The 143,600-nt window shown below is 46.7% G+C and overlaps 2 protein-coding genes across 4 annotated transcripts; one reads left to right on the top strand and one right to left on the bottom strand.

Moving 5' to 3' along the window:
- The first annotated feature begins 15,100 nt into the window (after nucleotides 1-15,100).
- GDF7 (growth differentiation factor 7) lies at nucleotides 15,101-19,958 on the top strand. Its single transcript, XM_036753033.1, has 2 exons — nucleotides 15,101-15,539; nucleotides 18,970-19,958. The coding sequence occupies exons 1-2, from the start codon at nucleotides 15,101-15,103 to the stop codon at nucleotides 19,956-19,958; spliced, it is 1,428 nt and encodes a 475-aa protein (XP_036608928.1).
- Nucleotides 19,959-36,151: 16,193 nt separating this feature from the next.
- LDAH (lipid droplet associated hydrolase) lies at nucleotides 36,152-117,283 on the bottom strand. 3 transcript variants are annotated; one of them, XM_036752662.1, is made up of 7 exons: nucleotides 117,174-117,283; nucleotides 98,533-98,679; nucleotides 96,800-96,946; nucleotides 74,616-74,785; nucleotides 53,055-53,298; nucleotides 42,476-42,558; nucleotides 36,152-37,226 (listed from the first exon to the last, which is right to left on the bottom strand). In XM_036752662.1, exons 2-7 carry the CDS (start codon nucleotides 98,675-98,677, stop codon nucleotides 37,035-37,037), a joined length of 981 nt encoding a protein of 326 aa, XP_036608557.1. In that variant the 5' UTR covers nucleotides 98,678-98,679; nucleotides 117,174-117,283; the 3' UTR covers nucleotides 36,152-37,034. The 3 variants fall into 3 exon arrangements, with proteins under 3 accessions (XP_036608557.1, XP_036608558.1, XP_036608559.1); XM_036752663.1 differs by lacking the exon at nucleotides 117,174-117,283 and adding an exon at nucleotides 116,202-116,279; XM_036752664.1 differs by lacking the exon at nucleotides 117,174-117,283 and adding an exon at nucleotides 115,504-115,544.
- Nucleotides 117,284-143,600: the final 26,317 nt, after the last annotated feature.

Raw genomic sequence — 143,600 nt, 5'->3', positions numbered from 1 at the left:
GGTGGCAAGTGAGCAGAGAATTTGGAATGGCAAGTAAAATAAAATGGAGTTAAAGATAACCTTGAGGTGGCAGCATCTCACCCCCATCAAGCTGGCAAACATCCTGAGACAAAGAAGTCCCCTCATTCACTGCTCCTGGGATGGCAAACGGTGGAATCACCTTGGAGAGCGGATCTGCAGGCACCCAGACACCCACGTGAGCACCCCTTTGTTTCAGCTTCTGCAGGAGGCCTTTCCTGGTCGAGCTAGAGAGCTGCCAGTGCACCCCCATGACCTTCCAGCCATTCTGCAAATCCCTGGGGTGGGATTTCCATGCTGGCTCCCCTATTCAAACAGGTGCTATTTGAGGACAGCGCCTTTCTTTGTCAGTCCAGCATGGCACAAAAAAAGCACTTGAGAAATGCTCAGTCACATGTCTTTCTCATCTATCCAGTCTCTCTTTTTCTCTGTTGTTTGCCCCATCAGACTGTGAACTTCTCAAAGTCAAGGACTGTGGCTTTTGCTCTTCATTGTATTCCCAGTAATCAGCACAGTACCTGGCACACAGTAAATGCTTAATAAATGCTTACTGAGTGATCAGAGTTATCTTTACAAAAACATTTCTGGCATCATTGTATCTAACTACCCCAAAGTGGAAACCACCTGAAAGTCTGAGTCCAGTCAGGGAAGCATTGAGCATGTGTACTCCCCTCACAAGCAGAAGACAAAAACGCAATGAAGATAGGGAGAACCAAAGAGATCTTATATAATGAACAAAAAGCTGACCAGAGTCAGAACAGCCTCTGGGCATGACGATCATGGGAGGAAGAGGACATGAGGAGGAGGGGGCAGAGAATGCTGAGAACTTAGGAGGGAGGGTCTGACCTTGGAACAGGATACCTGGTACACTGGAATGAAGTCACTGGAATGAAAATAGTCACCAAGTGGGTTTCATTGTTTGTCTATGGCAGCACCCACTTGCCATGCTCTGCTATTCTGACCCTCCCTCATTTCGTGAGCTCACCCCCATGTGCCCAGCTCTGTGCTTGACATCAGGAGGCAATGGAAAATGTACAAGGGCTTGGTCTGGCCCCCAGGCCCAGACAGTGGGGCAGCAGTAGCCTAGGGGAGGGAGGGTCTCTGAGGGAAGAAGGGGTCAGGAAAGCTTCCTGCCAGATGTGGTGCCAAGCTGGGACAAATGGAGGAGTTGGATCAGGGGGGCAGGGACTCTAAGTGGGGGGGGGGGGAGGGAAGAAGCAAAGCAGTGGAGGGGAGAAGCAGCTTGGTGAGGAGGCAGGGCTGGCTAGAAGAGAAGGGATGCTGGGGAGGCAGAGATCCTGGGTTCAAATCTGAGCTCTGCTGCCTCGTTCCTGGGTGACCCAGGCTAAGTCTCTTCCCTTTCTGGGCTTCCTCAGTTTTCCCACCTGTAGAATGTGGGGGCTGGAGCAGATGGCCTCTAAGGTCCTTTCTCCTTCTAAACCTGGGGTCCTATGAATTTGGGAAATCCAGTTGGTCGCCCAATTGGGAAGGGCCCCTGGCCTCGGTGTTCATTCCTTTACCCAATGGCAAGCTCTCTGGAGGCAGGGACCTGGCCTTTCAGACTCATAGAAATCAAGCCAGAAAGAACCTCAAAGATCCCCTAGTCTGACTCCATCACTTTCAGGAGCCCTGGACTAGGAAGCAGGAGAATGGGGTTCAAGACCTGCCTCTGCTTCTATGACTTCAGGCAATGCCTGTCCCCTCTCTGGGCTGCCATTCCTAGTTCTCTGCTCCAAGGCCCCTCCCAGCTCTGACATTCCCTGTTCTAAGCGCCCTCCCAGATCCGATACTTCATGTTCTGACCTTCTCTGTTCTCTGTTCTAAAGTCCCGTGTTTTTTTTTTCTATAAATGCAGGGCAGAATTTCCCCACTCTGCACAATGGGGGCTGGGACTGAAATTCCAGCCCAGGCTCCAGGCTTTGTACTAGGGCTACTCAAGGAACAAAAGAGCCGGACTTGAGTTTCATCTCAGTTTACCCCTCAGCCAAGGCCAGAAGGAATGATCTCTGGTCATTTGATCCCTGCAACGCAGGTACTATTATTATCGCGCCCACTTTACAGATGAGGAAACCAAGGCAAACAGGTTAAGTGACTTGTCCAGGGTCACACAGAGAGTAACGTCTCAAGTTCATTTGGAACTCGCCTTCCTGAGTCCAGGCCCTGGGCTCTACCGCTGCGCCACCAGCTTTCTAGGGAGGAACATTAGTCTGTCACTTTCTAGAACCCATCTATATCATCTTAGGACACAGCCATTTTTCCTATTTCCTTAACACATCTGGATACTAGTCTCTGCTTTCACCTTTTTTGTTGTTCTTCGGTTGGTTTTCCTGAGTCCAACTCTCCAGGACCCCACCTGGGGTTTTCTTGGCAGAGATACTGGAGTGCTCTGCCATTTCCTTCTCCAGCCCATTTTAGATAGGAAAACTGAGGCCGACAGGGTGAAGTGACTTGCCCAGGGTCACACTGCTAGTGTAACTTTTTAATGTCACACTAATTATGTTTATCGTGTGTTCACGTACTTAAAAAGGATTTGATGTTAAATGTTGGAACAGAGTAAGAGGCTGATTATCTCTGTAAATTATCTCACGTGACTCCAGTTAATCAATGCTCTACTGGTCCCACCAAGATACCCTTTGCTTGCTGACCTCCTTTTCTCTGACCACGCCATTTCACGTACAAGACGACTCCTCAACAATGGCTCCTTTTTCATACTAGGAGGATGAGCTCAGCGTCTCCTTTCCCTGACGGGCAGCTAGGTGTAGCGATGGAGAGGGTGCTGGGCCTGGTGTCAGGGAGGCAGGGTTCAAAGCCAGCCTCGGAGACTTACTGGCTGCGCGACACTGGGCTGGACAGAGGAAAGGCCAAGCCACGGAGGAACGTCCCAGTCTCTAAGAGCCGGGAGCGTCTGGGACCAGCAACAAGAACCGCTCCCAGTCACGCTCTCCCTCCTTCAAAACGATCCTAAAATTCAGTTGGATAAATGTTCCATATTCTAAGGCCTTCCCGAACCTGAACTTCACTGTTCTGAGCTTCCTCCCAGCCCCGCCGTCCCCCGTTCTAAGCTCCCCTGACAGCCTAGAACCCAGCCCCCCAGACCTCGGCTCCGCAGGTAAAGACGGACCCCAAACCCGAGGCAGCCTCCGTGGGGGGAGGGGCCCACCCCGGCCCTGACCGAGCCTGAGTTCAGGGGGCAAAGGGGAGGGGGAAACAGAGACAGGAAAGCAGGGTCAAGGGAAGCCTCAAGTTCAAATTCGGGCTCCGACACTGACTAGCGGGGTGACCCTGGGCAAGTCACTTCTTGTTTGCCTCAGTTTCCTCACGTGTAAAATGAGCTGGGAGGGACGAGGCAAACCCTCCCGTGTCCAGATGCTGGGAAGCGCCTTTCAAACGCCGGCGTCGTTCATTATTATTAGGGCAACGAAAATCCCAGTTACCAGCCCAGGAGACCTGCTCCGAAGCCACGTGACTTCAGCAGCAGTCAGGCCGCAGTGCCACCCTCAGCGGTCACGTGAGCCTCTTTCCATTCCCCTCACCCCCACGTTTTCTGAAGAAGGGTCTCCCTGTGGGGGTCGCCCAGGGCTAGCTGCTGCCCCTAAGGCACGGCACCCATCACCGGGCCCTGACACGAGAACAAGGAGCCCGTTTTGGCTTAGCCCCCGCCGCCTTCACTCACCTGCAGCCGCCGGAAACCCAGCGGGCAGAAAGCGGTGCGTCGTGCGTAGACGCGAGCAAACGCAAGTCTCGCGAGAGGCGGAGACGGAGGTCTGGGCAGTGGGCGGAGGAACGCAGAAAGGAGGAGTCACGTGGAAGCGGGCCCCGCCCCTTCTTGGAAAGGGGGGCGGGGCCTGGGGATCCTTATCTGCCCTTTCTCTCTGGGCATCCGAGACTCGTTTGGACCCGTCCACACCTTTTCTTTTACTGAGAAGGAAACTGAGGCCCTGGCTAGGGAGACGACCCCATGAGCAGTCATAAACCACTGACAGGGAAGGGATTCGAGGTCATCTGAGGACAGGTTCACCCAGGTTCAACCAGCCTTACTCCCGCCATAAACCTGACGCCTGGAAGAGACGCACGCGCCATAAGTGAGGGCGGCTCCGCCCCCGACCAATCACGATGAAGATGGTTCTGTGACCCCGCCCCTGGAACCTCCTGGGATGCTCAGGACCAGCCCGGGAGGCGGGGCCAGCGGAAGAGTTAGGATGTTAGTGCGAGATGGGACATCTACGAAGAAGCAGGGTCTCTCGTGTACAGATGAAGGGACAGGCTGAGGTGATGCACATTAGAGGTGACGCCTCCAGCCAGCAGCAGACCTCCTAGATGAGGTCATCACTCGACTCCAAATCCTCCCTCCCCGATCAATCAATTATGAACTGGGAAGTGCTCACAAGATGATAATTAGTGGAGGAAAAGACATCCACTGTCCGGAGCGGCTCGCGGTCTAATGGGGACACAACAAATACGCACCAAGAAGCCTGGATAAAGAGGAAATAACTCTCAGAGAGAAGACCCTGGAACCGAGAGCAGCTGGGAGAGGATTCAGAGAGAAAATGGGGTTTTAACTGGAAGGAAGCCAGGGAAGCCGGGAGGCAGAGATGAGGGGGGAGGGTGAGCTTTCCAAGTTTGGGGCCCGGCCAGAGGAGATGCCCCCAGGCAAGAAACCCTGGTATAGTGTTCATGGACCAGCAAGGAGGGCCGCTTCCACTGGGAGAAGGAGAATATGCAGGGGGAGCAAAGTACAAGAAGACTGGGGCGGGGGCTGTAAGGAACCTGGATTATGAAAGGCCTTGAGTGGCCAAACAGGATTTTGTATAGGATCCACAGCCCCGAGACTCATTCTGCGGGCTTAACGTACATGTTGATACTCCCTCAAACACCCAAGCCTCCCAGTTCTTCAACATATTCATTTCCTATGACCCAGACCTTGACCTCACCTTAGTTCCACACAAGGACGGTGATACCCTTGATCACCCACAAATGTCTCATCTCCATGTCTACACACTCTATTAGTCCGTGTCAAAAACCAAGGATGCAAATGGCAACAGTGCCTTCTGGGCTCCTCACTGCACCCAACTTCTCCCTCCAAAGTTACCCAAGATTGCTTAGTTGACAAATCCAATGGCTCTTCCTTGCTCCTCATCCTTGACTTCTCTACAGCCTTGGGCACTGTGGGTTACTCTCTCCTCCTTGACTCTCTTCCTCCTAGGTTTTCAGCTCTCTGTCTCTGTTCTCGCTCTCTGTCTCTCTCCTCTGTCTTTCTCCCTCTCCTCTGTCTCTCTGTCTCTGTCTCTGTCTCTCTGTCTCTGTTTCTCTGTCTCTGTCTCTCTCTCTCTCTTTCTCCTGGTTCTCCTCCTACCTGTGTGACTGCTCCTTCTCAGTCCCTTTTGCTGCATCTTCAGCCAGGTCGTAGACAGGTGGCCCTCAGGGTTCTGTCCTAGACTTCCTTCTTGTCTCCCTCTATGTTTACAACATCTCTTCTATCCACCTTCTCACCCCAGACAATGCAACTAGTCTGGTGTAGGCCTCTTCTATGGATCATCACAACAGCCTGCAGCTGGGGCTGCTCCCTCAAGTCCCCCCACCCAACTCCACTCATCCTCCACTCAGCTGTTAATCTTCCTGAAGTACACTCTGACCTTGTCTTCCTCGCCTTCAGTAAAGGCTGGCTATTATTTCCAGGACCAAATCTAAAATCCTGTTTGGCTTTTAAAGCCCTACTGGCTCCTTCTTACCTTTCCAGTCTTCTTCCACCTTCCTCTCCTCCATGGACTCTGTGTCCCAGTGACACTGGTCTCCTGGCTGTTCCTCATACAAAACACTTCATCTCCTGACTCTGGGCATTTGCTACCTACTCTGACCCCTTGCCAAAGGACATCAATGACCAGTAGCTTTTGGTGTGTCCCTGTGATTAGGGGATGTATCAAAAGTGATTGCAGCTGAGCCAGGAATAACTGCCTAGGATTGGACCTCAAGTTTATGTCTGTCTTTTCTACTTCTGTCTGTGTCTTTCCCTAAGCCCACATGACCGAGCAGAGATCCTGAGATGGCAGTTTCTATCCTTGGAAGTGACCTCATGAGTCCAAGAGGCTGGAGTGCCTAGAGGTGAGTGCTGGCTCTCCAGAGGTGATTCCTTCTGTAGCTTCTCAGAGGAGGAGATGATCTTCAGAAGGATGCTGCAGCTGAGGGGACGTCTAAAGCACACACCATGTCCTGGCTGCCCGGAAGAAGCAGACTGGGAGCTGCTCAGGTTGCACCATGAGATGTCTGTTGAGCAGTCCTGCAAAGGTATCTTTCCCTTCAAGACTTGTCCTGCCTCCCTGAGAGGGCTGCAGTGAGGAAGCCCTTTGGTGCAGTAGACCGAGCAGTCAGGAAGTCCAGGGTACGATCCCCCAGCTTCTGACACTTATTAACTGTGTGAGTCTTCATTAGCCCCTTCAATTCTAAGCCTCAGCTTCCTCATCTGTAAAATAGTGTGGTAGATAGAGGGCTGTCATCAAAGCCACGGAGATCTGAGTTCAATTGTTGCCTTTGATCCACTTTGGCCCAGGGAGCACTTGGGGGGCTTTTCCCCAGGGCAGCTGTATTGGGCTGGGGCAGGAGGCAGCTCCGTGGAAGATCCTGTTCTTTCTCCCCACTGCACCCCATTTTCCAGGTGGCCCTTTAAGGGCACTCACCAGGCCAGTGGAGCAGAGCAGGCCCAGACTCAGCCCAGCCACATGGGCCACTTGCTAGTTCTGAGGCTTTTAGCAAGCTCCTTCTCTTGTCTGGCACTCAGTTTCCCCTTCAGTCAAATGGATGGGTTTCATGGGATGTTTTTTTCTACTCTGTTCCAAACTGGGACTCTGTCTGGCTAGGACACTTGGCCTGTCCAGTGAGTGAGACAAGTGGACTTCTCAGGAGCTGCTATAACTCCAGTGAACAGCAGATGGAAGTGTTCTCCTGCCCATGGATACAGTTTCTCCAGCTTGTCCTTCCTCCTCAGCCATAGAAAAAGAAAGACTTTCTCCTCTTCCTCTCCATTGCCTCCTCACTCATCTGCTTCTCCCCTTCCTCCTCCTCATCTCCTTTCTCCTTGCTCCCCATCATCTCCTCCTCATGCCCCCCTCTTCCTTCTCCCCACTCCCCTCCTACATCAGCCATGTGGAAAGGCTTGGTCCTGAGACCAGGAGGATGCCAGCACTGTTGCCCTTAGTAACCCAAGGCAGGCAGGGCTTTTCACAGGGAGAGGATGAGGGACACTTCAAAGGCCTTTTGAAATTCCACCAGGGGCAACTGGTAGGAACCAAGGATCCTGGCCTGGAATTTGTAGAGAGCCCTCCCTGTGTGACTGAGGAGGAGGAGAAGGAGGAGGAGGAGGAAAAGGAGAAAGAGGAAGAACAGGAGGAAGAAGAAAAGGAAGAGGAAGAGGAGGAGGAAGATGAGAAGGAAGAGGAAGAGGAGGAGAATGAGGATGAGAAGGAGGAGGAATAGGAAGGGGATGAGAAGGAGGAGGAGGAAAAGGAGAAAGAGAAAGAAGAGAAGGAGGAGGAAGAGGAGGAGGAGGAAAAGGAGGAGACTCTGTCCACTATCCCCTAAGGGCCACCCCCAGGTCACCCCCTGGCTTCTGGCCACCCCAGGTTGGGAAGGGTTTTCCAGGGTGGGGAAAAGCAGAATCTCTAAGAGTTTGGGGGTCCACAGCCTCTAGCCCTCAGCTGCAGTGGCAGCCCAGGCCAGATGCTTTGGGCAAGCTGCCTGACCTTCCATTCTCCCTCTTTCTTTGGCTTTCCTCCTTCCCTCTCAGACAACCACCCAGTACTTATCTAGTTCCCCTTGGGTGCCAGGGTCTAGGCTCTGCTGTGGCGGAGGCTCAATTTCTGCCTTCAGACAGCTCATAGTCAAATTCCAGGGACAAAGAGAGCTTGAAAAGCTTCAGGGCCTGTCCCAGAGCTGTAGGGGTGGGATGGACAAATGCCTTAGGAGAGGGAGTGAGTAGGTGCAGGTGAGGCCATCAAGGCAGACTTTCTGGAGGAGATGATCTTTCAGGTCCACCTGAACCCATCTGTGACATTTGGCCAGGTGGAGACGGGAGGCCAGCACACTCCAACCAACTCTTCTCCCTCTCATTTTCCTTCTTTCTCCTGCCTGGGTCTCTAATTTAATGTGTGGCTAGCATGTAGAAAGTGCCTCCCCGAATGCTGGATGTCATGCCATGTGTGCCCATCACAATTAGACAGATAGAAGGTCTGGGCCAGCCAGAGGCCTTCAGGGTATGTTGATGAGCCCTTCAGCCTCTTGGCCTTTAGGGAAATAGAACCTCTAGGAGGATGAGAGAGTCTAGTGCTCCTGGTCTGGTGATCAGGGGCTGGTTCTTGTTCTTTCAGTCACAGAACTTTGTCTGACTCTAAGCAGGGTCACCAGCCAGATGCCAGGACACTTTAAAAATGCCAAGTCTCTTAGGGCAATTTGGGAGAGGTATGCCCTCTTCTCTTGGGCCAGGGACACTTCCAAGGCCTGCTGTCAACAAGGCTGTCCGGGGGCTACACACTGGGGGTACAAAGAAAGGCAAAGACAGGGTCCCTACCCTGCAAGTCTTCACAGACCCAGGAGAGAGAGAACATCTTAACGGCCATGTCCTTAGCTCTCACCAGCAGGAAGGGAGGGAGGGCACTAATATCCAGGGGGTCCATCCTGGGAGATCTCCTGGCTGCTCTAAAGGAGGACAAACCAGGAACAGTATTGGGGTCCCTAGGATGGATCCTTTTAGATCTCTGCTTCCACTCCGTGTAGCTGGGCAGATGATAAGCCTGTTCCCTCTTGTCTCCAGAGCTTATCACAATGCCTGACTCCTAGGAAGCCCTTGAGAAATGCCAGTTGACCGACTGACTGACTGTCCTTCCAACTCTGGACAATTACTAGGTGTAGTAGCATACTGACAGCATAGACAGCTCAGGCCTTACTGGAAATGCTTCTTTTCTCTCCTGAAGGACATTTCTTACGCTGTCTCCAGGCAGCTCTTTTTCCTCTTCCCCACTACATTCTTAAAGTCACAGACTCTGCCCCTCCCCCACCTTCCTAGACGCAGGATGAGACTGCTCAGACTGTGCCAGTAGGGAACAGGCCCTCCACGAAGCAGAAGTAGCTGGCAGTCAGCCCTCCAAACCAAGGGGTCTCAAAGTTTTGATCTCAGGTCCCTTTTACAATCTTAAAATGATCGAAGGTCCCTCTACTCCCACTGAGAGCTTTCATTTGCATTGTTTCCAGGTGCTATTGAATGTTTAACAACCAGCTCTCCAAAAAAAAGTAGGCAAAACATACTTTTTAGTTTAATGTACCCTATGAATCTTTTCTCCTTTACTTTCTTCAATTTGTTCTTATTCAGTCATGTCTGACTCTTCATGACCCCATTTGGGGTTTTCTGGGCAGAGATACTGGAGCAGTTTGCCATTTGCTTCTCCACCTCATTTGACAGATAAGGAAATGGAGACCAACGAGATGAAGTAACCTGGCCAGGGTCACACAGCCAGTAAGAGTCTGAAGCCAGATTTGGAGTCAGGCCTTCCTAACTCCAGGCCTGACACTCTATCCCCTGCAGCACCACCTAGCTGTCCATTCTTCTTCTTCTTCTTCTTCTCATTTTAATTAAAAGTTTTGAGTTCCAAATCCTGTTCCTCCCTTCTTTCCTCCCCTTCCCCCTCTCTGCGATGGTAAGCAATCAGATATAGGTTATACATATGCAATTATGCAAGACATTTCCATATTAGTCATTTTGTACAAGAAGACTCAAAAGAAAAAAAAAGAAAGAAAATGAAAAATAGCCTGCTTCAGTCTGTATCCAATCAATTATCAATTCTTTCTCTGGAGGCGGATAGTCGGCTTCATCCTGAGTCCCTTGAGCTTGTCTTGGATCATTGTATTGCTGAGAATAGCTAAGTTATTCACAACTCTTCATCCAACAATGGTGCTGTTACATAATATTCTCCTGCTTCTGTTTAAGTAGCTTTGCATCAATTCATGTAAGTCTTTCCAAGTTTTTCTGAAATTTGCCTGCTTCTCATTTCGTATAGCGCAATAGTATCCCATTACATTTATATACCACAACTTGTTCAGCCATTCCCCAACTGATCCCTTCAATTTCTAATTCTTTGCCACCACAAAAAGAGCTGTTATGAATATTTTTGTACATGTGGGTCCTTTCCCCATTTTTATGATCTCTTTGGGATACAAACTTAGCATTGGTATTGTTGGATCAAAGGGTATACCTAGTTTTATGGCCCTTTGGGCATCGTTCCAAATTGCTCTCCAGAATAGTTGGATCAGTTCACAACTCCACCAACAGTCTAGCTGTCCCATCTTATGTCTAGACAAGTTGCCACACAATCAGTGATGCCCTGTCTGGGAAGCGTTGGTTGATTTCCTAAGTGTTAAAGCTCACACTGAAAATTTAACAATGGGCTCTCTCTACCTATTGTGAGCTGCCTCCAGCACACCCCTGATTATATCAACCTTGTTAGAAATGGAATATCTTTAGTAGTATTATGAAGATACTTTTGGCCACGGAGACCCTCCTGAGATGGTCCACAGCACCTTTTGAGCACTGATGCTCTAGAATGAAAGCAGGAGCCAATTGGCATCAACAGCAGTTAGCTTTATCCAAGAGAAAAACAAAAACCTAAACATTTACCATAAAGAAGCTTCACCAAAGGCACAATGGCATGAGTCCCTTGAACCCGGAAAGAAGAATGAATCTCTTGCTCTTCAGAAGGTCTCCAAACTCTCTCCTAAGAGACAGTCTTGATACTTTTGCCCACCAGCACCTGTGGAACCCATCCAAAGTGAGAAATTTCCTCTCTGGAAACCTGTTTTCCCTTCTGTAAGATGGGGATCAGAGCTATAACTAGGGCTGGGCCAAGGAGTTGAGGCCCAGGATATGCTGCCAGCACAGAAAGAGCAGTGTTGATCATGTAAAGAAAGCTCCCGGGTGGCTGAAGCAGGAGCCTTCCTGTCCCTTTCAACGCCCTCCCCTAGCCCCACCCCTTCGCCTAGCCAATGTCAGGCTGGCTTGTGGTGCTTGCCCAGGGCATGGGCACTCTGAGCTTTGGTTCCACCGGATGGTTATCCTGCTAAAGGTGCTTGGGGGAAATGCTCTCTGAACTTCAGAACTCCCCAGGTCATGATTGGGCCCTATTGTTCTTCAGTTAGGAGAGCCTCAGACTGCTAGGACCTGATTCCAGATCCTGGGGATCATTTGATTTTGATAAGATGAACTGTCAGGTCAAGGGGGCCACCCTGGCAGCTTCCTCCAGGTGTGTCCCTAATCTCCCCGACTCCTTCCTGGGGGGCAGGGAGCCTCTGTTCTGGTCTTGGCTCAGCCAGTGACCCTATGAGCAGCTCACCTCCTTGGGGGCTAAGCTGACTTTCCTAAGTTCCCTCCTCCAGGCCCTTCTTCCTGAGGCTGGCTTGGAGAGCAGGTGCCAGCTAATCCCCTCCTCCCTCCTCCCAAGGTGTTCCCTTATGCCCCCTTCTCTCCTCTGATGCTGGTGTAGGCTTCAGCTCCTCAAGTCTGGACAATAACCTGCTGGGAGGGAGGTGGGGCTCTACCTGCCTCAGGTCTCTTCCAGCTCTAGGCCACCCTCTGTTCAGGGGTCGAGCTGATCTTTCTCAAGTGCAGGTCTGACTTTGTCACCACTGGTCCCTCCCCCAATTCAATCCACTCCTGTGTCTTTCTGTCACCTCCAGGCTGTTTGTCATTCAAAGCCCTTAATCCTCTGGCCCCTTCCTGCCTTTTCAGTCACCTCCCATACCCTGTGATTAGCTATTTCTGGAAGGAGACCCTCCATATCCTCATTCCTGGCATTTTCCCTGCCTGTCCCCATGCCTGGAATCTTCTTACTCGAAGACTCGAAGGCTTTCTTCAAGTCCCAGTAAAATCCTGCCTCAATTTCCCTTCATGTTGGTTGTTAGTACATACTTACTTTCATGTTGTCTCCCCCACACTGACTGACCCAGCTCAGGGCATCTATGATTTCAAGAGGGCCCTCAGAGAGACAGGGCAAACACTCTCCAGGGCCCAGAGAAAAAAATGGGTATTAATGGCATTGGGGATGGAGACTAGGGTGGGAGCAGGGGAATCTTTGGGGCCTCTTCTGGTGCCAGGAAAGGCATTCCTATTGGATGGGCTGACTTGGTTTCAGGACCTGCCTGGGTTGGACTCGGCCTGGGCCAGGCGGAAGGCTGCACTGGGCTCTGTCACCGAGGCAGGCGCACACAAGTACTTGGAAGAGCTGGAGGTCAGGCTTACCGCTAACTGGAGCCCTAACCCTAATCCCGCTCCCCCTCCCCCAGCTGCGGGGGCAGACCGACCCAGACCCTCAGAGCTGTGTTCCACTCTTGTTGCGGCTCCTTTAAAATTATTGCTGTTCTAATTACAGGAGTTGCGGTTTGTGAGTACTGGGGAGAAAAGCTTGTTGGTCCACAGAGCCTGGTCACAGCGTGGCAGGGCTCTTAGAAACAAACCAGTCCAACCCTGTCTGTCACTCTCCACTCTCATTTTTACATATGGAGAAACTGAGGCACAGAGCAAGGTCGCCTGGGTATTGCCTAACAGATCTCACTTGGAACCCAGACACTCTGACTCCACATCCAAAGTGGCTGCTGCCTTGAAGATCTAGCCATGTGAAAGGAAAGGCGGATGCCTTCGAGGGGCCGTGCTCCAGGCAGGTAGCCTAGGGTTCTAGAGAGTCGCGAGGGATGAGGGGTTAGCATGCATGCAACGAGCAGCCGCAGCAAAAGGAAGCCTGGGCCCTCGGGACCGAGGCCAGGAGGCCCCGCCCTCACAGCCTCTGGCAGCCACTGGGCCACCAGCTTGAAGGTGGCAGCCATACCTGGGGGCAATGAGGGAACAGTCCCGTGGAAGTCACCTCCCCTGAACTAGCAATCTGAGGGTCTGGGCGGGTCGGGGAGGCCCCAGATCAACTTTGGGTTCTGAGGATGTGTGCGTTTGTGTGTGGGGTGTGTGTGTGTGTGTGTGTGTGTGTGTGTGTGTGTCCCTGCGGCACCTGGCCTGGGACCAATTCGCCCAGGGAATTACTTTCCGCCTAAGGTGTCCCCACTCTGGCCGAAGCAGAAGGGGAATTGGACCGTTAGAGATGGAGATCAGTGAGGAGGGAGGAAGTCTAACCCCTGGAACGTGAGGGCTGAACCCAGCAAGACCAGTTCTGCTCCGGGCAGCGTCTGAGGGGAAGGCGGCGCCCCACTAGCTTTGAGCGTTTCTTTTGCATTCGATGTTTGCGTGGACGTGGCTCCTTTCAGTAGAGCAGCCCCCACCCTGCGGGAAGGAGGGGGGAGCGCGGGACCCGGGCGGGAAGTTCATCTTTGCCACGCCTGTTCCCGGCCCAAGACTGCTCAGAGAGCTGAGGCAGTGGGGCGCTCAACGGCGAAGAGGGCCCCGACGGCTTCCAGGCCCTTCCCTCCGCAGAGCCTCCCTGAGGGTCAGCGGGAGGTCTCTCTGGCAGGTCCGTGGCACCGAGGCTAACCCGGAGGCAGGACATGCCCGCCGGAGCAGCGCCCCTCCCCCTACATGCACCCACACACTCGTGCACTCACATGTACATGCAGGCATAGAGGGCCTCGATTTCTCAGCCTGCCTGTGGGTAGGGACTGGAGTGGTTTGCTGGATCCGTTATCAGTTCCAGGAGAATCGGACTGCGTGAAGGCCCGCCCGCTGCCCTCGGGCCATGGACCCCACCGGCCTTCCTGCTGCGCCCTGCGGCAGAATCCGGGTGTCCGCATTTCTTCGCCGCCGCGCACCCCTATCTGCCCTTCTCGGAGAGAGGGTGGTCGGTAGTCCGGGCAGCAGACCCGGCGCTGGCTTCGGACCCCAAATCTGGAGGCGCATCGATCCGCAAACTCAGCTTGCAGGGCTCCTGGGGGAAGAGAGAGCGTCTAGTCCATCTCTCCTACGCTTACAGGTGAGTAACGAGGTCCGAACCGGAGAGGTGGCGGTACCTGCCCGTAAAGTGGGCGGCCCAGGGAAGGCAGCACCCCTTTTCTCCCTGCTCCGAATCCAGGCGGCCAGCCTCAGTCCCTTCAGGATTTCGCCTGTCTGGCTCCTATTTCCATCCTCAACGCCTTTCTAATGGCCTTGCTTCCTCTCTCTTTCCATTGGCCCTTCCTCGCGCCGTCTCTCCTCAGCGTCTCGGTGCGCCCTTTCTGTTTCTATCTCTGATCCTGTCTGTCTCTCCCTGGTTCTCTCCCCCAGCTCCACCTCCTCACTCATTCCTTTCTCCTTTGCCGGAGGCCGTCGGTCCCCGACAGGATTTCCTCCCCTTAGCCGAACCTTCGGGCCAGCACGGCTAGCGCCCCACAGACTCATGCGTAAAAATGCTCCGAGTTCCCGACCTAGTGGAGGAGGCGAGAGGTGCGGGGGCAGGCGGGGCGCTCCCGGATCCTTAGCGCGGGGAGGGGAGGGGCCGAGCTGGACAGGTCCAAGAGGTGGGGGTGGGAGTGTGGGGGCGAGGGTTGGCCCTCCTTTCCCTGGACAAGCCAGGAGCTAGGCAGAGAGTGGGAGAGGAGATGAAGAGGCCGGGACTGAGACCGTGGCTCTGATTGGCGGCTGCTGCGGTGGTTGGGGTTTCTGTGACTGAGGAGTGAGTAGCCGGAACAGAGTTTGGGCAAAGAGGGGCTGCGGGGCTGGGATTGCTGGTGGGGTGGGGGCTTCTGCATCATTCGGCTGTCAGGCAGGGGGCGCTGTTCCGGGTGGAGAGGAGGGGATATGGGGGTGGGGGGAGGCGGGGGGCAGCGGTCGCTCCGCAAACTTCCCCGATTATTAAACACTATGTTCAAAAGGCGACAGGAGAGTTCCCGGAGCCACCAAATCCCCTCCGCCATCGCGCGCACCGACTGCTTGCTGGGGCCAGGTCCGGCTGAGCGCAGCGCAGCCGAGGAAGAGAGGGGCGCGAGGAGGAGAGGGGAGTGAAAAAGGGAGGGCAGCGCGGAGGCCACCAGAGCGCAGCTCACTCCGAGGAGGCGGAGAGGGGAGCTGAGCGCCGAGGGCAGCCGAGCGCAGGGGCGTCGGGGCAGCGCGCAGCCAGCAGAGGAGAAGCCGCCGATGGACCTGGGCGCTGCCGCGGCGCTCTGTCTGTGGTTGCTGAGCGCCTGCCGCCCCCGGGACGGGCTGGAGGCGGCCGCGGTGCTGCGGACCCAGGGGGCCGGCCAGGGTGGGGACCCGGGAGGCGGCGTCGGCGGCAGCGGCGGAGGAGCTAGACGGGGCCCAAACGAGGCAGCCAGCGTGGCTGACAGCCCCCTCTCGCCGTCGGCAGTGGAGGCGGTGTCCAGAGTGCCGAGGCTCAGCGCGGGCTCGACGGGCGGGAATGGCTCCTCTCAGTCCGTGGTCCCGCACCAGTTCATGCTGTCCCTCTATCGGAGTCTGTCCACGAGGGCGCTCGCTCCTGGAGGGGTTCCGGCCCCTGCCTTCGCCACCACCTCCGCGGGCAACCGACGGGCTCTCGCTGACACTGTAACCGGCTTCGCTGACCAGGCGCCTTCAGGTACCTTCCTTCGCAAGGCCGGCGGCCGCCCCCTCTCCCTATGCTGCTCAGTCTGGGTCAGCTCTGTCCTGCCAGTCTGGGAGGCTCTAGGTGTGTGCGCGCGCTGGTGTGTCCGCGCTGCTTCTCCCGGCCTGGGTCACTGTTAACTTAGCATTCAACATCGGCCAAGAGCCCCAAGGTCTTCCTCTGCCCTAGCTTCGTGCTGCTCAAATACGGTCGGAAGAGGGTGTAGATGAGTGTCTGTGTGAGAGTGTGTCTGTGTGCGGGTGGGCCCTAAGACTGGTTTCCCTGGGCCCAGGTATAGGAGGCGATATCTTCCGAAGCGAGGAGGGTCCGAGCTACTCAGGGTGGATGGGCAGTGAGGGATCTCAGGCTGCCATTCCATTTGGTGTGTGTGTGTGTGTGTGTGTGTGTGTGTGTGTGTGTGTGTGTGTGTGTGGTTTGGAGCTGAGTGATATCTGGGGCAGAGAGGACATCTCCCCCATCCCAGCCCTAGCCTCCGTAGTGGTATGCCCACCTGTCTGGTACCGGGAGGCGGGAGATGGGATATTCCCAGTGCACTCTGGGGTGTCTGTGTACAGTGTCACCTTTGCCCGGGAGTCTTTTTTGGGGGAAAGGGGGAGGTCTGAAGGCTTTTGGATCGGGGACACTTCGCAGGGAACTTCTGGACCCTGGGTCCGAGAGCCGGTGGCGGGAGAGCAGCTTGGGCTGGACAGCGTTGTGCGGGGTGCCTGAGCAAGGAGGGGACCCCTGAGTGGATAGGCCCCGAGTCCGTGGCCCAAGGCTCTCGTGGTCAGGACGCCAAGAGGGGTGTGTGGAGGCTAGGGTCAGGCCAAGGGTCACCGCTCGACTCTAGCGGGTCGGGTGGCCTTTGCTACTGGAGTGCTGAGCTGAAAGCTTCAGCTCTCTTCTCTGTCCGCCTCGTTCTTTTCATATCATCCCTTCCATCGCCGCCCAGGCCCGGCTACTGTTCTATAGGACCTGGCCCAATGCTGGCCTCATTGCTCTCTCCCGAGTCTCCTCTGTCCCATCCCTGCGCTGCTCTCCCGGGTCCCAGAGCTGGAGTCGATTTTGGGCAAGGCCGGCAGCGGGGGGGAGGTGGTGGTGGGGGTGCTGTGTCGGGCTATGGTGAGGAGGGGGAGAGAGACAGGGTACGTCTCATCTGGACTTTATTAATCTCTATTGAAGTCATTAAGACAGACAGATAGGAGAAATGTAACTAATTTCAGGCGGAAACTCCGGTAAATTTCAGTTTTAATTCCCTCCAGCCCCAAACCTTGCAGGAGAGCGGCCTGGGACGGACTTGGCCCAGCCGGGGCAGGACAAGCCTACTAGGGGCCTGCTCTAGAACCACAAACTGGGGCTCGGGACCGCTCCACTGATAGCCGGGAGGGCCCAGCCCGAGGTTCTCGCTTCCAGCGAAGGCCAGTGCTCCTGAGGCTTTTTTGAGCCCCTTCGGGGTCCCCTCCCAGCACTACTGTGCGGGGCACGGCCAGGCAAGGCTGGTTCTCGGAACTTGACCTCCCTCTCTTGGCATAGCCAGCCGGAGACGCCCTGCCCTCCTTAGAGCAGGCTGCTAAGTTAAACAGGGCGCCGTGGAGTCAGGGGCAGGGAAGACCAACCAGGAGAGTCCTCAAGCTCTTTTGGGGAGGGAGGCGTATTTATCCGCTAGTGGCTGCACTGCCCAGGACGCCAAGAAAAATCTCTGGTATTAGGGCAAAGGTGTCCTCGGGCAAAGGTGTCCTCAGGCAAAGGTACATGTAGAGAAACTCACGTTCAGTTTCCTTCGTGGGCACTGCTTTCTGTCTCGATGTCTTCTCTCCTCGGGCCTTGGACCTCTTCGTTCTTTCCTAGGCCCACGTCTTGAGAATCGCAGCTTCGAGGGCTCTTTCAAAGCAGCTCATCCAAGCCCTTGGTTTTACAGTGGAAGGAGTGAGTCCCAGAGAGGGCAAGGAACTTACCCAGGGTCACCCAGTGAGTCAGGACAGGCTGAGTCCAGGTCTTTGCTCTGCACTGCCTTCTGCCAGAAGCTAGCTGTTCTCTTCTGGCCAGTGTCTCATCTCTCTTTCATCTTCTCACTTCCTTCTTTGCTCCCCATTCTCCCCTCTGTCTCCCTTTCCTTTTTCAGGGTCTTGCTTTGGGAGAGGAGGTGTGGGAAGGAAGGAGAGGAAGGGCTGCTGCTTGGGAAGTTTCACTTGTGACCTTTGCACCCCCAACATAAGGCCTCAACCGTGGCCTTTGCTCCTTCCTTCCCGCTGGGCGACTGAAGGAGCTTTATCCCCAGCGCTAGGACACCCGAACTCGGGTGCCGGGGATGGGGTACCGAGGCCTCAAATGCCACAATTCCAGGCAAACTTTCTGCACGGTCTCTGCCTTTCGGGGCAAAATGAAACCATATGACCTCTTCAAAGTGTTCTCCTTAGCCGCTGCTTGGAGGAATTTCCCCTAGCTCCCCCCTCCCCTTTTTTCCTCCTTAGGACTCAAGGAGGGAGAAAAAAAAAGAACTCTACACAACTCTGAATAGCCTCAGTCTCCCCTTTCCATGGGAGAGAAACAGTTGACTGAGACTGTTAGAGGGGATCTCAGGCTCCCCACGGGCGGGCTGACCGCATGGGGGTGGTCACAGGGCTCCGACTGGGGCCAGAGATTAGGGAAGGGCGCCGGCACCCTCTCTCTTTCCTTTCCCTTCCACTCGTCGGCTTCATGCCTGGCTGGGCAGTGCTTGGTCCCGTGCCCTGCGGGCTCAGTGTAGGACGCCCCCGACGTCGGGCATTTGGCTGCCCCGAGTGGGGAGAGCTCTCGCCAAAGCTTTCCTTGGGGATCCTGGCCTACCCAGGCACATAGCCTGGGCCTGAGGATGGAGTGGAAGGCTGAGTCGCAGTTTAGGAAAGGGGAGTGTGCGGCAACAAGCTTGAAGCCTCGGGCTTTTTCTCCTGTGTCTCCGGGCCTAAGCTGCGCCCCAGCGATGCCTCATTTTAGCCCAAGAGGTGGTCTGCCTAATGAGTAGTGGCGGCCCAAGCAGGATGTGGGGGATGGCTACCAGGTACAGGGGATGACTAGCGGGATTGCTCCAGCTGCCCGGAACTTCCTGGACTCCTGAGGGTTTCACCGATTGGGTTAGCCCTGACTGCAGCTGGGGAGAAGAAGTTTACAATTTCACTTTTTTTTTTTTCTGATGCAGCGAAGATGCATCCAGAGGGATCTCTCTCAGTTCCCTCAGTTTCCCTAGCTGGCAAATTAGGGGGTAGGACTTTTCCACCATGAGGGAGGAATTTGATGGGGGGAGAGCCGCGAGCCCTTTTCAGCCTCCAACACACACACTCTCTCTCTGTCTCTGTCTCTCTCTGTCTCTCTGTCTCTCTCTCTCTCTCTCTCTCTCTCTCTCTCTCTCTCTCTCTCTCTCTCTCTCTCTCTCTCTCTCCTCTTGCAGACGATGCCTCGGCCGAGACAGGCCAGCGTTTCCTCTTCGACGTCTCCAGATTGGCAGACACTGACGAAATAGTGGCTGCGGAGCTTCGGGTCCTGCGTCGAGCGCGAGCAGCCCAGGAAGATCAGCTGGCCAAGCAGGAGGAGGCGGCCCTGGGGAAGTTCGGGGAGGCCCTGGGAGCGCAGCCCTTCGCTCTGCTCCTGCTTTCCACTTGCTCTGGCGCAGCCCGTGGGCCTCGGCTTCTGGCCTCTAGGCCCGCCAGTCCCCTGGACTCGGCGCGTTGGGAAGTTTTTGACGTGGCGGACGCTGTGAGGCAGCACCGGCCGGAGCGGCCCCTTTGCCTTGTGCTGCGCGCCGTGGGAGGCTCCTCTAGGAGCTCATTGGCTCCCAGGCTGCTGGACTTGGGGCTATCCGGTAGCCCGCGTCCGCCGCCCAACGAAAGGGCCCTGCTTGTGGTTTTCTCGCGCGCCCACAGGAAAGAGAACCTTTTCCAGGAGCTGCGGGCCAAGGGCAGAGCCCGGGGGCAGCCAGGGGCGGCGCCCTCCGCGGGGCGCAGGAAGCGACGGACTCCGGGAGCTGGGACCGCGGTCGGGGCCAGGGTGGCGGGAGGGGTTGGGAGCCCTGGAGGGGGCAGCGGGAACCCGGGCCCGGGGCGGGCCTCCGGGCGCAAGGGCCGAAGCCGTTGCAGCCGCAAACCTCTGCATGTGGATTTCAAGGAGCTGGGTTGGGACGACTGGATCATCGCTCCGCTGGACTACGAGGCTTACCATTGCGAGGGAGTGTGTGACTTCCCGCTGCGCTCGCACCTGGAGCCCACCAACCACGCTATCATCCAGACCCTCATGAACTCCATGGCGCCCGAGGCCACGCCACCCAGTTGCTGTGTGCCCGCCAAGCTCAGCCCCATCAGCATACTGTACATCGACGCGGGTAACAACGTCGTCTACAAACAGTACGAGGACATGGTGGTGGAGACGTGCGGCTGCAGGTAGCGCGGGACGTGCGGGAGCCCCGGAGCCCGGAGCCCAGCCGGCTCTCTCTGGGTCTCCTGCGGGCAAGGCAGATGGGCAGGCCGGCGGTCTGGGGCCCTGGACCTTGGGACAGTGCAAAAGAGGTGAGCGGGCGAGCTGGTCCCGCGGGCTTTGTCTCCTTGGAGCCCAGCAGCCCGAAGCCCCCAGCCCCCGATGGGGCGCGAGCAAGCGAGAGTGCGCGAGTGCGCACGCACACACACACACACACACACACACACACACACACTCACGCTCACACACATTCCCTAGCTCACTTCCTGCCTGCCTGCCCGCCCTCAGACCCCCACCACGGGGGCAGTGTCTGCATGCTACTGAATCTCACCTGCTTTTTTGAAGGGGAAGGACTGCTGGGAGTAAGGAAGGGGGAGGATGTTACTCGACAAAATTCGTCCCATCTACCGAGTCTGCGAGAGATTCTCGCTGACCCTGGTGGCCTCGGGCCGCCGCGGGCTTCAGAAATGCAGCTCTGTACCGTGGCGCACCGCAAATGCCAAGAATAATTGAATGTGGGCAGAACCGTGCGGAGGGGCCGGGGGCCTAGATCCCGAGGCTCTAGAGAGGGAGCAGAGGTTCTCCTCAGTGATCACTGATCTCTGCCACCACGGATTTTACAGCAGAGCAGGCTGAAGGCCTGGAGAGTGGGAGGGTCTTGCTCAAAGCCATACAGTTAGGTAGGCCCTGAAACCCACGCAGCCCGGCCTTCTGATGGGTTTTTACGTTTGGAAGTAAATCCCCAGACCTTCCTTTTCTATTTTGGGGGCACTTCCCCCAAACCAGAATCCCTTTTGGAGGGGCATGGAGTGCCGGTTATTTCCCGCTTTCTCCAGAACTTGGGGAACCCAGGACAGTTTAAACCTAGTCTTGTCCTTTCTTTCCATTTTCCATTTCTTTCCATTTGGAGATGGAGTGGCTGGATGACCAAGAGGGGTCGAGACGGGAAGGAGATATGGGGTCCAGTTTGGAAGAAATGAGAGTAACAGGGAAGGCACGGAGGAAAGGGGGCCACGGAGCTCAGCAGTGACTTTTCACCACGTACTTCTGCTGGCCCTGGGGAGGAGGCGGGCGGGCGGCCGGGCGTCCCTGTCGGGGCATCAGCCCAGATCCTGGGCTGCCGGCCCCGACCGACGGACAGAGACCGGGGAAGGGGTGACCAAGTCTGCAACGTCACCGAGATACGATGCAGCAGGGGAAGGCCGGGCGGGGGAGGCTCGGCAGGGTTAGCTCGGCGACCCTTCCAGCCCCTCTCCGATTCCAGCTTCCTCCATCTGCGTCCCAGCCTGTGGTTGCCCTGAGATCCCGCGGTCCCCAGGGACTCGGGGTCGGTGTCGGTACAGCTCCGAGGATGAAGTGAAAGGGAAGCAGACCTCTGGACTCGGGAAGCAGGGTTTCTAGAGAGAGAGTCAGCTAGAGTTTCTCTTCTGTCCTGGCCTCCGAGCCGAGCGTCCAGGACGGACCTTCTTTGACGTGGACTCTGCTTTTTCCTCCGTGGCCAGCTCATTCATGCCACCAGCTCTCCCCCAGCTCCCCTCCTCTCCGCCCCCCCACCCCGCGTCAAGGGATCTGAGCTTTAGTTGGTCTAGTCTAGCTTGGAAGGAGAGATATAAAGGCACGAGAGGCTGAAAACCCAAATTAAAATTGGGAAGGAAGGAAGGAAGGCCCCAAACTCTAATGACGAAAGACCCATTCCTTTAAATAGATTTTAAACGTCAAGTCCCCTACTCCACTGGTGTGAGCTGAGAGACAGCAGAGTTGACTTCCAGCTAGACAGTTTTTGTAGCCCACAAAGACGATTGACCGTTTCTAAGGCCACAGAGGCCCGCAGCTAGAGCCCGAACTGCAGAAGCTGGGGACTCCCGGAGTGGTTAGGGCCAGGCACTGAGCTGCATGGTCCTCGGCCTTGGATTTTGGCTCCGCAAAGCGGCAAAGCGTCTTGCTTCCGTAGGATAATTTAGTCGGGAGCTGAGGATGAATTCCATTTGATCAGCTCCTCGGATCCTAAGGTATTAAAATGCCAATAGGTCTAAGCTGGGTTTAACAAGTTTCCAGGGTCAGAGAGTGGGGGAGGGGGTCGGGGGGACTCCTAAAAACTCGACCGAAATTTCCCTGGGAGTAGATTCCAAGAGAGTAAAACTTCTTAACTAGATAAGGACATGTTGGGAACTTCTTAGCACCAAGGAAGTGGGTTTGTTCGGGGGAAACCTCAAAATTTCACCTGAGGCTTCCCCTCCAACCCACCATAGAATAAACAATCCCTTGGAGCTCTATGGGTGTCTTGAAAAAAAAACAGTAACAGAAAATCTGGAGGTGCTCCATGATGTCTCCAAGGCTTCTTTGCCGTGGAGGGGTGTATGGGAATTGTGATAGAGCCAACCTAGTTGTACAGACAGTGCCAAAGACATCCAGGACATCCCCTTTGAAGGGTTAAGGTTCTAAGTAGACCTTAGTCCCAGCCTGGGTGTGGGGCTCAGAGGGGCAGGGTAGGCTCTTCCTCAGGTTCTAGCCACTAAGCTGGTGCTGGACTTGGCACCTCTGGCAGGGCCAGGCCTACACTTAAACAGGCTTACAGCTGGATCAGGGAGGGGGGAACGTTTCCCAGCATGCTTGGCTGTTAATCTTCCAGTCCAACATCAGTCTCCACTTCTGGTGTGGAAGCTCTAGCTTGTTTGTCTGGGCAGGCACAGGGTACAGAGAGGAGGTCAGACAGAAATGAAAGAGAAGCCTTGGGGAGGCTCCTGACACTCTCTGCCTTGGCAAAGGGGGAGCCCCCTGACTGCTGTGCTGGCCTGTACTGGCCTCACACTGCGTCTGGGCAAAGGTGCCTGTTGACAGGATGGATGTGAGAAGATGCAGGGTACTGAGTCCCGGAGCAGACAAGGGGAAGGAGGAGGGCCCTCCCAAAGGGCCTCTTTGCTTCTCCGTTCGAAGGAAGCATGTTCATCCTATCTGGGGCTCTTTGGGAGTCATCTGGGAGGCCTTGAGCACTTCTGAAAACCCTCTTGGGCTGCTGCCAAAGTTCTGTAGAGTGTCCCCAGCACAGTGGGAGCCAGGTACAAGGAGGCCTAGCTGAAGCAGGGGCCCTTGTCCAGTGCCTGCCATCCCTCTTCCCACCACCACCCCTTCCTGGCATCAGCAACAGCATCAGCATCAACTTATGGTGGCTGTCCAGCCTATGGTGGCTGTAGGCCATAGCACCAGGCAGCCAGTCCTACCTAGCCCGGACCCCCATGGGGCCTTGGGCCCTGGAGGCAGAACTGGGAATGGTGGTCATTGCAATACTGACTTCCTGCCTCCCTGGCCCAGGGACAATGGATTGCTCCAATTAAACTCACTAAATTGCTTTAAATATTTCTTTCTGTGTTGATCTGTGATTTCTTTGGTGTGGGCTTAGACATACACACAGTCTCACGGAATTGACTCTCCGAGGGTCACATAGCCAGGATGGGCCTTGAGGTAGGGCTGGAGCTGGCATCTGCCGAACATACACAATGTTCTAAATGGTGACAGAGTGGGGCAGAGCTGATAGAGGTGATGTTACTCTAATCCTTGGAATCCTGTCCTGTCCTTTGGGACCACACATTCTCACTGTCTCTCCAGGCTGGAGGCAGAGCTTAAATTCCGATCGCCCCATCAGAGTTAGAGATGGAGAGAACTCTATCGGATAGGTGATCCAGCCCCACCCCAAGGCCCAGGGAAATGGGTGGGACTAATGAAGGTTCCCTGGGGTGGCAGACAGGATTCTGCTCAGCCTCAGGATTCCATCACTTTTCTCCAAGTGCTTCTTCTCTCCAGAGCTGCCATTGGGTTCTGTTCTGATATTCCTTCTTCCATCTCTGCCTTTTTGAGTTCCGAACTGGTCAAGCTCTTTTGCAAGGTGTCCATTGCTTGGGAAGGGTTTATTCTAAACAGCTGATTCCGACCTTTTAAAATTCCTCTCTGAGAGCTCTAATGTCCAACCCATATTGTGTCTTTTCTATTTAATTTTTTGAATGAACAAAAATACATTTTCTTTCCCTCCCACCTCTGGGGAAAAAAAGAAAACCAAAAACCTTGAAAAACATGCCAAATCAAGCAAAACCCATTCCCACATTGGCTGCACCCAAAATACGGGTTCTTCTCATTCTGCTCACTTCACTCTGCATCGGCTCATACAAGACTTCCCAGGATTCTCTAAAACCAAGGTCTTCATCATTTCTAATGGATTGCATTGTTTTTCAGTTGTCTCTGACTCTTGGTGACTCCATTTGGGGTTTTCTTGGCAAAGATACTGGAGTGGTTTGTATTTTCCTTCTCCAGCTAATTTTACGGATGAGTAAAGGAGGCAGAGAGTAGTCAAGTGACTTGCCCAAGGTCACATGGCTAGCAAGTGTCTCAAGCCAGATTTGAACTCATGAAGATGAGTTTTCCTGACTTCAGGCCCATGGCTCTATCCACTGCACCACCATAATCTGTTCAGCCATTCCCCAAGAGGTGGCTACTGCCTTAGTTTCCATTTCTTTGCAAGCACAAAAAGAGCTGCTATAAATATTTTTGTACACATGGGTCCTTTTCCTCTTTAATCTCTTTGGGTTATAGACTTACTAGAGGAAAACACTGGCTCAAAGGCTATATACAGTGCAGTGACTTTCACAGTTCTACCAACAGTGTATGAGTGTGCCTGTTTTCCAGTGGTCCAAGATTTTTCGTTATCCCTTTTTGGTCAACTTTGCCAATCTGATTAGTGTGAAACAGAACTTTGGGCTTATTTTACTGGGCATTTATCTACTGAGTGATTCTGAATGAATGAACAAACAGCACTTAACTAAGCATCTGGTGCTTAGTTAATTCATAATTCATAATTTTCATTGTATTTACAGCTCCTGGTTTTTTATGAATTTTTTTCATTCTCTGTTGTTTTATTCTTTTCTTAAGTGATAAATTTCTTCCTCCCCTCTTTTGTGTTGTATTATTCTTTAACTTAACTGATTGATCTTATTTCTTATTTTGAAATGGAGGCGGCAACCTTGGCTTAGCTGGGACCTCTTGCTGAAAGCCCTCTTCCTCCTCCCTCAGAACTTCCCAGGAACTGATAACCACCTGCATGTAAGAATTAGACCTGAACCCCTGTGAGTGAGATTATTCACCCAGCTTAGACTCTTATTAACAGTTATTCGGAGAGTTAACAAGTATCTATTAAAAGTGCCTGGCACTGGGGCAGCTAGGTGGCGCAATGAGTAGAGCATCAGCCCTGGAGTGGAGTTCAAATCTGGCCTCAGACACTTGACACAATTACTAGATGTGTGACCTTGGGCAAGTCACTTCACCCCAATTGGTCTGCCTTCCCTCCTCAAAAAAAGTGCCTGGCACTGTGCAGAGTGCAGGGAGATGAAGAAAGGTAAAAACTGTCCCTGCCTTTGAGGAGCTCCTTTTCTAATGGTGGAGACAACAGACAAGGGAGAGAGAGAAGTTGGAGAACTTCAGAGGAAAGGAAGGGACTTTGGGTGGGGCAAGGAGATGGAGAAGGAGGAATGGAAGCCTAATCTTGAAGGAAGCCCAGGAGTCTAGGAGGGAGAGGTAAGAGAGAGAGCAGCCAGGGAAAATGCCCTCAACTAGGTCATGGAGTGGAGTGTCCCATGGATGACAAGGGGGACAGTCATTGGACGAGGTGTCAAAGACAAGCAAAGCTGTCCTGGGCTTCTCAGTCTAGAGTGGGCATTCGGTTCAGCCTCTCATTTGACAGAGGAGGGAACCATTTGGTGACCTGCCCAGGGTTACTCAGGCAGGAAGCATCAAAGGTGGAGTTTGAACCCCATCTGGCTCTCCAGTCAGTCCCCTGGTGCCTGCCCTCACAGCCAGAGCTGTTAGACTTCATTTTACTGCTATGGAAAAGAGGAGGAAATGCAGGCTGCCTTCCCTGCTCCATCGTGAGGATGAGAGAAAGGCTGAGAAGTGAAGTGAGTGCCTCCCATGAACCACAACACAAGATGATTGAGCAGGGAAACCTTCGAACAACTGTGGCTGACAACGCCGGAAGCCCTTGACACATGGAGCAGCCGCTCTGGGCTCACTCCGCAAATCTGCCCTCCGGCTGACAGCCTGGGTTCAGGGAAGACAGCTGGGAAGACTCCTCTTAGGTGTTGGAGGGTTCTGGTACTGCCACAAGCCCCCACCAGTGAACTTCCCATTGATCACCAGCCAGACTTAATTAACCTAGAAAAAGTATTTGCTCATCAAGAAGCCCCTTGATATAATGAATGTATAGAACTACCTCAGAGCCAGGAAGACCTGGGTTTAACTTCCACCTCACCCCTACTCCCACCCAGTGTTCTAGGAAACTATCAAGACAATTCATGGCAGAGGGAGTTTCCTGACCTGGAGTCCCCCATACTGATATCATCAGGGCCAGTCTGTATCCCTACTTATTAAGCAAGAACAGAAATCAGATTAATTTCCTCAGGGATGTTCAGGCCTGTTCTAAATGGGGAGAGGGGAATCATGTAGAGGAAAACTGTAATTCCTCAAAATTGGGGTGAGTCGGGGTTGGACACATTAAAAGGATCAGGCCAGCAGGCAGCTGACGGTGTAGATGTACTTTATTTATCTATTTATGTTTTGTGGGGAGGGAATGGGAAGAGAGAGCTTAATACATGTTTGTTGAGCGAATGAATGACCAATTGACAGTGGAGAGGAGGTCTCCAGCTTGGTCCCAGTTTGGCTTTTTCTTTCTTGGATTTGGGAGAGACTCCTTGAGTCACTTTGTCGGGGAAGATCTGTAGCCAGTACTTCATACAACAGAGGTCAGGGTTTGTGAAAAAAATCATTGCAGATGTATTCCAAGGCATCCTCAACAGTACCAGGTGCTGCACCCTCCTGTAGCTAGTTTTGGAAGTATCAGGGCATGCTTCCCAGAGTAGCACCCAGGGCAGGGGCAGGCTCGTTGGTAGCTCTATGTCTTCTGTGTTTGGGGAAGGCCGGAGCTGGGCACTTCCCATCCACATGGATGCTGGGGCAGGCTTCGTGGTGCCTGGAGATCTCTAGGACCCTCAAAACACCTGTTTAACAATGAGCAGTCTTCTCAGTGACTTGGGGTCAACGCCGGGGGATGTGGCTGGGGTGGCCAGGCTTTGGGCCCTTGTTCTTCCTGGGAGTTATGGAGTGAGGGAGGGGCTGGGGAGGGCAGTTCAGGGTGTAGGGGGATGGGAGCAAGGGAAGTTGGGGGTGAGGGAATCTTGGGGTGGGGGAGTAGGGGTTAGGGAACTAAGGGTAGACGAGCTGGAGTGGGAGGAGCTCTCCTGGCCTTCTTAGAAGGGGATCAGTGGCCAGTTGATGAGCTCCCCCACCCCAGGGGAGGTGGGCCTTCCTGGCAGTCAACCTTATCTGGTTTCAGCATCCACAGACAAACAGCTGCCCAGGAAGGAACCTGCCCTGGTTCCTCTTTTTCGGCCTAAGCCCAGCTTCTGGGAGCATTTGGAGTTTGTATTAACAACACAGGGAAGCCGGAAAAGGGCAAAGGAAATGCTTTGGCTGCCTTTGGGTCTCTGATCTTTCCAGAGGGCTTCGAGGGGGGCCACTCTCAATCTAGGGACCCCGGAGGCTTCTACACTCTTACTGCACCGAGGAGGGACTGAGGCCCTGAGAGCTGAAGTGTTGTGTGTCTGAGGCAGGATTTGAACCCAGGTCCTCAATGCCAAAGGCAGCACATTCTACTATACCCCACTGTGCCTCTACCATGCTGTTCTGTCTGGAGAAAGCTCAGCTCTCCTTTCTGCTGATTGGGGTTTTCTCTGCATGGGAAGTCTTAGACCTACATACACAACTCAGAAGAAGAGAGGAGGGAGAGAGAAGCAGAGACAGAGAGACAGAGAAAGAAAGATTCCTCTGGAGGGGGAGGGGGGCTTATTCCTAATGGCACAGAAACCATAAGCACTAGCACTTAGGAAGCACCAGCTGTATGCAAAACCCCAGGCTCCACTCTGGGAAAGGGACAAAGTCCAAAGAAGACTCTGCCCTTGAGAAACTTTGAATCTAGCTGGGGAATAAGATAGAAAGGAAAGATAAGGAGAGAAGTGGAACCCCAGTGACCTGAGATTCCCTTTTACTGACTGAGCAATCAGGGAAGGCTTCCTGGAAGAGGTGACATTTGGTCAGGGCCTCATACTAGCCTGGGGCACTGAGGATCTAGGGTCCTGTGAACTGGCAGGGGCATACTGAGGAGTTTGTGAGGCCAGCCCTGGTTTCTCTGGTCACACTGGTTGCTGACTCATGTGAGTCCATCTGACTCTGGGCTAGTTCTGGAGGAGCCCAAAGTCTCTCTAGGCTTCAAAAGGATGAGGTGGTCAGGACTCTGGGGCCTGAGCCTGGATCTATCTCAGGGCTTTTCCTTCACTTTCCCTCCCTGGAAACCCTTGGTGGCAGCCTGGTAGAGACTTCACATGGATGATAACCTAGCGAAGTGTCCAGAAATTAAAGGAACACTCTCCTAAAAGACTGATGTCCATCAAAGGGAAAACTCCATTCAGTAGCAATAGAAAGGATGGGCTAACAATTATACGGAGCTCTGAGGGAAGGACTGTCTCATCCCTGTTTGAGTCCTCCAATCCAGCCCAGCACCAGACCATTCACTTGCATGCTTTAATGGAGGCAGGAGCCAGGGAGCCCAGAGCCCACTGGGGCAGCCACCTTCTGAAGGTCTTTGGGCCAAGTGTCTAACCCACTTCCCTGGGACTGGTGAAGGTTGTTCCTGTTCTCAGATCCCCTTCCTGGCCCTTCAGAAGGAGGGCAGCCTGGCCAGAGGGCTGCATGCCCCTCAGTCAGGCACCTTCGGACTCTCTGGGGTAGCTTCTGAGGCCAGCCACAGGTAGACAAAGAGGAACCATGCCTCCATGGGATGGGCAGGGTGGGGAGGGATGTTCCTCCTTGGCTTGTTCTGGCCAAGGGAAGCTGGCTGCTCTTAGGCAATGGCAGAGGAGTGTCTGCAACCAGGCTGCTGTAGCTTGGGTCAATCCTCTCTGCCAGCCAGTCAGATGGCCTGTGTCCCTGAAAATTTCCCTCTGCAAGGCCCCCACTGATGACCCAGGCCAGGTGTTTAGTCCCCCATTAAGAGCTGGCTGTGCTCAGAGACAGAAAGACACGAGTTCAAATCTAGACTCAGATACTTCGTGGGTAGGTCACTCAAGTTAAGTCACTGAACTTGTTTGCCTCATTTTCCTCAATTGTAAAACGGGCACCTACCTCTTAGAGTCACTGTCAGGATCAAATGAGATATTTGCAAAATGCTTAGCACAGTGCCTGGTGCATAGAAGGCACTTAATCCATGTCTGTTTCCTTCCTTCTCTTTACATCCTGATTTTAATTGTGTTCTTCATCAACACCATGGCATATAGTAGGTGCTTAATAGATGTTTATTTTCTCCCTTCCTTTCCTCCCTCCCTCCATTCCTTCCTTCCTTCCTTTCTCACTCCTTCCTTTTCTCCTTTCCTTCTTTTCTCTCTTCCTTTCCTTTCTCCTCCCTCTCTGTCCCTTCCTTCCTTCCATAGAGCTTACTACTTAAGTAAACCGTAAGCTAAAGCTAAGCTTTAGCCTTTTGGGTCTTCAATATGATTATGGATGACAAAGAAGAGATTTCCTGTTTCAGAAAAAAAGGGAAAAAAAAAACACCAAAAAGCCTTATGTGGGTTCTGCTTTCATGAAATACCATTCTGTTGAGTTGGAAATAAACACAGCCAGTCAGAAGCATATAGACTCAAGTTTTCCTGTATTCAAGAGCCACATGCAGCTCCTGGAAAAAGGGAGGGAGGGAGGGAGAAGGGGGCCTGATCCTGGGATGTCGGCACAGATAAAAGGAGTTTCTGAGTGGCCTCAGTTCCTCTTTAAAATGGACTGGTTGGGCTTCAGCACTTTGAAAGTCCCCCAAGGACTCAGTTTGAGGAGGTTGCCTTGGCTGCATACCACTTCCCTGAACTTGACTCCATGGTCTAAACTGGCTGTGGATGGAGCACTGACTGGATATTTGTAAAACGTGTGTGTGTGTGTGTGTGTGTGTGTGTGTGTGTGTGTGAGAGAGAGAGAGAGAGAGAGAGAGAGAGAGAGAGAGAGAGAGAGAGAAACAAGGGGGTCTCAAGGCCACAGAGTGAAGCCACCATGGCAGAGTGTTTATAAAGCAATGATAGAGACGAAGGGAGAAGACAGTGAAGGGATGGGAACCAAGGACTTGCAAGGCAGGATTGCGGGAAACCTCTCCTGCCAGAGGGGTCCTCGTTAAACCCAAGAGGTTTCTATACTGTACAACCTGGAGCTCTTGGCACTTTGGTATGTCTTTGCTGATTCCTCAGGACTGAACTCCCAGTTCAGTTGCTTGGAGAATCTGGCACTATGTTGTTCCAAACTGAAGGGCAATAAATGGCTGAATAGTTACTTTAACGAGCATTAGCATTCTAATGATAACTTGCATTTTTAGCAAATGACAACAAAGAATTCTGAAGAGTCCGAAACTCTTTGTGGATGCCGCCATTGAACCTTGACCGCCCTCCCGGGCCCTGCTGCGTGCCCTCGGACACTGATTCCTTTGGGGGAGGGTCGTGGGCACCCACACCCCAAGCCAACCTCTGTTGGAGAGTGCTCAGCCTCTTGTCTGCTCAGAGATGGGGTGCTAGTGACAAACACGTCTGGGATTCTGAAACAAGAATGCATCCTCTCTGGGGTTTGGAATTCCGTTCCTTTAACACGTCAGAACAAGACATGATTTAATGTCGGCAAATCCACGTAGCAAATGAGAGGTCTGCTCCTCCTCCCTGCTCTCACCCTTCCCCTCAGCTCCCAGCTGACCTACTGCCCCTTTGTGCTCAGAAGCTTCCTCCAGCCGAGGGAAGAGTGATGGATACTAGGACTGCAGCGTGCGTGCCCTTTCTTCTGCCCCTCCCCTGGTACTAATGGACTTAGGGGTGACTCCCGGGCCCCCATTCCATGCTGAGGGCATGGAAAGGCTGTGCTCCGTGAATGGCGGAGGAGTTTCTACATGGTCCAAAATTTATCAACAACTCTGCTTTTGTATCATCTAGATTCCCCCCTGAATCCCACCCTCTTCTGTCTCCCAGACAACGAACCCCTAGAATAACGAATTTTTCAAAAAGGGGGGAGGAAATTCAATAAAACCCACTAATACAACGACCAATTTGACATGATATCCCCCACCCCCAGCAGTCTGTATGTAAAGAATAAACAGGCTTGTTGATTCACCGACCATTTCATATATATTAAATATATTAAACACTTTGTGGATAAAACTTGGCTTGTATCATTCCTGTAGGGCTCTGAGACACTAGGGATGGGGTGCCCTCCTTACCCCAAAGGAGGCACAGGCCATACTCAGAGAAACCAGGGTTTTGCCAAGTTCTTGACCTGCATGGTCTTATATGACCCTCTGGGCAAGTTAAATCAAGTCAGCAAACATTTATTAAGCACCCGCTGTATGCCAGGCATCGTGCTAAGTGCTGGGAATGCAAAGAAAGGCAAAAATAGTCGTTGCCCTCAAGGGGCTCCCAGTCTAAAGAGGCAGGCAGCAGACAAACAACACACAAGGTGTAGACGGGATCAATCGGAGATAATCTTGGAGGGAAGGCACGAACATTAACTTTGTTCTGTCTTTAAAAAGAATATATTTTTGTATCAGAAAAATCGTGGTGCAGATTTAAGGTTTAATAGCTGAGAACTGCACTAAGACTTTGAAATATGCCCAGTGTGGTAACAGCAAAAATCTCTAATAACAATTAGTCCTAGCTGGCACATTTCACCCAAACCCAGAGTTTAAAGAACACAAATGATCAAATACTGTCTGACCTGTTCTCCCCATCACTTGCTCTTGTACATTTCTATACTAGCTTGGGGCAGGGGCGGCATCATGGAGAACAAAATGCTGGACCTGGAGTCAAGGAAACCTGAGTTCTAATCTAATCCGAGAACGCTACTGGTTATGAGACCCTGGGCAAGTCACTTAACCTCTGTTTGCCTCAGTTTAATCATCTGTGAAATGGGGACAAGAAAAGCACTTACCATGAAGGGTTATTGGGGAATCAAATGAGAGAACTGTAAAGTGCTTAGTACAGTACCTAGCACACAGTAGGTGCTTAATAAATGCTTGTTTCGTTCCTTCTTTCTGTCTTTTCTTCCCTTCCTTTTCTCCTTTCCTTTCCTTCTTTCCCTCCCTTCCTTCTATCTTTCCTTCTCTCCCTTCCTCCCTCCATCTGTCCTTCCACTGATGTTGGGTCTCATTCTGTCATTTATATCAGGATTCCGAAGCTTACATCCTTTCTGTACTGTCCAATCAGGCCTGAACTAGAAGCCATCTAGCTAAATCTGGAGTTTTCGAGGCAACGGTCCCATGAGGTACGTGTCATCATCACCCCCATTTTGCAGATGGGACCAGCAGGAACATCTGCACCCAACAAGGCCTGACCCTAATCAATGCTCTCTGCCAACTTCAGGGGCCCGTGGTCCTCCCTCCCAGTAACCTATTCCCCCACAACCATTCAGGCCTGGCCCTGCTACTTCTACCACAACTCTGGGAGACAGCTTCCCTGTCTATCACTGCAATAACTTTTCACTAGTCATTGAGAAGAAAACTGCTCACAGTATGCTCTTCACGTTCTCTCCTTTCCAATCCCCAGCCTGTCCCCCATCCATGTCCCAATCCAAGCCTGCTCAGCCCTTCCCCAGTGCCCTGAATGCACGTCCACAGTGGACCAACTTCCTTCATCTTGGAGTCTGCCCACCTCTCTGCTTCCTTCCCAATGGCACTACAGGCCCTATGGCCTCTCTTCCCCAGCATGGCTGCACCCAGTCCACCATGAGCCACATCCTGTACCTAGGGGATTCCCCAAAGTTTTGCCCCACACCTTCCTCTTCCCCTACTCGCTCTCTAGGTGTAACCAGGATCTCCATGCAGACCCTCACATGTATATATCCAGCTCCAGGCTCTCTCCTGAGCTCACACCCTGCCATCACCCACTGCCTACTGGACATTTCAAACATCTCGGAGATGTCTTATACGCAACATGTCTAAAACTGAAGTCATTACCTTTCTTTTTTAATTTTTTTTTGTTTTCAAAGATCAGCCTTCTCTCCCTCCTATCCCTGCCTCCATTGAGAAAGTAAGAAAAACAAAATTCCTTGTCACAAACATGTCTAGTCAAGCAGAACAAATTCCGACATTGGCCCTGTCCAAAGAAAACATTTCTCAGTCTCCACTGAGTCTGTCAGCTCTGTCAGGAGGCGGGCAACTTGTTTACAAGCTCTCCTGCATCCAACCCCTTCTCTAAGCTCACACAAGCCCCTAGCCCCCTTGGCTCAGCCCCTGCCCCTTTTAGTGAGATTACAGCTTTCTTGTGGGTCTCCTGGCCTCAAGTCCCTCCCCTCTGGAGCCTGTCCTTCACTCCACTCTGAGATCTTCCTAACATGTGTCTGAGCTGACCACTCTCCTCTTCGATGTCTCCATTTAGCTCTGAAAGCCCTGACTTCCCTTTCTAGCCACATTCATTGGATACGATTTCCTTTCCCATACTGGGAAGCAGCCAAACCTGCCTTCCTTCTGTTCCTCCCCCATCTTCAGGCCTTTGCACTGGCCAACCAGTCTGCCTGGAATGCCCTCCCTCCTGAGGAATCCCCCTCCTCCTTTCAGACTCGGCTCCAGCTGGGTCTGTGGCATGAAGCCTTTACTGGACCCATGGCCAGCACCCGCCTGCCTTCCCGAGCATCCTCAGCTCCATCCACTTTGTATGCACTTGTGTTTATTAGTTTTATTTTATGCTGTATGTATTTTCATATGGATTTGTCATCTCCTCTATTAGAATGTAAGTTCACTGCAAACAGGGATAGATTTGCTCATTGTGCTTGCATCCCTAGAACCTGGTACAGTGCTTGGCACGTAGTGGGTGCTTGGTCAATACTTGTTGGGCCATTATTGACTTGCCCAGGGCCACTCAGCTTCTAAGTGCCAAGGGTAGACCATCCTGGCTCCATGACCAGGACTCTGGCCACTAGCCATTGACCCTCTAAGACCTGTGTGGTAGCTGTACCTCAAGAGGAGCTCTACCCCAGGCCATCGGAAAACTCCTGATGGTACCAGGCCAGTTTTGCGATCAGTCACTTCCTCCATCAACAAGCATTATCTGAGCACCTACTATGTGCCCAGCACTGTCATAAAGACCCTATTTGCTTGAAGCAAGCATGGCCTCAGGGGACTGAACAGTTTGCCTTAATCTGAACAGACATCCTGGGTATTGGTATTGGCCCAGGACACTGTGGGCAGTGGGCACATGCTGATGCCTGGAGTTATTCACTGGCTTGTGCCAGAAGGTAAAGTCCAGATGGGGCCAGAGAAAACAGAGGGGCCAGAATGCAAAGGAAACTTTTGTTCCCTTCAGAGACGCAGGCAGCCATTTGTCACTGTTTGTTTTATCTTCCCAGACACAAGGGAAATCCAGACAGTGCTGTCTGCCCCACAGATCTGGCTCCTTTAGGGCTACTAGACACCCTGGCACTGAGGAGGACCTGGCCCCCTGAGACCAGAAGTGCTGCTGCAGCCCCTGGGGGACTGATTTCAACCCTCAGACCTATCAGTGAGGAAACCCGGCCAACACCAAATCCTCTAACAAGCCAGCACTCACCCCGCCCCTTCCAACTCCTCCTCTTCTTTGTCCCCCCTCCCCACTCCCTACCCCCGCCCCCGGTCCTGGTCTGCACTGAGGAAGGTCCATCTCTTGCCCCCAGTAAGGTCCAGGCTATCCCTTCTCAGAGCCCATGAATTGTCTGCCCTGCTGGAGTCACCAGCCCCCTCTTCAGCCCGTCCCTAAGCTTTCTAGGAAACACTTGTTTCCTGGCAGATTAAGGGGAAATCTGGCTCCATGGTCTACTTAACCAGCTCGATTCAGTAAACATCTATGGACCTGTTCCCTTCGTCTCTCGGATGGAGTCAGTGGTTGTTGAGGGGCACGTGGTGTGGGAAGAATGAGTGGAATGTGGCCTATTTGTCAAGAGGTTCGCTTTCTCCAGAGTCCAGGAAGGCAGAGGGAGAGACCCTGCTTCTCCCTCCTCCCCTGGCTTGGATTTCTCTGCCGCTCATTGGAGGCTGCCTCCTTGAAGGCTGGGATAGCTAGAGCCTGCCCTGCTGCCACCATCTGCTCATGGTGAGCTCCCCTCCCATTGTCTTTTTCCTTTGAAGTTAGCTGGCCTCGTACTTGGTAGTGGCTTTTTAAAGCCAACTTGACCACACAGGATCTGGTGGTATCCCCAGCCCCAGAGCCACTGGCCTGCCTAGTTGTAAATGTCCAAGAGGCAGCTCATGAGAAAGAGACTGGGGCCAGAGAAATAGAGCAGGAGTCATCTACGTAGAGATGATAATGGAATCCATGGGAGCAAAATCCTTATACCTTTCTGAGAGAAAGGAAGGAAGGAAGGAAGGAAGGAAGGAAGGCAGGCAGGCAATAACAGAGGAAGGGAGGAAGAAAGGAAGGAAAGGGAAAAAGGAAATAAGAGGGAGGGAAGAAGGGATGGGAGGAAAAAAGGAAAGGGAGTGAGGAAGGAAAGAGAGGAAATAAAGAAGAAAATAAGAGAGGAAAGAAGGAAGGAAAAAAGGAAACAAATGGAGAAAATAAGTATTTCTTAAGTGCCCACTATATGCGGCACTATGATAAGGGCTTTACAACCACCATCTCATCTGATCCTCTTGGGATCCTGTGGGAAGCTGGTGCTATTCTCATCCTCCTTCTATAGTTGAGGAAGATGATCCAGCTAGGGGTGAGGTCCCTTGCCCAGGTCACACAGCCTATTAGGGCCTGACCTCAGGTCAGTGTGACTCCAGGCCCTGAGACACCAGCTGCCTTAGGCAGAGAGCGTGCAAGCTCATCTGACTTCCCCGAGCACCCTCCCACCCATGTGCTGGGCAGCCTCTTTGCCAGTCTTGCATTCTTCGAGTCTAGAAGTGCTGGAGATCCTCCAGTGCTGCCCTCTGGCCATTGTTGCCCAGGGAGCTTCTTGCTAACAGGGTTTAAGTGCCTAGGATTCCTGGCTGCCGGCCCCCCGCCCTCCCCCACGGTATCTTTTAGGACAAAGGAGCCAGGACTCTCATGGGACTGAGGCACTGTGGGCACCTCAGGGCACAGGCCCAGCTACATAAAAGCCACACATTTTAACATGTGATCGATGTATTACTGGGTGATCCAGGAGCATTTCTGGGTTTTTAATCAAGCATGCCAAAACTGCACCATGAAGTCAAAGCCAGAAGGAGACTGTATCCTACAACATCGTGAAATTCCATCTTGTGTCATTTGGTGAGGGCAATCATTCCTCCAGGACGGCCATGATCGCTGTGGTCCCTTGGTGGGTTTAGGGACCCAAACCACAGACTGAGTCTGAGACTGGGCCCACGCACCCCAGGCCCGATCCTGATGGTGGCCTCATTACATGGAGACCTAGGGGCCCTGCATTTACCAGACAGAAAATAGACATCAGGAAGGAAGGAGTTCTCATGCCCCAGGTGTGTGTGTGGGGGCCGGAGTCACAGCTTAGCTCAAGGCTTGGAGGGGCCCCGTGGCTCAGGCAGGAGGGGAGACAGGTCTTTCTGAGGCCAACCTGGGACGCTCTGCCCTTCATCAAGGCTCTATCACTCAGGGGAGGCAAAACGAGAGCCCGTCCCCCCGCCCCGACCTGCCCAACATCACAGAACTACACAATGAGCATGTATGTTTCTGTTTTCTAACTTTGAATTTTAAGAAGTCCTCCCATCCCACTCGGCTGGTGCTGTATCTACTCACAGGGCTTTGTCATCGAACATTTCTTTCCCATCACCAAGAGAAATCAAATCTTCCTGCTCATTTCATTTTCGTTTCAGATTCCGAAGTGGGGGATGATTCTACTTAGATTCATTAGCCCAACCTTGATTAGGCTCTTCCGCAGCCCATCCCTCCCATTAGAATCACCAAATGAAGATTTCCTCAGCTCCCTACTACCCGATCAAGCTTCCTGACAACACACACCGGCTCCCTGGCCTCCCGCCCTGAGCAGTCCCTGCTATATCTTGGCCAGGTCATCTTTTAGCCAGTCTGCAATCATGGTGGCCATTTCCTGGCTGGAAGATAGGATGAAGGCATGGCTGATGCCCTTCTCACAGAGCTTAATGTCGCCGCTGGGAAAATCCTTCTTAATATCTTCATAGAATTGGACTGGGCACCATAAGTCTGAGGCTCCATAGTAAAAGGTCAGCTAAAAGAGCAAGAGAAGAATGTGGGGTCAGAAGCTATTCCCCCTTGACTAAACGTAAGACCACGCTGTGCAGGCTCTGTGGCCTGAGGACAGGGGTTGGCCGGCTGGTTTGGGGGTTAATTTCAATGGTGCCCCCAAGTTGAGAGGGCTTGGTACCTGACAAGAAAGCCCCTCTACAGCACCCCCACCAACAAGGGGACAGTCAGCTTTTATTGGGGACCCCCAGGAGGGCAACTCACTCCTGCTCCCAAGGCAGTCCCATCTCTCCCATTTTTACAGTGCCCCTGGGCCAAGCACAGGGGAGACCAGGAAAAATACCAAAGGTAGTCTCTGCCCTCAAGAAGGTTCAGGGCAGATTGGCTGGTCTGGGGAAGGAGAGGGCATGAGGGAATGCGGGATCGGGAAGGGCTTCCTGTAGGAGGCAGCACCTGAGCTGAGCCACGTATGCAGTCCTTGGCTTTACAGATGATCTCATTTGATCCTGACAATGATGCTGGGAAGTTATTATTATCTCTATTTTAAAATTACTTATGACTTAATTTTAATTATTATATTATTTCTTATTATCATCCCTATTTTACAGATGAGGAAACAGGCCCAGAGGTTCAGTGGCTTTGTGACTGTCATGAAGTCCAGCCCTGTGTCACACTGTCTTATTCCCAGGGGTACAAGTGAGGCAGGAGGGCGCAATCATACTGGGCAGAGATTGAGATGCAGAGTGGAGCCATCTGTATCTGATCTCAGAGGAAACAGGAGCTTTTATAGGCTCTTGAGGGCATGGAATTGACAGCAGCAGGAGGGAGAAAGCAAGCATTTTTTAAGCACTTACTATGAGGCACTCTGGAAACATGCTGCCCTCAAAAAGCTGACCTTCTAATGGGGGAAGACAACCCACAAAAGGGGCTGAAAGGGGGAAGAGATGGGGGGGTTCCTAAGCCAGGAACGAGGCCAGGAGGAGAGCATTGGACAGATGCAGGCTGAGGATGGTGCTGAAGGGACAGAGGCTGCTCCAGGAGGAAAGCACCAAGAGCCTACTTGGCAGAGGGACACTGGGGGAGGGGGTCCGGGAGGGCAGCAAAGGTTGGTTCTGACCCTGGGGAGGGCTCACTGTGGCCTCTCACCCAGTATGGTGCTGTCTGGCCTGTCTAGGCTCTCCTGGATTTCTACGCCCCCCCCCAAAGCAGACCACCCATGGTGACATCCATGCTGTGCCCCACCCCCCAGCTCCTTCCCTGATGCGCTTGAGCATCCACAGTGATCCCAAGGCCAAAGTCCTCCTGTTTCCTCCCTGCCTCTTGGGGGGTACTAATCATCACTGGTGGTGCATTATTCTGATCAAAATGTGGAGAGAGTAAGACTCATGCTTTTGCGGAGGGACTGGGAAATAACTGTGGAAGGATAAATCTTTACCGAAAGGATACAGCGCAGGGCTATCTTTTCTATCCCTGGGAAGCTTCCGGCACAAAGTTCGGTCCCCTTTCCCTATCAGGCTGCCAGGACACTCGCTTGTGGCCAAGACCCCAGCAGGGTGGCTCGTGGCCATCAGCTCTGGCTTGGGCAGCATATCAGACTTTCTGGAGATGGGGGACTCTCAAGACCTCTTAGAGAAAGCTTCTCTGTCTGCCAGCCGAGGATGGACAACCTCTGGTGGTCAGTGTGAACGGACCAGCCTTTGGAAACAGCTTCAGAAGGACCCAGCCCTTGAGGTGGCCCTGGCTTGGGACCAGGATGTGGCAGCCATCATTTAAAATTTATATTCTGACACTTCCGGCAATATCATAAGAGTAAAACCACGAAGTCCACCCAGGCCCCTAGCTCTCAGCTCTTCTGGACAGGGGGTACGGGGAGAAGAAATGCAGCCACCGAGCTTGAGGTGTGCCAGGCAGGCCTAGGCTGAAAATGGAGCTGGGCTGTCAACCCAGAATGAAACCTGGACAGTTTCTTTTCTTTCTTTCTCTTCTATTTTTAGACATTTTTTATTTAAAGTTTTGAGTTCCAAATGCTGTCCCTCCCTCCCTCCCTGAGGTGGTAAGCAATCAGCTATATATAATATATATATAATATATAATATATCAGCTATATATAATATATAATCAGCTATATATAATATATATCAGCTATATATATATATATATATTCATGCTGGACACAGTTTCTTAAATGTGAAGCCAGGAGAGGTGTCAGATCCAGTCTCCATGGTGGGGAACATTCCAGTTCACGTTATCATTTAGAGACCAAAGAAGCTATTAGAGAAAGCTGGAGCCTCAGGATGGCGAAGGCGGCCATATTCTGAGCCAATGGAGGCTCAGCTGAAGGAACTGGGGACGTTGAAGCTGGAGAAGGCCAAAAACAGTATTTTGTCTTTGATTCTGGAGGCCATAGGGAGTCTCTGGAGGTTATTGAGGAGGGGCTGACACAGGCCAATCCTGTCTTTCAGGAAAATCACTTTGGTGGCTGAATGGAGGGCGGACTGGCATGAGGAGAGACTTGGGGCAGGCAGACCCTCCCACAGGTTATTCCAAGAGTCTGCAATCCAACAGAAAGTCCCCTCCTTGGAATTCAGAGCTCCTTCCTACCTTTCCTGTCTTCTTATGCCTTCTCTAACTCCACAGACTCTGCAGTCCAGAGACAATGGCCTCCTCGGGGTTCCTTGAACAAGACCCGTCATCTCCAGACTTGCCATTTTCTCTGGCTAGACTTCTCTCCCTCCTCATCTCTGTCCTGGGCCTCCCTGGCTTCCTTCAAATTCGGGCTAAGGTCCCATCTTCCACAGGAAGCTTTTCCAGATCCCTCCTCAATGCTAGCGGATTCCCTGTTCTGTCTATGGCTAATCTAAGCATAGTCATTTGTACGTCACCCCCTCCCTCTCATTACAGTAAGCTCCTTGAAAGCAGGCACCATTTTTTAAACTAATCTTTGCATGCCCAATGCTCAGCACTGTGCTTGGCACACAGTAGGAGCCAAATAAGTGCTTGCTGACTTACTGTGATGCAGAGATAATGAAAACCACAGAAGCAGACAGAGAGGAGGAAGAGGCCAGAGACAGGTCCTTGCTTCGTAAGTGGGAGGCGGACAACAACCCAGCTGAGTCTAAGAGCAAGTGACCAACAGGGAGAACAGCAGGACGCAAAGCAAGGAAGAGGAGACAGCAGGGGGTGAGCGACGGCACCAGAGTTGGGGAGGACCAGCTCCAGCAGGGTGAGGAGTGAGAACAGGCCTTGGGATCTGGCAGCTCCATCACTACCAGGGACGCTGGAGATGAGCTTCTTTTCACTGGTGGGGACAGAAGCTGGGCTGCAAGCGGCTGAGGAGCACCTGGGTGAAGAACCCATGTAGGTGACCCTTCCTGGGCATTTGTCCAAGATAAAGAATGAGGCAGGGAACTGAAGGCGAGAGATGTGTGGGACCCCGGGCATGGCAGCAGGTGACCGTCTGGGGACAAGAGGCAGGAAGAGCCTGATCTGGACAAGGACAGGGTCTGATGCTGGCTCAAGGCCAGGCCAAAAGAAGCAGAGAATGGAAGACAATGAAGAGGGAGCTGAGGACTTCTGACTTCTAGTTAACAAAGGAGAGGGATGGTAAAGGAGCAGGGCATACTGGGGCTGTGGCGGGAACAGAGCAGGTCTGAGGCAACTCCCTTGGGGAGTCCACTAAGAGAAGGTGGGGAGTGTATAGCTGGACTCGAGCCTCTCCGGAGCCTTGGCCTGAAGGAACAATGATGTGAGGAGCTGGTGTCATAGCTGGCACCTGGAGGGCGTGGTGAGCGAGCTGTAGCTGGCACCTGGAGGGCGCGGTGAGCCGTGCAATGGGCCTTCATTTGGCAAATCGACCTCTTGAAGGCAGAATGTCAGAGTGCGGGGGGGGGGGGGGGGGGGGAGGGGGGAGGGAAGGCTGACTGACTTGCCTGGATGTGTCAGAATCCAGGGCCCATGGGAGCTCCCTGCCCAAGGAGACCTTGCCCCATGGACACGCCGAATACACACAAGACCGCCATCAGACTATGAGCTGAATGTGGGACAAAGGGCTTCCACAGGTGGCCCCCAGCAGACAGACAGAAGGGGCAGCTGGCTGAGGGAGGAGCCCATGCTCTGATGTCTGGAGCAAGTGGAGACTCCTTTTGGCAGCCCCCCCCTCCACCTCCCCAAGGAGCAGCTTGGTGGTGCATTGGCTAGAGCGCTGGGAGACCTGAGTTCGAATTCAGCCTCATGCACCTGACTGGTTGGGTAACTCTGGGCCAGTCACTTCAGCTCCATGTGCCCGCTTCCTCATCTGTAAAACGAGGATAATCACAGCCCCTCCCCGCCTCCCAGGGCTGTGGTGAAGATCAAAGGAGATCATGTAGATCAAGTGTTTAGCACAGTGGCTAACACAGAGTAGGTGCTTCATAGCTGTTCGATGACACCAGAGGCAGGCTGGAGTCCTTAGGAAACTTCCTCCAACATTCCATCTCCGACATCCGGTCTCAACCAGCCTCTCTCCTCTTCAATCCCGGCCCCTCAAGCGGTCCCGGCCGAGCAGATCCAAGACACAGGGTGGGCAAGGTCAGCCTGCAGGGCTCGTCAGCACTGGTGCCCTGTGGTGGAGCCCTGGGCCCACTGAGCAGGCCTTGAGCTCCAGAGAAGAGCCGGGGGCATCCAACCTGTGCTGTTGGCCTGAGGAAGGACCCCAGACCCTCTCTGTTCTCAGGTTCCCTCCTGGTCCATTCCATGGTCTCTGTTCTAAGCTCCCTTCTAGCTCTGATGTTTCATGTTCTAAGTCTAAGGCTGTCCCTTCCATATTCTGACACTCCATGGTCTCTGTTCTAAGCTCCCTCCTAGTTCTGACATTCCATATTCTAAAGCTGCCCCCCCGCCACGTTCTGATATTCCATGGTCTCTGTTCTAAGCTCCCTCCTAGCTCTGACATTTCATGTTCTAAGGCTGTCCCTTCCATATTCTGACACTCTATGGTCTCTGTTCTAAGCTCCCTCCTAGCTCTGACATTCTGTGGGCCACCTGAACTGCTGAGGAAAATCTCTGACCTTGTAAAATGGAACAAAAGCTTAGGAGGCAGATGCTAGTGAGCCCCCTTTTAAGCAGCCCGCTAGAAACCTCAGGGAAGCAGAGGGTCCAGAACGCACGTTTCTCATTCAGCTATGATGGGGACGTAGAGGAGAAAGGTGCCTGGACGTTCCTTTGTAAGGGCAGCCACAAGAACAAGGCTCCAGCTCCTATTTCCCCACACCCACAGCAGCCCCCATCTGCAATTACCTTTTTTAAGTGTTTCTGGATGGTAGAGTTGTCTCTCTCCAAAATGGTCAGCATTTCTTGGCTTCCCATATACAGAGCATTGGCTGACAAAAAACACAAGCACAAAATAATCCAATTAGGCTTTCTAGAGGCGAAGGTTGCTTGGAAGGGTACAGCCTGGACCAGAAGCCACTGGGGTCTCTTCCAATTCTAAAATTCTGTTGAGATTCTTCAGCTGGAAAATGAAATACATGGCCAGATTCTTGCTTTAGCAAGATCACTCTGGCAGCTCTTGGAGGACGAATGGAATGAGGGGAGACCAAGGAAGAGGACCTTGCAATAGTCTGGGGGAAAGGGGGCGGGGAAGGCTGGTACTGGGGTGTGGCTGGGTGAGTGGAGAGAATGGAAGGGGGAGAATTCTTCCAAACCATTGGCCCCCTCCCCAGCTTTCTAGATGCTCAAAGTGCACAGATGGCCTCTTCCCCTCAAGTACAGCCTGTTTCATGCTGCATGCCATCTCCTTCAGGTTACTCCCTGTCTCAGGCGGGCTTAAGGTTGCCTCAGCATGAAGAATAATGTTCACAGTAAAGTAATCTACACTCTTTACACTTAGAGAAGAAAAATAAATAACCGCAGAAGTGGAGAAAATGCCCCTAAAGCTGGATGATACCAAGTACGTGGTTTGAGCTTCGGCCACCATTCTAGGGTAGATCTGAACAGAGCCCATATTTCAGTTAATAGTAATGCTGACACTCTGCACTGTCCATTGGCTGAAGCCCCAAACTTCCTAAGCTTCACAAACCAAGGCACTGGACTCCTATTGTTTCTTTGAGGCCTTATTCCAAGCATCTGAATGATGCCAAATTGGGAAAGCCTTCTCATCTTCCTTTGCCATTACCTTCCTTCTAGTATTTGAAAGTTTTCATGGTGTGTGAGTCTGAGCACCTGGCGCCTCTGTCACTGAGGATGGGAAAAGGAATGTGCAGGATAGACGGTCATTGGGCCACTTCCATTTGTCCCATGGGTGGCCAGTGTTCTGGTGACAATATCCAAAGAACCAGAAAGGTAGGTCCTCCACAATGGAGGGCAATGGAAAGACTGGTGATGAGTATCCCTCAGTTGCAACATATTCCCAATGGCGTGTCTACAAGGAATGGCCCATGACAGATCAATTGCCAAAGTGATGTCTTTGTCCCAAAGCAAGAGGACAGATGAAGGGTGCTGCTCATGCTGCCTGGGGAAGAGCTTCAAGAAGGCCTTTGGCAAGTTGGTTGGGTGCTTATGGAGAAGCTTCAGGGAGGGTGCAGAGTCCCACTGGTGAGGTGATCAGGACGGATTGTCTCCACATTGAGGTCTCTGACCTAGGTAGCTGACGACACAGTGTACGTAGTGCTGGGCCTGGGGTCAGGAAGACCCGAGTTCCAAACTGGCCCTAGATGTGGGACCCTGGGCAAGTCACTGAATCTGTGACTGCCTTAGTTTTGTCAACTGTAAATGGGGATAATAACAACCCTACTTCCCAGGGTGCTATTACTTGTAAAGATCAAATAAGATATTTCATAAAGTGCTTCATACAGCGACTGGGCTGCAAGCAGCAGACACTTCCTTTCTGTGCCACCCCCCCCCCCAAAGCTTGAAGAACAAGGACAACTCTTGGACACCATCACCAAGAACTGCTCTATCTTTAGGCTATGGTCAGAAATCAAGTGGACAGTCCCATTTTTTTCTAGAAAGGATGCTCACCAAGGGAGTCAGTATTTTAAAAACAATTCCCACATGACGGAATCTTGTAAATTCAACCAATCAACAAGCATTTATAAAGCACTTACTATGTACTAGGTGCTGGTGATGTACAAAAACAATGACACAGCCCCCAGTCTCACTGGGGGAGACAACACGTACAAGCATATACAGAATAAATATTTAGAAAATAAATAAAAAATAAATGAAAGCCTCCCAAGGAGGGACACCAGCAATCACAGGGATCAGGAAGGGCTTTCCTTAGAAGGCAGCTTGTGACCTCTCATTACAACAAAGATTTGAAAACTGAGGGGGAGGCATCCATTGAGGAGTTAATGGAATATTATTGAACCCTAAGGAATGATGAAAGGGACTGATTTTGAAAAACCCTAGGAGGATTCATATCAACTGATGCAGGGTCAAGTCAGCAGAACCAGAAGAGTTCATAAAATGGCCACGACACTACCAAGGGAACAGTCACCAACCCAATCGTGACTGATGTCAGAACTCCGATTAGTGCCGTGTCCAACCAGGCTCCCCAAGCCTGAGGAAGAATCGTATTACCCACTTCATGAAGACACAAAGGAGAAAGACCAGAGGGGTAGAATGAGACCTATATTTGAGACCTTGAGAACAAGAGGCCAGGCTTTATTTTTGTGCAAATGCAGAGAGCACTGGACAGAATATGTGTACATGTGGGAAGGGGAACACTCTATGAACAAGTGAGGACCTCTATACTGACTCTGACTGTCTGGAGCAGGGCTGAAGAAATAGGAAGAATTAGGGAGAAGAATTAAGCCTTACAAATACTGGGTGAGGGGATAGTGATATTCATCAGTACCTCTGGGAGCTGTAGGATTAGCTGTTGCAGGAGTCCACTTAGTGCCCACAGCAAGGGTGAGAGATTGTGCATGAGGGCAAGGACCAAATAGTACCTGCAGCAGGGCTGGGTTCAGGGTATCAAAAAGGGTGTCATCTTTCCAGAACAGGGTAAGATCAAGTCTCAAGAATCTAGCAGTGCTTTCAACAGGGCAGGATAGTTGGGAGTTCCTCAACCTGTGACTGGGCAAGCCTCATGGCAGCCCTGAGTCACATCAAATAGGCCATGGCCCTGCACTGAGCAGAGTCGAGGGTTGAGGAAACCAAGAGGGGGACAGCCATTCAGGAGTCGCTAATCATTCAGTAAGGACAAAGGCCTCCAAACACAGGGGCTGATGCCAAAGTGCCAGATACCTAGGGGATGGGCACATGGTTGCTAACCACCTAGTAGCCATCACAGTGCAGCCACATCAGGATAGGCCTGGCCACTTGCATTGTAGTAATGGGATGGAGGCAGAGACCTACATTTCTAATCACAGTTTATGTGTGTGGGTTTGGTTTTCATGCTGATGCTCATTTGTTACAAAGGAGGGATTTTATTTGGGGGTGGGGGGTGCAGAGATGATTCGGGGAGCGAGGGTAGTAGGAGTAATACTAGCAAAAGGAAGAGAAGAAACAAGGGGCATCAATGGATTGCATTTAAGCATACACTAAAGGGAGTATGAGGAAGTCTGAAAAAGGACTTCACAAACAAGCAGGAATGACTTGGGGATGCCATGCTAGATCCGCAATATACCTTAAAGAACCAAGCTCCCCAAGGGAAGGACTCATCATTTCACACCCAGTCCTCTTTTTCTGTTCTTTGAACTGGCAAAGGTTCATGTTTGCTGATATTTGTCAAGTTCATGATTATAAATAGAAAAGTTTTTTAAAAAAGTAGTTCTGTCTAGAAGGAAGAGAGGGGTTCTGTGAGGGGGAAGGGAGGAAGGCAGGTATTCTAGGCACAGAACTAGACATGTGAGTCATCATCTGCAGAAAAAGATTACTGAAGCTCATGCGAGCAGATGAGGAGAGAGTGAGAGCGAGAGGAGAGGGACAGACGGAGAGGAGAGGGGAGGGGAGGGCCCAGAATGAAGCCATGGAGACCACTTACAATTAGTGAATGTGACATGGACAATGAGTCAGCAAAGCAGACCTAGAAGAGGAGACCGTGGAGAACATAGCCATTCAGTCAGTCAACAAGCCCTCAGGGGCAGGGAAGACAAGCACCTCTGGTGTGACTGCTGCTTTCCACCTTTGGGGTCAATCACCCAGCTCTCATTTGTGGCTCCCAGAAGCTGTAACATGCACAGTGGCCACACCCCAGTAAACTGTTTTGGCAGACAGGCTAAACCAGCATGAGGGTAACCGAGTGGTCTCAAACCTATTGGTGAGTTGCTGGAGGTCTCCCCCAAGCACATGAAGACTTCCCCTGGTGGAATGGGCGGACGAGAACAATTTGTTCCAACAGCCAAGGCAGCTGATGCAGGTGCTGTGGAGCACTTAGGGCTTAGTTAGACATAGTAGATGCCAAGGTCATCCACTGCATCCTGGGCCATCTCTAGTCATCTTGATTGCCCTGCCACTGGCCTGTGATGACTCTGGAAGACAGAGTGAGGCCGATGACTTTGTGCAGCTCTGCCTCACTCAAATCCAATTTATGCATGCATCAAAAGATATCACCCATACTATTTTACCATTTTTAACTATCTTAAAGTCCTGTGGCAACAGGCAAGTGATGAAGCAGCAGGTGTGGATACCCTGGGAGCCACAGTCACAATCTTGCATACAGGCAGCCCAGGCCATAAGGTCATCTTCTCACTGAACTGAAGCAGCAGTGGGCTTTGGCAGCCCCTGGGTGTCCAGGCAGCCTTTTTGAAGGACTATACTGCTCACCTGGTGTGAGGAAGGGTCTAGAAAAGGTGCCCTAAAAATTGTCCGCTTACCCAACCCTGGCCTGATTATCATAGCAAGTAGGGATCCTACTTTGCGGTTGAAACACAAAAAAAGGTATGGAAATGTTTGCAAAGATGATTCCACTCATCATTGGCAAATGGAATGTACACACATTTATAGACAACACAAAATCCAGTAGAAATGAAAGAACAGCTCTTGCTGCAAGAGAACTTAGCAGGTGTCACATCTGGAACCAATGATTACAGCAAATGGAGAAACACTGAATGCTGTATGGAATGCAACATACTTTCCAGGGATGCCCATGTTGATAATGAGGTTGACACATGCATTGCCAAAGCTAGCTCCGAAGGAAAGACTGGGAGAGAAGAGGTATTAGACTGACTACCAAACTATAGAGCTGTGGTGCTGACCTCACCGTTGTATGCCTGTGAAACCTGGACAGTGTACCAGCGCCATGCCAGGAAACTGAATCACTTCCATTTGAATTGTCTTAGGAAGATTCTGAAGATCACCTGGCAGGATAAGGTACCAGACACTGAGGTTCTTTCTTGAGCTGAACTGCCAAACATTCAGACTCTGCTGCAGAGAGAGCAACTCCAATGGGCTGAACATGTTTGAATGCCAAATATCTGCTTGCCAAAAGACCATTTTACAGAAAACTCTCACAAGGCAAGTGCTCACATGGTGGTCAGAAGAAGCAATACAAGGACACTCTTAAGGTCTCTCTTAAGAACTTTGGAATTGATTGTGTGACATGAGAGACACTGGCAAAGGACTGCCCAGCATGGCATGCCCACATCAGAGAAGTTGCTGCGCTCTTATAAGCAAAGCAGAATTGAAGTAGCTCAAAAGAAACACGAGATGTGCAAATTTAGAGAATCCACCCTGAATGTTCACGTGGACCATTTGTGCCTGACCTGTAGTAGAGCCTTCCCAGCTCATGTTGGTCTGATCAGCCACAGTCAGACACTCTGTAACTTGACTCTGACATAGTGATGTCATTTTGGTCCTCTTGGAGAATGACAGACAACCAACCAACCAACCAACCAATCAATTAAGTTCTCATCAATGGGGCTGGGCAAAAATGGTTGCTCACAGTTTAATGGGGGAGCTGACATGCAAATCCCTAGGTGTAGCCAAGACCAGCCCAGGGCAGACTGGAGGTGACCTGAGAAGGAAGGCACTAGCCATAAGTACAGGATCCTGATAGCCCCATGAAGGTTGGCAGTGACTCCTGCAACAGAGGGCCTCAAACGTCTCTGGGGTTCTTACACAAAGGTGTTGCCGTGTCCTTCTTACTTCTGAAATGGACTTTCTAATTGGGTTTCAATATTTTTATCAAGTTTATTCCAACAAAGGAAAACTATCACCACAGAACAGTTGAGTATCTATAGCTCCGCTCTGGTCATACCGTGAGTTAAGATAATGCCTACTGCCCCACAGAAAGAGCACCAGTGGACCTGGGTTCGTACTCCAAAACTTACTGGCTGTGGGACCCTAAAGCAGGCATTTCGTGTCTTTGAGCCTCAGTCTCCACACCCGGGAAATGAGAAACTGATGGTTATTCCTTCCTGACAAGAGCAGCTGTGAGCTGAGTGCTTTGCCTTATTCGCCCTACACAGTCCATGGTCCAAGAAGCCCTTTGTTGAAGCATGGGGGTAAGGCTGTGAACCCTCTCCAGCTTCCAGTGGAGCACTCTGGTTCATGACAAGGCCACTGTTAGCAACAATCACCCATTTCTACAGAGCTTTACAATTTGCAATAGCAGCCAGTGATGTGGTGATCGACCTTGGCCACTCTCCCCAGATTTTGCAGTCCTAATTCTGCACACCATGCAATGACTCCTGCTCACCCTCCAGCTATGGAGGCTGAGGGCATCTAGGATGAAAAATCCAATGATTTTTATGCAGGGAACTGTTTCTGTGCCTGCTCTGTGCAAGCCCTTGTGGTCTTTGCTACAAGGGATGGTTTACAGGTAGGGGGCACAAATCAACATCTCACCAAGGACATTTTTTAGACTGGTCAGAAGTTGGCGGATTTCTTTACCCTTTTCTGGAAATCAGGACCTTTGTCCTTAAGTCCTGAAGGCTCTTTCTTGTCTTTTTTCAATGACAGTGATTTTCTCTCCCTTCTATCCACATGCATAGTCAAACCAAACAGTCTTGCCTTGGCCATGTCCAAAGAACAGACATCTCATACTGCATTCTGAATTCATCACTCTATCAGATGACAGTTAACTGGCACTTATGAAGTGCCTACCATGTGTGGGGAAGGAAAGAACGCTAAACTTGGGGACACAAAGAACGGCAGAACCAGCCCCTGCTCTCCAGAAGTTCAGTCTGGTGGGGAGCACCATGCCTGCAGCTCTCTTATAAACAAGATCTACTAGGGCTAAGAGGGAAAGGCTGAGGTTGATGATGACACCATTTTGTACCTGCTTCTTTGGCTCTTTTCCCCAAATACTCTCACCTGTGTTTTCCTCCCTGGGTTTATTGAGAGACGTCCTGAGGGCCAATGGGGAGAACTAAGGGCCGTCTACCAAAAAAGTCCAGCTTAGTAGCACCCAGCTTGCTCACAAGGAGATCTCTCCTGACAGTTCTGATGGCTAGTACCTTCCCACAAGAAACCCAACTTTGTCTTTACTTGGTATGTATCTTGTACACGCTAATCTGTGGATGTGTTGTTTCAAGTTGAGTTGGAAGGAAAGAGATGCATTCAGAGTTCCATCTTGTCAACAACACTCCCCTTCTCCCTGTCTCTCCTAGGCTCCTCCCAGATCCATGTCACTGGTGGCAGAGGCTGCTACACACTCCAGTAAGGACCAAGGTCCCACTAGGTGAGTGGTGATGAGTGGGTGGGAGTGGACAGACGGGGAGACACCAGTAGGGACCTTCCTCAGTCCAACATTTTTATGAAGCAGACACAGTGCAGGGAAATGAATCTCCACTGCTTTAAAAGTGCTATAGAGAGAGCCTCAGAACTGGCAGGGGCATCAGAGGCTGTTCTACCTGGACAAGGCCCCTGCTCCTTCCCCTTTCCTGCCACCTCCAGGGAGGGAGAGCCCCCTCGAGCAGAGCTCCAACTGTGAGGCTTTTCCTAATATCAAAACTCTGGCCAAATCCTAAGGACGACCTCCATAACCCAAAATGTCCCTCTCTGGAGGGACCAACTACCTACTCCTTGAGAAAAGCTCGAAGCTGTTTCTTGTCTAGGGGACTCTTTTTATCTTCCTTCCTTCCATCTGGAATTCTGTAGGAGAGATTTTTGAGTCCCACAAGATGGTGACAATTAAAAACCGTGGGGCTTCTAACACAAAATCGTTTTTTTCTCTCTTCAAGGAATCATACTCCAAGGCAATCACGATGTCTTCTTGGCCCTGTCAGGGGGGAGGCTGCTGTTGGAATCCAACTGAGATGCGCCCTCACCTCCAGCCAAGAGAAGTCAGCCGCCAGCTTCTGGAGGGGCATGTTTTCCTGGGAATTTGCCCATTTTGGGGTCAGGTTCTTCAGGACTAAAACAGAAGTTTCCTTTCCAATTGAGCCTTTGCCCCCAAGGAGGTCATCTCTGTCATTCTGCAGAAAAGCTCCTTACAGGGCGCTAAGACATAAGAATGCCACAACAGCAGCCTCATTTCCTAAGAGGAAAACATTTTCTCTTGGCTATCACTGCCAACAGCAATCTTGGAAATTCTGCTCGAGTGAGCGCTGGAGGCAGCTGGGGAGGGCAGGACCAGCAGGGACTGGGACAGCATTTCTGGGGCAGTTCTGGCTCCAGCTCAGTATACACACACACACACATACACACACACACACACACACACACACACACACACACACACACACTCTGGGCTCAAGCAAGTGGGTCTGATTTGGGGACACCAACAGCGACCACGAATCTGCTTCTTATACAAAATCACCCCAGATGGTCATTCTGCTGCCCACAGTACAAAGGCCAGCCCCAGCAGCTGGGGCTTCTGGGCAAGCAGAAAAAGTAAATTGAAGCAACAGCATTATGTTCAGGGTGAAAATCAGATGTTTTCTTAAGGTTAAGGCTTAGATTCCAGGAATGCCACTGGAGACAGAGAAAAAAAGTCCCTCTTTTTTTCTTGAAGATTGATCCAGAAGAACTCCTAGTAAGGCAGGACAAGGCACTGACTGGCTCCTTGGAAGGTTGGCCTCATAAGGGAGGAGAGGAGGAAATGCTGGCAAACAGATGCGTGAGGTTATAGTGTGGGCCTTGTTTGCACAGTGGCGCATGATGCCTTGTTCAATCTTCCTTTTGCTGTTGGGTTATCCTTCAGTTGTGGCGGACTCTTCATGACCCCTTTGGAGTCTTCTTGGCAAAGATACAGGACTGGTGATATAGGACAGGATAAAGTGACTTGCCCAGGGTCACATAGTGTCTGAGGCTGGATTTGAACTAGGAAGATGAGTCTTTCTGACTCCAGGCTCAGCGCTCTATTCACTATGGCGCCCTCTAGCTGCCCCTTCAGTCTTCCCAGGGGATCTTGGTTTTGGATGCGAAAATGTGTATAGGATGGGTCATCCAAGAGGAAGGGCTCCCCCGCCACCCTGGCCAGTTGGTTCAAGGCCTTCATGTCCCAAACTATCATTAGAGGCTTCAAGGCCCCACTACATACTGGGTGAATGATGCCAGTATTTTCCATCTGAAAGAATGCAGTGAGACACATTCACAACAAGTTTAGTGAAAAAGAGGCTGTGAGAAATCAACTGAATGAAAAATCTTATTTGCTAAGAAGCCCGAGAACAGAGCTTTCTAAAATACCATGACTCTTGTGGCCCCCAGAGGGCCAGGGCCTTGACCCACAGGCCAGACTCTGAAAAACCCCAGCCGTAGGAAGAGGTTGGGTGATGCCCAAGCTGGCCTCTGTTATCAAGAGGGGTGGAGTGGGGAAGCACTGGTGACAGCCTCCTGTTTGGTACAGAAGGAACAGAGGCCATTCCCTGCCCCTCCCCACCCTGCCCCACCAAATGTTTGTTCTTGCTGAGCTCATGGCAAGTAGGGCCTACATTAGCTGACAAGTGGAGATGCAAGATTGGAGGTCAGAAGAAAGGTCAAGGCTGGATAAACACACCCAAGAATCATCTTCATAGAGATGATGACAGAATCCATTGGGGCTGCTGAGACCCATAAGGGAAGAAGGGGTATAGAGGGAGAAGACAGAGGGCCCAAGACAAGACCCTGAGGGATACCTAGGGTTAGAGGGCATGGTCTGGACTAGACCCAGGAGAACCAAGAGTGACCAGCCATTTCCAAGGCTCCCTGACTGTTAGAGGTGCCTGTTGTCCCCTGGTGAAGTGTCAGTTACTGGAGGGCAGGACCCAGATCTTGGGCTCTATCACTGAGTGTGTCCTGGAGTAGAGGGCTCCATCCCTTCCTGGCCACTGCCAAGCCATGCGACCATGCACTGAGTGTTGCTATGCAGGGAGGATCGGACTGGAGATTTTCTTTTCTTTCTTTCTTTTTTTTTTTTTTGGAGGGGGGAAGGCTGGGCAATTGGGGTTTAGTGACTTGCCCAAGGTCACACAGTTAGTAAGTGTGTCAAGCATCTGAGGCCGGATTTGAACTCAGGTACTCCTGACTCCAGGGCCAGTGCTCTACTCACTGTGCCACCTAGCTGCCCCAGGACTGGACATTTTCACTGGCATCAGTGTGCTTGGTGAGGAAGTGCTGCTATCAAGGCAGGCTGATGTGACTGATCGTCCTGAAGAGCCACCTAGAAGCCGGGGAGGTGCATGCAGGACTTGCCAGGCTGGACTGCAACTCAGGCCCTCCTGACTCCACCCTTTACTCAGGCTTTCACTGCCCTGGGGAGTGGGGGTGGGGGAGAAGCGCGCTAGGTGGATTTCCAGGTACCCTATCTGGGCTACCGCTGGTCCGGGATGGGGTTTAACTGATGAAGGTGTGTGTGGTGGATGGATGCAGTGTTTTAGAGTTGACCTCTATTTGCTCCTATCTATCCCTCACCGGTGCCCTGACCACCCAGTGCCCTCCAATACACACACACACACACACACACACACACACACACACACACACACACAATCCTTTATAATCTGCTTACCAATGCAATTCATGTTAAGTGAATTCATTACACGTCGAGAAATGATTTCATTTTTCATTTTTAGCCTCTGAAGAATCCGACTGACCACGACGGTAAAGACTTTTGTTGGTAGTAGGTTAAGTATGATGTAGATGGGCACGTAAAGGGCATATCGCAGCCAGCAGAGGAGAGGAGTTGCCACCTGGCCGTTTGGTGTTTTAGCGATTTTCTCTATTGTTGGAAACAGCAAGAAGGCGCGGAGAACCTAGGACCAGAGAAAAGGGCACCATGAGCGACACATTTCGGCTCACCCTTCCACACTGAGAGTGGCAATGGTGAGCAGTTTCTAGGAAGCTGGCCAACTATCATTTCTATTTGCCTTTGAAGTACCATTCTCCCTTGCCCCCTTGGAGGCCACCTTTCCTTCACGGGCTTGGAGTATGGCTCAGCTGTTGGTTTGGGGGAGGGGATAGGACCCTCCAGGCCTTTCTGGTAAATACACACAGTAGATAACCAAATTCCCAAACCTCTGAGCTGAATGTGATATTAAAGCCACAAGCCCTCATCTCAGATGCAGCATTAACTTCCACTGGGCAGATCCTGGAATAGCTCTGTATGTCTGAAAGGGAGACTCATTTATTAATAAAGCCATCACAAAGGGGGAGTGATTGATGACAGTGCCACCAGAGGGCAGCACACCAAAAAAAGAGGCCATTTCCTGCTCAGCTGATCTCTCAGTAAGACCTTTTTCCCAAAGGCTTTGGTCCCCCTCTCTAAAAAGGGATTCTATTCACTAGTGTCTACTAGGAAATAATCCTAAATAAAATTTTTTTAAAATGGTGGAAAATGGTTCAAGTTTGGCATAATGGAGGCTGGGTGAAAATAATGTAGACATAGCCTGGGACTGGAGCTCTCCCAAGGTGGGAAAAGATGAAAACAAATAAAAAATGAAAACACCTTTCCATTTAAAGGGGCTTTGAATAATCTCAGTCACTATTTCACATGGGGATGGTGAGGAATTCTAGCTGCAGAAACGTTCACCCCTGGGGTGGACCAGGACTCCCTGGGAATTTGGAAGACAAATCCTAGGGAAGAAACAGAGACACACAAATGGACACATGCTTGTTGGTGCAGGGCTGTGTATGTGGGGTGGTATATGTGTTTCAGTTATGTTTGACTCTCTGTGACCCCATTTGGGGTTTTCTTGACAAAGATACCAGAAGTATTTGTCATTTCCTTCTCCAGCTCATTTTACAGATGAGGAAACTGAGGCAAATAGCGTGACCTGCCCAGGGTCACCCAGCTGGGAAGTGTCTGAGGCCAGGCTTGAAGTGGAGAAGCTGGTGAGTCCAGACCTGGTATTTTATCTATCCACTGTGCCCCCTTGCTGTCCATATGTACAAATAGTATGTAAGTGGCAGGACTTGCAGCTACTTGCTATGAAGACCAAAAATATACAGGACTGTGAAATTGATCTTTTCTCTAACATTTGTATGTTTCAAGAATTTAGAGGAAACGGCAGAACCTGAAGTGAGGGGCACAACCCAACGTGGCCCAATGTGGTGGCTGCAGTAGGCCTGCAGAAGCAGGAAGAAGGGAAGACACGAGGGAATGACAGAAAATGATCAGGGTGTCGTGGGCCACACCTGGGGCATGGGGGTCTGGACAGCTTCCTCTTCCTCCATCCGTCCCTTGTCTCCTCAACAACGGCAGCCTTGGTGTGACCGTGTCCTAGAAGGTGGGGTTCCCAGGCACCAAGGCTGGAGGGCCCACCCTGTGCAGTGCTATTTATGGGGCAGCTTGGACAAGCTGCCCTCCACGTTCTTTCCCAGTGGCAGCCACTTTTCAGTCCTGACCTTTTCAGGCTGACAAGGGGCTTCCCTCCCACCTCGCACACAGGGCCGCTATCAGGGGCGCTCTCGGGGGTGAAGGCCGCAGCTTCTGGACTCCCTCCCTTCCCTACAATAGGACACATCCTGAGTCACTGGATTACAAGCCGCTGAACCAGGTTCCGGATGGGTGGTGGCTGCATGCTCTAGGCACGAAGAACGGCCTCCTCACCCTCTCACTCAGTAGCTCGAGCCTCTCCTTCTCGGCACCTTTCCTGCGCCCCTTGCCTGCCAGGGACCGCCTGATACTGACTTTCAGCTGCCTCCAACTGCGGTATTTTTTCTGTGTACACCATTAACTTAGGTACACCGAGTCTTTCCAGGGAGGTGAACTCCCAAGGCAGTGGGGAACACTTGCACCTGACATTGAGCTCAGTGCCCGGCAGACAGTAGGCTCTTAATAAAGGCTCACAGACTGACAGATGGATTGATCCAGGGCTCCAAGGCAATCAAGGTCTATATAGTTACATTTTCTCCTAAGTTACTAAGATTACAAAATTTATTTTATTAGGTACTAATTTGCTCTGAGCCCCTCCTAGCTTATTAGATATTATACAATAAATAAATTGGAGAAATCTTTTTCCATAAACTTTTGCTCCTGTTTCTGTGTGCATGTGTACACTTGTGCCTATATGTATGTATATCTACATATGTATGTACGTACTAAAACTTACACAGTGTGCTGGGCACTTTACAATATTACTTCATTTGGTCCTCAAAGCAAATCTGGGAGGTAGATGCTATTTTTGTTCCCATTTTACAGACAAGGAAACTGAGGCAGGCAGTAGTGAAGTGACTTGGCCAGGGTCACCAAGCTCGTAAGTATCTAAGGCTGGATTTGAACTCAAGCCTTCCTGACTCTAGAACAGTCTTCTAACCAGGATGACATCAGGCTTAAATAAATATCAAGTCAAAAGTCAACGGCTAAACAATGTATGAGCAGTATATCAAACCATAAAACAAGGCCACACACAACCATTTAAAGGCGTTTATCAGGACACGGATCTAGGGGCCCGGATGCCTACTGGCAAAGACAAAAAGGGGCTGATCCTCAGAACAGCCCCTGCTCCCAGGAGGTTGGCCTTCTCTAGGGCAGACGACGGGGAGGCAGAACCAATACAAGACAATAAACTAGCACCTGGGCAAGTGGTCCTAGTGAGAGTAGTCCTTCGATGCCTCTGCTGACCCCTTCCATTCGGCATCTGGCTCTCTCTGAGAGCAGCCAGAACACCTTGAAGACTCTCTCATCATGTTTGTTCACAAGATAAGAGTAAAGGGCATCCAGGCTCTCCACAGAGAGCTCCTCTTGTTTCTTTCCCTCTGCCCCTCCTTTGGTCTCTCTACGGCTAGCACAGGTAACTTGGCCTCAAAGACAGAAAGCAGTTTGGTGGTCACTTCCCTAGAGGCCATTACTTCCTAGAGTTACAATACATGGTCTCTTGGGGATGAGCTGGGGAAGCCAGACTTCCATCAGGGGAGGCTGTTTTCTCATTATAAAAAGCGTTTGATTCAGGAGGCTCTCTTCCTACAAAGCAGTTGACACAGGCTAAGAAGAAGGCAATGAGAGATGGACAGCGGGTAGAGGAGGTGCCGTTTTTGTCTTTGAGAAGCTTGTTCGGTATGCCACTAGTCAGACTGTTTAATAAAGCAGGACTCCTAGGCAGCCATGGAAGAACGCCCCAGAGGAGGAGAAGGCCGGCCATCCAGCTTGGTGAACTCGGTAGCCTCCTCAAATACTTCTCCTCACTCATGCCACACGTCCATTCCACTGCTAACTCTGCAAACTGGTTTTCTACTCCAACCTCCAGTAGATTCCCTTGCGCACTCCCCATGAGCACAGCCGCGATCCGAAGTCAGACCCTCCCTGACTCCTGCCTCCTGCCTCCAGCCTCCCATGGTGCTCCAGGCCGTCTTTCTCTCCCTCAGCTGCAAAAGCGGATTTGCTAAAAGGAAGGTTTGTTCACCACTGCCCTGTGCTTAACGAAGAACCTGTGACCTTTGGGCCCCTCTGGTCGGCCTTTAAAGTTTCATGCAGAAGACGATGCTTGAGCCGCATGCTACAGTCCCATCTGGATTGTCCTTCTGCTTTCCTCAGTTGTGAGCTTTGGGAAACCTCATTCGTGTGCATTTTTTGGTATCAGAACACTACTCCCCCATACCTGTCTTCTCCACCTTCGAGAAATCTCTCCGCTGTGACGAATGAGTTACGAACAGCACAGTCCGCACATGGGCCAGATCTGGGACGTGGGTCTCATGCTCCACGGCCCCTCCAGGCCAGCACCTGTCCACCGGCTCTAGTGTCTCCCAGTTTTCCTTCTGCTGAAGTCACTAGATAAATTGCTTTCCTGGGTCTGCTAGGGATCAAACAAAAGAATCCCTTTCTTCATTGGGTATGCACGGTGCGGTCACATTCCACTACATCCAGGGACCACAATTTGTTTGGCCATTCCCCAAATGCCTGGCTTCCCCTCTGATTAGAGCATTTTGCTGCATTAAATACTGATGTTATGAATATGTGTGCACACATGGGTACTTGTAGTCAGTCCACTGGTGTTTATTAGGAAGCTACCAGGGCCGTGCTGAACGCGGGGGAGACACAGAAAGCCAAAGGACAGTCCCTGCTCTCCGGGAGCTTGCTGTCAAATGGGGGAGAGAGAACACAAAAACAGCTATGTACAAACAAGCTTGGTACAGGATCAACTGTGGGTGGCCTTGGGGGGGAAGACGCTAAGATAAAGATGACCTGAGAAAGGCTTTGTGATGGAGGTGTGACTTGGAGACTTGAAGGAGACAAGTGAGGAGAAATGGAGAGCTTGTCAGGAAGAGGGACAGTGTGTGTGAGGTGTAAAGAGACCGTGATGGGAGGGAGGGGCAAGGGGGAGAAGGGCTTTAAAAGCCATCGAGAGGATCTTATCCATGATCCTGGATGATCTGTGCCCCTTAATTTGATCACTCTGGAAGTCTATGCCTCGGTGACACCAATGGAGAAAGAAGGGGTTGGTCGCAATTTAATGATGTGTGTGCATGCACGCGTGCGTGTGTGAGACTGTGAGCCACTCTGAGGGCATTCATTTTTTTACTTTTTACATTTTTACTTTCCTTTCTATCTCCAAAGCCCAGGACAGTGTCTGAAACAGTAAGCACTTAATAGATGCTCACTCTTGCCTGGACTAATTCCAAATCCCTTACCAGAAACAGTAGATGAATTCACAGCTCCAACAACAGTGCCTTAGAACGCTTGTCCTCTCATTTCCCCCCTCATGATCTGCCTTTTTAAAAATATTTCCCAGTGTGATGGGTGTGAGGCAGAAGCTCAGAGCTGTCTGAATCTGTTGTTTTTCTTGTGAGTGATTTGGGGCATTTTCCACGTGGTTGCTGACACTTGGCCTTCTTCTTTGAGGAACCTTGGCTTGTTTGCATCCTGACCTTTATGGATTGGGAAATGGCTCTTTCTCACAGCAAACCTCTGCTGAAATTTGCTGAACAGATTATTTTTTTAGTTGACTGAGAAAAGTTAATTAAAGCAGCCGATGGTACAGTGGATTGAGCACTGGTCCTGGAGTCAGAAACACCTGATTTCAAATCTGGTTCCTCACATGTAGTAGCTGTATGATTGTGGGCAAGCCACTTAACCTTTGTCTCAGTTTCCTCAACTGTAAAATGGGGATAATAAAAGCACCCACCTTGTAGGGCTATTGTGAGGATCAAATGAGAGGATATTTGTTAAAGTGCTTAGCATAGTGCCTGGCACACAGAAGACTCTTAATAAATGCTTGCTCCTTCCCCTTCTAATTTTACCTGCATTGACCGGGCCAAAGTTTTTCACGTAATTAGAACTTTCCACATGACCTCCCAGGATCCCCTCTATCCACTCTCTCTGATCAAGGACTCTTCCTGTCTCCATCCCTGTGAAGGGATTCTTCTCCATGCTCTTCTAATCTCTGTGTTTATGTCCAGGTCATGGGTTGGTATGGAGCTAATGGTGGCATTTGGTGTGAAATGCAGGTATCATCTTAGTTTCTGCCACAGTGCATTCCAGTTCTTCCTGAGTTTTTGTCAAAGAGCATGTCTTTAACCTAGGAATTAATCTTGGGTTTATCAAACACAATGATACTATACTGAATTGCTTCTGTGTCTTATACAACGAAGATGTTCTACTGATCGGTTGTGGTGTTCACCAGCACTATGGAGTTTGGATTATTACAGCTTTGTATTATAGATTGAGATCTGTCTCATGCTTCCATACCACACTGCCCTCTCCCCACCAACCCCTTTCCTGGTTTTCATTATTTTCCTGGAGATTCTTGACCTTTTGTTCCTCCAGAGGAATTTTGTTATTATCCTTTCAAGTCCTATCTTTGGCAGTTTGGTATGGCACTTAATTCTTAAATCAATTTAGGAAATATTGTCTTTTTTATTCTACTGGCATATTAACCATGCACAATTAATAACTCTCTGATTGTTAAGCCTGTCTTTATTTCTGCAAAGGATGCTGAGTGGTTGTGTTCCTATAATTCCTGTGTATGTCTTGGTAAATGGTCCATCGGACATTTTATACACTCTGTAGTTATGTCAGAAGGAAAGTGCTTTTCTATCTCCTCCTGCTGGCTTTTGATTGTCATCTATGGAAAGGGTAATTTGTGTGGGTGGCATTTAAAATCTTCTACTTTGTTGAAGTTAACTGTTTGGATTACTTTTTTTAACTAAATCTTTCGGTTTCTTTCTCTAAGTTATTATATCATCTCCAAGAAGGAATAATCTCATTTCCTCTTTTCCCATGCCTGCTCCCTCAATTTCTTTTTATCTTATTGCTACAGCTACTGTTTGCAGATCTAAATCAAATTACAGTGATGACAACAGAATCCTTGCTTCACCCGTGATCTTACTGGAAAGGCCACTAGTGTTTCTTTATACAAATAACACCGATTTGGGGTTTTAGATAGATACTATTTCTCATATTATGGAAGTTTATTCCTATTTTTTTTTAAACAAAAAGGGGTGCTGCATTTTATCAAAGGCTTTAAAAAAAACTATTGCTATATTTTTAAGCAATGGATTTTTAAAAAAGAAATAAAAGCTTTATAGTATAGAATTTAATGGAGAATAAGGAAAAGGCAAGGGAATAAGTATTTATAGAGCATCTATTACATGCCAGACACTTTTCTAGACTTAAGAGAGTCAGTCAATAAATATTTATTAAGCACCTACTACGTGCCAGGCACTGGACTAAGTGTCGAAAGTGGTAAACCTTTACCGAGAAATGAACTCCACGAAAACAAGAACAGACCAAACAGAAATCAATGCCTCCATGGGATAGCAAGAAATATTAGAAAAATCAAGATTGGAAAAAATAGAACAAAATGGAAGATATTGGATATAAAAACAAATAACAAGAAAAAAGGTCAAGAGGTGATAACTGTGGATTCCTAGAAAGACACGATTAAAAAAAAAAAGTCTGAACACTCTATTTCAAGAAATTATAAATGATTTGTACTAGTGGGTAAAGACAGAAAGAATCTGCTGATCTCCTCCTACAAGGAAGCCCACAGGAGCATTTGCAGATGGGCCAGAGCCAAATGCTAGTGCATCCAGAGAGAAGCTGTTTAGGGAAAAAGTATCAAGGAACCAAAGACTTAGAAGTTTGTAACAAAAATGGGAGGTGATATTGGAACACAGTATTCTGAAAGGCAAAATATAGAGTTTTACAATAAAGAACAACTTACCCTGCAAAGATAAATATAATCCTGGGAGAGGGGCAGCTAGGGGGCATTGCAGTGGATAGAGCAGTGGGCTTGGAATCAGGACCCTTACTAGCTGTGTGACCCTATACAAGTCACTTAACCCTGTTTGCTTCAGTTTCCCCATCTGTAAAATGAGCTGGAGAAAGAAATGGTAAATTATTCTGGTACCCTTGTCAAGAAAACTCCAAATGGGGTCATGAAGACTTGGACATGAGTCAACAAAAACAACATCAAAAATCCTGGAAGGGGATGGGGAGGGAACAGATCTTGAATACCTTTTGGACATTTTTTTGAGGGAAAAAGAGGTATCGGGGGCCAAGTTCAAATCTAGATTCAGACACTGGCTCTGTAACCCAGTCACTTGACCTCTGCCTCAGTTTCAACTGCAAAACAGGGATCATACTAGCACCTGCTTCCCAGGATTGTTGTGAGGATCAGGTAAGACAGTGTTTGTAAAGTGCTCAGCACAATGCTTGGCACAAAGCAGGTACTACATGAATGCTACTTATTATCATCACAACAACAATACTAGCTATCATTATTATTCTAGACCAGAGCTCAGTGGGACTCTGAAACACACACAAAAGAATCCAGGGACACACAGAAAGGAAGGTTTGCTTGAGCAGTAGGAAGAAGCAGTTCCCATAGGGATACTGTGCTGATGTTCTATTGGGGGAGAAGAAACCAGCATCCCCACAGAACCCTTCCCCCATCTTCAAAGGGAATACTAAGGGACTTTTTTTTTTATGTACAGGATAAACTTTATTTTTTTATTTAACATATTTAGTTTTCAGCACTGATTTTCACAAGAGTTTGAATTACAAATTTTCTCCCCAATTCTACCTTCCCCCCCACTCCAAGATGGCGTATATTCTGATTGCCCTGTTCCCCGGTCAGCCCTCCCTTCTGTCACCCCACTCCCCTCCCATCCCCTTTTCCCTTCCTTTCTTGTAGGGCAAGATAAATTTCTACACCCCATTGCCTGTGTATCTTATTTTCTAGTTGCATGCAAAAACTTTTTTTTGTTTTTGAACATCTGTTTTTAAAACTTTGAGTTCCAAATTCTCTCCCCTCTTCCCTTCCCACCCACCCTCCCTAAGAAGTTAAGCAATTCAACATGGGCCACATGCATATCATTATGTATAACCCTTCCACAATACTCATGTTGTGAAAGACTCACTATATTTTGCTCCTTCCTAACCTATCCCCCTTTATTGAATTTTCTCCCTTGACCCTGTCCCTTTTTGAAAGTGTTTGTTTTTGATTACCTCCACCCCCACCTGCCCTCCCTTCTATTATCCCCCCCCCTTTTTTATCTTCTTCTTCCTCCTTTTTTCCTGTGGGGTAAGTTACCCAATTGAGTATGTATGGTACTCCCTCCTCAGGTCAAATCTGATGAGAGCAAGATTCACTCATTCCCCCTCACCTGAATTCTCTTCCCTTCCTACAGAACTGCTTTTTCTTGCCACTTTTATGCGAGATAATTTACCCCGTTCTATCTCTCCCTATCTCCCTCTCTCAATATATTCCTCTCTCATCCCTTAATTTGATTTTACTTCTTTTAGATATCTTCCTTTCATCTTCACCTCACCCTGTGCCCTCTCTCTCTCTCTCTCTCTGTGTATGTATATATATATATATACACACACACACTCACATATACATATATATACATAAATGTATGTATATATATGAATATTCCCTTCAACTACCCCAATACTGAGGTCTCATGAATCATACACACATCATCTTTCCATGTAGGAATGTAAACAAAACAGTTCAACTTTAGTAAGTCCCTTGCAATTTCTTTTTCTTGATTACCTTTTCATGCTTCTCTTGATTCTTGTGTTTGAAAGTCAAATTTTCTATTCAGCTCTGGTCTTTTCATTGAGAAAGCTTGAAAGTCCTCTATTTTATTGAAAGTCCATATTTTGCCTTGGAGCATGATACTCAGTTTTGCTGGGTAGGTGATTCTTGGTTTTAATTCTAGCTCCATTGACCTCCAGAATATCGTATTCCAAGCCCTTCGATCTCTTAATGTAGGAGCTGCTAGATCTTGGGTTATTCTGATTGTGTTTCCACAATACTCAACCTGTTTCTTTCTGGCTGCTTGCAGTATTTTCTCCTTGACCTGGGAGCTCTGGAATTTGGCAACAATATTCCTAGGAGATTTCTTTTTGGGATCTATTTGAGGAGGCAATCAGTGGATTCTTTTAATTTCTATTTTGCCCTGTGGCTCTAGAATACCAGGGCAGTTCTCCTTGATGATTTCTTGACAGATGATATCTAGGCTCCTTTTTTGATCATGGTTTTCATGTAGTCCAATCATTTTTAAATTATCTCTCCTGGATCTATTTTCCAGGTCAATGGTTTTTCCAATGAGATATTTTACATTGTCTTCCATTTTTTCATTCCTTTGGTTCTGTTTCATAATATCTTCATTTCTCATAAAGTCACTAGCTTCCACTTGCTCCAGTCTAATTTTGAAGGTGGTATTTTCTTCAGTGGTCTTTTGGACCTCCTTTTCCATTTGGCTAATTCTGCCTTTCAAGGCATTCTTCTCCTCATTGGCTTTTTGGAGCTCTTTTGCCATTTGAGTTAGTCTATTTTTTAAGGTGTTGTTTTCTTCAGTGTATTTTTCAGCATTTTTTTGGGTCTCCTTTAGCAAGTCATTGACTTGTTTTTCATGGTTTTCTCGCATCCTTCTCATTTCTCTTCCCAATTTTTCCTCTACTTCTCTAACTTGCTTTTCCAAGTCCTTTTTGAGCTCTTCCATGGCCTGAGACCAGTTCGTGTTTTTCTTGGAGGCTTTTGTTGTAGCCTCTTTGACTTTGTTGACTTCTTCTGGCTGTATGTTTTGGTCTTCTTTGTCACCAAAGTAAGATTCCAAAGTCTGAGATTGAATCTGGGTGCTTTTTCGCAGCCTGGCTGTATTCCCAACCAACTAACATGACCTTGAGTTTTTCAGCGGGGTATGACTGCTTGTAGACTAAAGAGTTCTATGTTCCAAGCTTGGGGGGATGCGCCAGCTCTGCCACACCAGCACTCCTCCTTCCCCAAGAACCCCAAACCTGGACTGCACTTGGATCTTCAGCAGGCTCTGCACACCTGCTCTGATCCGCCACTTAATTCCTCCTACCAGGTGGGCCTGGGGCCGGAAGCAACTGCAGCTGTAGTTCTATAGCTGCCCCACCTCCGCTGCCCCCCGGGGCTGGAAGCCGAACCACGAACTCCTTCCACTCTCGCAGCTTTTCCCACTAACCTTCTCTGTTGTCTTTGGTGTTTGTGGGTTGAGAAGTCTGGTAACTGCTGCAGCTCACTGATTCAGGGTGCTAGGGCACGTTCTGCCTGGCTCCTGGTCTGGTTGGTCCGCACCGCCCATACTGGGCTCTGCTCCGCTCCGCTCTTCTTGCAGCTCCGTGCGGGATAGACCTCACCCAGAGACCATCTAGGCTGTCCTGGGCTGGAGCCCTGCTTCCCTCTGCTCTTTTGTGGGTTCTGCAGTTCTAGAATTGATTCAGAGCCATTTTTAATAGGTTTTTGGAGGGACTCAGCAGGGAGCTCACAGTAGTCCCTGCTTTTCAGCCGCCATCCAATGCTAATGCTGAGGGACTTAAGGAAGACTGGTTCTGTTTTGAGGGCTCAGAAGGGAAAAGGAGGCATCCTGATTCAAAAAATCTCAGGAAAAAGAAAACTCAAGGCCCTTGACCACAAGCAGACAAATCAACAGGGAAAACACTAACAACAGAGGAAACGTGGCCTCCGGATCAGACATCTAGGAATAAAGACTTCGAAAGGAAGGGAAAGGATCTTGATGAGACCAAGGACCCCATGGAATGTGAGGGGAACTTGGACCACAACAAGCTGTTCCTGAGTAGTCTAAAAGAGAAATGAGAATTATGTGAGCAGAATTTATCTCCTGCACAATAGCAGAATAGCAAAACTGGAATTTGCCATGACCAGTCTTACCGAAGAAACAGAGAACAATAGATGGACTGCAAATATAAAGAAATGAAGGACCATTTAGGAGAAAAGGAGCAAAACCCAAGAATATTAAGACGACATTTGCTCCCCATGACAGTAAAACATACTCATCTTGAAGACAGGATGCACAGACATAACTTAAGGATTATGGGTCTCCCAGAAAATCACAACAGGACAAAAAACCTTAACACCATAATGAAGGAAATAACAGAGAATTTGCCAGAACTACTGAACACAGAAAATGAAATCCTAATTGAAAGAATTCACAGATTGCCTCCTGGAAACAACCTAAGGCTGAAGACTCCAAGACACGCAGTGGTTAAATTTAACAATTCAATTCAGAAACAAGTTCTTCAAGCCATCAGGAAAAAGATGAACAAACAGAAGGAAAAGGGCATTCAGATAATGCATGACTATTTTGCACCCACTAGGAAGTTTAAGAGGCAAGGGAGAATGCGGCCCAGGGTGACCTACCTACAAAGCTGAGCTTGATCATTCAGGGCCAGAGATGACCACTCTATAATAAAGAGGAGCTTGAAACATTTTTTGAAAGAAAACCAGAACTGAAGAGATGATTTGCCTCTCAAACATCCCAAAGAACAGAAATGCTGGAGTGGTGAATAAATGCAGAGTGACAACAAAGACTGGGAAAAGGCTTCTTTCTAAATGTCCACAAGGAGCCAGAGGTAAAGACAAAAATCTGAAAGAGGTCCAGGTGAAGAGGCAGCAGGGGCACTGTGGACAGAGCACAGGCACACCCTGCCTAGGGGTGGATGCTTCTTTTGTGGGACAACTTCACAACCCAGGAGGGTACGGGAATTGGAGGGGATAGAGAAAAGGAAGTGATGTGCTGGGGTCGAATCAAGAGCTAGCAATGAGGGGAAAGTGACTTCTGAGGGCCCAGAAAGAGAAGAGCCTACAGGGAAGTGGGTGGGGAGGAGAGAAAAAGACTGAAAAGGGAGAGGGAGGAGGACACCTTCCTTTGGAAGTTGGAGGGTGTTCCACTGATGGATGTTCCTATGGGAAAAGGGAGATGAAGACCTTACACTGGATGGGGGCTGGAGTTGTGTGTGTGTGGGGATATTTGGTGCTTGAAAAGTCTACTTGCTTTAAATTCTATTTTCCTTCCTTCCAACTTCCTACCCCACTGAAAAAAGGAGAAAAGAAACAAACTCCTTATAACAAATAGGCAAAGTCAAGCGAAATAAATGTTCTTATTGGCTGTATACAAGAATGCACAAAATCTTCATTCCACATCCTAAATCTGTCACCTCTGTTTGGAGGTGGATCACATATTCCATCACGGACAGTCGCTGGTCATGGTATCGCCCCTAGTTCTCATCTTTCAAAGTTGATTGTCTTTACAATATTGCTCTTATTACAGAAATTGTTTTCTTGGTTCTGCTCACTTCATGCTTCATCAGTTAGTGAAAGTCTTCAAACACTGGGGTGCTGGATACATGTGCTTCTGGGAGTTGTAAACCTCTTCTGCCCCACTAATCAAGCTCTAATTTTTAAGCAATACCAAGTTGTTTTGAGAATGACATCTTTGTAGCACAGTTTGAGATCAGATACTGCTAGGCCAGTTTTGTTCCCACTTCTTTTATTTCCCTCAAGATTATTGCCTTTTTTAAAACCTCTAAAAAATTCTTTCTGTTTTTCTAGTTCTAGAGGGCACAGGTGTACTTTGTTTTAACGTGCTTCGCAGACATGACTTTTTTTTTTTAAAACAGCTCGAAGGTTTGTAGCAACCCTGCATCAAGTAAGTCTATCAGCACCATTTTCCGAGTGCCAGAAGCTCACGTGGTTTCTCTGTCACATTTCAGCCATTCTTGCAGTATTTCAAACTTTTTCATCATTATTACATCTGTTATGGTGATCTGTGACCAGTGATCTCTGATGATACCACTGTGATTGTTTTGGGGCACCATGAACGACACCCACAAAAGATGGTGAAATTAACCCATAAATGTCATGTGTGTTCTGACTGCCCCACCCCCCTGGCCATTCCCCATCTCTCTCCCTCACCTCAAGCCTCCCTATTCCCAGAGACACAACAACATTGAAATCAGGCCAATTAATAGCCCAGCAATGGCCTCCAAGTGTTCAAGGGAAAGGAAGAGCATCGTCTTATTTTAAGAAGCTGCCACAGACACCCCAACCTTCAGCAACCACCGCCCTGATCAGTCAGCAGCCATCAACATCGAGGCAAGACCTTCCACCAGCAAAAAGAATGACTTGCTGAAGGCTCATATGATGCTTAGCATTTTTTAGCAATATTTTAAAAATATTTTAGCAAAATTTTTAAAAAAATTAAGGTATTTACATTTTTAGACATATTATTGCACACTTAATAGACTACAGTATAATATAAAAATAACTTTTATGTGCACCAAAAAATTCATGAGCTTTTCTTTATTGTAATACTCGTTTTACTGTGGTGGTCTGGAACCAAACCTGCAATATCTCTGAAGTATGTCTGTAATTCTTTGGTAGTCTGATTGGTGTGGCATTGAATATGGAAATTTATTTAGGCAGCACTGTCATTTTTTATTATATTGACTCAGCCCACCTACGTACGAGCAAGTAATCATTTCCTAGTTATTTCAGGCTATTTCTGTAGACAGCAGTAATTGTTACTATATAGTTCTTAAGTGTATCTTGGTAGGGAGACTTCTAATTATCTTATACATAGTTACATGTGGGCAAAAGAACTACTGTAAAATGCAATTTCCTTATCTTTCCTACTGGGTTTTATTGGTATTACACAGAACTCCTGATGCTTTGTGTGGATCTTCCTTGTATATCCATGCTCCCAGTATGCTGAAGTTACTGTTTCAATTCATTTTTTAAATTGACTCCTTAGGGTTCTTTATCATCTGCAAAAAGTAATCATTTTGCTTTGTCTTTCCTAAGGCTGGCCTGCTGCTTCGATTTGTTTTTCTTACCCTATGGCTCTGACCAATATTTCCAGGACTGTGTCAGATGGGAGAAGCAAGAATGGACATCCTTGTTTCACCCCTGATTGTTTTGGAAAGGATTCCGGCCCATCTTCATTACATAGAATGGTAGCTCTGGGTTTTATATATACACTATCATTTTAAGAAAAGGTCCATTTATTTCTGTGTTTTCTAGTGGTTTTCACCAACACAAGTGCTGTACTTTGTCAAAAAGCCTTTTTCTAACCTCAGCTGACATAATCTTGTTACTTTGTTCATCCTGTTATTAATATGGGTAAGTTTAAATTTTCCTAATATTAAGCCAACCTTGAATTCCTGGTACAAACCAACCTGATTATAGTGCATAATCTTCCTGATATGTTGTTTTAGTCTCTTTGCTAATGTTTAATTTCAAATTTCTGACTCATGTTCATTAGCTTTCTCTCCTCTCTCTTTCACTGTTGTCTTTCTCTGGCTCCCCCCACCCCCAGTCTCTTTTCTTTCCTCCTTTTCACTCTGTCTCTATTTATCTGTCCCTCCCCCACCCCCATATTAAGACCATATCTATGTCATAGAAGGAATTTGGTATGAGACTTTCTGCAAAAGTTTACAGTAATATTAGATTTACTTGTTCTTTGGATATTTGATGGAATTCACCAGATGAATTCATCTGGTCCTGGAGTTCTTTTCTTTGGAAGTTCATTTGTAGACTGTCCAATTTCTTATTCTGAAAACAGGATATTAAGTTCTTTATTTCTTGTTCCATTAATCTGGGTATTTCATATTTCTGTAAATATTCGTTTATTTCATTTAAGGTACGGGTTTTATCGGCATATAGTTGGGCAAAATAGTATCTAAATTTGTTGTGAATTCTCCTTTTTCGTTTTTGATTTTCCTCTTTCTTTTAATACAATTAGCTAACAGTTCATTGATTTTATTGCTTTTTTCATTTCCATGTGTGACTTTTCTGTTTATTCATTTCTCTAGCCTCACGTTCTGAATTGGGACTTGGTACACCAGCTATACTCCACTACCTCGAAGATCCTTGGACGGGATGGCAGACTCTTTTTGGTCCTGCCCCCTCTGGAGTCTTCCTGGACGGGCATGGCAAAGCCTTGGCTCCTGGGTCTATCCCTTGGTGGCGCTGGCCTGTCTCTGCCTCTTTCTCCTGGCATAACTGCCAAATGAAAAGTTGGTGCCACCCTTGACTATGTCCTTAGAGATGGGGTTCCCTGCAGGTTCCCTGGAGAGCTGTGGACACCTGTCCTGGGGTCTGGTGGCTCAGAGGTTCCCCAGGTTTCTGGCTGACTTCTGGTTCAGCCCTAGGATAGAGGGTGAGTCTTGCTACCACTTCTCTCTGGTTTTCTTTGATGGAGGCTCAGTGGGAGAGGTAGACTCCTCGAGGATCTTCCCTATACCCTCTTAACCACAAGTCTCCAATCCCTCTTCTAGCTGAGGGTCTTTCAAATGTTTGAAGGGTGATTTTTATGTCTCTCCTAAGGCTAGCCACACTCACTGATTTGACTGATCCTCAGTGGGTGGGGCCTTGAGGTCCTTCACCCTTCTGCTCACCCTCCTTCTGCTTATACATGTCCTCCTTCCAACACCCCAACCTACAAGACAAGAAATGGCTACCTGGGAAATTTGAAAGAGAGGAAAAAGAAAATGATACTAGGAAAACTGAGAACGTGTGAAATTGAGGTAATGTCGCAGTGAAATTAGCGGCTTTTATTTTGAAGGGGGGATGAGATAAAAACTCAGAGCTGAATTATATGATAGAGCACTTGAACGATAAGGAAAACCTTTTTGTTTTCAGGGAAAATGGCTCTCTTCTCAGTTCCTTTGTACCCTGATGGATCTAGGAATCGGTGTGGGCCAGGAATTCTCATTTCTACTGCTGAAGGTGCTTTGTTCTTTATCCCACACAAAGCAAAGGGTTGGGTGGAGGAAGGGCTATTCATACAAGATTCTAAAATTCAATAATATAAACCTGATTTAAAAAGAAGACTGTGCTCTTCCTGGTCTGAACAAGGCAAAGCACTGCCCTCTGCACCAGAGGTGTGGGGTGACTGTGTGTGTCAGCAGGAATCTGAGCGGGAAGCCCACCTCCCACTGTCACTGTGCCCCCCCACCCCCCTTAGAAAGGAGAGCTGTACACACCTGTGAGAGGGCCTCTGGAGCCCCAGAGGGCTGGCTAGGACAAACCTCAGGCCCTTTCCAGGGAGCACAAATGCATTCATCCTAATTCCACACAAGGCCATTGTCAGAGACCATGAATATCTCTGAGTGAACTGAAGCTCAGCAACTAAGGTTAAAAAAAGATCAAAATTAAACGTACCAAGTCAGCATAAAGAATGTAGAATCCAAGAGAGGCAGAGCGGCTGTTTCAGGCACCAGGCAAAAATGGATAGAAAGCGGTGCTGAAGCAGGAAGCAGGTCCTATAACCAGGCCAGCTGGAGGTCAGAATGCACACACAACACAGGCCCCAATAACAGAAGGAGCACTGCTGAAACGCTACAGCATATTTGGGATCCCAGGCTGCTGGCTCGGGGAGCCTCTGCAGAAGAGACCGACCAGGTCCTGGTGACCGCCCCCTTCTCTGCCCTGGCTGAGCCCTAAACCACAGTCCCACCAAGAAACCTCCAGGAGGAGTCTGGGAAGAAACAGAGCCAGCTCTTGTGTGAAGGCTGTCAGGAGCTTGGCCACCCCAATATTTTTGTCTGATCTGAAGCTTGAGATTTTGGCTGGGATGTCCCTGGGGTTTCTTTCGGAAAGTTTCTGGATTCCTTCTATTCCCACTTTGTCCTTTGGTTAAGAGATCTAGGTGGTTTTATTTCATGATTTCTTGAAACATGATGTGCAGGTTCTTTTTCTGGTGATGGCTTTCAGATGGTCCAATGATCCTTAAATGATTTCTCATCAATATGTTTTGCAGGTCAGCGGTTTGTGCTATGAGACACTTTCCATTTTCTTCCATTGTTTCAGTCTTCTGACTTGCCTTTAAGATGTTTCACTGCCTCTTGGGCCACTGGCTTCTCTTCCATCTGGACTAGTGTCCAAGAAGTCTGTTGCTTGGGCAAGTTTGGTGCCTCTCATGCCAAACTTTCCAATTCTTTCTTCCAAAAATCTCCTTGCTTTTCCAAGTTTTTCCCTCTCTTCATTTCATTTGCAAAAAAATCATTTTTTTCCTCTTTTTACAAATTCTGCTTCCTCTCTTCTCAGAATCCTGGCTGAACCTTGATCTGAGCTGTGCTCTCCTTGGAGGCTTTGCTCGTACATGGTTTGTGGTCAGTTCTGTCCTCCTGGGTGTGTGTTGTGGGTATCTCTAACACCACTGTGCTCTTTATGGTGGGGTTCTTTCTTTGTTTGCTCATACTTCCAGCCTATTTTCTGCCTTCAAGCTTGATGTTAGGGCTGGCCTCTAGGGCTGCTTTGTTGGGGTACTGAGTTATTCCAGGGTCTTAGGGACAGGCTGGGGACCTTTGAGCTTTAAGTTATCTCAAAGGGATCAGAGCCAGTGCACCATATCCCTGACACCCTGGTCTGAGTAACAGCAGGCTGCTGCAGATGTTGCCTTCAGGCTGGGGTACAAGCTGGGATGAGATCTTGCTCTGCTACTTGCTTCTGAACTTTCTCCTTGCTCTGTGCACAAGATTGTATGGTGCTGGGTATAGGTCCCCTCCTCAGTCTGCCCGGGTGCCCAGGATGAGTCTGGGGCCTCCTCCTGCTTGGTACACAGCCACTCTCTGGGTCCTGGAGCATTCTCCATCCCCGGCATCTCAGCTTTCTTTGTCTTTTCTATGCTGAGCTGGCAGCAAAAATGATTCCTTGGAGTTGGTCTAGTGTTTGGAGGAGTTTTGGAGGAGGAAGCTGAGCAGAAAACGGGGATGTCCCCAAATGTCTTGGCATAGCCCGAAGCACTTCAGACCTTCGGTTAAATGAAGCACCAGGTGACCTGAGGATTCTCGGCACTCTTTCTAGCCTTCTCTCTCTCAGGGAATTAGAGGTAGGGAGGGGCCGTGGAAGAGAACCAGAACTAGAGTCTGAGGAACCAGGCCTGGCATGCCACCTTGGGTGAGTCACTGCCAGCCCTCTGCGCCTCCACTTCTGCATCAGGAGAACAAGGGGGTTGGAAGGAGGTGTCCTTCAATGTTCTGTCTAGTTCCAAATCAATGATCCCATGATGTGATTCAGGCATTTTTACCTACCTGATAACTCAATTTCTCTTTTAATAAAAATGAAAATGAAGATATGGATCCCAAATGCCAGTGATAACCCTGGTTTAGTGGTTGGTGCATCTGACAAAAGCCGCTATACAGGGAAGGGTTTCAATTTCCCAACTCTGCTAAGACTGGAAGAACTGAACTGTTACCTCCCCTCCTCTGACGGGGTGTAATATCAATTAAGGTGGGACTTTCTTACTGTCTTAAAATGATTGTCTTTGATTGAGTCATACTAGGCGCAAAGCCCCAGGCCCAAATCCCTATTTACTAGGTGCTAAGCCTATGTGGGCGTGAAGCCCTCAGGGACCTAAGGGGAGTTGCTAAGACCAGAGCCAATAGTAGGAGCCCAAGTTCTGGTCCTCAGATGACATTTGATGATGGCTAAAGAGTGAATATAAAGAGAGAACAGAGCTATTTGCTTAGGGCTCTCACCCTTGGCAGTGTGCTGATGTGGAGACTCTGGGCAGCTGTAGTTAAGAGCCCTCCAGCTCCTAACCCAGATGTTGGGACTTTGTTAAACCCTGGTAACTATACACTGAGATTTCAATCAGATGAGGTCTGTCTGTTGATGTTTGTAATTGTATTTGCTCTGACGTTTGGGGTGCTGGCTTTTTCCCTTGAACTAAGTGAATGATATGTGTATGCTGGATTAAAGTAAGATTGTTAACTCCTTAATGTTACTTTCCTTAGTAAAACAGATCAAAAGAACCTGTGTTGGCAGCTTTCTGTGTGCTGGCTGTTGGTGTCTTACACCCCTTCAGCAGCCGCTAGCAAATTGTTGCAACAGGGGGCCGATGGGAGCAAAAGAAGGGAGTTCTGAGAGCTCTGACTAGAACCACCAGGACAAGTGTCCTTTTGACTCCATTCAGTAAGAAGCACATATCAGGGAAAGAAGCCGTTGGCCACGGGCTCCCCTTCCCCTCTCACTCAGGTGTCTTCTGCACCATTCACCCCAACTCACATGAAGATGTGGCCTCACCTCTTGACCTGCTCAGATGATCCCCTTCCATCCTGTCTCCTCCAGCAGACCACATCTTCTCCTTCCCCAGCCCCCATCATCCTTCTCTCTCTCACTTGTCTTCAGTCTCTCCCTCTCTGCTGGCTCCTTCCCTTCTGCCCAGGGACATGCCCAGGTCTCCCCCATCCTCAAAGTTCCCTTTTCTGACCCTTCCACCTCCACTAGCTACAGTCAGAAAAAAGCCTTGATTTCTGACAATCTTCACCTTCCGCAACACCTGAAATTACAGCACCGTCAACACTTTCCTCCTCATTGTGGATGTGATGAACCATTAACAGCAACCTTGGGGGTGACTGCCAGCGGCTGCTGACATTCTGGTGCCAAGTTCATTCGAACCTTTATTTCCTCACTGAGCCAAGGCACTGCCCTTGCACAACTGAGTGTGGAGCCCAAAGGCCTTACATCAGCTTTGGGGCACAATTGCTACACAAACCTTGAGTCTGGTTTTTGGTTTTTTTTTGCTTTTTGGCAGGGCAATTGGGCTTAAGTGACTTGCCCAAGGTCACACAGCTAGGAAATATGTCAAGTGTCTGAGGCCGCATTTGAACTCAGGTCCTCCTGACTCCAGGGCCGGTGCTCTGCTCACTGCGCCACCTAGGCGCCCAAACCTTGAGTTTTAAAGGCCAACAACGGAAATATGCAGTCAATGCCGGGAGCTCTCTACCCTCCAGCAGTAGGTGAACAAGACCAGGAAGTGCCTAGCAGGATAGCAGTCCCTGATGTGTGAGGCTGCCAACGTGAATGTGAAAATGAGGCTCTAAGGTAAAGGCGGGAAGGCAGAGGACTGACTACACCTGTCAGAATTCTCTCCTCCCATTCAGGAGAACACTGACCCCTGGGCCCTCAGGATGCTCTCTCACTCTCTCAAAGCCTCAAGCTGACTCTCTCAGCTTCTTCTGCTCTTCCTTTTCGGCCCTGACCCCTCTCTCTACAGAGAGGAAGCTTCTTACTCTACACGTGTGGTTGGCTGCCCGGTTGTCTCACACCTCCACCTTACCAGTGCTTCACACCTTAGCAGGCCGGCTAAAAGGTCTTCTCTTGTGCCTCTGCCCATGACTCTCCATGGGCCATCATTGCACCTTGGGCCTGGACAGCTCCAGCATCACACCCTGCATGAAGCCTTTCCTGCTTCCCACAATGGCCCATGTGCAGTCACCCTTTCCTGCTCCCCACAATAGCTCATGCACAGCCCCTCCACCTTTTCCACTCCCCACAACGGCCCATGTACAGCCCCTCTTTCCTGCTTCCCACAATGGCCCATGCACATACCCTCCCACCTTTCCTGCTCTCCACAACAGCTCATGTGCACCTCCCCACCCCCCCACCAAAGCTGCTGTGTGGACACTGTGGCTACTAACCACACATAAGTATGTATAGATAGTACCTTGTTGTGACTCCCATTAGAGGGGGCCCTGCAGGGAGGCAGGAAAGGTATCATTCATTGGAGTTGCGTCCCCAGTGGCCAGTGCAGTGCCCGGACCCAGGAGGGGCTAAACACAGCACTGTGGGTCAAGGGAGGTTTCTCCAGAACCATGCCTGAGCTAATCTTCAGAGCCATGCAACCTTCTTGGTGGCTGCTTCCTATGGCATGTAGCGCTGGGCTTGCTGTCAGGAGACCTGAGTTCAGATCCCACCTCTGACACCCATCAGTCTACAGTGCTCTGCATCCCCATCGGGTAACTGGCCTCTCACCCACTTGTGCTGACCAACCATAAGGAGACTCTGGGACACTTGATAAAGGCCAATGGCATAACTGCTATCACCAGGACCATGCAGTCTATACCCACCGGAAGCTGAGGGGCTTGCTTCATCATCTCCAGCAGGATGTAGCTGCCGACCGAGTGGCCCATGAGCACCAGCTTCAGCGTTGCTGGCACGCGCCTTCTCAGGAAGGCCAGCTTGTGCTCCACCTGGCCTGCAAGTCCAAAGACATCATCCAGCTTTCGTGGACTTGGATCTGAGGAGGGAACACACAGAAAATGGCTTTGGAGGGATCAGCCCTTCACCAACTCCAAACCACACTGGAGACTGCAGACCCTAGGGCCATGAGATGGAATTTAATGGCGTGTGCATCATGTGTACGTGAGCCCACACCTGCGCCTCTGGTGTTCTCCTGAGCAGACAGGCACAGCCCTGCCGCAGTGGTGCTGGGGAGGGTGACATACTGCTGCCAACCCTGCCCTGCAGTAAGAGTCTACCCCGTCCCTTCTCTCTTGGATCCCTCCCTACTCCTCCTATGGTCAAACACAAAAGCCTCTGTTTGGCAGGTGAAGCTCCTGCCAGCCTTCCCATTCTTCTGTATGTGGTGGGGGCTCCAAGGAGGGCGGGAACTTCATGGACTGCCCCTCCCATCTTTATCCCAGCTTGGCCCAGTGCTGGGCACACTGAGTCTTTCTTCATGCATCCTTCTTACACATTTCCTCCCTCCATGACTTCCACAATCTAACCACACTGACCCACTTGCTGCTTCTCATAGAGGACAGTTGGTTGAGAGCACGTGGCAGAAGCTGTGGCAGCTCCCCCAAGGCTCCACTCCCCCTCTCAGCCTCTGCTGGGGCTCCCCATGCTGGGCTCTCAGAATGCTTCTAGTTTTGCCTCAGAACCAAGGCTCGGGTTGGCAGTCATCTCCCACCTACGTGACTCACTGTCCTTTCTGATATGCCACCGGGTCATTTAAAGTCCCGGGCAGGTCCCACATCATTCATCTCATCTCCCTCTTGGGCTGAATGCCACTAGAGAACAAGAACTGTCTCTGACTTTTTTCTATTACAGACACTGCCCACTTCAATTCAATTCAACTCCACACTGCCTAGGGACCAGGTGCTATTATAGTCAGTACTGGGGAATAGAGGAGAAGAGTCTGTGCTCTCAGGACATTGGAGGACGGAGGGGGGAATGTGGTGATTAGATGACATCACACAGATCAAGTCATTTCAAGGAGCCAGTGTACAGAACGGGAGGGGGAAGACAGACCTCCTGTAGAAGGCTGCCCCTACAGAGGTCAGGGCCTCAGGGAAGCCACCCCAGGGGCTTTCTGGGGCACCACCTCTGCCAAGAAGGGCATGTGAGGAACAGATGGCAAGATTCAAAGGAAGCCTCTGCTCAGTTCAAGTTCAAAACTCCATTCACTACAATCAGCATAAGCCCATACATGACTGTGTCACTCGCCTCCTCTAGAAACTCCAGTAGCTCCCTATCACCTTTCAGACCAAACAGAAAATCTTCCATCTGGTGTTCAAAGCCCTTCAGAACTTGCCCCTTCCCCACATTTCCACCCTCCCCCAGGTACTCCTTGGTTCAGCAGCCCCTTGGCTGTTCCTTGGCTTCCTGAGCCCCAGGCATTTTCTCTGCCTGCCTCCCTGCCTAGAATGTTTTCCTTCCTCTTCTTTGTCCCTTGGCTGCCCCGGCTTCTTTCAGGCCTCAGATAAAATCGTACCTTCTCTAGGAAGCCTTCTCTGTCTCTCTCAATGCTGGTGCCTTCCCTCTGCTGATTATCTCCAGGGTGTCCTGCATGTAGCTTGTTTGTACATAGCTACCTGAATGTTCTGGGAGCTCCTTGATAACAGGGACTATCCTTTGCCTTTCTTTGTATGCCCAGTGCTCAGCACAGTGCCCGACACACAGTAGGTGCTTACTAAATGTTTACAATGTTACAATCCCTGCTCTTCTGCCAGCCTACAGTTAGTTTCACAGCCTAACGCATCAAAGCTCACCAAATCTCCAGAGGAGAGCGCAGGGCTCATGCCCACAGGTGAAGTGCTGTGCCTGCAGTGCTGAGCTAGCAGATAGAGGGCCTCCAAGGTAAAGAGCTCGTGCTATTTTTTTTGTCTTCCTACAAAGACATCTAGAAACTAGTAAATGAGATGCCTCCTCATGAATGTGAATGTTCCTGTCACTACCTATTATTCAGCCAAAGGAATTCAAGGAGCTGCTAATATGTCCTGTTAGTGATGTGATGAAATCGATTTTCTGAAGCCAACAGCACTCAGAGGGAGTCAGAAGAGGACAAAGGACCCCTGCCAGACTCCAATGATCTCAAATGTCAAAGGTCCTCTAATAAAGCCAGTAACCTCAAGTGTGCATAGAAATCACAGCCACAGTTCCCAGGGGGAAGAGGAGGTTTGTAACAAAGGCCCCCAAGCTATACTGCTCATGCCTAAGAGGTGGGGGAAGGAGCACTGGGCTGAGGATCAAAAAGCCTAGGTTCAAGTCCTGTCTAAGCAACTCAAGAACCTTGTAACTACAGACAAATCATATATAACCTGTCTGAGCTTCAATGGCCTCATCTCTAAGATGGCATTAATCACTTTGATGTAACCCACCTCATGTGGCTATTAAAAGGAAGGAACAGTTAAACTATATTTATTTATAGTTTCCAACATTCACTTTTATAAGATTTTGGTTTCTAAATTTCCCCCCCTCCCCAAGACAGCTTTCCATCTGACATAGGCTATACATGTACAATCATACTAAACATATTTCCACATTAGTCACGTTGTGAAAGAAGAATCAGAACAAAGGGAAAAACCACGAGAAAGAAAAAACAAAAAACAACAAAAAAAGAGAAAATAGTCTGCTTCAATCTACATTCAGACTCCATACTTCTTTTGCTGAATGTGGATAGCATTATTCCTCATGAGTCTTTTGGAATTGTCTTAGATCATTGATTGTATTGCTGAGAAGAGCTAATTCTATCAAAGTTGATCACTGTACAATGTTGCTGTAACTGTATACAATGTTCTCCTGGTTCTGCTCACTTCACTCAGCATCAGTTCATGTAAGCCTTTCCAGGTTTTTCTGAAATCTGCCTGCTCGTCATTTCTTAAAGCACAAAGTATTCCATTATGTTCACATACCACAGCTTGTTCAGCCATTCCCCAATTGATGGGCATCCTCTCAATTGCTAATTCTTGGCCACTACAAAAAGAGCTGCTATAAAGAGTTTTGTACATGTGGGTCCCTTTTTACGATCTCTTTGGGATATAGACCTAGCAGTGGTATTGTTGTATCAAAGGTTATGTATGCACAGTTTGGTTGCCCTTTGGGCACAGTTCCAAATTGTTCTCCAGAATAACTGGATCAGTCCACTACTCTACCAACAATGCACCAGTGTTCCAATTTTCCCACATTTCCAACACTTATCATTTTCCTGTTTTGTCATGTTAGCCAATTTGATAGGTGTGTTGTGGTACCTCAAAGCTGTTTTAATTTGTATTTCTCTAATCAATAGTGATTCAGAGTATTTTTCTTATATGACTACAGACAACTTTAATTTCTTCATCTGAAAACTGCCTGTTCATATCCTTTGACCATTTATCAATTGGGGAATGACTTGTACTCTTATAAATTTGACTCAATTCTCTATATATTTTAGAAATGAGACTTTTATCAGAGATACTGGCTGTAAAAAGTTTTGCTTTCCTTCTAATCTTGGTTGCATTGGCTTTGTTTGTGCAAAAACCTTTTAATTTAATCAAAATTAACCATTTTGCATTTCATAATGTTCTCTATCTCTTGTTTGGTCATAAATTCTTCTCTTCCCTATAGTTCTGACAGGTAAACTATTCCTTGCTCTCCTAATTTTCTATGTCTAAATTGCATACCCATTTGCTCAGCATCATTCTTGATAGCATCAGTTGGCTGTACTCCATACTCTCCATACCCAAACTTCCTCTACAACACCTCAGAATCCTCATCATGGCTCAAGCCTGGAATTCATCCACTGGAAGGCTTTTCTGCCCCTGCAGCCTTTCCCTCTGATTGGCTGGTTCCTTTCAGAACTTCCATTTTGAGGCGTATACCCAGACCACTCATGTTTTCATTCCGCTCCAGGCTGTACTCCAGACTACCCCAGATATCCTCTACGATGTTCCTATACCTAGTACCTTCATCTTTTCTATCTCCCTCTCCATCCCCTCACCAGTCATGTTCAATCACAACTTGCTCCTCCAAGGTCAAACCCCTGCCCCAAAGACCCTATAACATAAAAGCTGCCACCATGAATAGGCCTAGGGACATAGGCTGCCTGAAAGCCTTTTCTGCAGAAGAAACTCAATGGGTGAAGAGAGCAAATTATGGCCAAGCAATAGGACCTATGAGAACCTCTGAATAGGACAATATAGAGGGGGAGTCCGCCACTGACATCAATCTGTGGGATATCCGAAATGGTAAAAGTTCTTTCCAGTTCCTGTTCTCCATCCTCATCTTTTTCCTCTTTAACAGAAAATCAGAATATGCACTAAAATATTTCCTTGGGCCCAAGCAGTATCTGCTCAGAGACTGCCCTTTCAGAAAGTGGTCCCAGCCTCTCTGCCTTCCATGGTGACTGCAGTTTTTTCTATTCCTGGCAGCTCAGTGTTGGAGAAAACAAAAAGAATGAATCTGTTACCACTGGGTTCTGCTTAATGTCCATGAATTCTCAGGTGTGTAGGTGAAAATCTTCACATTCTCTACAGTCTACAAGATTTTATCATTGGGGTCTGTGTCACATACTTAAAAGTTGCCGTATCATACCACAAAACAGGCTATAAGGAAAATGCCTACTTTGCCTGGCACTGCCTAGATCCCAGGATGCACTGGATCTCCCACAGTCCTCACAAGGTCTCTTTATATGGGCACAGATGGGATTCTCATTCTCATCTATTAATCAGTAAACACATACCGAGTACCCAGAGCCTTCACTGAAGGCTCACTTGGGTGCCTCTCCACGGGATATAAGATGCATGCTTGGGGAGCCCAAGGGGTAGTGAAGCCTCCAAAAGTGGGCAGGCTTAGAGTCTGAGCCTCTGACCCAAGCTTCAGTCCCACAAGTGCAGGGGCCTCACTGCCAGCTTGTGCACAACTCATGGGATATGGGGTAGTGGAGAAAGGGACAATATCATGCACCCTCCAAGTGTGGTTATGCTCCCATAAACACTGAGTATGCCAAGTCTGGGAAAAACCAAAAACAGTCTTATGAGCCCCAAAGCATTTCAAACAACTTCACACACCCCTAATGTAAGCTCTTAGAGGGCAGGGACTGGTCCATCTCCAGCATGGAGGCATCAGACCATCAGTCACAGGCCCATCATCCTCTAGGCCTCAGCTTAGTCTATGCTGCTGTTGAAATGTACTTTCATCAGTAGCTGGAAAACAGGCTTCCATGGACATCTACAAAATTTTGTTTTTATTTCATACTTAAAAAACCTGGAAGAGGCCAACAAGATGACACAAGATCACCTTATTGGATAGGCCTAATGCTTTAAGAGCCCATCAAGGTCCTTTCTGATCCTGACTCACCATCTAGTGTTAGCTAATCCTCTGAACTCTGTGTCACCTACAGATGTGAGTCTGGACTTTTGTCCAAGTCACTGATCAAAACGTTCAGCAGCAAAGGAATAAGCACAGATCCTTGGGGTCTTCCACTGGACACCAGCAGCCTCACTGACATGCAACCATTAAGTAGAACTCTTCACGTCTGGCCATCCAACTACTTCAGCAACCATCTGGTCATATTATTGCTCAATTCATATCTTTCCACAATTTTCTACAATAACAGCATGAGAGTCTTTATCAAACACATTCAAATCTAGACCAGTCATCTCCACAACATTCCCTCGTCTACCAGTTCAGCAATCCTGTCCAAAAAGGAAATCAGGTTTGTGTGGCAGAGCCTGTTCTTGGCATATCTGGGAGCTCTTTGGGATCACCACATCCTATTCCCTTCCAGAATTTCACCGACATCTCTAATGGTCTATTCTAGAATTTTCCCAAGAATCAATCAATCAAGCTCACAGGCCTACAGTGTCTACCCTCTGAGAATGGCCATTCTATATCTTCCATTTACATCCCATGTGTAATATAGCCATAGTTGTCCTCTGTTAGAATGGGAGTCCTTTGAAGGGCAGAGATCATGCTTGTGTCTTGTTGGGCATCCCTAGGGCTTAGCATAGTGCCTGATACATGGCAAATGCTTAAGCCACTTTTGCTGACTTTCTGAAAGACTTTGGGAAACTTGCCCTTCTCCAATCTGGGGTGGGGGAGGGGGTGTCCCTTTTGCATTTTCCACAACCTATCAAATATCCCTGACGGTGGCAGGGCCAACCCATCAGCCCAAAGATGAAGTCCATCCAGGCTGGAGGCTGTGCACTCCAGTTCAGCTGGGGAAGCTTTCTGGTTCCTATTCCAGGCATCCATTCCCTTTAGTCATGTCCAGAGCAATGGTCATTCTCAAGATAAGAACTGAGCATTCCTTCCTCCCGTGTCCCTGGTGCTGGTTGTCATGGCCCCACCAACTTCAAGCAAAGGCCTTACTTAGCCCTCTCTACTTTGATCCTGCTTTTTCTCCCAGAGGAGCTTTAAATACACCAAACCAAACCAAACCAAGCCTCCCTGATGCCCTTGGCTCCCTTGCATTGTTCCAGGCTGCAGCAGGGCAGTGCCATGCTCTCCTGTTCACGCTCATCCTCTGTAGCCTGGCCTCGCTTTTGCCTCTGGCACATTTTCAAAATGCTATGTTGGCAAATTTCCAGGGCATCCACACTGGTCTCTGAATCACCTGACAATGCCCCTCAAATTCCCTTCTTCTGTCCCAACAACTCCAGTCACAGCCAAACCCCTTCTCTTCCTTCCCCTAATCTCCTCCATGTTTCACTAATGCAGCCCACCCCTCAAGCCACAAGCTTAACCACCTAATTGTCCCACATTTAGGCTCCTCCGAGTTTCAGTAAATAAAGCTCTGGATCTGGACGGGATTTCCTGGAGTCGAGCAATTCTGGTTCAGTCATTCCAGTTGCGTCTGACTCTTGGTGACCCCATTTGGGGTTTTCTTGGCAAAGATACTGGAGCAGTTTGCCATCTCCTTCTCCAGCCCATTTTACACATGAGGAAACTGAGGCAAACAGGGTGAAGTGACTTGCCCAGGGTCACACAGCAAATAAGTTTCTGAGGCTGGATATGAATTCAGATTTTCTCAACCCTAGGCCTGGTGTCCTATCCACTATTCCACTTAGCTGCCCCTGAGTTCAAATTATTAATCTGCTCTGACTCCCCTGGGTCTACCCCACCCTGTAGTCCTGCAGAAACTTGTACCAAGTATTTTGGAGGGTCACCTATGAACCATAACTCTCTTTGGTCACATGACTGTCCTGTGTGCAGCTGCTGTGTAGGAATTCAGGATAGGAGCATCTATGGGAACACAGGACTAGAATTACTGATGATAAATTTGCCATCGAGGAAGCTGGATCTGGAGCAAACTCCTCAGCCAAAGAGCTCACATTCTCTGGTCCTCCAGTCTGTTTCTTCTTCTCGTCTGAATTACTCCCATCAGAGCCTGGGGAGCAGCTGTTCCCGACTGTCCTCCCTGGAGGACGGTGATAATGCGGCATGTCTGGAATATGGTTTCTAACTGTTTACCTTTCAACATGTTCATGGAAAGCCAGATAGAGACTTCTTGAAAAGGCTCATGCGTGGGAGGATTTTCTCTGTTTTCTCTATGTTAGAACAATACCTGCTTGGGCTTTATTCTTGGAGTGAGGTTCGTGGGCTTCCTGTATCCTTCAGGCAGTTCTTGGGCTACCCAAAATGGCACAGCAGAAGAGGAGGAAGAAAGAGCGACCCCCAAGGGCCCTCTCCTCCACCCATCTCCTTAGATCATGGCAAAAGATCCAGCAGGAGGAAGGCTGTGGTGAGTCTCAATAGAAGCTGTCCATCATGATCCAAACCTGAATTCCAAGCGCCAGAGCCAGACTTCCTTGGGCACGGTATGTTGCAGGGCCAGGCTAGGTTGTGGCCTAGGAAACTTCACCTCCACCCTCGCTCCTTCCCAGGATCTCAGGAGGGAGAACAGCCTGCTCAGGAGGGGTTCCCTGCTGCCCCACTTGGCACAAAGGGTGAATTCAAGGAGCCAAGGCCCTCTATGGCCTCTCTTTTGAGTCCTATCTTCTACAACTAGTGTACCCCATTAACCCTTTATGGAGGGTTAATTTTAACCTCTCTCAGCATGCTGGGAAAACCTCAGCTGCTGCTTAACACTCAATTCAAACCTGCCTGCCCTGATAGGAGACCCTAACCCCAAGCAACACCTTGCTCCCAGAAACTTCCTTAGCATTTGTCCTAACGCTGAATATAATCACCTCTTACCAGAGGGCACTGCTAAGAACAGTGAGAAAGGAAGACCTCAGGAGCACAGGGAGCAGTTCCATCACAGCTGGAAAAGCAGAAAGGGAGAAGTGGCCAGGCCATGGCTATCAATGAACGAGACTATCCTGGCAGGTGGATGGAGGGAGGACCAGAAGGCAGAGAGCATAGCTGGAGGGGAGAGGATCTTAAGAGCCTGAATGCAGGGGTGGGGATTGACAGCAGGAGGCAAGGAGGTATGACTGATGGGCCAGGGTCAGAGGATCATGCCTTGTGATCAACAGATACCTTCTCTAGCCCTCACAAACTCTCTGGATGCCAACCTGTAGCCAAGAATCATGCATGCACCAGAGGAATGGCCAAGACCCCAGAAGTCTAGCCAGGAAAAACCTGATGAATGAATGGCAGAGAAGGCTGAGCCCTGACCCCGAAGTTGCTCCCTGAGCCCCCCGTCCCCCAGCAGTGGAAGGCTGGCCAGCCTGACTGCAGACTCGTGTCCAGGGAGCTCCTTGAACAGGTTATGACTGTCTAGACTGACTTCTCCTTAATGGTTCCATCATTGAGCCCTTTTGCCAAGATCACAGCCATATCTTTGACACTTTCTCTGCCCTCCTGGGCTCACCTTCTGCGGCCCCTCATATCTATGTAATTAATAAAGAATCACAGGAATTCAGTAGCCCAGAATCTATGAATCTGACTATAAAATTAGATTCATAAGGTTTTGTCAAGGCACTGAGTTTGTCTGACACAGACCACCATCTCTGTAGCAAAGGAGCCCACCAAGTGGAGTCAAGATGGTGGAGGAAGGGGAGGCAGAACTTGAGCCTCCCTGGATCACACTACATGATAACACTGAAACATTGTAGGCCTCAGATAGAGCTATGAAAGCAGCAGCAGCACATAAAAAAGACAAAAACTCAGGCCAGACATCACCCAAGAGGTGAGCAGAGCTCAGCATGAATATAAAGTCCAAAATAAAGAATCAGGCCAGAAGAATAAGCAAAAAAAGAAAATAATTTCCTGCCCCATGGTGACACGCAAGCTCAAGACATAAATGCAGAAGACAGTGACTTGAAAACATCTACAAGCAAAGCCTCAAAGGAAAATGTAGGCTGGGCAGAAGCCCATCAAGAATTTCTAGAAGTGGTTTTTTTTTAAAGAGCTAAAAATGATTTTTAAAACCAAATGAACACTATGGAACAAAGGTATGAAAAGAGAATCAACAGCTTAGAGAAAAAGTGCAAAATATTATTGAAGAAAATAAGTCCTTGAAAACTGGAATTGGTCAAATGAAAATGAATGTCTCGAGACATCAAGAAATAATAAAACAATTTTAAAAAATCTGAAAAAAATAGAAGAAAATGTGAACTATCTCATAGTAAAAACTAGTGATCTGCATTACAGATCAACGAGTGATAATTTAAGAATCAATGGACTATGTGAAAGTTACCTCAATATCATATTTCAAGAAATCATAAAAGAAAAAACTGCCCAGATCTCTTAGAACTGGAGGGTGAAATAGAAATTGAAAGACTTCATAGGTTAGCTCCTAAAAGAGAACCCAAAAATTCCCAGGAATATTATAGCCAAAATCCAGTGCTTCCAAGTCAAGGTTAAGAAATAGTGCAAGCTGCCTGAAAGAAAAATTTAGGCCTCAGTGATAGAAGATTTAGCAGTAACCACCTGAAGGGACAGAGATCCAGGTATGAGCAAGTAAAACAATAAATCACAGAATTCATACTTTCACTAAAGATAATGACAAAAATGAAGCAATGTGCCAAAATTTGTGGAATGCAGCCAAAGCAGTACTTAGGAGAAAATTTATATCTCTAAACACTTACATTGACATAAGAGAGAAAAGATCAAATCAATGAATTAGGCATGTAACTAAAAAAAACCCTAAAACTAAAAAACTAACAAATTAAAAACACTCAACTAAATCCCAAAATAGAAATGCTGACAATCAAAGGGGATATTTTACAAATTTTAAAGAAAAAAAAACCAACACAATGAACTAGTAAATACAAAAGGCTATATATATATATATATGTGTATATATATGCCATTAGCTAATTTAATTTTAAAAAAGAAAGAAAACCAAAATACCAATATCAAAAATGTAGAAGGTAAATTCAAAAATAATGAAGGAAAAAATGAAAGCAATTATTAGGAGCTATTTCTTTTGAATATAGGCCAACGAAAATGATCTAAATGAAATGGATGAATATTTCATAAAAATATGAATTACCCACATTAAGGAAACAAGAAATAAAATAACTTAAATAACCCTATAGTAGAAAAAAAAATTGAACAAGCCATAAATGAACTCCTATAGGAGGAAAAAAAAACCCAAAAAGTGAATCAGATAGATTTATAAGTGAATTCTATCAAACATTTAAAGAACAATTCCAATACTATATAAACTGTTAGAGGGAAAAAATTGGTTAAAAAACAGGCCCTACTAAGTGACACAAATATAGTCTTGATGAAAATATTTTAAATAAAACACTAGCAATAAGGTTACAGTAATAAGTGAAAAAGATTATACACTATAGCCAGGGATTTATACTATAAATGAAGAGCTGATTGACTCTTTTGTTGTTTTTCAGTTGTTTCAGTTGTGTCTGACTCTTTGTGACCCCATTTGGGGTTTTCTTAGCAAAGATCCTAGAGTGGTTTGCCTTTTCCTTCTCCAGCTCATTTTACAGAAGAAGAAAGGGAAGCAAACAGGGTTAAGTGACTTGCCCGGGGTCAAACAGATAGTAAGTGTCTAGGCCAGATCTGACCTCATGAAGATGAGTCTTCTTGACTTCAGGCCCAGCATACTGTTGAGTCGCCAAAATAAGCTATCAACAGCCATATGAAAAAATGGTCTAGCTCACAATGGCTAAGATAACAGAAACGGAAAATGACAAATGCTGGAGGGACTCTGGAAAAACAGATATACTAAGGTACTGCTGGTAGAGTTGCGAACTGGTCCAACCATTTTGGACAGTAATTTGCAACGATATCTAAAAAGAACTTAAAGTATGACCCAGCAATGCCACTACTAGGAAGAGATCAAAGAAAGAAGAAAGGGATCCACACGTGCAAAAATATTTAAAATAGCTCCATTTTCAGTGGTAAAGAACTAAGGGAATGCACATCAATTGGGAAATGGCTGAATAAATTATGATATTTGAATGTGATGGAATGCTCCTGAGCTGTAAGAAATGATGAAGGGGGTGGTTTCAGAGAAATATGGGAAGACTTGCATGAGCTGATGCAAAGTGAAGTAAGCAGAATCAGAAGAATTTATACAATAACATGATAAAGTTAATCAACTCTGAAAGACTTAGGAATTCTGACGAGCACAGTGACCCATCACAATTTCAAAGAACTCATGATGAAACATGTTAGCCAAAAGAGGATTCTGGGAAGATGGCAGAGTAGGTCAGAAAACTTTCAGCTCTCCAAATTTCCTCCATAGAAAAAGACAGAATATTGCCTCAGAGGGAATGCAGAACAGCGGAAATAAACAAAATTCAGGGTATAGCAGTGGTTCTCCTAAGACAATGTGAGAAGAGCCCTGGAAATACCCGACTCTAGGAGTGGAGGTTCTGCCTGAGCAAAGTACAAACACCTCCAGGTTGCAGAATCAACAAACAACAAGCTCTAGGGGCAGTGGGGTTGAGAGGCAGCCTAAGCCATGGAAACTTTCATCTCACAGACAGTGTGGGAGTCTGATGGCTGAGTAGGAGAAGACTGAAGGACCTCCCACTGTAGAAGGACACCAAATACAACTATGCTGACCAGATGTGTGCTGGGTTGGGATCACACTGAGGGGAAGAAGACCGAAGGACTTTTTACAGTCCATGGATATCAAGCACAGCTGTGCTGACAAGACTCATCCTAGGCTGGGGCTGTGAAGAGAAGGAGCCAGAGCATACACCTGGTAAGTGCAGTAGTGAGGAGCGGGGACTCTGCTGGCTGTGGGCACTTGTAAGAGAGCAGAGTCCCTGGCTTCATTTCCAGGTTATAAAGGACAGCTGTATTTTGCAGCCACCGGAGGGAAGGCAGGGAGCAAGATCATTTCCAGGACAGCATGACAGGGGACTCTAGCCCCAACTAGCTCCACTCCCATGGTTTGGGAGTGGAGAGGACAGCCCAAAGTTGGGCCCTGAGATAGATAGACCACAGAAAATAACAGTAAGAAGGACCTGAGGCTTGGAGCATTATTCCTCATACCTTGGGACTAAAACTTGATCACACTAACAGCTGCTAAAAACAAAATAAAACAAAAATAAAATAAAACAAAATAAAATAAAAATGAGTAAGCAAAAGAGAAAGAACTCAACCAAAGATAGCTACTATGGGGATAAAGAAGATCTGAGTTCACATTCAAAGGAAGATAATGGAGCTAAAAAAAAGGCACTCCCTTGTCAATGAGAAATGTCAAATGGTCCCAAGCACAAAAAGATTTACTGGAAGAACTTAAAAAAAGGACCTTAAACATCAAGTAAGAGAGATGGAGAAAAAATTAGAAAAAAAAATAAGAGCAATCTAAGAAAATTATGAAAAGAAAGTCAGCCAACTTGAAATAGAGAATCAAAAACTTAAGGAAGAAAATAATTCCTTGAAAACTAGAAATGGGCAAAGGGAAGCCTACAATGTTCTAAGACACAAAGAAATAATATAACAAAATCAAAAGGATGAAAAAATAGAAGAGAATGAAATGTCATCAGAAAAACAACTGATCTGGAGAACAGATCAAAGAGAAATAATATAAGAATAGTCAGACTGCTTAAAATTATGATAAAAAGGGAATATTGATACAATATTACAAGAAACTATTAAGGAAAATTGCTCTGAAGTTCTAGAACAAGAAGGCAAAGTAGAAATGTAAGAAATCCACTGATCACCACCTGAAAGAGATCCCAGGAGAAAAACTTACAGAAATATCATAGCCAATGTCAAAGCTCCCAGGTTAAGGAGAAAATATTGGAAGCAACATGAAAAAAACAATTTAAATATCGTGGAGCTACAATAAGGATTACACAAGACCTAGGAGCTACTGCACTGATTGAATACCATATTTCAAAGAGAAAAAGAGCTGGGGTTACAACCAAGGGTAATTTACCCAACAAAGTTAAGTATAATCTTGAATGAAAAAAACTGGACATTTAATGAACTGTAAGACTTTCATGTATTTGTGACAAAACAGCAGAACTGAAGGGAAAATTCAACATATAACATCCAGGACAGATATAAGATAAACATTAAGGACTGATTATAAGGGACTCAAAAAGGTGAAATTGTTTACTTTTTATATATGAAAATATTTGTTCTTTTATGACTGTCATTTTTATTTAGGTAGTTTGAAGGAAAGACTTGGGTTTGAGCTTAGTATGATGAGGGTGATTCTAAAAAACAAAATAAAACTGTCTGGAAGAGTTAAAAAGGAGCAATTATCTCTTACAAATGAGGGATAAAAGAAAAATTGATACAGAAGAAGCTAGTAGGGGAGAGGATGGGTAGTGCTGAAATCTTACTCTCATCAGAAATGAGTTAAAGAAAGAACACGTATATATCTATAAGGGTATAAAAGTGTTCTAAATTGAGAAGAGGGCAAGGGGATAGAGAGGGTGAGAGGATAAGAGAGGGATTCTTGGAGGGGTAAGTAGGTTAAGGAGCAGGAGGGTAAGGTAGTGAGAGGGTAGAAGTAAAGCAGAGGAGGGATAGGAACAGGGTGAGAAGGAGAGGAAGGAGGAAAATGTACAAGTAATAATAGCTTAGAATGTGAATGGCATCAATTTACCTATGAGTAGAAACTGATAGCAGATTAAAAACTTGAATTCAACAACATCTTGCTTGCAGGAAATGATATAAAAATGAGAGATGCACACAAACATAAAATAAAGGTCAGGAGTAGAATTTGTTATGTAAAGAAAGCAGGGACAGTAATGATCACAGACAAAGTTAAAGCTAAAATAGATTTAATCAAAAAGAGAAAAACAGGGGAACTACACTATTCAGCCATATTATTCAATATTGTTTTAGATCATTAAAATAAACTAGACAGTATAAAATACCTGGGAGTCCACCTGCCAAAAGAGACATAGGAACGATATGAACATAAACATAAAACACTTTTTATACAAATAAAGTTAGATCTAAATAACTGAAGTAATATTTATTGTTCATGGGTAGGTAAAGCCAACATAATTTTTTAAATGACAATTTTACCTAATCTATTTATATAGTGCCATCCCAACTAAATTACTAAAAGATTACCTGAGTTAGAAAAAAATAATAACAAAGTTCATCTGGAAGAACCTTTGACCTTTTGGTCAAGAACTTCAAAGAAACAGGAAAAAAAAGATGTAAAGGAAGCAGATTTTTTTTTTGCTTTTTGGCAGGGCAATTGGGGGTTAAGTGACTTGCCCAAGGTCACACAGCTAGTACATGTGTCAAACTATAAGGTGAGAACATTGTTGAAATGTAAGATGAATAATTTTGATCATTTTCAATTAAAATTTCCTTTTATAAATAAAACCTATGCAGCCAAGAATAGAAGGAATACAGAAAAATTAGGAAAAACCATTCACAGACAATCTCTCAGATAGAATGTGATTGGGTCGGAATGTCGCTGCGGTAAAGGACATGATGAGATGGTTCAATTTAGAAAAACATGGAAAGACTTGGACTTACGAAGGAAGATGCTATCCACCACTAGATGACAGGGGGAAATATGCATAGTATGGTCTTAAATATGTGTGTAAGTATGTATGTGTACGTTTATAGATCTCTATGTATATGTATATATCTATATAGAGAGATACACTTATAACTAGATAGATATCTGTGCTTACTTGTAGCCTTCTTTTGGGGGGGGGGGACAGAAATAAAATGAAAAGTGCAGAGCAGAAAACAAAAGAAAACCTACAAGGAAACAAGGAAAGGCTGGGCGGCTTTGAAAACAATGTGTAGTATTTATTATATAGGTTTTCTCGAAACGGAAATTTATTGTTTTATGCTGAATTCTCCCTTATGTTCTGCTGTGTATATGGTGATGTTCTTTTCCTTTTTCTTATTTTTGTATTTAATTTAAAATAAATTTTAAAAACTTAAAACCAAACCAAATCCACTATCAAGCTCCAGATAAAGAGCTGATGGTCTTGATGTCCACATCACACAAAGGAAAAGCCAAGGTGGGATTTGAATTTCCTTCTAAGTCCAGTGTCACTGCTCTTTTTGATCACCTACAACCAGACATAAACCCAATATTGTTGTCTGACAGATCAAAAGATAAAATGAAACAATATCTTTGTAAAGTCTGTCATCCCTCTCATTCCTCACTAAACTCTTGGTAAAGTGAAGAAATTATGAGGACTTGAATTCTGTATTGATTTTTCATTATTGGCTAAGGGTTCTGCAAGCTAATATAAAATGAATTCTAACATCTATGTAACAAGAGGCTGCATTTCTAAAATTCTTTTCCAGAAAGCAGCAGGACAGCAAATAGCTACTTCACTGTTATGGTTACAGATAAAGTCATGGTTACAGAAAATAAAATAACATAACAGCAGACAATATAAAACACCTGGGAGTCTACCTGCCAAGACAATATGGGACCATATGAACACAATCACATAAATACAGACCTAAACAACTGGAAAAATACTCATTAGCCAATACAATAAAAATTTCTACATAAATTAATTTGCTTATTCAGTACCACACCAATCCAACTATAAAACAATTATTTTATAGGGCAAGAAAAAACAATAATAGCAAAATTCATCTGGAAGAACAAAGGTCAAGAATATCAAGGGAATCGAAAAATGTGAAGGAGAGTGGCTCAGCAGTACCATATGTCAGACTACATTACAAAGCAGCAATCATCGAGACAATCTAGTACTGGCTAAGAAACTGAATAGTGGACAAGGCACAGTAGTGAGTGACCATGGTAAGGGTAAGAGCTCAACATCTGACAAACATTACTAGGCCAACATCTCTCACCATATACCAAGAGAGAAGTGATTATTAATAACCAATATCAACTTGGGGAGATTCAAAGCTCTCCCCTTCTTCCAAAGTCCTTATTTTTTTTAAAAAATTCAGTCTCTTGAAGGATATTACAGATGAGATTGAATTAAGTCTCCTCAGACTATGTCAGACCTGCCCAGCCAACAAGGAATTTAATCTAAGGTGGGGAAGTCGATTGTGTTCTCCTCAAGCCTGCATGGAGACAGATTCTTTTGCCTAGATACAGCCCCTCATTGGAAAGGGTATATTAGCTGTGAGTCCCCCTTCCCCTCCCCTGGTCTAAGAGAGCCAGCCAAATGACCGTACTGTTATTAATAACCTGCTGGCCTTATTAATATTAAATTATCCAGAAACATGTCTCTCAAACCTTTTTAAAGATCACACAGGATAAGGTCAAAATGGATACACGATTTACACATAAAGGATGATACTGTAAGCAAATTAGAAGAGTGAGAAATAGTTTACCTGTCAGATCTACGGATAAGGGAAGAATTTAGGACTAAATAGGATATAGAGAGCATTACAAGATGCAAAATGGGTAATTTTGATTCTATAAAATTAAACCGTGTTTGCACAAACAAAACCAATGTAACCAAAATTAAAAGGAAAAACTGAAAAAAAATTTACAGCAAGCATCTCTGATAAGGGATATATCTCAAACACATAGAGAACTGAGTTAAATTTATAAGAATACAAGTCATTCCCCAATTGATAAATGGTCAAAGGATATGAATGGGTAGTTTTCCATCAAAGAAATGAAAGCTACCTATGGTCATATGAAAAAAATGCTCTAAATCACTGTTGATTAGAGAAATGCAAATTAAAACAAATCTGAGATATCACTTCACACCTATCAGATTGGTTAATGTGACAAAAAAGGAAAAGGCAAATGTTGGAGGAGATGTAGGAAAACTGGGACACCAGTGTTCTGCTGGTGGAGTTGTGAACTGAGCCAACCATTCTGGAGAACAATTTGGAACTATGCCTAAATGCCTATAAGAATGTGCATACTTGGGGGGGGGGGGGCGGAGCCAAGATGGCAGCTGGAAAGCAGGGACTAGCGTGAACTCCCCACCGAGTCCCTTCAAAAACCTATAAAAAATGGCTCTGAACCAATTTTAGAACTGTAGAACCCAAAAAATAGCAGAGGGAAGCAGAGCTCCAGCCCAGGACAACCTGCATGGTCTCTGGGTAAGGTCTATCCCGCACGGAGCTGGGAGCGGAGCGGACCAACCAGACCAGGAGCCGGGCGGAGCCTGCCCTAGCGCCCTGAATCAGTGAGCTGTGGCAGTTACCAGACTTCTCAACCCACAAACACCAAAGACAACAGACAAGGTTAGTGGGAAAACTGCTGGGGACAGGTAGTATGCGGTTTGGCCATCGCCCTGGGGGCAGCTACAGAACTACAGCTGCAGTTGCTTCTGGCCCCAGGCCCACCTGGTGGGAGGAATTAAGTGGCTGATCAGAGCAGGAGTGAAGAGCCTGCTGAAGATCTAAGTCCAGTTTGGGTTGGGGGTTCTTGGGGAAGGAGGAGTGCTGGTGTGGCAGAGCTGGCGCATCCCCCCAAGCTTGGAATGTAGAACTCTGTACTCTACAAGCAGTTATACCCTGAAGAAAAACTCAAGGGTCAAGTAAGTTGGCTGGGAACATGGCCAGGCAGCAAAAATGCACCCAGGTTCAGTCTCAGACTCTGGAATCTTTCTTTGGTGACAAAGAAGATCAAAACATACAGCCAGAAGAAATCAACAGTCAAAGAGACTACAACAAAAGCCTCCAAGAAAAACATGAACTGGTCTCAGGCCATGGAAGAGCTCAAAAAGGATTTGGAAAAGCAAGTTAGAAAAGTAGAGGAAAAATTGGAAAGAGAAATGAGAAGGATGCGAGAAAACCATGAAAAACAAGTCAATGACTTGCTAAAGGAGACCCAAAAAAAACTGAAAAATATACTGAAGAAAACAACACCTTAAAAAATAGACTAACTCAAATGGCAAAAGAGCTCCAAAAAGCCAATGAGGAGAATGCCTTGAAAGGCAGAATTAGCCAAATGGAAAAGGAGGTCCAAAAGACCACTGAAGAAAATACCACCTTCAAAATTAGACTGGAGCAAGTGGAAGCTAGTGACTTTATGAGAAATCAAGATATTATAAAACAGAACCAAAGGAATGAAAAAATGGAAGACAATGTGAAATATCTCAGTGGAAAAACCACTGGCCTGAAAAATAGATCCAGGAGAGATCATTTAAAAATTACTGGACTACCTGAAAGCTATGATCAAAAAAAGAGCCTAGATATCATCTTTCAAGAAATTATCAAGGAGAACTGCCCTGATATTCTAAAGCCACAGGGCAAAATAGAAATTGAAAGAATCCACCAATCGCCTCTTCAAAAAGATCCCAAAAAGAAATCTCCTAGGAATATTGTCGCCAAATTCCAGAGCTCCCAGGTCAAGGAGAAAATACTAGCAAGCAGCCAGAAAGAAACAATTTGAGTATTGTGGAAACACAATCAGAATAACCAAGATCTAGCAGCTTCTACATTAAGGGATCGAAGGGCTTGGAATATAATATTCTGGAAGTCAATGGAGCTAGGATTAAAACCAAGAATCACCTACCCAGCAAAACTGAGTATCATGCTCCAAGGCAAAATATGGATTTTCAATAAAATAGAGGACTTTCAAGCTTTCTCAGTGAAAAGACCAGAGCTGAATAGAAAATCTGACTTTCAAACACAAGAATCAAGAGAAGCATGAAAAGGTAATCAAGAAAAAGAACAAGAAAAAGAAATTGTAAGGGACTTACTAAAGTTGAACTGTTTACATTCCTACATGGAAAGATGATGTGTATGATTCATGACACCTCAGTATTAGGGTAGCTGAAGGGAATATGCATATATATATGTTTATGTATATATATGTATATGTGAGTGTGTATGTATGTATATATGTGTGTGTATATATATATACATACACATATACATATATATATATATATATATATATATATATATATATATATATATATATATATATACACAGAGAGAGAGAGAGAGAGAGAGAGAGAGAGAGAGAGAGAGAGAGCGCGCGCGGGCACAGGGTGAGTTGAAGACGAAGGGAAGATATCTAAAAGAAATAAAATCAAATTAAGGGATGAGAGAGGAATATATTGAGAGAGGGAGATAGGGAGAGATAGAATGGGGTAAATTATCTCGCATAAAAGTGGCAAGAAAAAGCAGTTCTGTAGGAAGAGAAGGCAGGTGAGGAGGAATGAGAGAATCTTGCTCTCATCAGATTTGACCTGAGGAGGGAATACCATACATACTCATTTGGGTATCTTACCCCACAGGAAAGGAGGAGGAAGATAAAAAAAGGGGGGATGATAGAAGGGAGGGCAGATGGGGGTGGAGGCAATCAAAAACAAACACTTTTGAAAAGGGACAGGGTCAAGGGAGAAAATTCAATAAAGGGGGATAGGTCAGGAAGAAGCAAAATATAGTTAGTCTTTCACAACATGAGTATTGTGGAAGGGTTATACATAATGATACGCATGTGGCCCACTGTGAATTGCTTGACTTCTTAGGGAGGGTGGGTGGGAAGGGAAGAGGGGAGAGAATTTGGAACTCAAAGTTTTAAAAACAGATGTTCAAAAACAAACAAAAAAAAAGTTTTTTCATGCAACTAGAAAATGATATGCACAGGCAATGGGGCATAGAAATTTATCTTGCCCTACAAGGAAGGAAGGGAAAAGGGGATGGGAGGGGAGTGGGGTGACAGGAGGGAGGGCTGACTGTGGAACCGGGCAACCAGAACATACGCCATCTTGGAGTGGGGGGGAGGGTAGAAATGAGGAGAAAATTTGTAATTCAAACTCTTGTGAAAATCAATGCTGAAAACTAAATATATTAAATAAAAAAATAAAAATGAAGAAAAAAAATGTGCATACTCTTAGACCCAGCAATACCACTGCTACATCTGTATCCCAAAGAGATCATATAAAAGAGAAACACACCTATTTGTACAACATATTTATTTCAGCTTTTTTTGTGGTGGCTAAGAATTGGAAAGTGAGGGGATGCCCATAAATTGGGGAATGGCTAAACGAGCTGTGGCATGTGATTATGATGGAATATTGTTGTGCTATAAGAAATGATGAGTAGGCAGATTTTAGAAAAACCTGGAAAGACATACATGAACTGATGCTGAGTGAAATGAGCAAAGCCAGAACATTGTACACAGTAACAGCAATATAATACAATGATCAACTGTGAAAGACTTGGCTGCCTCTTATCAAGACAATGATCCAAGATAATTCCAAAGGACTCATAATGAAAAACGCTATCCATCTCCAGAAAGAACCGGTGGAGTCTGAGGGCTCACTCAAACAGACTTTTTTTTCACGTTATGTTTCATGCTATTTATTTATTTATGCAGCATGGCTAATATGGAAATATCTTGGATGACCTCACTTATATAATATCATATTGTCTGGCTTCTCAGTAAGTGGGGGAGGGATGAAAAGGGGGAAAAGAATTTGGAACTCGAAAAAAAAATTTTAAATAATATTAAAAATTAATTTTTTTTTTAAAAAGCATCTTCATCTGGCTTACAGCTGAAATCTCTTCTCTGTATTGTCTCTCTCATGAGAATGGGAGCTCTTGGAAACCATGAATGGCTACTGTTTCTGTATTTGTATTCCCAGAGCTTAGCACTAGGAATGCTTTTTCATTATTCATTCATTTGTTGATTATAAGATCCACATCAATCTGAGTATCTGAGCTAATACAAAAAACACTCCTACAAATATTTTTGTGCATACAGGTCCCTTTTCTCATCTATCACCTCTTTGGGGTACAGGCCCAATGTGATTTCTCTGATGTATACTTCAATGACTTTTGAGGTCCTGGTACCAATTTTTTTGTACAACAGTTTCATGAATTCTCAGCTCCCCCAAGAGTGTGTCCAGTCTTACAGCACAGGATGGGAACCAGGTAAAACTTTATTCTTACATTTTTTTTTTCATGTCATCATTGTCAGCTTCCATTTTTTCTCTTGAAAACTGCCTGTCCACACTCTTTGGCCACTTGCTTGCTGGAGAATAGCTCTGGGTCTCATCTATTTGTGCTAATTCCCTAAACACCCTGGGTATCAGGTCTTTAGAGAAATATGGTAATGGCTCCTCTCCTAATTCTAGTTTTTGTGGTTCAACTGTATTCTCTGATGGGTTTGGCTCCTCCCCCAGGCCAGGTGTAAAGGCTACTCCCTCCATTCTCCTTGCTCTTAGACCCTGATTTCCCTCACAGTCCTGACCACCTCACTCAACCGGGACTTGCCCTCCCTCTTCCACTCCTTATTTTCTTGTCTCCCCAGAGGAACTGAGGGCTTCTCTGTGAACGAGAACTTTGTAGCTCTTCCATAAACCCTCACTGCTTCACACAGGGTCTGGCATGTAGGAGGTACTCAATAGGTACTGACTAATTCACTGATTGAAAAACAGGAAAGCTCATCTTCCAAACTTGCTAGTACTCACCTGGGGGGTCAGTGACCAAGATGAAAAGACCCTACAGGCTTCAGCCTCAGAGCTGCTTTGGGAAATGCTGGATTCCATGAGAAGGGCAAAGCCTTCTGCCCTCCCCAACATTGTCTATATGACCCCCACAGAGCCTTAAAAGGACAAGGAGCCTGGCAATCCCAAGAAGTATTCACAATCAGCCCAAGGCTCGAACTAAGGCACCTCCTCCATCAGGCAGTGGTCGGAGCTGGACCTCAGTAGAAGAGGCCACTTACCCCAGACAACACTAATCACTGCTGGCCTAATATGCGCTTTTGCCTTACCTTCAGGACCTTCCTCATCCACTTTGACATCACTGGGGGCTGAAACATGGCCAGCATGGCTTATGACCCACACTGGGTAGTGCTTCTGCAGCCTAAGGTATAAAGCCTTCGCAAACTCGGCATAGAATATAGGAATCCCTGGGTTACCTGGAAAAACAAAGGCAGAGGCATAAATGGTGCTGGGGACAGCCCCGGCAGTTACGGAAGCAATGCAGGGGATGGAGAGACTGAACATCCTATGGAAGTGATCCCTTACCAAAGAGCAACTTCACAGGGGGCTAGGTCATAAAAATGCAGACCCAAGGCAAATATCAGGAGAAAGCAAGAAATCTGGTCCCAATACATTCTTCGGAAGGCTTTGCCAAAGCCGAGCCTGAGATTCCTCTTGCCATCAAGCAGCTCATGCTGCCTGGTGCACTTCCAGCAGAGGCCTTCCTGCCCCCTCTCTCACTCCCCACAATGACTGTTCCAAATCCTGTCTTCTCTCTTGTTCCCTGACACCCAGTCTCCCATCTCCACACCACTGCGCCGGCTCTCCCACTCCCTTTTCAGCTCTGCCTCTGGGAATTACCTAAACTCCTGGAAAAGTCCATCTACAGTCAGCGCCTCCACTTTCTCTCACTCTTCTGAATCCCTTCTGATCTGGCTTCCCATCTCAACATCTCAACCAAACTGCTTTCCCTAAAGTTAACAATGATTTTTCAGTTGCCAAATTCAATGGCCTTTTCTCAATCCTCATTCTCCTTGACACTACTCTCCCTCCTCCACTCTGCCCACTGGCCACCGTGGCTTCCGCTGAGTCCCAACTAAAATCCCACCTCCTCCAGCCCTATTAATTCTCCTGCCTTCCTCCTCTTTGTTATTTCCTACTTTACCCCATACATAGCTTGTTGGGACAAACTTGTTTGCTTGGGGCTTCCCCTCAGTAAACAGTGATCTCTCTGGGAGCAGGGACTGTCTTTTGCCTCTTCTTTGTATCTCCAGCGCTTAGCAGATTGCCTGGCACACAGCAGAGGCTTAATCAACGTTTACTGACTGACAGCGTAAATGGAAAGAACAAGGAATGAACTGAAGATTATAATTATATAATTATATATAATTACAATGCCCAAGTCTGGTCCTGAGACTCCTTTCCACAGGGCGGGGAGGGGAATGTGGAGACAGTACCCTGGACACACAGTGACAATAAGATCAGGTGTTGGCTAGTTTTGTGAAGTTTAAAGAAATGGCTTTCTGAGAAATGAAAGGCATGGAAAAAGCAAAGAAAGCTTTTAAATTAATTTTAGAAAAACCTTAAGCCATAATCACCATATTCACAACTGAGGACTGATATACATTCTGCAACTACAAAGTAGCTTTCCAGCCTCTAAAGACATCTGACAATCTAGAACTACTGATCTGTTACTTTGGTTGACTTCTGACTCAAGATTATACAAAGATTCTCAAAAACGAAATCAATCTTAATAAGCATTAAAATTTAAAAGATCCACAAAAATCTTCTTTGGAGACTAAAAGCAGGATAGGAATTACTGATGTTGGATACTACTCATTAGTTTATATGCCTCCTGATGCCCTAAATCCTTCAATGCATGTGTTTACAGAAGAGGAAAAAAAAAATCAACAAATTTAAAAATAGGTCATGTGAAAAATCCAGTTCTTTTTGATGTTTGGAAATATTTTCATAGGTCCCTCACCCAGCCATTATCTGCATTTCCCTAATCCAAGATGCTCACCTGTAATCATGAGGAAGAGCAGCTTAGGGCTGTCCTTGGTGTTGAAGAGGTCAGACCAGGGCCCACATTTCAGGACGTGGGTTACACCTCCACCGCAGACCAGAAACTCATCATGCAGTGGGACATCTTCACTTGTCATATCCATTTCTAATTAGCAAAAAACAAGAATGAAAAAGTCACTGAAAGAGAATGAGTTAAGTCTGAATAACTCAGGCAGAAAGAGGGGCCTGGGCAAGAGAAAGCCTTTTCAGGTGTCCAGATGGAGCATCATGAAAACATTGGGCTGCAAGGATGATGACATCCAAGCTAAAAAGAAAGGAAAACACCAGCAGATTCTACTGGGAGAGGAAGAGCAGCAGAAGGAAAAGGAGCAAGTTCAGAAGGCATCTCCATTCCCTTCCCCAGCTCAAATGGCCATGAATAACCCACACTAGCAGGATGGTCAACTGAGCAGGAGAGAGAGCACACAGATGGCAAGGGAGCCAGAGGTGGGAAGGCAGTGTGCATGAAACCCAATTGCCCTCCCCTCATGCAGACTGGAATCCACTTGTGTTTACTCATGCTGTGAGGCACCCAAAGCACTGGGGGCCTTCCTCCACCAGGAAGCAAGGACACCAACGAACACAGGGACTGTCTAACCAGGGGACCAGGCCTTCTTCTCTCACCCCACCTAATCCATCCTCCCTCAGTGGCCAAACTGGTCACGCTGAAGTGCTTGTGGAAGTGCCCACTGCAGAGGCTTCCACTTTGGCTCCCAGGCAGCTCCTCTGAGGGCAGAGGTCAGCTCACTTGGTTGTACTGGTATCCCCAGCACACATCACACACTTAACAAGTGCCTCATTCACTCATTCTTCATTTCCATCCTTGACCGTCCTCTGGCTGAGGTTTTTAGTTGGATGTTCTGATAACCTTTCTTTCAATGGACTATATCCTCTAGCACTTCTATGGACTGACCTCCCCCGCCTCCTTTAAGGACCAATTTTTTATTGGAAGCCTTGCCCAATCCCTCTTAATTTGAGTTCCTTCTCTGTATTTATAATTTCATACTAATTCTGTACATAGCCTGCATTTGTTTGCATTCTCCTCCATTAGAGGGCAGGGACTGTCTTGGGCCTCCTTTTGAATTAGCACCAACCACAGTGCCTGGTGCACAGTAGGAGGTTAATAAATCCATATGAGACTATACTACTCATAAGTGTCCGTTGTCATTCTTTTTTTTTTTTAAAGGCTGCTCAAAGTTCATTAGTTTCTGTTGAGTACGAAGTAAACAAGTTAGTGAGGCTGCTAAAAAGCACATAGGTGATTCAGATAGTAAAAAAAACCAAACAATAACGGTGTGGTTTCTTTTACTCGTTTTTTGGTGTTTTGCTTTTGTTTCCCTTTAAAAAAAATCACACATACAACACAACTACTTCTACACTCAAGCAGCCTATCTATTCTAAGGGAATAGGTAGGAGAGGGAAGAGGGAAATGGGCTCTGATGCCCAGCATAACTTCAGAAGCGAGGGAGCAGCAAGGAGGGTGCTACTGCTCATGCAGAAGGCCCAGTGTTGGTCTTGCTGGGCTCGCTGACATGCCGCTTCCTCATGGTCTCCTGAGCCAGGTCACAGATAATCGTGCCATGAGCAACCTGGAAAATTTCTGAGTGCTCTGGGGATTCCAATACAGTTGTCATGAATGGATGACTCGACTTCCTGAAGAAGAAGGTAGGCCACCAGTGGCTCTGATTTGGGAAGACCAGGATGGTGGGGGATCACTTCCCCAGAGTACTCAGTACTTCCACAGGAGCTGTTGCTGGAAGTGGAACCCAGACGCCTTCAGTAGTAGTCATGGGTTGCTACAAGTGAACCGCTGGACAGGATTGCTGCTGTGTTGCTTGTTCTTCTTATGATGATGTAAACCTTAGTGGCGGCTCCCGAGCAGCCCGTTAGGCAGTGGGCTGCGGCGCACGATCATGGGTGACCTGACTTAGGGGAAGGGGGAACTAGGCCACAGAGACCATTTGTAAAGGAGATTACGGGAGTATACTCCATGGCAATGAAAATGCGAGAGTTCTTTGGGTTCTGTCATCATATTTCAAAAAGTTTTACACCCACAAATATAATTTTTTTGTATTTTTTTACTGTTTAAAATTTTTTAACATTATTTAATATTTTTAGTTTTCACCACTAATTTTCACAATTGTTTGAATTACAAATTTTCTCCCCATTTCTACCCTCCCCCCCACTCCAAGATGGCATCTATTCTGATTGCCCCATTCCTCAGTCAACCAACCTGCCCTTCTGTCACCCCACTACCCCCCATCCCCTTTTCTCTTTCTTGTAGGGCAAGATAGATTTTTATGCCCCACTGCCTATACATCTTATTTCCTAGTTGCATGCAAAAACTTTTTTTTTGAACATCTGCTTTTAAAACTTTGAGTTCCAAGTTCTCTCCCCTCTTCCTTCCTCACCCACCATCCCTAAGAAGGCAGGCGATTCAACATAGGCCACATGTGTATCATTATGTAAAACCCTTCCACAATACTCATGTTGTGAAAGACTAACTATATTTTGTTCCTTCCTATCCTATCCCCCTTTATCCAATTTTCTCCCTTGACCCTGTCCCTTTTCAAAAGTGTTTGCTTTTGATTACCTCCTCCCCCTATCTGCCCTGCCTTCTATCGTTCCCTACCTTTTTATCTCCTTCCTCCTTCTTTCCTGTGGGGTAAGATCCCCAATTGAATGTGTATGTTATTCTCTCCTCAGGTCAAATCTGATGAGAGCAAGATTCACTGATTCCCCCTCACCTGCTCCCTCTTCCCTCCCAACGGAACTGCTTTTTCTTGCCACTTACATGCGAGATAATTTACCCCATTCTACCTCTCCCTTTCTCCCTCTCTCAATATATTCCTCTCTCATCCCTTAAATTTTTTTTTTAGATATCATCCCTTCATATTCAACTCACCCTATGCCCTCTGTCACTCTATATATGTATATTCCCTTCAGCTACCTTAATATTGAGGTCTCATGAATTATACACATCATCTTTCCATGTAGGAATGTAAACAAAACAGTTCAACTTTAGTGAGTCCCTTGTGATTTCTCTTTCTTGTTTACCTTTTCATGCTTCTCTTGATTCTTATGTTTGAAAGTCAAATTTTCTATTCAGCTCTGGTCTTTTCACTGAGAAAGCTTGAAAGTCCTCTATTTTATTGAAAATCCATATTTTGCCTTGGAGCATTACACTCAGTTTTGCTGGGTAGGTGATTCTTGGTTTTAATCCTAGCCCCATTGACCTCCAGAATATTATATTCCAAGCCCTTCAATCCCTTAATGTGGAAGATGCTAGCTCTTGTGTTATTCTGATTGTGTTTCCACAATACTCAAATTGTCTCTTTCTGGCTGCTTGCAGTATTTTCTCCTTGATCTGGGAGCGTTGGAATTTGGTGACAACATTCCTAGGAGTTTTCTTTTTGGGATCTTTTTCAGGAGGCAATCGGTGGATTCTTTCAATTTCTATTTTACCCTCTGGCTCTAGAATATCAGGGCAGTTCTCCTTGATAATTTCTTGACAGATGATATCTAGACTCTTTTTTTGATCATGGCTTTCAGGTAGTCCAATAATTTTTAAATTATCTCTCCTGGATCTATTCTCCAGGTCACTGATTTTTCCAATGAGATATTTCACATCGTCTGCCACTTTTTCATTCCTTTGGTTCTGTTTTATAATATCTTCATTTCTTATAAAGTCACTAGCTTCCACTTGCTCCAATCTAATTTTTAAGGTAGTATTTTCTTCAGTGGTCTTTTGGACCTCCTTTTCCATTTGGCTAATTCTGCCTTTCAAGGCATTCTTCTCCTCATTGGCTTTTTGGAGCTCTTTTGCCATTTGAATTAGTCTATTTTTAAGGTGTTATTTTCTTCAGTATTTTTTGGGGTGTCCTTTAGCAAGTCAATGACTTGTTTTTCATGGTTTTCTTTCATCACTCTCATTTCTCTTCCCAATTTTTCCTCTACTTCTCTAACTTGCTTTTCCAAATCCTTTTTGCGCTCTTCCATGGCCTGAGACCAGTTCATGTTTTTCTTGGAGGCTTTTGATGTAGGCTCTTTGATTTTGTTGCCTTCTTCTGGCTATATGTTTTGGTCTTCTTTGTCACCAAAGAAAGCTTCCAAAGTCTGAGTCTGCCACCCGGCTCCCAGTCTGGTTGGTCCTGGTGCAACCCACGCTGGGCTCTGCTCTGCTCCACTCCCAGCTCCATGAGATAGACCCTTCCCCATGACCATCCAGACTTTCCTGGGCTGGAGCCCTGCTTCCCTCTGTTATTTGGTGGGCTCTGTAGCTCTAGAATTTGTTCAGAGCCATTTTTATAGGTTTTTGGAGGGATCTGACGGGGAGCTCAGGCAAGTTCCTGCTTTCCAGCCACCATCTTGGCTCCACCCCCCTCCACAAATATAATTTAACCTGGTGCTGTCTTTGGCAGTCTGGGATCCTGTGGCCTCCTGGTTATGACAATTAAGGGACACTGGTTCAACTTCTGGAAGGTATTATGACCATCCAGACTGAAGTCATCTTGTCACCCATTTTCCATTTTGATGGTCAGCATTTACTAGCTGACATTTATGTTGTCCTCTACAGTTTGCAAAATGCTTTACCCGCCCATTATCGCATTGGATCCTCACAAGAATCCTGGGAGGGCAATGCTGAGATTATCTATCCTCATTTAACACATAAGTAAACTGAGGCATAGTTTATATAGCCAGTGAATGCCTGCAGCAGTTCTGGCCTCAGGACTTCTTGACTCGAGGCCCACACTCTATGACAACTGACTCAAAGTGTTCTTTCAATGGTGTTGTATCTTTTTTTTTCATTATTATTCTTGCTTCTTTTTAAAATAATGAATTCTGATCATAGTTCGGATGGACTGATGGTCTGAGTGTACAGAGAAAGCTGATTCAAAGATAAGTCCCATATCAAGAAGTCTTTTCCTATATATTGAAATATCACGTGTGTTTGTAAATACACACATGCAGTATAGCATAGTACAAAAGTGCAAAAGAATATTAAGATTGGAAAAACCTTGCATCAAATTTCTCTAATTTAGCACAAATATATACAAACAAGAGCCACTTTCCCATGGGCCAAAGGTTATGAATAAACAGTTCTCAAACTTTTAATAAACTGTATGTTTCAAATCACATTTGATAATAAGAGAAATGCATCCCTCCCTCTCCCCCCCCAAAACACCAACCGAACTAAGAGGGTTCGTGTCACACTCAGCAAAGGGGACAAAAGATGAAACTGGCTCATGTGGGAGGGGTTTAGGGAAACACACCCAGTCCTATAGTGCGGGTGCAGCTGTGAACTGGTCCAACCTTTCCAGAAAAAATTTAGAATAAAGGGGAAAAAAAACTGTCAAAAACACTTGTGCCTCTGGACTGAGAGATCACAATACCAGTCCCATACACCAAGGATGTCAGACACAGGGAAGAGGGGCTCCTGTTTGTGACAGCAAAGGCCTGAGCCCAGAGATGGGGATGGCTCAACATGACGGGAGAATGTAAGGAACTGCATCTTCCTGCACTGCCTGGAAGCCTCAGATAAAGGGACCCAAGCAGGAAGAAGAGCCTGGCCAGCATGCTGCTGATGAGGCCAGCCTGGGAAGGGCGGAAAGGCAGAGCGGCTCCATCCCTTACTGGCCTTCTCTGTTCTCCATCAGGACAATGACCTGTGAGCAGCTGGCCAGCCAAGCAAGTCAACATGAGCAGAGGGCCAGCGGCTCTTGAGTAGTTCCAGTCAACTGGCCTGGGCAGCTACCGCTGCAGTGGTGCTTCCAGTTGCGAAGACCTGACCTGAAATCCTGCCTCAGGCTCTTTCTAGCTGTGTGACCCTAGGCAGGTCCCTTAACCTCTCTCAGCCTTGTTTCCCTCATCTGTATAAAGGAGCCAACAGTGCCCACCTCCCAGGGTGGTTGTTGGGATCAAAGGAGGTGACATGTTTAAAGTAGTTTCTACAGCATTCTGTGAGTGCTAGCCATTATACTGTTGTTGTTGTTGTATGACTGACACTGAACGGAGGGGCTGCTGTGCTGGTCAAACCCCACTGGGGTTACTGAGAGACTGGGGTGCATAGGAGAGATGCCAAAGGCCAAAAAAGGGCATGTTTCCAAAAACAGGAAGAGCACAGAATCCGCCAACTACAGACCAGTGAGACCAAGAGACACTATCTCATTAAAACAACAGTCAACTGTCCCAGGGTTAGGTTCTAGCCAGAGAAGCACTTTGAGGTTCCAGAGGTGTGCTGAAGGAGCTGAGCTGGCTGATGGGACAGGTGGCATCGAGGCACCATGACCAGTCTGGGGGAGAGGCAGGATCCCATCAGATCTGGGCAGGGTCAGAACCACTGACTGAAGCTAGGAAGATGAATGCTCTCAGGGAAATGTCAGGTCTTACACTTGGGCCTGTGGAAACAGGGCAGGACAGAAGTTAGAAGGAAAAAGAACTGGGGGTCTTGGCAGACTGCAAGCGCAGAGCACATCAATGCAGTGCTATGGCTGCCAAAAAGACTCTGTGACCTTGGGTAGGCCTGCTGTGAGCACTGAACTTAGAAGAGTTTTTAGTTTTTTAAATAGAATAAAACGTTACTTGAAAATGTAGAAACCATTGGGGGAAGGGCCTTTGCAACCCCTGAGCAAGACCCTCAAGTTCTGGACAAATGAGGACTGGATGAAGACCTTGGGATCCTTCCTTGGAAGACACTTGGGGATTCAAGGGCAGCCTCCAAATATTTGCATGGCTGTCTCATGGAACAGGAAATAGGCTTCCACACAGACCCAAAGGGAAGAACCCAGACCAGTTCCTACCCCAAAGTGGAAGGGGCTGCAGTCACTAGTGAGACAAATGATTATTAATAACTAATATCTTGGGGACATTCAGGTCCCTTTTCTAAATTCCTCATTTTAAAAAGTTCAGTTTTCTTGAAGGACATTACTGATAAGGAGATGGCACCAGGATCCTGGTCAGACCCCAACCAACCTTGCAAGGAATTTAATCTAGGGTGGGGAAGCTCATGGAGTTCTCCTCAAGCTTGAGTGGAGACAGATCTTTTTGTCTAGATAGACCAAGGCTGGGGGTGGTCTGGTAGAGAGATATTTTCTCTCTCCAAGGGTGACATTAGCCCCTCAAGGTATGCCCACCACCATGATTGTCTTTTAGTCTCAGCCAAATGACCATCTTTATTAATAACATGCTGGCATTATTAATAAAATGATTAAATTGCCCAGAAATGTCTCCTGAACCTTTTGGTCACACTAGCTAGAGATGTCTTCTTGTGGGGATCCAGCCAAGTCTGGATCACCACATGGCAGGGACTCTCAGAAGGGGCTTCATTTTAATATGTGGGGCCACTGAGGACTATTCCACTCTGAAGTTGTAAGGGTCTCTACTTGTCTGCATTAGAAAATGCTTTTTATACTCTCCACTGTCCAAATCACATCAAAATGCAACTTGAGAGGGTCTCTCTATCTGTCACCAGTCAGGCAATAAGCACTAATTAAGCACCTTTCTGTGTGCCTGGCATATGCTAAATGCTGGGGATATGAAGAAAGGCAAAGGCCCTCCCCTTCCCCCCCCCGCAATCGAACGGGGCAGACAGCATCCAAAAAGAAGTAGGGGGAGGGGTATGATGAAGTCTAGAAGTCTTCTGTCTTACATGGAGCAGCTGGGAGGGCCTTTCCTCCTGGGTTGTCATCCAGCAGCTAAGGATCCTGGGATTTCTCAAATCCTGGATACTTTACATAAGGTTTCTTTTTTCTTTCCAGTCTTTATATTTATCAATTCTTTTGTAGACCTGTCTCATTCAATCTCTTGCAAAAGGCACCAGTTAAACCTACACACTAACTTTCTAAGCACCTAATAAAAGAGACCTCAAAGTAATCTTTGATCTTAATAACTAGTAAACGCAAACCTTGGTCAACGCATTACCACCAAAAACTAAGTGTCCATCCAACTACATGCTGGACTCCACAAGTGCGAAAGGACGCCTCTGACACTCTGATGTGGAGTGGGCATTTCACCTTCCCTCTGAGGCTCCCACAAAAGCATCATTGCTCATCAGCAGATCTCTGCACAGACACGGTACGGCCTCTATACAGTAGGGATGCATTTGCTAGGTGGATGAACGAAATGGGGGCTCGTCAATCTAAAGTTCACGCTTTTTTGGAAGGGAGAATCAGAATGATTTCTAATAGACACCACGAGAGATTTTATTTATAAGAGAAGAACTCATTGTTGCAAATTGACTGGGCTTTCCTGTCACAGAGGCAGGACAGGGCATGGGATCTGCAGTTCCAAATGTAGCTGGTGACCAAAGTGACTTGCCAGGTTTTGGCCACTGAGCATAAGGAGGGAAAAGCAAGATGGAGATCTCATGTTTTAACTGATCTACAATTTTCTGGTCAGGGAACCCTGCTTTGTAATAATGAAAATCACATAAAAGTGTTAAAATACCAAGAAGGAACATAAATTTACAGTCTCAACAGAGAATTTTTTTTTAAATGGGTGAGAAAATATATCAAGCTTTTGGAATGGGGCCAAAGCAGTCCTTCGCAGACAGTTTCTATCTCTGTCCATTTTCATTGAATAAAAGAGAAAGCAATGAATTGAGCACGAATCTAAAACCATAGGAAAAGTCAACAAATCCAGAAGCCCAGAATAAACATAACAATGAAGAACACAGAACATAAAGGAAGAGATAATAGTGAACACAAAAGAACCATTAAATCAATACACAAAACAAGGAGTTGAGATTTTTTAAAGGCTCACAAAATAGACAAATCACTACTAATCTGAACAAAAATAAAAAGAAAACTAAGTCATTGACATCAAAAATAAAAAGAAACCACCACACACGACAAGAAAATAACAGATAGGCCCAGACTAGACTTTCCCTTCAGAAGGGCCAAGAGCACAGCCCTAAGGTAAACTTAGAAAATACCTGGAAGAATGTGCAAACAGAAAAAAGAATCCCACCACAAAAAGCCACGATGGGTGAAAGGGATGCTGAAGACACAAACTCAGAAGAAGAGAATGACTCCAAAACATCTACAGGCAAAGCCTCCAAGAAAAACAAAGCTTGGATACAAATTCAACTAGAATCCCTGGAAAAGATGAAGTGAGAGTTTTAAAAAATTAAAGGATGTTTTTATAAATGAAATAAGAGCACGGCAAACACTGACTAGCTATGTGACCCTGGGCAAGTCACTTAACCTTGCGTGCCTCAGTTTTCTCATCTATAAAATGAGCTGGGGAATAAAACAGCAAGCCACTCTAGTATCTTTGTCAAGTCAATCCCAAAGGAGGTCATAAGGTGTCAGACATGACCGAAACGACTAAACACCAACAAAATATCCCCAGCACTTAGCACGGTCAGCGTTAATGAGTGTTTTTTTATTGAATTAACTGTTCCTCCACAATACCTAAAGGCAGCCACTACACCTCCCGAATCTTCTCTTTTCTGGGCTAAACACGTACACTCCCTTCCAGTGGTCCTCCTTTCACAGGGACTCCAAGCCTTTTATCACCCTGTTTACTCTCCTTGGGACTCTCTGCAGCTTAACAACGTCCTTCTTAAATAGGGTCTCAGAACTGAGCCCAGTCCTCCACATAACGACCGACAACCACTTCTCAGGTACGTTGGGCGAGGAGTCTTTCTGTCTATGGGTTGGTGGGGAGGAGCTCACTATCTAGTGGGGGAAATAACATACATGCAAACCACTATGCACACAGCAAGCACAGCGTAATCCACAGAGGGCGGGCTTCCTGTACAAGGTGGAATCTGGCCCTGTCAAGGCTGTTAGGTTTTTTTTAATATTTTTTTTTTATCTCTTCTGGATGACAGACATCCGGTGAATAAACATTACCTATGCTTTGCATTATCTACAAATGGCATAAGCAAGACATTCATATGTTGAGCCAAATTATGGATAAAAACATGAAGCGGCAGAAAGCCCTGATGTGCTGCATTGGCGACCTGTGGCCACACTGGCACTGAGTTAGCAACAATTACTCTTTCAGTCTCGACTCCATTTGGTCATATTATTATCTACTCCACAAGAATCCAATGAGATACTATCAAATGCTTCTCTAAGATAGCAGTAAACCAGCTTCCTCTCACTGACTCATCGATCAATCAACAAGCATTTAACATGCACTATGTCCATACATATCGATTCTATGGCCCTACACAATACTATGTACCGAGGACACAAACATCTGAATGAAGACAGCTCTCCTCTCACAGAAGGGACTGGCTCATTAATCCTGTTGTCTATGAAGTCATGTTGACTTTTTGTAATTTTTTTTTTCCTTCCTAACTCATTGCCCATTCTCTGTAAGGTTCTATTTTAGAACTTTCCAGAATCAAATTTAAGCTAACTGAAATACAGTTGGCAAACTGTTGTTTTCTTGTCACATTCTAAATTAGGACATTCATCCTCTGATCTTGTGGCACTTCTCTCAATTCTATCACTGACAAGGACCCAGCAGTGTTATCAGCCAACATCTGCCACCTGGGTCAGGGGGCTTGAATCATCAAGACAAGCCAAGTGTTCTCTTGTCATCATCTCCTTATCTACCTTGGGCATCAACTCCCTATTAAGTCATTTTTTGTCCTGTTATTTCCAGTGCAAAGGTCACTCTCCTTGGCAGAGATAATAGAAACAAGGTCAGAGTTTAAAAGCTCTGCCTTCTCTCTGTTTTTTTTTTTTTTTTTTTTTTTTTTTTTTTTTTAGTACTAGGCCATCCTTTGCTTCAGTGAATCATTTTTCCAGTCCAGCTCAGCCTAGGAGCAAGGTCTGTGAACCCTGGTGATGGAGTCTAGGCAAAAACTACCATATATGTGTGCAGGAACAGAACAGGGGCCTTTCCACAGTTATGCAAGAAGAGGGCCAGACTTAGTGCAGCAAGGCCTGATTGTGCATGGATTAGGGAGATGGGTCGGCTGGCAGCTCTGATACTCACTACCCAGTGGGGAACTGAAGAGTGAGCCTTTGCCTAGGGTTGTGGTTGGGACAGACAGCAGATGCAGGTCCTAGGCTGTCTACTGAGCGATGAAGAAGGAGAGAAGCAAGCTGCAGCTGGGCAGCTCTGAGCCTGGGAGCAGAACAGGGTCTCTGATCCATCACCCAGGCCAGCCTGGAGCCTGCAGCAGCATAACCAGGGCAGAAACCCCAGACCAACTTGGGGGGGATAGGAGGTAGGGAGCTGCAGTTCTATAATTCTGAACCTCTAGAGTGTTCCCTGGCTGGCTACCTGAAAATCATGACCAAAAGAAAAAAACAGTCTAGATAATCATCTTTCGAGAAATGATAAAAGAAAACTGTCCCAGATTTCCTAGAACCAGAAGGCCAAGTGGGAACACTTGACCCCTGGAAGAAGCTCCCAAATGATAACTCCCAGGCACATCTTGGCCAAAATCAAGAGCTTCCAGGCCAAAGGAAACACTGCCAGCAGCAAGAAAGATCAAGTACTGAGGAGCGTCAGTCAGAATCCCACAGGATTTAGCAGCCACCACTATCAAGGAGAAGGAAGATTGGAATAGCATACTGCACAAGCCAAAAATTTTATAACAAAGATGCTCAAGTGTTTTGCTTACCTAGCAAAACTGAGTATAATCCTACAGGGAGGACATGGACCCTTAAGGAAATGGAAGATTTCCAAGAATTCCTGATGAAAGGAGCTGAGAAATGTTTCAGTAGAAAAAAGTTAAAGAGGAGCAAGCAATTCTAAGGGAGTAAACAAAGATAAACAGTTTACATTCTACTACGGAGAGACGGCACATGCATCCCCTAAGAATTCTATCATCATCAGAGGTCATAGAGAGAATCTACTAAGAAAGAGGGCCTGAAGGTGGTTTTTTAAATGTTTGGATAGGATCCTAATAAAAGAAGGAAAGGGGGGGGGGAAGGAATGCACTGTGGGGGAGGGAAAATTATGTTAAATAATAAGGGTGCATAAGTAGAATAGAGAAACAAGGTGGAAGACATGGTGGGGAGCAGGCAGTACTTGAACTTCTCTCTCATCTTAACTGGTCAAAGGAGGGAAGAACACATGAACACACGTGCAGAAATATATTTTACTTAAAAGGGAAACAGGATGGAAGGAGGAGAAAGGAGAAAGCATAGGGAAGAATAAGGAGAAGAGAAGGGATTAGGGCAGGGATAAATAAGGAAGACAAACACTAACAAAGGAGTGGGGTTTAACAAAAGATGAGACCCTGTCAGGGGACTGTGGGAGAAGGAGACAGGAGAGGAGCAGCTCACACAGTGAGAGCACTGGGAATGAACATGGTCCTCTCCATAAACCCAAGAACACCAACTACTGCAGGAAAGACTCCCCAACTTGACAAAAGCTGCTGGGAAAACTAGAATTCAGTCTGGCAGACAATGGGCTTAACACAACTACCTTATCAACAGGGTTCTTCTACTAACATGCCACATACAACAATGAACTCCAAACAGATAAATGATCTAATAGGAAAGATTATATTTCCCCCTCCCCACCAAAAATCAAATCAGAGGACAAAGGAAAGTGCAACATTGCACAACTATGCTAGATGGGAACCCCTGCCCCAACAAAGAACAGAGACGATCAAAGATGATAAAATGAGTAATCTGGCTAACACAAAGTTGAAAAGCGGCTGAACAGGGAAAATAAATGCAGCCAGAGTTAGAAAGAAGCAATTATTTCCGAAATTTTCATAAAAAATTTCTCTGATAAAGGCCTAATATCCAAGATTCATAAACAACTGACATAAATATGTAAGAATGAGAATCATTCTTCAATGGGTAGTAAGTGGTAAGAGGGTATTAATGGGCAGTTTCAAGTTATCAATAACCATGTGGAAAAAGCAATCCCAGGCAATAATAATTAGGTAAACATAAATTACGGCTGTGAGCTTCCAGAGTGCCACCTGTGAGAATGGCAAAAACAGAGAGGCTCACAGACTAACTGAAGACTCAGTTATGAACCAAAAAATACTGTGCAACTACATCCATAAAGTTACCAACCCGTATATGCCCAGGGGCACCTTGGTATCCCTTCTAGGATCATAACCCAAGGAGATTGGAAACATTGGCAAACTACCCATATGTACAAAAATATCTTTGTAGCACTTTTTATTATAGCCAAGAACTGGGAAGAAATGTGGCCGTCTACCATCAAATTAGAACGAAAAAAATTAGGATATATGAATGAGAGGGCATAACACTGCACCATGAGAAATGTGGAAAGAGATGGATGGCAAAGAGCCCTGAGATGACCTCTAAGAAGTGGGGCACACACAAGGAGCAGAACCAGGGGAGCCATTTACACAATGACTGATCGTGATTTCCAAAGGATGTCCTAACCTCAAGGATGAAGCTGACTGCCCACTCCTTGGCAGAACAGCAATGGCCTGGAGGTTCACAGTACAAGACCTTGGCCAATGTATTGACTGGTTTTGCTTGATTATAGTCATTTGTTACAAGGGAGGGCAGGGTAGTGATAGACATTAATAAAACAATTTTTAATGGAAAAACATGAGGAGGGCCTCATTATGGCTTCTCACTAAATCAAGTGATTGAGAAGGATGACAAAGGATGTCAGCAGCATCTTGTCAGTTCCTGAGGTGGAGGCAGGGGGAATAGCAGAGTGTGTGCCTAAGACCAAATGTGTCTTGCAGTGGTTTATTTTAAACACCGAGAAAGGAAACGATGTAGAGCTCAACTTGCCCAAGGTCAGGTGTTCTCAACCAAGTTCTTTTTCTTTTTTAGCCATCTGTAATAGCAATTTAGATTTGAAGATCTTTCCCACCCATTAATAGGCCATGTGACTTGTTTATGTCACAGGAAGCCTAAGTCACATGTGGTAGGAGGAGCTTGCTGAGGAAAAGGAAATTGTGTCATAGGAAGTGCTGAGAGAGCAATTACAACAGTTAGAGCTGAGGGAAAGAGCAGACGTGTGGTTGCTGTGAGTAAGTTTTTGGCAAAGCCTCAGCAGTGGGGCAGAAGGGATGGCGAGGCTCCATGCTGTGATACTGTGTTTTAAGTTCCTTGCTGTTATGATAAAGTGGGCTCACTGGTTGTGGGAGTTGGTTGCTTGGTTATGGGATCTGGTCCTTTGGTGTCTGAATAAATGGTTTACTGCTTCTACCTTCTATGTGGAGAGTCTCATGTGATACGGAATCACATAGGCATTTTGACAATTATCATCTATATTGTGATTACTGCTTTGCTGATATACCATCTCTTCTTTCTCTTGTAAGAGCCTCAGCCAGTTCCCAGAAAGCTTTGCTGGAGCAGAATCTGCATGCTGATAGTCGAGCACAGGCTTTTGGAGGGCTAGGGCGGGCTTCCTTGTGTCTGTATGTCCCCAGCATGAAGGACAGGACCTGACTCAGAGTGCCTTCATACCTGCTTACTGGCTTAGGGTACAACACACAGAAAAAGCCAGGGTAAGCACAATGTCCTAGTCACAGCAATGAGGTGTGAAGGAAAGCTTGCTCCACTGGACCACTGCTAAAATGTCACTCTCCTCAGCCACTTCCAAGTTTATTAAGAAATCCAGAGAGATTATGCATGTAATCTCAAAATCCAACTTTCATTCTTATTGAAAACATCAGATATCACAAGACTAAACAGACCCTACCCTAATATAGTCAGTCAGTAAATATTAAGCATGTGACTGAGCTCACCATCTGATGGGGGAGATGTGAGGGCAGCCAGGGTGGCCAGGAGAGAGATGAGGAGGGAGAACAATTCCAGGCCTGGGGAACTATGCTGAGAGATGGAGGGTCTTCTTCAGGGACCAGCCAGAAGGCCAGGGTCACTGGATCTAAGAAAACATGTTGGGAGGTGTAAGGAGCCTAGGAAGGTAGGAGGGGCAAGGGTTTATAGGGAAAGATAATATGTTCAGTTTTGGACATGTTCCATTTCAGGTGCCTACTGGACATGCAGTTGGAGATGTCTGAAAGGCATCTGGAGATGGGATAGGAGAGGTCAGCAGAGAGGATGGGGCAGATTGGGAGAGCTGAGAATCATTAGCATGGAGAAGGTCATTAAATACACAGGAGCTGAGAAGAGTGCCAAATGGACTACGCTAGAGGGAGAAGAGGGCCCAAGACAGGACCCTAAGGAACATCTAAAGTTTAGAGGCTGTGATCCGGAGGAAGATCCAGCAAAGGCAACTGAGAGGTGGGAGAACCAGCCGAGGGGTGTCCTGAAAACCTAGAGGGAAGAGAGGATCCAGGAGGAGAGAGTGACCAACAGTATCCAAGGCTGCAGAGAGGCCAAGAAGAACGAGGGCTGAGAAAAGGCCATCGGATTTGGCAACTAAGGGATCAAAGGTCACTTTGGAGAGGGCAGTTATGGCAGAAGGAGAAGGCTGGAAGCCAGATTATAAGGGGTTAAAAAGACAGTGAGAGGAGGGAAGTAGACACACACCTAGTGTCTTTTTAAAGAATTTAGCCACAAGACAGAGGAAATATGGGGAAAATAATGGAGATAAAAGGATTAAGTGAAGGTTTTTGAGGATGGGGGAGACAAGTCACGTTTTAGGCTGTAGGAAATGAGGGAGTGGGGGGGGACTATTTTGAAGGTAAGTGAAAGAGAGGGGATGACAGAGGGGGTAATTTGTTGGAGGAGAAGGACAGGATGGGGTCTCTTCAGCAGGCCAAGGGTGGATTATCATGTGAGACCAGCTGGGAAGGATAAGAAGGTCTGGAAGAGCCGGAGTGGGGGGTGGGGGGAGTGAGCTGATAAGGGAGGACTGCCTGGCAGCAACATCTAGGACCCATGTTTGGAGACAAAACTGTGTCCTCAGAATGATTGTGAAGTTTCTTCCACCTACATTCATCAGGTGGAGGAACAAAGTCAAAGAATGGTGGCAATGACCCAGGGCTGAGACTTGGCTGGGTTTACGGGGGTGGTGTGACAATTTCATTGATAGTCCCTATTATTTCTCTAGGCCCACGAACACAGGCCTTTCCATCGCACCCATCACCCCCAGGAATGCTGGCTCAGCAATAGATGAGGAAAAAGAAACGGAGGGAATGAAGACAGGCAAAGAGGAAACACAATGAGGCCTTTTGGCAGGGGGTAAGGTGCACTTAGAGATCCCTCAAAAGCCCACTACAACATTATTTCAAATAATTAATGAACTAAACAGCAAAGTTTTGGGATGAGATGAATTGACACAAGTCATCGATGTACCTATAAATGACCAACAAAACCCAGCAAGAAGGGCTGGAAAGAGAACTGACATTCAAAACTATCAGAGAAGCTACTTAAGGAGACTGTATCCCAAAATTCACCTTCTTACTATTTAAATATTTCTAGAAAACTTTTTGCAAAAATAAAAAAGTTCTAAATAAGAGAAACATGAATCTAATGGAGAAACAGTAATTGCTCATAGGTGGGTCGATCCAATCTAGTGGAAATGACAGTACTACCTAAATTAATGCACTTATTTAATACTGTATGCACTCCCTGAGGACGTTTTAAAGAGCTAGAAAAACTAAGAACAGAATTCATTCAGAGACCCAAGAGGTCAAGAATTTCATGGGAAAAATAGAAACAAAAAGTGGAAAGCTCCCTGCCCCCATTAAAATGACTTGGGTGCAGTTAAAAGGAGGGTGGCTTGGAAGGTACATACAGAAAACCCGGTTAGTCGGGGTGGGAGACCCAAAGGGAAGGGCATACACATTTTACATAGAGCCTACTATGTGCCAGGCCCTGCTGAGCACTTTGACAAACACTATCCCTTGTGGGCTTACAGCATTCCTGGGGGTAAGTGCTATTATCATCCCCACTTTACAGTTGAGAAAACAGGTTAAGTGGTCTGCCCTGGTCAGGGGCAGAGACAAACACCCAATTCTGCACCTCCAGACCCCCTGGCCTCTGGCCAGGGCCCCCATGTCTGTGTGCCCACCCCCCACACAGACCCACCACACACTCACCCCTCACAGAGAAATAAAGGCCTCCAAGATGCTGCCGGTCTGGGCACCCTCAGTACCAGCTGGCTGCTTGACATCCCTTTTAAGGCCCTGATGGACTCCACCTCCCTGCCCTGCCCTCCAGCCAGCCCCTGTGGGCAGAGGTGCCCAGGAGGAGAGGGTGGGAAAGGGGCCTCGGTCCCAGGGAGTGGTCCCAGTGAAAGCCCTCTGTGCCTGCGGCGCCATTGTGGGGTTCATGTGGGTCTGAGAATGGGGGGGGGCGCGTGGGTGGGCGGGGAAGGTGGGGGGTGCTCTGCCCACGACGCATTGGGAGCTGTCCAGGCACTTCTGCTGTCAGTAAGCCCTGGCATGGGGGTCCAGCTCCGCCTCTTTGGAGGGACAGCTCCCTGCAGGCGGGGGCCCCGGCCAGGGACAGGGTTCACTCTGGATAAAGGCCTTTTCACGGGATCGGGGGCCATCAGCCAGTCCTGGAGGAGCTCCCCCCAAGAGGCCGCTCTGTGGGGAGCCAGGGCGAGGAGCCCCCAGCCCCAACCCCCGCCCCACCTGGTGGGTTCCATTCTGCCTTTACCCTCCCCCCTCCTGGGGGCCACGAGCTCGGAGCCGCAGGGCCCTCTTCCCAGGAACCCTAGGGGGCTGGGGTCGGGGGCGCTACCCTCCCTTCTCCCCCCATCAGGCTTCTCCATGCGGGGCTTTCCACGCACCTCCGGGGGCCGCAGCACACCTGGCACATAGTAAGCGCCTCCGCAATGCTCTGAGCAGCCAGAGACGCAGGGAAGCACCTGGCAGGTGGGCTCACCTGGCCACGCCCCTGCGCCGGGCAAAGACCACGACCACACCCACACCCACACGTCTTCACAGACATCCCCCCCACCCCCACCCCGTCCCAGTCCCAGTACTGCAGGGTCCGTCACTCAGTCAGTCCACGATCCCCTGGCGAGGCCCAGCGGGGGCTGGGCATGAAGCCCGCCCTCCTGGGGCTGTCACTTTAGGGGTCCTCCCCCACCCGCAGCGTGCAGCGGGCACTCCATATTACGCTTCCTGACGTCCGCGGTGGGCCACAAGGACCGCAGAGCCGACGCGAGAGGGGGCAGCGCCTCCGCAGGGGTCCGCGAGACCCCCCAGGACCCCGCCACTGCCAGACCCAAAGCTCACCCCTCCCCCATAGGAACTCGGTGGAGGGGGCGGGTGGGGGGCTCAAGGGTCAGACCCCCCCCAAATTACTACGGGCCTGCCCCTGCCCCCCAGGAACACGGGGAGGGGCAGCTCAGAGGTCAGGCCCCCCCCATCACCAAAGGCCCGCCCCTCCCCCATTGGTCCACGGTGGGTGGAGGGAGGGATGGGGGAGTGGGCTCAGGGGTCAGACCCCCCAGTTACCAAGAGCTCACCCCTCCCCCATAGCAATACGGGCACACTTATTGATTCCCCTCCCCGCCTGCAGCACACGGCCTGGCACACAGCTGGCGCCTAATAAGTGCTGGCTGCCGGAGGGTCCAGCGCAAGAGCCCCAGCTTTCACCTTTGCGGAGGCTGCAGGCTTGGGCTTCCCCCCCTCCAGCCCAGGGAGGGGCCCCGTAGGGGGGGGAGGCTGAGAGCCCCTCTGTCTGAGCCCCTACCCCCGCTATCCCCTCCCCTCCACCAACATGGGACTCCTCCCCCACCCCCAGGCTCGCTCACCTCGGCACCGCTCGCTCCGCTGCTGGGAGCGATTCCCGCCCACTGGGAGCGATTCCCGCCCACTGGGAGGACAACCCGGCGCCTCCCGCGCGGGGCCCGCCCGCCGTGACGTCAGCGCGCCTGCACGCGCAGCACGCGCGGTGAGGGCGCCAGGGGGCGGGGCGAACTGGAGCCAGGGGAGGAGCCGGAGAGGGGGCGGGGCAGCTGGGCCTGGGCCTAAGGGTAAGACACGCTGGGGCTGCTGCTGCAGGACAGGAGGAGGCCCTCTCTGGCGGGCACTACGCATGCGTCCTCTCCATCGCTCCCCCCCCCCCCCCGTTTTTCCCCTCTCCCCCGCCCCCGTCAGCACCTCAGGCCTAGGGGAACCTGCCCGTCTACGAACCTCAGCCTGCACCAATTGGGCGCCTGCTGTGTACCAGGCACCGAAGAGCAACAGCACGGCCAGTTGCTCGACCTGGGGCCCCCTCTGCTTTCTCCTCCAGGAGGCTCGCTATTGGGGTGACCCCATCAGCCTGGGCTTCCCTCATCACCAGCCTCTGCCTCGGTGCACCCCAAATCCCTTAAGGAGGGAGCCCATCCCTGACACTTCCTCATGTTTCGCCAGGCTGCTACTCTGGGCTTGGCTCTGGCCGACTTCTCCCCTCCCCCACTTCAGCTTCCCTGTTAGACTGTAAGCCTCCTGAAGGCAGGGACTCAAAATTTTTTTGTACTTGTGTCCCCAGTTCTCACTTGTGTCTGTAGTAGGTGCTTAACACACATTTATTGACTATTCCACTGCAGAGATTACTTAGTCTCAGCCTTAATTCATTAATGTGAAGCCCTGGGGATACTGAGGCAGAAGGGAAAGATTCCCTGCTCCCCAGGAGATGCTGCTCTCCTGGACAGGAATCATCGGTCCCTGTGTCTGAGACCCTATGAAGAGCCCCCAAGGGACCCCAGGGCAATCCTAACAGGCGATCTAGAGGCCGGTCCATAGCACATTCTGCTACCTGACCCACCGTACATCCCCCAGGTTGATCCGAAGGCTAGAGGAGGGGGGAAGAACCCAGCTGGCCCAAGGTTTTGTCCTGTCAGATGGTTAGCAGGGGCTCAGGCACCAGGGGTGCAGCACTGAAGCAGCGAAGGGGGCAGAGGGAGAGATGCTGTGGAGGTAGAAAAGGACCACGGCCACCAGGTGGATGGGGGAGGGAGAAAACTCAATGATGCCACCTGGGCTGGGCACTGAGAAACCTTGAGGATGGAGCTGTCCTCTGCCACAGTCATGGGAAGTTCAGAAGAAGGCACGGGGGTACAGGAAGGATAATGAGTTCAGTTTGGGGACATGTTGAGTTTAAGATGTCTGGGAGACATCAAGATGCCCACTAGGCAACTGGAGATAGAAGACTGAGGTCCAGAGATGCTGGATAGCAGCTGGATAAAGAGGTCTGAAAACAATGACATAGAGACTGTATTGGGGATGATCACCAAGCAAGAAGGTATAGAAAGGGGTTCTCTTGAGTCTAGTCAGTAGGTTGGTTGTTGTCCTTCATGCTCAGAGAGGACCAAAATGATATCATTATGTTGGGCTCAAGGTACAGTGTGTCTGACTGTGGCTGATCAGACTGATATGAGTTGGGAAGGCTCTACCCCAGGTTGGGCACAAATAGTCTACGTGAACATTTGGAGTGGATTCTCTAAATTTTCACATCTTGAGTTTCTTTTGAGCTACTTCAGTTCTGCTTTGCTCATAGAGCACAGCACCTTCTCTGATATGGGCACACCATGCTAGTCTTGTACTAGTGTCTCCCATGTCACACAATCAATTCCAAAGTTCTTCTGAAAGACCTTGAGAGTGTTCTTGTGTTCTTCTGACCACCATGTGAATGCTTGCCTTGTGCAAGTTCTCTGTAAAATAGTCTTTTAATCCACTCCTGTCTAGGCAAATGTACATTTGACATTCATCTCCTCCCCACCCCACCCCACCCCGCCACCACCATTTCCTTTTCTTTTATAGAGATGGACAATGGAGGCATTCTTGGACTCCTGAGGGATAACTTCCTCTTGCCACATAATCTAGAAAATGTCAGTCATCTTTTACAAGAGCAGGGAACCCTCTGCCTTGTGAATCTCAGCTGGGATAGAATCAGCACCAGGTGCTTTGCCACACAAGAGCAACCTAATGACATTCAAAGCCTCTTCTTCAATTGAAAGTTCAGCTAGAAAGGGATTGACTTCAACCTGAGGTATATAGTCAATAACTTCAGCATTGACTGAGGACAGTCTTGAGAACTTTTGTGTTCTTCATAGAGTCTTAGATACAGAGACGAATGATTCTTTTCCTGGAAAATGAATTAATGTTAAAATTAATTAATCTCTCTAGTCAATAAACATATGTTAAGAATCTTCTATGTGCCAGGCATGAAAGTGTTCAGCCCACTTCTCCAGGATCATGTCTTTACCACTAATCAATGTGGCTCCATCAGCACTGAGTAATTGAGATACATCAAAGGTCTTTGGCCAAGAAATAGTCTTGAGGGCAGCATTGTTACTATCAGTGCAAAACTGATTTTCTTCTGCTTTCTTACTGAGCCAAGAATTTTGCCTCTCTCTAAGCTTCACTTGTACTTTACTTTTGATGGAGTTAAATGCTGCCTTCTTGTTTCTCAGCTTCTGAATTTTCCTTTCATTTTCATCAAGCCAATCTTAATATTTGTGAGTGTTTTGGGCAATGCTGTACAACAAATCTTTGAAAACTGCCCACTCCTTTTTTGGTGGTCAGAGAGGGATTAGTTATAAGCAAAACAAATCTTAACCTGGGAAAGGAAGGAAAGGGGGCTGGTGAAGAGAAAGGTTAAAAGAGAAAAAAAGAAAGGGTAATAAAATAAATGGGAATCAGTAGGGAGAAGAAAAAAATAAGAGAATAAGATGGAGGGAAATATTTTACTATCATAATTGTGAATGTAAATGGGATGAACTCACCCACAAAACAGAGGAGATTAGCAGAATAGATTAGAAAGCAAAATCTAATATTCTATTGCTTATAAGAAACAGATTTGAAATATTTAAGAAACAGCTTGGTGATGCTGTAGATTTAAAGGAGAGTCAGAAAGACCTGAATTCAAATCCTGCCTAAGTCACATACTAGCTGTATGACCCCAGGCAAGTCACATAATCTCTCTCTCCCTGAGTTTCCTTATCTGTAAAGTAGGGATAATAATAACATCTACTCCAAGGGATTGTCGTGAGGAGAAAATGAGATAATATTTGTAAGTACTATATAAATTTGACTTGTTATTTCTTTTATTGGTTTTTTGGCAGGGCAATTGGGGTTAACTGGAGAAAGGTGAATTGCTCATGGGTAGGACAAGCCAACACAATAAAAATGACAATATTAACAAAAGTTAATTTGCTTATTTAGTGCCATAGCATTCAGACCACCAGAAGATTACTTTATAGAGCTAGAAAAAATAACGAAATTGATCTGGAGAGGAAAAAAAAGTAAAAAATTGCAAGGAAATTAATGGGGGAAAATGGGAAGGAAAGCTCCCAGCAGTACCAGATGTCAAACTATACTACGAAGTGGTGATCATCAAAACAATTTGATACTTGCTAGGAAATAGAATTTGATCTGTAGAACAGGTTAGCATCATAATAAAGAAGCAAACAAGCACTGTACCTTCATGTTTAATTGATCTAAAGATCCCAGGTTTTGGGACAAGAACTCACTATTTGACAAAAACTGCTGGGAAAACAATCTGGCAGAAATTAGGTATAGAGTCCAGGGGTGGGGAACCAGCAGCTCTGAGGCCACATGTTGTCCTCTAGGTCCTCAAATGCAGCCCTTTGACTGACAAAAAGGACCTTGAGGACCTAGAGGGCCACATGGGGCCTTGGGGCTGCCGGTTCCCCACCCCTAGATAGAACAACATCTTGCTCTGTATCCCAAGACACAATTCTAAATGGGTATGTAACTTAACTGCTAAATAGGCATAAATTATACACAAAGCAAGGAAGAAATTACCTGACAAATCTTTGGATGGGGAAGAGTTTGTGACCAAACAAGAGATAAAGAGGATCATAGAGGGCCAAATGGACAGTATGGATTACATAAAATTAAAAAATTTTTGCAAAAAGCCAATGCAGCTAAAATTAGAATCAAGTAAATGCATTTTTTTTAAACAAACAATAAAATAGACAAACCATTAGGTAATTTGATTAAGAGGAAACTGGAAAAAAATTAAGTTACCAGCATCCAATTTTTTTAAAAATTGCAACAAAGAAAAATAAAGTATATTAGAAATTATTTTGCCCAAGCACATGCCAATAAAAACCAAAACTTAAATGAAGTTAATGGATGTTTACTGTAACCGGAAGTTGCACATGCTCAGGTCACCGAAGATATAGGGATGCTTCTGGAATAAGACATTCTGTGTTCTCCTACTAGGTAGGTGGAAGTAACCTTTTTCCATTGGCTATGGAGCTGGAATAGGCTGTATCTTTAAAACTACCAGACTGGGATAGTTTTGATCTCTCTCCCACTGATTCCAAGGGTGTGAATCTTCTGTTCATCCACAGCATGAGAGTCATAAACTAACTGGGGAGGGGAGGCTGCCTTCACTCCCTTTTAGGCCCTGTGGCCCCTGAGAAAGAGCTTGGGACACTGGTCTCTTTCATCTGTCCCTTACCATTCTAGGAGTAGAACCATAAGTGTCCTGGCCTCAAGCCATGGAGACCTCAAAGGCAGGATTCCAGGCCAGATGTTGCTGCCAATCCAGCAGGGGAGCTAGGGTGCCAGGATGTGAGCTCAGGGGGACTTTGGACCTGGAATTTCTTGGGGCTGTGCTAAATAGGAACTGAGTGGAGCTGTGAACCTAATTTCCTTCCCCTCCTCAAAACTAAGGTGGTACAGGGTGGGAATTGTGCCCCCCAATTGTGGAGGGGGAAGTTAGTATGTCTGGTCTTGCTATACTTTTAAAGTAAATACTCCTTTGTTGAAGTTAATCAATAATTAAGTGGTTAAATGGAACTTGGGTACCAGAGACCCCTAAAATTGTATCGTTGAGGCTAAAGGCACTGACAGAGATTAGATACCCCCAAACATACATACAAACAAACCCTTAAGAGTATTAGAGAGACCTGGGAGAGAAGTGAAAATAACTTACCTGATCTTTGGCAGTGTAAACCATGGTATTCACAATTACATTATAAAAATATAAAATTCCTAGATTAACAGAAGAAGAAATAAAGAATTTAAACAACTCAAGAAATTGAACAAGCCAGAAATGAACTTTCAAACAAAAAAAACCACTGGAGCTAGTCTATTCATAAATGAATTCCATCAAACATTCAAAAAACAATTAATTCCAATATTATATAAACCATTTGCAAAAATGGCAAAAAAGGGATCCTACTAAATTCATTGTATGTTGCAGATGTAATCTTGACATACAAACCAAAGACAGTGAAAACAGAAAATGAAAACCATAGACCAGCATCCCTAAGGAACAGTGATACAAAAATTTGAAATAAAACGTCAGCAAAGAAGCTAAAAAAAGATTATACATTATGATCAGGTTGGATTTACACCAGAAATTCCAGGTTGGCTTATTATTAGGAAAGCTATAAACTAAATTAACCATGCTAATAACAAAATAAACACATAGGTAATTTTTATAAATATTTGTAGAAAAAGCTTTTGACAAAATACAGTACCCATTTCTGTAAAAAAAATTAACTGGAAAACATAGGAATACATAGTCCTTTCCTTAAAATGATAAATAGCATATACCTAAAGCCCAGAACTACCGTTACATGCAATGAAGATAACCTAGAATCCTTTCCAATAAATTCAAGGGCAAAACAAAAATGCTCGTTGTCACCACTTCTGTCTGACATAGGTCTAGAAATGCTGCCTAGAGCAATGTCAAGAAAAAGGGATTGGGGGAATAAGTTAAATTTTTGTCCTTGATATGACTGTGTACTTAGAGAGCCTTGAAGAGTTAACTGAAACAAATTAACTTCAGCAAACTTTCAAAATATAAAATTAATCCTCACTAATCATCAGCATTTCTATATGATACCAACAAAACCTGGAAAATAAAATAGAGAAATGCTGCTTAAAATTACTACAGAACATATAAAATACATGGAAAGTTTTCCAAGATGCTCATGAGAACCATATAAATATAATTATAAACCATTGTCTATAGAAATAAAGAGAGACCTAAATAATTGGAAAACTATTCATTAATCATGGATAGGACAAGTCAACATAAGAAAAATTACAATGCTACCTAAATTATTTACCTATTGAATGCCATACCAATCAAATTATCAAAGATTTACTTACAGAAGTAGAAAAAATAATAATGAAATCCATGTGGAGGCAGAAAAGGTCAAGAATATTAAAAGAAATGAAGAAAATTAGTCAGAATGAAGGATATCTTAGTAGTACCAGATCTCATATTATACAAGGGCAGTAATTCTCAAAATAATTTTTGCTGTTGTTCAGTCATATCTGACTATAATCCCATTTGGAGCTTTCTTGGCAAAGACACTGGAGTGGTTTGCCATTTTCCTCTCCAGCTCATTTTACAGGTGAGGACATTGAAGCAGACAGGGTTAAGTGACTGGCCCAGTGTCACAGAGCTAGTATGTGTCTGAGACCAGATTTGAATTGAGGAAAATGAGTCATCCTGACTCTAGGCTCAAACACTTTAGTACTAATTAAAAAATAGAGACTCATCAGTGGAACCAAGTAGGGGTACAATGTACGGAAGCAAGTATATCTAGTACCTTCCTAGTATTCAATAAATTTTAAAAAGTCCCAGCTAATTGGATAAGAATTCACTATTTAACAAAAACTGCTGGGGCAATTGGACAGCAGTATCGAAGAAGTTAGATTTTGCCCAACAACTCACATCTTATATAAAGATAAACTGCCAAGAAGTATGTGACCTATATACAAAAAGTCTTATCATTTTCAAAAAGAAAGAGAGAAATATGGACAAAATCACCTATCAGATATTTATTCTATCGGTCAAATAAAAATTCATGACCATTAAAGAAGAGAGAGAATACCAGAAGATAAAACAGATAATCTCGATTGTATAAAATTTAAAAGTTTTTCTACAGATAAAATCTTTTCAGCTAGTTTCTGTGATAAAGGTTTCATTTCCAAAAAGAGTTCTCCTTAGACATGTTAAGTCATTTCAGATATGTTAGAAAGTACCAAAGCTCTGGTAAACATACTTCCCACCTGGGAAGGCTTGCCTTGGCCAATCATTCATGGACCAGCCTCAGGAAGTTGAGCAAAATTGATCCTCAAATAGCCTGTAGCCCTTCATAAAGACTGTCCAAAGAGGCATCCCAGGATGTGGTCTTCAGAGTTCCCACTCCAGAAAAATTACTGGTCCTTGAAATAAATCCTCTTTGGTTCCACTTTGCTGTATTTTCCAAAAACAAGAACATCCAGTTGGAGCCCTTCCTATAATTAAGCATGGCACTGTGTGCATGGCAACCCCTTATTAAAAACTTATTGAATGATTCTTGCCAAGGCATCAATTTTAGCATCCGTGGATCATCTGGCCTGCTCCTAAAAGGACTCGCCTCTCTCCAAAGGTGCTGGAGATGTCAGTCGCTTTGGAAAATTGCACATGCCTGATAGACACACCCATGTCTACTTTTATCAGGACAAAAATAATAGAATTAGCTGATAAGGAAGTCAAAATTTGGGCTGTTATTAAAAATGAAGAGGAAGTGAGGCACTGCCTCTATTTTTCTGTATTGGGGAGAAGTTGATACAAAAACTCACTAATGGTGCACATTCCTGCTAATAATAATAATAACAGCATTTCTATAGCACTCTGAGGTTTTCAAAGTGCTTTACAATCTTATTTGCTCCTCACCATCATCCCTGAAGGTAGACACTATTCTTATCCCCATCTCACAGATGAGCTGAGGGAGATGACTTGGCCAAGATCACACAGCCAGTAAGTGTCTGAGGCTGGATCTGAACTCAGGTCTTCCTGACTCCGAGCACTCTCCATTGAGCCATGAAGCACCAGGTAAGGAAAGGGCTAATCCTTTTCCTCTTGACTCAGAGATGTGCGGTCAAAGAAGGCTCTGGCAACTTGGACCCATATTCCCTTATTGTTGGATTCTTCATGTATCTGGAACACAATTCCATGTTAGACAGTAATGAGGTATCTGTCAATCCAGAAGAATAACTTCTATATCCAAGACCTGGTCCAAATTTCTGGTGTTGGTAGAAAGTTTCTAATTTATAAAACCCATTCCCCAATCTATATTCCTGCTGGCCAGAAGGGAATAATTCCTTATAGTACTTGGTAATTTTTAAAGCATTTTCATGCAAATTGTCATAGCATGTTCCATAAAAGTCATCCTCTGATGTTTCATTGGTAGTGTGGGTTTGACCACGACCCCAGGAGTTAGACCATTAGTACCTAATACACCTGAAAGTGCTGTTTAATTCATAGGATCATAGATTTGGAGCTGAAAGAGTCCTTAGAGTGCATTAAACCCAATCCTCTGCTTTTATAGATGAGGCTGCTTGAGTGATTTGCTGGGGCTCACACAGGGTCTGAGTTGGGGTTCCACGCAGACCTTCCTGACTTCAAGTCCAGACTTCTCCTCACAACAATTCAATTGAATAAACACTTAGCAGGTTTCTACAATGTGCCAGACACTTCGCTACATCCTGGGTGCTCAGAAGCAAAATGAAATAGCCCTGCCCTAAAGGCTTCCAAGGTGGCTTATTGGCATTTATTCTTCAAGGACCTCCCTGAGTTCAAAGGCTCATCATGGTGAAAGTAGGCCATCACTCTTACCGAGACATAGAGAAGTTGGGAGAACCCTCAAAATAGCTAACTTTTCTCTGAGACTTTCAAATTTGCCCAGCATGGCATGATTTCACCAGAATCCCACCAACAGCTTTCCTCCTTCTGACTACTGGATTAATCAAGTTTCATAGATAAGGACACTTAGACTCAAGTCACCCAGGGTCAGTAAAGGATGGAGCCTTGTAATATCAATTAAGTTGGGACTTTCTTACTGTTTTAAAATGATTGTCTTTGAGTCTTACTAGGTGCTAAGCCCCAGGCCCAAACCCCAATTAGGTGCTAAACCTATGTGGGTATGAATTGGTAACCAAGGTGGGGTCCCAGGTGGGGCTAACTAAGGAAGGCCTGATTAGATCTTTGCTCCTAAGTTTGCCCCAAACCCCTAATTACTAGGTGCTAAGCCTATGTGGGTGTGAAGCTCCCAGGGTCCTAAGGGGAGGTGCTAACTCCAGAGCCAATCCTAGGAGCCTAAGTTCTGGTCACTCAGATGACATTTGATGATGTCTGAAACTGTATAAAAAAAAGGAAGACAGAGCCATTTGCTCAGGGCTCTCACTTTTGGTGGCACGCTGATGTGGAGATTCCGGGCAGCTGTAGTTAAGAGCCCTCCAGCTTGCCCAAATGTAATTTGTTTGTATTTTCTCTGAAGTTCAGGGTGCTGGCTTTTTCACCTGAACTAAGTCAGTGATATTCGTATGCTGGATTAAAATAAGCTTGTTAACCCCTTAACATTGCTTTCCTTAGTGAAGCAGATCAAAAGAACCCATGCTGGCAGCGTTCTTGTTGTTGGGCTTGTGTTGGTTTTTCACCCCCACAACAGCTGTTCACCAGATTGTTGTAACAAGCCATGAGGAAGGACAGGCCTTTCAGCCCCTTATCAGCTTCCCTGTCAAGATCTGTGATAATGGAGGAATGATATCACAGATATTTGGAGTAAGGATCTTGGCATCATCCAAGTAGGCAGGACAGAGGGTAGGTGAGGTCTTGTTCATTTGTGGCTTTTGTACTTAGTTCATGAGGCAAGACTGTTCTGGGTTCTGCCAGCAGACATTGGGTCACACCCAGTTAAAGCTTAAGTCTGTGGCTTTAGGCAGAAGGCTGGCTTTGGCTAAGAACACTGGGCTTGGACTTAGCCCTGGCTCTGCTACTTTCTGGGTATGACCTTTGGCCAGTCTAGACCCCTGGTTTCTTCTTTGTTTCTTCCTGTATAAGACAAGAGATGTGAGCTAGACTAACTTTATGGTCTCTTCCAACCCCAAAGCCTATGATTTCCACCATTTATTTTCTAGGATCAAGGTTTTAACAAGGTTATGTTCTTTTGGTCATATTTCTCAGTAATAGTTAATAATCATTTATTAAGCACCTACCTTTTGCCAGGCACTGGACTGAGCGCTGAGGACACAAAGATAGGGGAAAGACTTTCTCTGCCCTCATAGAGCTCACAGCTTAATAGGGGACACAACAAGCAAACAACTATTTACAAATAAGATATAAGCAGAGTAACTTGGAGATCATTAAATTAAATTGGAGGGAAGGCTCTAGAACTGAGAGAGATTGGGAAAGATTTCCTATACAAGGTGGGTTTTAGCCAAAGCTTGAAGAAAGTTGGGGAAGCCATGAGGCAGAGACAGGAGGGAGATTGTTCCAGTTGTGGGGGCCCAGAGTGGAGCAATGGAGGCTTGTGTGGCACTGGATCACAGAGTAGGTAGTGAAGTATGAAGTAGAGGAAGACAGGAAAGGTGGAGTGGCTTTGAACGCCAGGCAGAGTACTTCTGAACTTAAGCCCTAAAATTCTCTGGTTCTACTCCATTAAATACTTCCCAAACTACGGGACCACAGGGACATTTTGTGCCACAGTAGATTTCTTCCCCTTTAGTTAGACTGTCACAGAACTGACTCGTGGGCAAGATGTCTTGGACCCCTTTTCGTGTCAAGGACTTGTTGGGTTGCCTGGTGAAGCCTTGGGACTTCACGATGTTCTCAAATTCACAAGATACAATGCACAAAGTAGAAGCATAGAAAAAACTTTTAGTTTCTCCAGAAATAATATGTATCTAGTCTAAAAATCCTTTCCAGACATTCTCCCATTTGAATATGTGAAAAAGGCCAAGAACAAAAGGGCCTTTCTTGGGGAAATGGATAGGGGTAGAAACCAAACCTTGAACAAAGAGGATCTCTTGTCTTGTGGACATTCTTCCCTTCCCAAATTCCAAATCCCAAAGTCCCACCCAGGGGCAATATTCTTCTCCATTTAGAAATGATTCAGGGAGGGGGATCCTTTGGTTTGTTCTGGGGAACAATTAAGTTGTATGGACACAGCCAAGGAGCTGAATCATGACTGTGGTTCTGGAATGTTAACTACAAATGGTATCTTCACATAAGCCTTTCCTTATTCAAGGTTCCTATAAATATGACCTCAAACCCTCTTGGGGTAGAGGGACATGTCTGACAGCTTGGGGTACTGTGCCAGTCTCAACATTTTTCTCTCTAGGCTAGAAAGGTTTGGGTGTTAAAATACCTGAGCTGAGAAACTGGCTTCATACTTTTACTGAAAATATTGGAACCTTTCTCCCAAGTTCCCTCTTCTTCCTTCCTCCTCATCTCACATGCCCCAGATTACTTTTACCTCTCTTTCTTCATTCACTTGTTTCTCACCTCATGTGATGAAATGATGCTTCTCCTTGCCAACACAAATGCCTCTCTCTTCTCCTCTGTCACCTTGACTCATTCACTTATCTTCAATCTTGCCCTGTCTGTTGGCTGCTTCCCTATTGCCTGCAAACATGCCCAGGTCCCCATCCTTAAAAACCCTTATCCAGTCCATCCATCCATCCCTGCTAGCTGCCATCCCAAAGCTCTTCTTCCTTTTGTGGCTGAACTCAAGAAGGCCATTGACAGTAGGAGCCTCCACTTCCTCACTTCTCACTGTCTTCTTCATTCTCTATGGCATGATTTCTGACCTCATCATTCAACCACATCTGCTCTCTCCAAAGTTAACAATGGTCTCATAATAATGAAAGCTAATGACCTTTTCTCAATCCTCATACTTCCTGACCCCCTTAGAGCATATGACACTGTTGATCACCCTCTTCTCCTTGATACCCTCTTCTCTCTAAGCTTTCAGGATCCCAATCTCTCTTGCTTCTTCTCCCATCTACCTTCCCCCTTCTCAGTTTCCTTTGCTGTCTCTTCATCCAGGTCATGCCCCTTAACCATAGGTGGTCCACAGGGTTCTGTCCTGGGTCCTCTACTCTTCTCCCTCTGTAGTATTTAGAAAGGTGGTCATATCAGATCCCACAGATTCAATCATCATTTCTAAACTGATCATTCTCAAATCTACTTACCCAGCCTTAACCTCTCTGCTGACCTCCAGGTCTTTTTTCTCTAACAGTTATTAGATATCTTGAACTGGCTGTCTTAAACTCAACATGTACAAAACTGAAATCATGATCTTTCCCACAAAACCTTCCCCCTATCGGTAATGAGACCAACATAGTCGTCTGGGTCTCCCAGGCTCACAGCCTAGGTGTGGCCCTTGACTCCTCTCTCTCACCCCCATATCCAGTCCACCCCTGAGGCCTGTCAGTCTTTGTCTTTCTAACACCTCTTGCATTGCACCCTTTTTTCTCCTTTGATGATGCCACCTCCTTGATTAAGTTCCTCATTACCTCCCACCTGGAGTACTTCAATAGCCAACTGTTGGTTGTCTTCCTGCCATGAACCTCTCTCTAGTATGTTTAGGACATCTTCCACTTGGCTGTCAAAGCACAGGCCCAATCCTGTTCTTCCCCTACACAACAGGGCCAAAGGTTCCCAGTCACCTCTAGGACAAAATAGAAAATCCTCAGTTTCACATTTAAAGCCTATCATAACTTAGATACCCCTTCCCCTTCTTCCAGTCTTCTCAACCCTTACACTTCCTTGCGTATTTTGCTGTCCAATGACACCTGTTCCTTGGAGAAGACCCTCAGCTTTGGCCAATTTCTCTGACTGTTGCCCAGGCCTGGAATGTTCTCCCTTGTCATCTCTGCCTCCCAGGTTCTCTCACTTCCCTCAAGTCCTGCTAAAATCCCACCTTCTATGGCGAGATCTTCTCAAGTACTCTGAATTCTAGTATTTTCCCTCTGTTGTTTGTACATCGTTATTTGCATGTTATCTCCCCCATTAGATGATGAGCTCCTTGAGGGCAGGGATCGCGTTTTACTTATCTTTGAATGACCTACTCTTACTACAATGCCTGGCACATGTAGACACTTAATGCGTGTTTACTGACTGGCTAATCAAACACGACTTGTGCCTCAAAGTCAGAGTACAGGAATTTTTCTCGCTTATCGTTGGATTACAAAAGAAAACCAAAGATGAAGGAAAATAAAGGATTTTTTCCCATGCAAGTTCATGGACCCCTTTGAAATGTGTCCACAGACCCTATGCCAAGAACCCTGGATCTAAATGGTCTTTTGAAGCACTGCCATGCTTGGCACCTACAGCATTTTAGGTGGTTTGATTAATTTAGGTGAAAAAGCCCTGGCCCTCTTATGAAGCTGTTTATAGTAAGGTAACCAGTAAGGTCAGCTTAGGCATCAGCAGGTAGTAATTCATTTAATATACAAACCAGACACCAAGGAGAACACTGGCAGGAAGAAAGTCCCCACATGCACCAAAATATTTATAGCAACTCTTTTTGTGATAACAAAATATTAGAAAGTAAGCTGGTAGATGCCCATCAGTTGGGGAATGGCTAAGCAAATTGTGGTACCCAAATGTAATGGAATACACACACACACACGTACACACATGCACACATATATAAATATATACACACAAACACATATATGCACATGCACAAACATATACATATGTACACATATAAATATATACACATATACACATTACACACACACACACACACACATATATACATATCCACATACACACACATGTGCAGGATGAAATGATGAATATGATGAATACAGAGAAGCCTGGGAAGAACTCCCTCCATGATCATTGCTGAAGGAAGTCAACAGACCTAAGAAAAAAAGATACCCACTGACGACAACATGGGAATGTGGGAACAACCACATGCATCAAAAAATCCAGAATGAATGTTGCAAAATTACAAGGGACATGAATGATTCAAATGATGAGACATGAGAAGATAGCCCCACCCCACCCCTTTGCAAAGGTGGGAGGTCCTGAGTGTGGTACATTGCACATACTCTCAGACTTTTTCAACGCATTGGTGAGTTCTGTGGATTTCCCCCCACTTTTAGTTTTATTTTCTTTAAAAATATTATCCTATGGGGTTGTGCATAGGGAGAGGCCTGGGGAAGGACACTGGGGGAAATCATAGTAAGTAGACATCAATATAAACTATTAAACTATTAAAAACAAATCAACCACCCAGTGTAGTGGTAGCAGTGCGTTATTGCCCACAACCCAGTAATGCTCTGGATCCCGTGGCATTGGTCTGTTATTTCTTGTCTTGGCTAGAGCACAGCCCCAGGAGGCAGACCAAGCTTTTAGTTCTGGGTCTTCCATGAATAAGTCATTTAACCACCCCAGGCCCCAGGATCCGAACAATGAATGAACAAGGGCTTTGTTCTGTTTCTATCTCAAAAGTCCGTTGTCTGTGTCTCCTCTCCCCAGATGGGCTCTGAGCAACCAAAGAACAAGCATGGCTTTCTGGATTTCCTTTGGTTCCCCAGCACCGCCTAGCACCATGTTGAATACATAAGTATGCTCAGAGTCCTGCTCACAGGTGGACTTTAGCTCAGAAGATAGACAGACATACAAGTGGACAGAGTGGGGTTTCTCTCCATGCAAGTCCACAACAACAGCAACCTATTGGTATTGATCAAAACCAGACACACAGAGCCCAGAGCTGCAGAGCTGAAAGGGACCTCAGTGATCATCTTGGTCAAGTTATGTGACTTATCCAATGTTACCATATAATGTTCTCAAACAAGAAACCAAGAGCCAGCTCCTGTCAAACATGGAGAAAGAGCAGCAGGTGTGGGAGCAGAAGACATGGTACCTTGAGCAAATAATTCCCCTTCTGTGGGCCTGAATCTTTTCCAATGGAAAATGATTGAATTCAACTTGGTGATTTCTAAGATTCCCCTCCAGTCTTAAATTTTTTAATTCTAAATATATGCCAATGGACGACCTCAAGGGAACAGCCTTATGCTAACAGGGTGAGGAGTAGAAGATACTTATTCATATCTCCAATGGTAGAGATGACAAGATTGCTTGTCATCATTTCTATGAATAGCGAGAACAAATAGGGTGGGGGCTTGCTTTCTATTGGTCTTTCTGGAAATGATAGTTAATTGAAATTTAAATAGGGTCTTGTTAAAAAAAATAAAGTACTGCATTCATTAATGTCCAATATGATAGAATTTCACACTCCAGGTCTGTGTGGTTGGAGTTCCATTTTGAATGGGATGTTTTGGGATAATAGATTGTTTCTTTGAGAGATCTACATTAAAGGCAAATAACTCAAATGTAGTCAAGGATGCAGTTGATCTTTAAGGCATTTACATTCAAAACAAACATGCAGCAATGTAGTGTGTGTGTGTGTGTGTGTGTGTGTGTGTGTGTGTGTGTGAGTGGTAGGTGTGGCGTGTATGTATGTATTTTCCTACCCCAAGCTCCTTGGCTATTAAACCCAGAAATTAAAATTTGAAATTGTCATATATGGAATTCTGAATTAAGTTGAAACCCCTAAAGACACTTGTGCACATGAGTGTATTAGTTAACCAAAGATCTCCAAAGGAAGCTTCATCATTTACTTTCATCACAGACTCCCAGCATTGGAAGGAAGCTTGGAGACCATGTCTAATCTGTCACCCACAACAATAGCCTCCAGACAAGGTCTTGAGATGCTGCCATTGCTTCTACTTCATTCTGCTTCAAACTGCTTTCTAGTTTTCCCAGCAGTTTTTGTCTAATAGTGCATTTGCTTTGTATGCAGGTCATTTTTTCCTGTTTCAACCCCAAGCTATTCCCACTCACCAGGAAGGCAGGATTCTGGAGGACACTAGGACTGCTTCCTGAACTGAGTAGTTGTTCTATCTTCTGTGGTCCCACAGCACAAACAGGGCACTCAGTAAATATTTGTTGACTTGAGACTCAAGCTGTCCTTGAGAATAAACATTCTACTTGACTTGAGTAGCCCAGCCAACCAGCAGGTGTAGACTCCTGCCCTAGAAATAGGTATGCATATCCCTACTTCACTCCTCTACTGACCACCTTTTTTTCTCCTCATTCTCCCAGCCTTGGCTGCCATTCCATCTGCCTTTTATATTTGGATCATTCTTCAGGTCCAAGCTTCATCTCCACCTCCTCCACTTATATGATCTCCTCTTGTCTGAACTCCTAGAACACTTTAACAATCAGCATCTAGATGCAAAGTCCTGAGGCAGAACATTCTAGTTGAACAGAAAGTCAGAGTCTGGACCTTTTAGAGTCGCTAACTTGATTAGCAGTTAGATTTCATTTGTACTTGTTTTACTTGCTGTAATCATCTCTTGTTTGGTCATAAAATCCTCCCTTACTTATAGATCCAACAGGTACATTTTTATGTTCCCATAACTTATTACTATATGTTATGTCTCACTGATCTACCACTCTATTTCCTAGCCAGCACCAGATTGTTTTGATGATTACCACTTTGCAATATAGTTTGAGATCTGAAACTGCTAGGTCACCTTCCTGGATATTAATTCCCTTGATATTCTTGACCTTTTGTTTCTCTTGAATTCTTATATTCTTGATTTTTTGTTTCTCTATAAAATAATTCTTCGGTAATTTGATTGGTATGGTACTAAATAAGTAAATTTCTTTAGGTAGGATTGTCATTTTTATATGTCATTTTATATTGGCTCAGCCTACCCAAGAACAATTAATATTTCTCCAGTTGCTTAGATCTGTCTTCATTTGTGTGAAAAATGTTTTGTAATTGTGTTCATATAGATTGTGTCTATCTTGGCAGATAGACTTTCAAGTATTTTATATTGTCTGTAGTTATTTTAAATGGAATTTCTCTTTCTATCGTTTGCTGCTGGGTTTTATCAACAGTATATAGAAATGGTAATGATTTATGTGGGCTTATTTTATGTCTTGCAACTTTGCTGAAGTTGTTAATTGTTTCTAATAGACATCTTGTTTCACTTCTGATCTTATTGGGAAGGCTTCAAGTTTATCCCTGTTATAGATAAGGCTTGCTCTTGGTTTTAGATAGATACTACTTATCATTTTAAGAAAGGTTCCACTGATTTCTGTGCTTTTTAATTTAATTTCTGTGTTTTTAATAGGAATGGGTACTGTATTTGTCAAAGGCTTTTTCTGCATCTATTGAGATAATCATATGATTTTGTTGGTTTGTTAATTGATATGGTCAACTATGCTGGCAATTTTCCACATATTGAACCAGCCTTGCATTCCTGTTAGAAATCCCACATGGTCTTAGTATGTGATCTTTGTGGCATATTGCTGTAATCTTCTTACCAGTATTTTATTTAAAATTTTTGTGTTGCTGTTTGTTTGGGAAATTGGTCTACAGTTTTTCTTCTCTGTTTTTGCTCTTCCTTGTTTAGGTGTCAAAACCACATTTTTTCATTAAGAGAACTTGGTAGGACTCTTTCTTTACCCATTTTTTCAAGTAATTTATATAGTATTAGGATTAATTGTTCTTTAAGTGTTTGGTAGAATCCATCTGGTCTCAGGGATTTTTTCTTGATGGCTTGTTTGATTTTTTTCAAAATATGGGGTTATTTAAGTATTCTATTTCCTCTTTTGTTAATCTGGGCAATTTGTATTTTTGTAAATAATCCTCTATTTCACTTAGATTGTCAGTTTTACTGGTATATAAATAGCTCCTCATCATCACTTTAATTTCATCCTCATTAGTGGTGCATTTAACCCTTTTATTTTTGATATTAGTAATTTGGTTTCCTTCTTTCTTTTTTTTAAATCAAACTAACCAGTGGTTTATTCATTATTTTTTCCCATATAACCAGCTTCTAGTTTTATTTATTAGTTCAATGGTTTTCTTACTTTCAATTTTATTGATTTCTCCCTTGGTTTTCAGGATTTCCATGTTGGTGTTTAATTGGGGATTTTTAAGTTGTTTTTCTTTTTTAGTTTTTTTTTTTTAGTTGAATGTCCAATTCATTGATCTGCTCTTTCTCTCTTTTATTGATGCAAATATTAAAAGATATAAATTTTCCCTTAAATATTGCATGCCACAAATTTTGGGATTGTTGTCTCATTGCTGTCATTCTCTTTAATAAAATAATTGTTTCTATGTCCCTGTTGGGTAAGATAGATTTCTATTACCAATTAAGGATGTATATATGTTTTCCCTCTTAGAACCAATTTAGATATCAGTGAGGTTCAAAGCATTGCCTGCCTCTATCCCCACCATTTCCCCTTCCATTGTAAAAGCTCTTTTGTGCCTCTTTTATTCAAGATAATTCCCCCCATTCTTCCCCTCCCTTCCCCCGTGTCCTAGGAGATCTCTCTTTTTCACTTATCCATTTTTTTTTTGCGTCATGTCAACATAACCGACTCACACTTGCACCTTTCTTTCTTTGTAGAATCCTTCTAGCTGCCCTATTAACAATAAAGTTCTTAGAAGATACATGCATCATCTTCCCATATAGAAAGGTTAACAGTTTGACCTTAATGAATCCTTTATGATTTCTGCTTAGTGGGCCTTAGGAAGCATTGCTAACAACAAGGCTAGTGGAAGTGATAGAATGCCAACTAAGCTATTTAAAATTTTAAAAAATGATGCCGTCAAAGTGCTGCACTTAATATGCCACCAAATTTTGAAAACTCAACAATGGCCACTCGATTGGAAAAGATCAGTTAGATCATAAGAATCCTAAAGAAGGGTAATATTGAGGAATGTTCAAATTACCAAACCACTGCATTCATTTCACATGCCAGCAAGGTTATGCTTAAGATTCTGCAACCTAGGCTTCAGCGATATGTGAACCAAGAGTTACCAGAAGAGCAGGCTGGTTTTTGAAAAGGCAGAGAAACTAGAAACCAAATTGCCAACATTCATTCAGGGCTTCTTAAACATTTTCCACTCATGACCCCTTCAATGCTTCTTAAACTGTGGGCTTCTTAAACTGTGGGTTTAGACCCACAGTTTAAGAAATGCTAGTTATAGAGAAAGCAAGGGAGTTCTGGAAAAACATCTCCCACTTTATTGACTACACTAAAGCCTTTGACTGTATGAATCACAACAAAATTTGGCAAATTCTCAAAGAGAGGGAAGTATTAGATCATCTCACTTGTCTCCTGAAGAACCTGTATATGGGCCAAGAGGCAACAATTAGAACAGAACATGGAAGAAATGATTATTTTAAGATAGGGAAAGGAGTATGACAAGGCTGTATATTATCAACTTATTTATTTAATTTACATGGACAGTACATCATGTGAAATGCCAGACTGGATAAATCAAAAGCTGGAATTAAGGTTGCTGGGAGAAATATTAAGATTCTCAGATATGCAGACAATACCACTCTGATGGCAGAAAGTGAAGAAGAATTAAGAAGCCTCTTGATGAGAGTGTAGAAGCTGGCTTGAAGCTCAACATTAAAAACACTCCAAAACTAAGACCTTGGCGTCTGATCCTATCACTTCCTGGCAAATAGAGGGAGAAGAAATGGAAGCAGTGTCAGACTTTATATTTTTGAGCTCAAAGATCACTGCAGACAGTAACTGCAGTCATGAAATTGAAAGACACTTGCTCCTTGGAAGGAAAGCTATGGCCAATTTGGACAGTATACTAAAAAACAAACATCATTTTGCCAAAAAGGTCCATATAGTCAAAACTACATTTTTTCCAGCAATTATGTATGGCTATGAGAGTTGGGCTATAAGAAAAAGCTGAGTGATGCAGAGATACTTTCAAATTGTCATGCTGGAAAAGACTTTTGAGAATCCCTTGAACAGCAAGGAGATCAAATCAGTTAATACTTAAAGAAATTGGTTCAGGCTATTCACCGGACGATCAAATACTAAAGCTGAAGCTTAGATACTTTGGCAACATAGTGAGAAGACAGGACTCATTGAAAAGACTCTGAGGTGGGAAAGATCAAAGGCAAAAGGAAAAGGATGAGATGGATAGATAGTGTCTTGGAAGCAACGAACATGAGTTTGGAGAGACTTCAGGAGATAGTGGTGGATAAAAGGGCCTGGTGGGCCATGGTCCATGGGTTCGCAAAGAATTTGACAAGACCGAAAGAGTAAACAAGAAAGACTTATCTTTCATGTTTACCTTTTTTTACTTCTCTTGAGTCTTTAATTTGAAAGTCAAGTTTTCTATTCCACTCTGGTCTTTTCATCAGGAATGCTTGAAAGTCCTATATTTCATTAAATATCTATTTTTCCCCTTGAAGGATTACACTCAGTTTTGCTGAGGAGGTTATTCTTAGTTGTAATCCCTCTAACTACTCTGCCATGTAGCAATGACAATCAATTGAGATTTTAGGCTGGATTGTGAGAGATATGGGTTTGAGAAGGAGAAGAGGGTTAGTCCTGATGTCCTCTGCCTCAGTCAGACCAGAAAATATTTGGAGAATAGTGTTGGATTGTGGCTGCCTTATTTTAGGACGGCAGACAATACCCAACTGGCGAGCAACTAGAGTAAGGGGAGGGGGACCTGTTAGCCAGGCCACAGAACTGGGGTTGATTGAAGAAATCAAGGATATTTAGCCCAGAAAAGAGAAAGTATAAGGGAAGAGTAGTGAGTACTACGCTTAATTTTTAGCCCATGCACAGGGAAAAGGAGACCAGAAGGAAGTGTTGAATTCCTTAATCAAGCAATCCACCGGCATTTATGTATCTCCTGCTGTGTGCTAGGCTCTGAGCCAGGCACTGCACGCCTTGGAATGCTCAGCAGAGTCATCTCAGCCACAGTCTCATGGAGCTGGAGACCTTGGGGATCTCTCCATACATTTCAAAAGAAAGTGAGGCCAGAGTCATTTGCTAATGGCTCCCCACAGTTACAATCAGAATGTCTGGGATGGCAGAAAGCCCACTTTTTGTCCCCAGTTCCCCATCTCAAATGGTTGACCAGATCTTAGGTGCATCTTGCTTACTTCCCCTTCTCTCTCCCAGTCATGACCCCTTTGTCTGGCTCACTGCAATGTCCTCCCAGCATCTAGTCCCAGGCTTCTCCAATCCATCCACCACAAACTGCCCAAATAATCTTCCTAAAGAACATTCCTCCCTTCAAAGATCTTCAGTTATTCCCTGTGGCTTTGAGAACCAAAAGACTGACTCCTTGGCTTGCCCTTAATGCCCTTACAGTCTTGTGGGCACTTTTCCATGACTCCGTCCACACACTCTATGCTCCCACCCAAGAGACCTGAATTCCATCGCCCATTTCTAGGCCTTTGCACAGACTGGGATCCATGTCTGGAATTTGCTACCTTCTATCCCCTGCCTCACTTCATTCTGATATTGCATCAGGGCTTCATGTGCAGCCTCCTACCCAAACCCTTCTCTGGTCCCTCCAGCAGTTAGCACTTCTCTCATTTGTTGTTGTGTTTGTCCTTTGTTCTTGACATCAAGGAAACAATAACATGACTTGCAGCTGACTTTGATTTGAGTGAGGGAGGGCTGTGCAAGATCACCAGCCTCATTTTCTCCTCCAGAGCCATCTGGGTTCAGTGGCCTGATATTCACCAGGATAACTGGAGATGGCCCACAGGCCTCTGCCTCTGTCTCTGCCTCATCTCTGTGCTCCACTTCTCTCTTTTACAGGTTACTGAAACATGGTACAAAGGAAGCGACTGAGTCAGGAAGGGAATACTCAGGCCTGAATCTCAGCTCTGTCCCTTACTATGTATCCAGTACCAGGCACACAGTGGTACTTAATTATTGCTTATGGCCTGATTGATATGTGATCGAACTTAAGCCCTCACTCTGGGTCTCAGTTTCTTTTGTTGTAAAGTGACTTCTTAGGCCCTTCCGGCCTTAAATCTGTGACCCTGAGATTGGAGTACTATTGTATTTCATGTTAGAATGAAAGCATCTTGAGGACAGGGGCTGTTTCATTCCTAGAATGTCATTTAGCATGTATGTATGACATGATAATCATCACATAAATGTCACTTAACAAATTAAGCTGAATAGGGCTCCTGCTGTGTGCCCGAACACCAGAGAAGAGATGGGTGGTGCTGGGCACTGTGGAGAGACATGACATAGCCAATACATCTGTTAACAAAGTCTTATTACTCCAACTACTAAGTGGAGGTCACTAGAGACACCAAGATGCCAAATGGCTAGCACTGGGTAAGCCTAGAGATACAGAGAAAACTTGGAAACAGAGCCTGCTCTCAAGGAGCAGATGTTCTAATGGGGGAGACATCAGTGACAGGCACTTCCAAAGGAGCCAGAGAGTGGCCTTGAGAGCCCAGCACCAGCGAGGTAGGAAGCCTCACTGAAGGGAGACTTGGAACTGGGGCTTGGGTACCTGCCTTCTAGGGATCCTCAGGCCAACTGACCAGCAGTGGGGAGATGACATTTTGTCTACAAGACAGTATCTAATGAAATCCTCAATTGTGGGGTGCAAGGTTCAGTGCAGCACACAGTAACAAAATCAAGCTCTCTCTTGTGGTGTACTTGAATTAAAATTAATGGACGGAGATTGGATTCTCCATTTCTGTGATTTTACTTTTTTTAAACAAAGCAGTTTCTTTGTTGAAAATATGTATTTAAGGATTTTCAGTAGGAACCTCTAGTCTTCCCACTACCCCAAGATCTCATCAGAAGTCTGCCTCTTTTTATCCTTTACACCATTAAAGATTCCAGTAGACAAATAGCATCTTGGCAGGGTGGTTGTCCAGCTTTGTTTTAATTCCACAAAAGTGCCTCATTTTCCCAAAGTAATGTGACCAATCCTCTGGACAAATAGTACTATTCCACTATTCTGAGGCTGCCTAATTAAAGCCATACTTCAAAAATGATCCACAGCCAACAAATATTTAGCAAGGATCCCACTAGCTTACTGTGCCAGGCTCTGTCCTAGGTACTAGAGAGACAGTGACAAAAATGAAGCAACTCCTGCCCTCACGGAGTTTATATTCTGCTAGGAAGGAGACAATATGTGTGTAGTGGGGGCTGGCCAAGGATCCCAGACCTTATACATGTTCCGAGTGTCACTGATGAAACTCCCTATGGAAAAGAAGCTGCAAAATGCTTTAGGAAAAGCCATGATGACATGGCATGGAATGCCTTAGAGAGATGGTAGCTTGTGTAGACACTACTCTGCCAGCCTTGTGGAGGGGCTAGTGTTATGGAACTGAAAATGGGGGCACCTTCAAAACATGAGTCAGCCATTTTTCTTCTGCTTTGCCTTCTCTTTGGATGTCTTCATTCTGTTAGGCTGTTGTCTGGTGAAAGACAGGGCTATCAGGGGAGAGGTCTCTGGGCTTCTTCCCAAAGAACTCCCTGGTTCTTTGCCTGCCTTGATGTTCCATTGTTTTGTTTAGGGTGAAGGACATTAGAGGTTATGACCTGGTGACTTTCAAAAGGTGAGGAGCAACAGATTATCTTGGAGTCTGGAGTCCTAGCGTATGGGAACCAAGTCGATGTCAGGTACTGCAGCTAACCCAGCCTTGGGCCCTGAGGATCTACCTTCAGGACCTAGTGGTATCAGTGACAAGAACTCATGCCGCAGTGGTGTGACCTCGGTGGGACCAAAGTGGGTGGGTACCCCAGTACCCTAAGAGCGATATGTAACCAGCCAGGCTCTGAACATATGAGCCCAGACAACACTCGGTCCACGTGTGTACAGAAGTATAGACTAAGTGCCAACAAAATAAATTCAAAGCAATGGGGGAGGGGACACTGGAACCTAGAGAGGTCATGGAAGGTTTCATGGAAAAGGGGATACCTGAATTGAGCTTTGAAGACCTTCGGGATTCTACATGGCCAAGGCGAGGAGGGAGGGCACTCCAGGCATAGCAGATGGCTGGCGCAAAGGCTTGAAGAAGGAGATAGGAGAGCATCTATGTAGAACAGCTAGGAAGTCAGTTCGGCTGCACCAGAGTGAGCTATTTTGGAATAAGTGAAATTCAACAAATATTTATTAAGCACCTACTGTGTGCAGTCAGTGTGCTGAACGCTAGCAGAAATTTATTTTCTTTTCAAAATAAATACAAATTGGCTTTTGACTCACTATACAATAACTCCAGCTGGAATTAATGGACATTGTATCTGTAGACAGATACTGTTCTTAGAGGCTAATAGAGGTGGGTTTGTAAATGAAGATACTTTGTATTAAAAAAAAAATTCTTGACAAAAATAATCCCCAGTTTTTTCAAAAGCACAGCCAAGAAGACAATGCTGCGATTTGAGTGTCTAAGCCCTCCTTTCCCAAACCAAGAAATCATCTGGTGGCCCCTTAGACTTGCAGACGTTTATCTTTGATTCAAAGTTGTGTTGACGACATTTTGAGATGAAAAGCTGCAGCCGCCCATCAGCTTCTGAGCTGCCTGTCTCTGGCAGCTGTTCTTTGCGTGCTGTTTATTGTCCGGCTTATTATTTAACATCACAGATGGCACCAAGAGGCCATCACTGAAGTGGAGTGCGTTCAGTCCTTTGCTATGCTCTTATCCACCCAAATGTCTCGATCCTGATGTAAACCCTGGCTCAGGAAACCCCAGCTCCTGACTTAGCAGACCAAATTGCCTCGTAACCACCATTCTTAAAGCAGCTCTGCTCGCTCGCCCAGCGACAGAATCTGGGCCATATGATTTGCATTATTATCACCAGACAAGTAATGATTCTCCACATTGTTATCATTAGCAACAATATTTCAATCCCTAATATCACTGAGTTCAGAAGAAATCACTCTGGAATTGTCTTCTCTTGATCATGGCCTGAGCCTTCCTTCCATGCGGGGGCTGACATTTGAAAATAGCCTCATTTTCTGTGGCTTCATGCAGCCCGCTCACTGGCTCTGGACTGTTGGAAGGCCTGTCTCTCATTAAGACTTTCTCCAGTGGAAGAGAAAAAAAAAGCCTGAAAATCCTGTTATTTTTTCAAGGATTTGGAGGCCTTTGACTCTTTTAGACTAACAGGGAATGTAGTGACTAATTTTGGTTGAACACTCCTGGCCCTATGATGTTGCAAGATAACTTACATACCAGAGAGCAGTGAAATGTACACTAGTCTTTGATCCTAAAAATGGTTTTTGATGCAAAAATTGGCCATCCATTATGTTGAGAGGGAGATAGAAATTATGAGAAAAAGAGAGTCAGACAGACAGACAGACAGAGACAGAGAGAGTGAGAGAGACACAGAGAGAGAGAGAGAGAGAGAGAGACAGAGAGAGAGAGAGAGAGAGAGAGAGAGAGAGAGAGAGAGAGAGAGAGAGAGAGAGAGAAAGAGAGAGAGAGAAACAGAGAAAGAGACAGAGACAGAGAGGAGAGAGAGAGAGAAAGAGAGAGGAGAGAGACAGAGAAGCAGAGAGAGACAGAGAGAGAGAGAGAGAGAGAGAGAGAGAGATGGAGAGAGGGAAAGAGAGAGAGAGAAAGATGGGGAGAGAGAGAGAAAATAGAGAAGTGAGAGAGAGAGAGAGAGAGAGTCAGAACAAAAGGGAGATCAAAGTGAGGGGAAAGGATGGCAATGGTTCTCTAACATTGTCCCTGGCCTTGTCCTTAACCCAGCCAAGATGGGACATTTATTACTTGACCCTGCAGTGAGTTCTCCCCTTTGAATAAGTCTGTTTTGTCTTTGTGAAGGAGATTTGGAGACATACAGATCATTTCCCCCCCTCACTGGATCATTCGTAACAAGGACTTAGTGTTGGAAGGTACCTTAGAGAGGATCTGGTCTAATCCATTCATTTTACATAAAGGGAAACTGAGGCTTTAAGCTTTAAGAACCTTGCCCGAGGTTGCACAGCTAGGAAGGGCTGGGCAAGAATCCAGGCCCAATTTCTTTGACTCCAAACCTACTGTTATTTCCACTCCATTCACATTGTTCCCCATGCCCCTGTTCATTAAAGTCCCTTCTGAGTCCGCCTGTAATTCCGTGATTCTTCTTTCCATTCAGAACTTTGAGGGACTAAGGGCAAGACAGTACATCTTCTCTACTGCTAGTGGATGTGCCTGAAGGTGCTGTTGCTGGAGAGCTGAGGCTGCATCAGTACTCCCCAGGAGGAGCATCACCAGCCCCTCAGCAGCTCCACTGGACAGTTACTGGATATCGACAGAGTGCACAGGGTGATAAAAGAAAATGTTCAGACCAGTTCACGAATTCTTTTTGATACAAGGAAGGGATATTCATCTGACAATGTAAATAGCAATATGAGAGTTAGGAATGGAAGAAACAAAAAACCAGAGATCCACCTTTTAGTCAGTCAGTCAACATTTATTAATCATCTACTGTTTGTCAGGCACTGTGCTATGAGCTAAGGATACAGAGAAAGGAAGACAGGCCCTGCCCTTGAGGAGCTCACAGTGTTTTTAATGGGGAAGGCAACACAGAAAGGAAGCTGAGGATGGAGAGAGGATACCTGGAGCAGGGGTAGGATGAAGTCCTTTAGCCCTGT

Source organism: Trichosurus vulpecula, chromosome 3 (assembly GCF_011100635.1).
Source record: "Trichosurus vulpecula isolate mTriVul1 chromosome 3, mTriVul1.pri, whole genome shotgun sequence".
In the NCBI taxonomy this organism is placed as follows: Eukaryota; Metazoa; Chordata; class Mammalia; order Diprotodontia; family Phalangeridae; genus Trichosurus; species Trichosurus vulpecula.
This window is presented reverse-complemented; position numbering and strand designations above follow the sequence as displayed.

Bases quoted from the DNA above. Each gene is read 5' to 3' on its own strand.
- GDF7 (XM_036753033.1), top strand. From the start codon at position 15,101: ATGGACCTGGGCGCTGCCGCGGCGCTCTGTCTGTGGTTGCTGAGCGCC. The intron at 15,540-18,969 runs GTACCTTCCTTC...CTCCTCTTGCAG, and splicing joins CGCTGACCAGGCGCCTTCAG to ACGATGCCTCGGCCGAGACA.
- LDAH (XM_036752662.1), bottom strand. From the start codon at position 98,677: ATGGATATGACAAGTGAAGATGTCCCACTGCATGATGAGTTTCTGGTC. The intron at 74,786-96,799 runs GTAAGGCAAAAG...TTCCCTCCTCAG, and splicing joins GGATGAGGAAGGTCCTGAAG to ATCCAAGTCCACGAAAGCTG. The intron at 37,227-42,475 runs GTAATTGCAGAT...TTGCTCTTTTAG, and splicing joins TCCAGAAACACTTAAAAAAG to CTGACCTTTTACTATGGAGC.